The sequence below is a fragment of the Emydura macquarii genome, unplaced genomic scaffold, assembly GCF_026122565.2.
Source record: "Emydura macquarii macquarii isolate MOO-44397 ecotype Brisbane River unplaced genomic scaffold, CSIRO-AGI_Emac_v2 contig_312, whole genome shotgun sequence".
Classification (NCBI taxonomy): domain Eukaryota; kingdom Metazoa; phylum Chordata; order Testudines; family Chelidae; genus Emydura; species Emydura macquarii.
In genome coordinates, this window is record NW_027130449.1 from 10,213,098 (window position 1) to 10,336,702 (window position 123,605).

Sequence of the window (123,605 nt, forward strand, 5' to 3'; positions counted from 1 at the left end):
TTCGTTTTGAGGAAAAAAAAGAAAAGAAACAAACCATAAAAAGATAAAAACAGCCAGAACAAAAACAAGTCCTTTCATTTGACCCAAAACACTTCCCCCTGCCCCAGATTGTTTTGGTTCAGCCACTCAACCAAAACATGAATGGTTTGCTCAGCTCTGCCTCAGACTCTCTGCTTCCAAAGCCTGGCCTGCGACAACCTCCAGCCCCAGTCCCAGCGTTTGTGCATGCTGTTTGTGTTGGGTCCTCCCCAGGTCAGCCGTTCCAGGGGTTTGTGCAGTGCATGGGGTCACGTTCCCTTCTCGTGGCTGGCCTCACCCAAGCAACTCCCGCCGCCTGCTTGCAGGTCGCAGCTCATGGAGTTCCACCGTTGACCTTTGGCTTTGGCCACGTGGCTCAATGAAAGAACAATAGACGTTCGGGAGTGGGGGGATGTCTTCAGGGTTTCGGACTCTTCTCTGCAAGCCTCTGGCCTCGTCTCCGCTCAGGATTTCAGCCACTGGGGTCACGAGTGCAGCTGTGCTAAACCTCTGGCGTGAACCAGGCCATCTGCTGTGAGCTGATGTCTGCACTGGAGTCGTTTAGCCCTGCTTGAAACTGGGGTAAACTCTGCCAGTGCAAATCACAGCTGTGCCTGTCTGCACCGATGGCAGGAACCAGAGTGTGAGCCCCAATCCATTACCGCAGCATTACGGCGAACTGAAGGGAGCAGACCCCCCCCACACACACACACACACACACCCCCGCCCCAGGAGGGTGGGGAGCGGGAGGATGTTTCAGGATAGTTGGAAGTATTTATTGGCCTTTCGCAATTGATTCATTCCGGTTTGCAAACCTTTGGCGAGTGAAACGGAGCGTTTCTGGATTTATTTCCAGTGCGGTTTTGCAGACGTAGCCCCGGCCTCTTGGCGCAGGGGGAGATTGCCAGGGCCAGACCTCGGCAGGCATTCAATAAGCAGCAAAAGGCAGACTGCACTGATTTTGTGTGTGCGTGTGTATAAAATCTCTCCCTTCTGTTTCTCCCTTTATCTTTCCAGTGTCTGTCCCTGCCTCTCCCTCACCCCGTTCCTTGCCCAAGACCCGCAGCCCTGTCCTGCTCTCCCTCCATGCTGTCCCAAACCTTCCCTGAAAAACTAGCACCGTCTGATCAGGCTGCCCTGCTGCTGCCCTCAGAAGCCAGGCGCAGGCGTAAATAGGGCGTGGTGCTGGGAATGGCAGCTTGCCGCACGCCCCAGAGGAGCGCGTGCGGATGCAGGGAGACGCACCAGCCAGCCTGAATTTCCCTCACTGCTGCTAAGAGGGAACGTGTGTGACTGCACCGACGGGACGGAGGCCTTGAGGAATCCTGCCACCTCCTTCGGGCCGGCCCACGGTCTCCAGGGGTTGCCCCACGCAACACTCTGTGGTCCCTGGGCGTGTGGGGGCTCTGTGTGGGTCCCAGCTGGGGACGCAACTGCAGGAAGCCCTGGCAGGGGCCGTGTTCCTGGCAGAGCCATTTGGGGGTGTCCACACACACCGTGAACCTGGCGACGTGGTGGCTGTCCCACTCTGGGCCTCTCGAAGCACCTCTCCTGTGAGGCCCAGCGCCGTTGCTGGGAGCAGAGGCGCGTGGGGAATTGCCAGGGATGCAGTGCTGCGTTGTGGGAAGGAGTTCGCAGGGCTGCCTGAAGTGGGGCAGCTGCAAGGCAGAGAGCTTCTTGGCTATAGAGGGCTTCAATTCGCCCCGACCCGAGCTATAGACCTCAGCCCGGGTGCCGCAGTCAACAGAGACAAGGAGACAGAAGGCTGAACATCTGGGTGTCTGTGAGAGATGTGTTGGGGTGAATTCATTTTGGACCGGGGGAGGGTCGCCCTTCTAGGGCAGAGGATTTATGATGGAGTCTGAGGAGGAGACATAATTCTGAAGCATAAGGGGGGAGATGTCGTTGGGAGTTTGGATGAGGTTTGTCACTGAGCTGCCAACTTCTTAGCATGAGTTGGATGATATTTGGTGGGTGGGTTTTCTTAAACCCCAGCTCCAGGAGTCAGGGGATTGTGAGAGTCTGTGCTTGCAGTTAATATACATCTTGCTCTTGAAGCTGCAGAAAAAGGCTGAAAAATGTGACCCCTTAAAGACTCCAAAGCCAGACGGCCGACGTCATGATTTGAGGGGAGCTGACAAGGAATGTCTCTCACGCATGAGAGGCAGCATGTGTCTCTGATCGAGCTGGCGTGGGTATGTCTCCGTGACTGGAATTGCCCCAGTGTAGACATTCCCTTAGATTGTAAGCTCCCTGGGGCAGGGACCTTTGTTCTGTTTGTTTGTACAACGCCTAGCGCAGTGGGGCTCCGGTCCCTGACTGGGGCTCCTACGGTAACACTATGACAAAGAGTGGCCTGGTGACCAGGCTGGGAAGATTGATCTTGTGCAGGGAGGGCAGCAGTGCGGTGTCCGGGAAATCATGGGATGTGTGGAGCAGCAAGACACCACTGACCTGAGGTTTGTTCAGGGGAAAACACTGGGGCTGCTGTGGGTTTTTCACCCCCAGTGGCTAGGATTTGACTAGAACAAACTGATGCGACTCCCTGATACTAACACCCTCTGATTTATTTGGGGCGTGCATGAGACAAGGAGGGAGCCATCCGCCTCTGTCTGGGGCAGCCGGACCTCCCCGCCCTCCACACCCTTGCTGGCCTCTGTCTGTGCCCCTGCCTGCAGGAGTTAGTCACTCTGCTTTGCCTTCTGTTTGCAAAGCCTCCCATGGATACTTGGAGTCAGGCTAGCCATTCAGAATGGATTGCGGCTGCATTGAAATAAGCCTGGTTTAAATTGAAATCGGAGTGTCCACACAGCCTCTTGCACCAGTTTAGCCTCGCTGGTTTAAACCAGTTCCCTCAGTTAAAGGGCGTGACTCTGGGTAGGCCGTGGGGGTGTGCTGCCTTCAGTGCTCTTTCATAGTCGCTCATATCCCCTGTCGGCAGAGATGGTCCTGCTCTTCCAGGAACTGTGCACTGGGTGTCAGCCTTGCCTTGCTGATGATCCACTTAGCGCTGATCTCACAGCCCTGCTGACAGCTCGTCTCTCCTCTCCAGGCCCTGCTACCCACCTAGGCACTGCCTCATGCCCAGATCGGGGCAAGGCAAACCCTCCGGCCCTTCCGAGGTGGGCAAGAAGTTTTCCGAGTCAGAGCCGCAAGCGGAGGCTGGGCGCTTTCCAGTCCAGGGTCCTTGGCTGCCTGAGACACACAAGCATCTCTGCCCCTTTAGTACCTCAGTTGTCCAACGGCCCACGGCTTGTTTCATAGAATCGCTTTTCTGAGCCTGCTTCAGAAGTCCCGGTGGCGCTTCTCCCCCCTCCCGGTTGCCAAAGGCCTGCCTGAGCCTGGGAGGAGGAAAGTCAGCCCAAAGAGGCGGGGTTCCACGTGCAGCCGAGCCGAGTTGCACTGGGCAGCTTCCACTGAGTCCCTTGCTCTCTCCTCTGAGCACTGGGCCTTGTCTGGGGTTCTCTGGGCCGTGCCCCTCTCCCGTGTATCTCGGTGCCTGCTCCCAGCCCTGCACCGTTCCTCTGTCCCCCAGAGTCGGCTGGATTCGGTGGCCCCTCCCTTTGCTCCGAAGGGAACCCATTGCTGGGTCTTCGGTGAGGCCCCTTCCTGCCCACAGGGCTGTTGTGTGCTGAACCAGCACACGCCGCCTGGCCGCTGAGCCGTGTGAGCCGTGCCCCTCCAACGCACCGCAGGGCTCCCTGCGGGCCGGGCGCGGATTGCGCGGCACCTGTGGGGTGTGATTAAAAACACCTGGCCTCTTTCTCCGGTTCCCGTTCTTTGGCCAGCTGCACCCGGGGCAGCGTCGTGTTTGGGCCTGGCCAGCGAGCACGGCGTGGTGAGAGGGGCTGGTTCCGGAGACGCAGCTTGACCAGCGAGAGGTTATCTGGGTGCTGGAGGCTACTTCCCTGCGGTGCTGTGCTGAGCTCATCCCTGTTGCGGGGCGAGGTGAGAGGTGTGAGATGTAGTATGTGGTTATCTGTATTGCAGAGGCGCCTGGGGGAGCCCCTAGTCTTGGAGCAGTATCCCATTGTGCTAGGTGCTGTACAAATACGGAACCAAAACGCAGTCCCCAGTAGGGCAGCAAACACAAGTAGGCTAAATAATTAAAATCAGTGGTTCTCCAACCTTTTCTAGGCCGGGACACCTCCCCTCCAGCCCCTCTAGCTGGGACCCTTCCTGCATGGCCATCTGGGAAGGGCAGGGTGGCTGTGACCCCGTGACACTGGTTTGAGACTCCTGGGTTTTAAATGAGCCCCTCCCTTAGACCAGGTTTCTCCTAGCACTTGGTCTCATCGCTCCTTAGCCAGCAGATAGACTTGGCAGTTGTTATGATCTAGGAGGTTCATTAGCCAAAAGACCAAATAAGAAATGACGGAAGATCAAGCCAGTGATGGGATGGTTACGCGATGTGAAATGATAGGCTTTCATATCCCGTTGAGAGGTCCATAATTCCACTCCATCAATCCACGTCTTAGTAGGCAGCTTCATTTATCCTCATTCTAGACTATTCTGGGAACACACAGCCGTGCTCCTTCGATGCTGGACCGTGTCGATTTTCCAAATGGAGCGTATGCGCCTGCTCAGGCGGAGAGCGGCCTGCCGCAGCCCGTCCAAATGCATCTCTGGAAGTAGGCTGCAGAAACGCAGGCACTTGATCCAGTCCTAGCAATCTCTGCTTTCCCCAGGCGACACTCGGCAGCAAGCCCCAGGCACACGGCAGTGGACGGGAATCCGGCAGTATCCCTTTAAATAGCTGGAGAGTTGATACCGTGTTCACTGTCTCCTAATATGTTTCAGAAGCCACCAGACCCTTGCCAGAGCAGCAGTGTGTGTACGGAGGTAGGCCTTTTGCGTTGTATAGTTAGGAAATGCAATTATTTGGACCGTGCGTGATTCATAGCAATGAAAGGGACCTCCACAGTCATCAAGTCCAGGCCACTGCGCTGAGGTAGGGCTGAGAAAATCTAGACCATCCCTGACAGGTGTTTGTCCAACCTGTCCTTTAAATCCCATCGAGTCCTCTCCCGCTCTCAGCATGCCTGCTTGGCCAGGACAGAGGGGAAGGGGGGCTGGCGCGGGGACTGGTTGCAGTGCAGATGCATGACAGAATTCTCTGCTGGGCATTTCAGGCCAGGCTACAGCCCCCTGGCACCAGCGGAGTGTTTTGTGACTGGGGCGTGACACCTCCGGTGCTAATGAGTCCGTCCAGACCGCAAAGGGGAAGAAGCCACCGTCACACTTAGCAGCCTTAACGCCTTAGCTAGCCGGCACTGTTACTCTGCAAAACAACCTCGCGTGGAGTCAGGGCGTGTTGCTTCTCTGGCAAGCACAGCGAGGACGCCCAGGTTTGCTAACGGAGTGAATGCCACTGCCCGTGGCTTGCAAAACCATGGACAGGAGCAAGGGGCTGTTTAACCACACGCCGAGTAGCTGCATGGCACCGTTACTGCAGGGGGCTCCTAGGGGAAGGCTGAAGGAAGCCGTGGGAGGGGGCAGAACTCTGATCCCTGTTCGCTTGGCAGAGAGGTAAATGATTCATCGATTTTTAAGGCCAGAAGGGACCACGGGGGTCAGCTAGTCTGACCTGCGTAACGCAGGCCGGGGAACTTCACCCAGCAGTTCCTGCAGCGAGTCCGTAAGCGATGGGGAAGTCGAGGACTTCATTTGGAACTCCCCAAGGCGGGAGGCATTGGGCAATCGGGCCTCACCGATGCCAGCCAGAGGAGGGTTGGGCCCTTCCTCCGCTCCCCACAAGCCCTAACCGTGTATTTATCAGTCAGAGCGTTACACGGGAAAACATTAAAACAATGAATCTGTGGTTACTGGCTGCTGGAGCGGAATCTGCCTCGCAGTTAGCTCTCACTGCTGTGCGACGCAGCAAAGTTTATTAGCCGCTTGTTAATGCCGGAGTGAATTAAACACGGGCCGAGCGGGCTCGTTCACTAGCGCGCTCTGCAGCACAGCCACGTTCACGGGCTGCAGCGTCAGGCCAGGACTTGTGGCAGCAGGGCCTGCCCGCACCCAGAGCCGCCTTCTTCATCTTCTCTTTTCAGCACCCCTCGTTCAATCAGAGCGCGAGGGCACATCTCCTCGAGCTGCAAATGACACCCCCCAGCCCCATGTAGACATCCCCTCAGCGGTGCTGGTGTCAATCAGGAGTAACTCCCTTCAGGCTCCTGGAGTTGCCCCCATTTATGGCTGACGGGAGCAGGAGCTGATTGTGGGGCCAGATCCGCAGACCCCACTGAAGTCATTTACACCAGCTCAGGATGTGGTGTGACGCCATGGGCTGGTTATGTGCGGCGATGGCTCTTCGTGTCCCCAGACAGCCATACCAGCAAATGCACCTGCTGATCCATTGCCAGAGAGGCAGTGTGGCCTAGTGGACAGGGCCCTGGGGTGAGAATCCGGAGGACCAGGGTTGTATTCCCAGCTCTGCCCCTGCTCTGGTTTGTGGCTGGGGGCGTCTCCCTTTCTTTTCCACCCTGAGCTTCTTGTGCAAATTGTCAGCTCCTGAAAGCAGGGACCATGCACGTGGACAACGCCTCACGCAAGGGCGCCCCACGCTCAGCTGGAGCCAGCCTTTAGACAAATGATATGGTTCCTGGACAGAGCGAGGTTTAAAATTCAAAGAGCAGCTGCCTTAGAAGGATTTAAGGGGAGGCTAGCGATCATGGGATTCTTAGCAAGGAGCTAGAGTCAAACGCCAGATCCTGCCCTCCATTACCCCGTGGAAATGCAGAGTTACTCCACTGGGCCAGATCCTCAGCTGCTGCAAATCAGCATAGCGCCACTGACGTCAGGGCCGGTTCACACTGGCTGAGGACTGTGGGCCAGCGCCTGCAGTGCAGGTACTCCAGATTTGTGCAGGCCGAAGGCAGAAAATGGACCCGTGCATGTAACTTCCAACCACTGCCATCCTGCGTTTCTTCGTTACAGATACAGCAGTCTGGCAGCGCGGAGCAAGAGCCGATTGGACAACGTGTCTATGAAGAAATGTTGATTATCTAGATGATGGTACCATTTAGCGATACTGATCCAAGATCCGGGCCTAACGGGACCAGGCGCCGTACAAACACGGTAAGAGATAGTCCCTGCCTTGGGGAGCTTCTAGTCCAAATAGACCAGAAGGGATGCGGGTAGGGAAGGATTCTCTCCATTTTACAGATGGGGGAGATTGGTGCCCAGATGGATTACGTGGCTTGTCCAAGGTCACCACGGGCCGGGGGGGAGCACAATGGCAGAACTGGGGATGGGGATTGCTGCTAAGTCCCATCGCAGCAAAGGGGTGTCCTGCAAAGGGGTGAAACTGGGGATCTACGGCTTTGTGGGCTGTGTGGCCGGCCAGTGGGCTCCAGTATTGCAAAGTGGAGGCCGCTAGTCCGGTAGGTGGCCCCCCACACCCTGATTTTATGACCTCCGGCCCTGTCTCATGGGTAATTTTATGCTTGCTAGAGGTAAAAGGATGTTCTCCGAGTATGTTTCTGAGGAGCTAACAACCTGTGGGTGAACACAAGCAATGGGCTATCCAGCCTGCTCTGCTTAAAAGCCTGTTGTATGCGGTTCAGGCTTTGTGGGTATAGTTCGGCTAAAGGCTGGGATTTAGCAGAGCAGTGTCTGTCTTAGGAGACAACCCCAGGTCAGATATTTTGCACTTTCATTTTGAGACACAAACGGGGATAGTTTGGATCCTGCAAAACGGGAGTTCGGGGGGGGGGGGCGGCGGCCGCTTTCCCAGCGAGGTTGCTAGACAGTATCTGGGCAGCTGTTAGATTGTGAGTACGTATCGGAACTAGTAAGAAATAAGTGGTGTAAATCATGAATATTAGCGCTTGAGGCTTAGTGATGGACACCCAAAGGCCACGTGTGGATCGGGGCAACTGTTGACCTTTTTATTGTAGCTGAGGCCTGGCCTGACACGAATCATTCACACATGGGAGAAGGCCTCATTCTTTGGAAGACAGGATTAAGGAGGTAAATAGGTTAGTAGGCTGGAAAGACAGAATATCTCAGCCAGCGCTGAGAGGGAAACCCCCAGGGACCTGCTTGCTACGAGCTAGATAACAAGGGAGACAATCAGTTACAAAAGTAGAGACAAAGCAAAGAAGAAGTCGGAACACGGCCAGTGCCTGGACAGAGCTTGCGGCGGAGGGGCTGGTGCCTGCTACGTAAACCAAGCCAACCCTAAAAGGTATGAAGTGACGTACAGTAAATGCAACGATGGGTGTAAACGTACATGTTGGTTTCTGGGTCAGATCAACTTAACTCAGCGCAGCGTTGCTGGGTGCCGATAAGATACCGGAGTGACGAAGTCTGGAGTAGAACTGAGTTCTTGAGAAGCCGGGTGGAAAGAGGTGTTGGTGGGAATCTCAACACCTATAATCAAGGCAAAGGATCGAATATGGAACCTATCTGTGCTATTGCCATAAAATACCACACCCAGTTCCCAGTCCTTTGGTCTCATCTGGTCTTCTGGTGGTTTAAACTGAATCAGGACTTCCTTTCTGGTTGACTGCACTTACTTTCCCTTCCATCTCCGTGTCCAACAGTCTCCATAAGTTGTATGTATGCACGGTGGGAAGTAGGAACAATTCAGGAAACCACTGCACTGTACTTATCTTATTCTAATTGTCATCTATTGATCCTGGCCTATGATTTCAATTACAGTCGTCTGTATTCAATAGTTTCTGGGTGTGTTTCACCACATTTCCGCCTAGGAAAAGAACCTTTTAGCCATGATAAGCGCATGTTGCATCGCAACAGAGAATCTTATAAGTGTAATAATTGTTCAGGCTACAAGTAATTATGTTCACTGACCTCTGTGGTGTTCCAGACTATCGGGGTAATGAGATTGGTTCAGGGCATGCCCTGACTGTTGCAGAAGGCAGGAAGGAATATCCCTCTCCTTCCCAGCACAGTCCAGTGTGCCCTTGAGAAAGAGCATCTGTAGGGCAGAGCAGGCACTGGGAGGGGAGGCCAGGGTCGCCTCTTGTGAGGCAGACACCAGGGGACTGAGCCGAGGGGTGGGTAGGTGACGTGGGCCAGTGAAAGGCACAGAACGAGGAATCTCTCTCTCCAGTTAAATGCCCCATTGTCCCTGCTCACAATCGTGAAGATGAGCAAACCCTGGAGCTGGTGATGATGCAAACCCAAGTGTGAGGAGCAGCTGTCTGGCTTCTAAAGGGAACCACTGTGTGTGCTCCAGTGACCACAGCTCAGCCCGGGGCCCTTCCACTGCCACTCCGGTCAGAGTGCACCAGGGACCCTTCATCCCCCGCCTTTCCTCTCTGTCTCTCCTCTCTCATCCTCCACTCTCCTTCTGCATTATCCCCAGCCAGCCTTGCTCCTTCTGCATTTGTGTTGGCAGAGTTAGTCAGCAAATGGCTCTGATCTTTTGTTTCTGTGGTTTTTCTCCCCAGCATTGAGATGCAGCCAGCTCTGGGGTGGAACATGGCAGCACAACACAAAGTAAGGAAGAGTCCCATTGCCAGTGGGAACTGATAGTCTCCATGCAGGTGAGAGACCCAACTATCCTCCTACCTCTGTTTCTCTTGAAGCAAGTTGGTTACAGACCAGCACTACCCCAGGGCCTCAGCCGCCATGTACTAGCCAACTATGGTGCGTGTCCCAAACCCCACGCCCCATTCCCAGGGGTCAGGAGAGCAGCCCATCCCAAATGGAACTGCAAGCGTTACCGAGGAGGGTTTCTTCATAAATAAACAATGCTCATCAACCATTTCCTTTCCCGGGGGCCCATCAGGTAGGGCGTTAAGGAATAGAGACCATTTCCATTTCAGGTGGCATGCCTTATTCATTGCTCCAACCCCAACGGCTGGGAGAAGAGATGTGAGAGCCAGGCCGGCATGCTGGGAACAGAAGGATACAAGCTGTGCTGGGCGCCTCTGCCAGACGCCTTCGCCTCGAGTCCCGTAAAGGCAGCAGGAGCTCGATTCTGACCCTCTTCACTCCCTTGGGCTGATGAAAATCACATGGCTCTACTGGAGTGGGAGGAGCTACGCCCACTTATTCTAGCCATGCATCTGCCCCAAATCTGGCCCTAGGCTTTCACTTAACTGAAAGCCTGATCAGAAAGGCCAAGGACTGAGTGGGGCCCTGGAGGCGGAGAAGGGAGATCAGCTTGAGCAATGGTCCCCCCCCACTTCGTCCCCCCAGGGCAGGACGGAGGCACGTTGAGGTGAGCATGTGGCTACCAGGGCTGGCATCTTTCACCAGTTTTAAATTTGCATGTGTCCATTTAAAAATAGTTAGCCACGGCCCTCGGGCACACCAGGATGTCCCTGGATGGAGACTGCTCCCGGGACTTCGGGGTGGAAAAACATGAACCTCAACTGCCAGAGCTAAACCATTCAGCTTCGTGATCCAAAGCCACTCATCATCCTCTGCGCGGCCCGGCTTCTAGAGGGAGACGCGCCATCACCACGTTAGATGAAGGCAGAGGCTGCAGAAGAGAAGAGCTCTGGGGACTCTGTATAGAAAGTTCCCGTAGCACAGTGGAGGGAAAGCAGCTAAGGTATGGAAGCAGCTGTGTAGTTGAGGGGCGGCTCTGCTCCAAACCGCTGCCTCCCCGTGGCGCTATGACTCCGCTCTCCATTAAGAGACAACAAAAAGGGGGCAGCTAGGTGGGGGTCAGCCAGCTGCCCCCAGCTGACTCTAAGTGGCCTAAGACGTGGGCTGAGAGATTCACTTCCTGAGATCCCACCCATTTCCTATTGAACAAGAGGATGTGGGCGGGGTGCTGCAGTGCCAAGAGGCTGCATTTCAATGCTGAGTTTGGGCCGTGGGCTGTAGAGTGTCTAGACTGGGACTTTTCACCTCGGAAAAGAGACAACTAAAGGGGGATAAGATAGAGCTTTGTAAGGAAGTGTTGTTTACTCCTTCTCATAACACAAAAATTAGGGGTCACCAAATGAAATGAATAGGCGGCTGATTTAAAATAAACAAAAGGAAGTATTTCTTCACACAATGCACAGTCAACCTGTGGAACTCCTTGCCAGAGGATGTTGTGACGGTCAAGACTATAACGGGGTTCAAAAAAGAACTAGAAAAATTCTTAGAGGACAGGTCCATCGATGGCTATTAGCCAGATGGGCAGGGATTGCTGTTTGCCAGAGGCTGGGAACGGCCAACAGGATGGATCACTTGATGATTCTGTTCTGTTCATTCCCCCTGAAGCACCTGTCATTGGCCACTGTCAGAAGACAGGACACTGGGCTAGATGGACCATTGGTCTGACCCAGTCTGGCCATTCTGATGTTTGTATATAGGGCCCAGCCATTCTCCTGGCTGGTTCCTGTAACCTCAATTGAGGGTGTGGTTGCCCTACAGCCAAGCAGCTTTGTTTTCAATTGCCTTCCCCTGCAAGAAGGGGCAGGAAAGCTCCTGGATGCAGCCTAGCACTGCACGTGGGATACAGACACCCAGCAAAGTCTGCTCTGGGGGCCAAGGAAGAGCCCAGGGACTAGTGGAGGAAACTGCTGTGCTGAGAAGGGGATGGGAACGTTAACCAGCCAGGGTACGAGTCGCGATCTCTGGCTCCATAGCCTCCTTTTCCCCCCAGCCTCCTCGCTCTGTCCCTGCAGAACTCTGCACCTTGGTCCGGTAACTGCTTGGCTGCCTGTGACGGGAAGGCTGTGGTGGGTAAATGCTGCATGCTGAGCAGAGAGGGTGCCAAAGGTTTCCATTATCTTTACCTTCATTAAAGTGCCTAGGAGATGGGCCGGCTGAGTGCAGCAGCTCTCTGCGGACAGGGGGTGCAGGAGGATAGAGCAAAGTGGGAAAGTGGCTTCGGTCAGATGCACGGGTGGATTCTGGGGCTCTGGCAGGCCTGGCTCCTCGCTCTGTGACGCCCCCTCACCCCCACATGGCTCTTCTGCTGACCCCCCTGCAGGGAATCAAGTGCTGGGAAAGGAGCCCACCAGGGAGTCCTGGCACGCGAATTCTTCCGTCCACCAAGCTGGTCTCCTGTGGGCCAGGCGAGCTCCCTGCCCTGCCCCTACATACTGGGACATGGAAGGGCTGAGAGAGGCGTCTGAGCCCACAGGAGGTGGGCAAGAGAGGCAGTGTTGTGATGGGGGCACCTGTCCAGTAGGGTCTCTGTTGCCCGGCATACAGGCCTCCCCGGCGCTTTCCCCTGGCACAGGGAACCTCCGTGCCCACATGTAGAGCAGGCTCAGCAACCCTAGGTGCAGAGCAGAGGTGGGGTGTGAGCAGGCCCGAGGACGGAGGGGACAATGGGTCAGGACGTGCTGCCCCAAGATTGTGCACCCCTCCGAATGCCCCCAGGGGGGCACTGAACTAGGACCACAACCTAGGCTGCCCTGGGCCACGCCGGGGGCTGCACCAACCCCCTGGAGCCACCGTTTCCCCTCTGTCCCTGTGCTGGGTTGCATCTGCCACCCACTGGCCCCTGGCTGGGTCCGAGCTCTCGCCCAGGAGCTGACCAGCTGCGTGGGCCGGCCCTCTCCCAGGGCTTACAGCGGCAGCAGCAGCTAGGGGTTGCAGAACCGCTGGGCTGGGCTGCATCCTGCTGGAATGCTCCCGGCCCCTGCTTGGCCATCTCTCAGCGGCTCTGGGGGAGCGGCTTGGCATTCTGCTGCTCAGTGTGTGTGTGTGTATGTGTGTGTGTGTGTGTGCGCGCGCGTGCATGCGAGACCCACAATGCACCTCTATGCAGTGATTCGGGGGCTGGGATGGACCCTTCTCTAGCCACCAGAAGAGGCACAGGGGGGAGCTTTTGGTGGATTCTCAACACAGCTGCACAGGATACTTCCCCCTCCCCCCACCTTGCACCCTTAGTTTTCCTGCTGCATTTGCTTCCTTTCACCTGGGGGCTGGTGGGATAGGTAGCCACAGGTCTGCAGGGCAGGGCAGGGCAGGGGCACCCTGAGCACAGTGGGGGGAATGGAGAGCACTGCGGCAGCTCTGCACCTCTGCGATGCAGTGGGTCGTTAAACTGCAGCCCGCTGTAACACATGCTGCAGTGTATTCGCAGTCTGCCCAGGACGGCACCTGGCTCCTTCCCTTTCCCCTTGAGCTAGGGGGCCGGCCAGCCCTTCTAGCAGCAGCCTTGCACTGAGCCGCTTTGACTTTCCACCCAGCGGGCAGCTATGGTGCATGCATGCTCTCCCCAGCGTGGGGTGGGGGACAGCAGGGGCCGTATTTTCTGGGCACCTCTCCTGATTGAGACCCACTGGCCCCCTGGGGCAAAGACCCCAAAGCAGCCTGACCTATCTCTGGGGCAGGGTCTCAGAGAAGCTGAGCCCTCTGTGCCACCAGCACGGCAGAGCCAAGCTGGGCCGGCTTTCACCCTGACAGGTGAATTTAAGCAGGCAGCAAGGGGGGGCCTTTTCCTCTGCACAGGATGGAGATGTGATATTGGGCCAGGGCTTTGGGGCATTCGAGCTGATCTGGTCTCCTCGAATGTCTACCTGCCGCCATGCCTGCCCCGCTGTCTGTCCGTCCATCACATTAAATGCATTCTTGCCTCAGGTCTCACTCCAGCAGATTTCTGGGGGGGCAAGGACTGCACCAGCCCTTTGCTTTTGCTTTGTGTAGATTCTCCTTTGGCTGGTGTCCGGTGGATACTCCTCCATCCTCATCCCCTTCATGGAGAGCTGATCTCCCCCTTTTATCCTCGCTTCTAAGGCTTCACGTCTGGCCTGGGCGAGGTTCCGTTGCTGGCTTGGGAGACGGCACCACTGCTGAGTGCCCCTTCCACCCTCTCTCCTCCCCGGGCAGGAATGTGCCACCTCCCTAGAGCAGACTGGTGATCGCCATGTATCTTCTCACTCCAGCAAACAGCCCTACCCTCTTCATGCAATGTGGCCTGGAGGCTGGGATAGCTGCCGCTCTCTGGTGTGTGGAAGACCGCCAGATTCTGATCTGCAGTGAAGACTCCAGCCCATAAACTTGCGCAAGAGCCTAATGTCCATATGGCCGCGAGAATGTGCAGGAATGAAAAGGCAATTATTAAAAACAGACAACGCTGCCCAGAAACTGCACCCTGACTCATCCTCACAATCAGTCACCTAGTACTTTTCATACCTCAGTGCCATAGTGTGTGTGTGTGTGTGTGTGTGTAGGCATAGCTGTGTGTTGTACTGCTCTGTGTGAAATTGTGTGTGCTTGTTATGCTGCTGTTTGTATGCATATTGTGTGTGAAACTGTGTTTTTGCACGGGCGTCTTACAAACGTGCATGCAGTGTTTGTACAGTGTGTGGTGTGTTATGTCTGTTGTTTTTCTCTGTGCATGTTGCCATGCATTACATTAGTGCTGTATTTGTGTGTTACAGACATTCCCAGTCAAGCGTATTCCCCCCATGTCCAACCATCTTCTCCCTATTTCACCAGTGGGGGGGAGGGGGTCGTGTGTGGTCTCTGCCAAAAGCTAAGAACTAGTAGATCTCACAAGAAGCATGGCAATGTTTGTTCAGGAAACGATTCTGGAACCATGTAGTATGGGTCATTGTGTTCCAAACAATCAACATCCATGGAGCCAGCTCACCTCCTGTGGCTGGACCAGAGGCAGGTTTGAGCCTTTCCAAAGACAAGAGAACCGCAAGAGAAAGCTCTGAATAAATGACACCCCCCCCCCCCCCCGGGCAAAGAGGCCATCTTTCCCTGTACAAAGGAAGAAGACAGGGCACAAGATGTTATCCTTTAGGGAGGAGACGCTGGCAGCAGGAATGGCTCATGAAGGGGGGATCACCGCTGGACAAACGCTATAAGGACTGACCATTATGCAAGAAATACCTTATGAGGTGGGAAAATAGCTCGTTACTAAGTGCAGGCTTTAGACTGCATTTTATATTTCCTTTTACCTGTAACCGTGTGTTTCCGAATGCTTACACGTGCTTGTATTTGAATCTCTATCTGAAACTCGGTGAAATGAACTTCAGTGTGGTTTCACCACAGACATGGCTCAGTGCCTTGTGCCAAAGAAAGCAGCGAACTGAAGTGAAACCAGCGACGTGGGGGATCTGTGTGTCCAGGAGACAAAAGGCTGGGGCACTGGCGTGTAACAATGTGGGGTGTGAACATTGTTACCCTGCTGTGGGGGAGAGCATGGCTGGTGAAGCCTGGAGCACACAAGGCCAGTGGTTTCCCCTGGTGGGCACAGACAGTGACCCTCTCACTGTGAATAGGTGGTACTAATTCACCCCAGGCCCCCCGGGTCACCCTGCAAAGCATCACTGGGTGTCACACAGCACCGTGTCTGTGTGTGTGATATGTGGTGGCATCAGTGCAGTTATATGTTCTGCTGTGTCTCTGTGTATTTCGTACAACGCTGGGCCCCCCTCGAAGCCTTGGATCAGCTCCACTCAGCAGGGGGAGCGCTGACTCTCCTCCCAGGTATGTATTTCAGACTCCTCTCCAGGGATAGTCAGACCAACTACATCTTGTGTCCCCTCTCCTGTTTCACAGCTGTGCTGTGGGGGGTGAGTGCTATGGCCCCTACCCACAGGAAACCGGGCTGCCTTCTGGGAGTGCAGGTGGGCGTAGGTAAGATTCTGTGGATCTAGCAAAAACCCTGCTGCCCAGCCAGCAAATCTGCAGCGCTTGGATGGTGCCAGGGGACCAGGCTCTGCTGGAGCAGAATCTGAGTTTCATATCAACCTTCACAGCACCGACCAGTTCAGCAGCTTGTCCAGTGGGTGCCTCTGCATGCAGATTGGATCTTGAGGCATTTGCACTGCCTAAGAACAGCTGCATCTGCAATCCTGGGCCTTTGAGATCATGGGGCTTTTTGCTTCAGCTTTGCCGAGAACTTGGGAGCATTTCATCAGTTTATGCTCGAGCCCGGGAAGGCCCGGCTCAGTGCAAAGGGATTTGGACCGTCTTGTCCACGTTACAGCGTGCTCTAGGGGTGCAAACTGCCGCTTGCCTGCTACCTATGCCGGGGGCTGCACCCGTCCTCCTGCGACCCTGGCTGAGTCACTGATGCCTGTACAGAAGGTCCCCCCCTGCATCCCTAGCTGTGGGAGCCATCCTACTACCCCCCCAGTCCCTGTCAAATAGAGCAGGTTCCTATTATTCCAGCTGCTAATGGCTAAAGCTACACCTCAGCACACCCCTATGCAGGATGTTTTTACACGGGCTGGCTGGTGCAAACAGCCCAGCTGGGAATCGGGGCCGGGGTCTGCTTGGGAGTAAAAACAGGCCTTTCTCTTCCCTTTAGACCAGCCCCTCCTTGTGAGTGAGATAACTCCCTCGCTGCTGAGACATCTGTGTACCAGGGAACAGCAACATCTCCATGGAAACAGGGGGAAAACGTCACTTCTCTCCAGGAGGCCGTGGGTGCTAGGGTCTCCTGGCCCAGGCGCTGGTGCTAGGACAGGGCAGGCCATCCTAGCCAACAGCCCGGGACTAGTCAGCCTCATCTCCACCTCCCGTCCCGTAGAGCGGGGTTGGCACGGGCAGGGGCTTGTGGAATGGTTCTCCCTCTTCCCTTCCCTCAGTCCTAGGGCAGGGGGTGTTCGACCCATCCAGCCGGGGAGGGCGGAGGCTGGGCCCTGATCTTGCATGGCACTGAGTGCTCCCCCCCGCCCCCCTCCAGCCCCTGACACCAGGGGGGACCGAAGGGAGGCGGTTTGCACAGAAGAGGCTCTGGTATCTTGCCGCATCCAGCCTTCCATCTCTCCTGCCCCGGGGGCTGGACTGGGGTGAGCTGACCGGCTCTGGACATCTCTACCCTGCAGGGAGAGGAGGGGGGGGGGGTTCAAAGGCTGAGAGCTGGGGCTGCCTTGGCGGGGGGAGGGGAGCCCTCCCTCCTCTGCACCCCTCCCCCGGCGGCGAGCCTGCCAGGCGCTGACACCCGCAGAGGAAGGATTGATCGGGGAGGCAGCCGGACTGCAGAGGGCAGGGCGGGCCCGTCTCCACTGCAGGGGCTTGCGGGGGGTGGCAGTGGGCGGGCAGCCCGGCTCCTGATTCGCGGGCCGGCCGGCGCCTCCCTTCCCCAAACTGCAGGCGCAGCGCGGCGCGGCCCCAGAGCAGAGCAGAGCCGAGCGGCGCAGGGCAGGCGCAGGACGGGCGCAGCTGCAGCCGCCGGGCAGGTGAGGCGCAGCCGGGCCCCGGGAGGGATGGAGGGCAGCCCGGAGCCGGGGGCGCAGCCTGGGCACTGCGCTGCGGGGAGAGACCTGGCTTGTGCCGCCCGGCCCGGGGGCAGACGATGGCCCGGTCCCACGGCGGGCGGGCTGGCTGGCTGTCTGTCTGTCTCTCCGCAGGGCGCAGCGCCCCCCTTCCCCTGCACACTGACGCTATGGGGGTGCCCGGATTTCAGCAGCGGGGCTGCTTTTCTTTTCCCTCCCCCGACAGCTGCACCCAGGGGACCCCCCTCCCCCTCCTCCAGCGCCCGGCGCTGCGGCAACAGCTCCCCGGCTCCCCGCAGCCCGGGCCCCGCCACCGGCGCCCGCGCCCTGCCGCAGTGGCCGCCCGGGGTGGCCGCCCGGAGCCCAGCGGCAGCTCTGCGGTCCCGTGGGAAAGGGCCGGAGGAGGGGGGGTGCTGCGGAATATGGGGGTGTGGGTGTGAGCGGGGAGCGCCGCGAGCCCCCACGGCAGCCAGTGGATCCAGGAGGGAGCTGGCGGGTGACCCGCCGGGGGGCAGGAGAGGTTGGACGGTCAGATCAAGGCTTGGGGGGGGGGGGGGTGATGCTGAGACAGGGGAGGGAGGGGAACCGCTTCCCGGCCCGCCTGCCTCCCTCTGGTCTCATCCTCTTTCCTCTCCGCCCCCTCCCCTCCCCATGACTCATCTCTCTGCTCCCACGCCTGGGGGACTGGATCCCAGAAAGCACAGCCTGGGGGGGGCCCGCTGGAAAACCCTGGCAGAGAAATGAAGATAAACCAGGCCCCGAAGAGCCTGCCCCAGCAGCCCACGGGCCGGAGGATGGGAGGGGTCGAACCCCCAGGGCATAAATGCCAGAAGGGGAGGTGCCCCCTGGCTTGAAGTGGGGCCCGGCGTTCGCAGGGTGGTTCCGCGGCGCTCTGCACCCCCCACGCCAGGGCGCGGGACACACCCACGCTGCCAGCCATGGGGGGCTGGAGGACACGTTGCACGCAACTTGCAAGACCCCGTTGGCCAGCCAGGTCTCGGGGGTCATCTGCTCAGCCAGGCCGGTGGCCGTCCACATGCATGCCCCACGGCAGATCATCCTGGGCCAGCTGGTTGGCGGGCGCTCTGCAGCGGGGTTCGGGGCCGGCTGCCCCAGGGGCGGCAGGGTCCATATTCTGGTGAGCGGAGGCCAGTTGCTAGGCAGGAGGAAGCCTAATAAAGCCAGTCCCCATGGAGAGATTTTGCTGACATTAGAAATTGGTTCCTCCTCTGCTTCAGCTGCCAGGATGTGAGCTCTGTGCTCTCTTGCTACAGCCCCTGTGCCATCAGTGCTGAGCGCAGCCTGTCTCTCGGGGGGGGGGGGAAGTGAGGGGGCCCTTTCCTGCAGCAGGGGGACCCAGGATGCGGCGGGTGGGTGTTGGCAGGGCAGGAGTCAGCGGAGTTTTCTATTCCCACGCCCATCACGGTGGTGGCTGAGGTTAGAGTAGGGGCGGTGGAAGCCAGGACTCCTGGGTTCTCGTCCTGGCCTGGCCGCTGACTGGCCGTGTCACCTTGGTGGTGACGTCCCCTCTCTGTGTAATAGGGCAGGTGACAGCCGCCCTCCTCAGCAGAACGCCTTGCTGCTGACTGCTGCTGCAGGAGCAAAGACCTCTGTCGCTGTGGAGTTCCCAGGGGCTGGGAGCAGTGGTCAGGGGAGGATGTTTTCAGGCCCGCCGGGGTGAGGAGGGGAAGCGGAAGGACCATGCTACACATGCTGCTGCTGGCGGGGGAGCAGGGAGGACGGAATCAGGAGAATTTCTGTATTTAAACAACCTGTTTCTGTTCTAAATGAGAAGAGGGGATTGTCGTGTTACACGTTCCCTGATCGGAGGCTGTGAATGGGGGAGCAGGGGTGTGAATGGACCCCACACACACACACACACACACACACACACAGACTTTTAGCTTTGGTCCTACTCCAGCCCGCCTGGGACGTGAGGAAGAGCTTGCGGCTCTCCCCCATGCACGCGCACACACTCACAGCACACCCTTCTCCGACACACGCGCACAATCACGTCCTTTGCACCTACCTCCCTTTTCTGCCAGCCACACGTGCAGCTTCACATGCCAGCTCGCACATGCTCTCCCGCCCCCTCCCAGGCCTTTGTGCACTCAGCACAGATGCACGCCATCTCGCTCTCCTCCCCACCCTCGCACCGTTTCCCCACGGTGTGTGCCCAGAGCTCGCACGCTCTCACACGCCCACAAGCAGCCCTCTCCTCCCCACCCCCGCCGCACAAATGTTTCTAGCAATATCCTCCCCTTGTGTGGGGCTGCCAGGCCCCCGCGGCAGCGCAGACGCTCTCCCTTCAAATCCCCCCTCCCCTTTCGCTGTTTCTCGCGCCAATGTTGTGACACTTTGCCCTCCCGCTGTTCCGGAGAGCTGCAGTGTAGAGCAGGGAGCTGGCGACCTGGCGCATCGCTGGCCGGAGCATGGCGCACCGAGGGTGGGGCTGGGGGAAAGGTAGACCTAGAGGAAGCCAATGCAGGTTCTTGTAGGGCCCCTGCAGAGGGATTCAGAACAGCTGGGTGAGGCAACGGGCTTGTCTTCATTGCACGCTGACTCGAATGTTTCCCCTAACTTGAATCCCGTCCCCAGGCAGAGCTTCTAATTAGAGCCAGCTGGCCTGTCGGGAGCCTGGGCTCTGGCTCCAGGGAGCATGACTCATCCCCTGCTCACGCCCCCCATTCTGTGCAGCTCTGTGTTGCATCGCAGCCTGGCTGCCCTTGCTGGAGGGAGGCTAACCGGTGGTATCGCTGCATTGAAGACGTAAGCTAAGAGAGGAGCAGGGCCAATCTGTGCCCCCTCTTTAGGGGGTGATCCAGCAGCCCCAGACTCTCTACCCCCCCCCCTCCACCTGCCTGGGATTCTTTTGCACCTGGGGGAGCAGGATTCGGTGCCTAGGGTGGGTCAGGAGAGCTCTGGGAGTTGCCATAGGTGAGCAGAGTCGATCGTATGTGTGGGAGCAGCAGAAAGTCCAAGGCGTCAGAGAGACCAGTGTCCTGGGGACCAAATGAGACTGGAGTCCTGCCCTTTGGAAGCTGTACTTTGCTGGCAGCCCTCTGTTGCAAAGACTGGACAGACGGGGCTGTTTTCTCTTTGTGGAAAAAAATCACACATGTAAGAATTCCACGTGGCACTCAGGGTGATTAATCGCTTTGGTATTTCCTCACGGGAGGTCTTGCAAACAAAATTATCCCTGCGATCTAGACCTGTCCGGACTCGGTGGTCTCCTGATGCAGAATGTCAGTAACTCCGCCCCAGACTCTACACTGTCCCCCTGCCACTTGGCAAACAGACTGCCCTAGGCCTGCCACGTGCCCACACTCGCCTTATCATGCACTTGTGCATAGCCCTCTTCTCTCGTCTGTGAACACGACTTCCCACGTGCACGCCAGTGCACACGAGAACATGCCTGCAGGCTCATGTGTCTTTCCCGCCGCAGCCCCTGCTAACTGGGGGGAGGTTATTCTCTCTCTGGCTTCCCTCTCTGTCCCATCTTCCCACTGGGAGCTGGACCATCTGGCTCCTAAGACCTGGGGTTGGATTCTTTGTGCAGTCACTTGGCTTTGTGCTAACAGTGTTAGTCATTTCCCTCCCATGGTTTAAACCAGTGGTTCTCAACCAGGGGACGCATACCCCTGGGGGTACGCAGAGGTCTTCCAGGGCTTTACATCACTCATCTAGATATTTGCCTAGTTTTACAACAGGCTACATACAAAGCACTAGCAAAGACAGTACAAACTAAAATGTCAGGCAGACAATGACTTGCTTCTGCCGCTCTGTCTATGCTACACTGAAATGGAAGTACAATATTTACATTCCAACCGACTGATTTGATAATTATATGGTAAAAATGAGGAAGTCAGCAATTTGTCAGTAACAGTGCGCTGTGACCCTTTGGTATTTTTATGTCTGATTTTGTAAGCAAGTCGTTTTTAAATGAGGTGAAACTTGGGGTACGCAAGACAAATCAGCCTCCTGAAAGGGGTACATCAGTCTGGGAAGGTTGAGAACCACTGGTTTAAATTAAACAGGCTCTGAGGATTGCACGGTCCAAAATGGCATCTCTTCCCCCATTGCACACGCTGCAAGGAACCTGGAGGGAAAGCCAGCGAGACAAAGGGAATTTTTCATTCTGAGTTGCTGCAGCTCTGCTCCCTTCCTGTGTCCTACCACCAGCTCCTGTTCCCGGGTAGCCAAGGGTCAGCGGGTCCAGCTGTGGTCCCAAAACACTGTAATCCCACCGCATCCTCAACACGCTCCCTGCCTGGCTGCACCCCCCACCTCCCTCTGCTCAGTTGTGTTCTTGGCCCCTTTCTCGCACTGCCTTGCCATGAGTCATCCTGGCTGGCTCCCGCCAACCCAAACTGCTGCAAGGGGCAGGGCCATGTGTCCATGAGTCTGAGGGTGGGGAGGGGAATCATGTGAAAGAGAGGAAGTAAGTGGGCTTGTTCTGCCGGATGCTGCAGCTCAGCCCTCCCTCCCTCCCACCCCATTTTTAATGCGGGGACCATGCGGGAATGTGTAGGCATGGTAGACGTGCCCCCCTGCGTGCGTATATGTACACACCCGTGTGCGGTCACACACCTGCCTGGGCGTGTGCACGGAGGGTGGCACGACCCTGCCCAGGTCCCAGTCCGGTCACTAACCAGCACGTTCTCCTCCTGCTCAGGCCCCCCTCACCAGACTCCACCGCTGACGGCCCCCAGCACAGAAGGCGGAAGGATGAATCCCACCCTCAGCATCGCTGTCATCCTGACAGGTATGGCCCAAGAGTGGGATTGTGCTGCCATCTAGGGGCCGAGCTGCATAAGTGGCGCCGCCTGGAGAGACCAGTCATACAGTAACTGTATATAAATGCTTCACTCCAGAACAAGCGGGCTCACCACATCCTACCAATGAGGGGCCCAGGCACAAAAGGAGACGTGGGAGAGCTAGATTTATGCAGCTCCAAAGGGATCAGCAAGCGGGCTTCATCTATGCCCAGGTGCACCCAGTGGCGAGGATGATTTCACAGCGTATGGGCTACCGTGCTAGGCTTTCTCACGGCCTTTCCGCCCCTGGGCAATTGGGCCCCACTGGATGGGTGTGCTTTGGAGTGAGGGACCTAAAATGCAGCCCCAGGGGCCAATGAGGGAACAGCAGACACTGGTCTTGGCCCTGCCCCTCTGTGTCATGAGACCAAATTCTCCCTGTTCTCATTTCCTCTCTGCTGGAGGCAATGTACAGCCTGGATTGTGTGGGGAGGGGGTGACTGGAATGGCTGTGGGTCCCGGGCCGTGTGGAGGGGGTGTTCTCACATGTCATGCTTTGCCGTGACCCTGCAGTGAAAGGCACTGACTTTGTGGGGAAAGGGGGGGAAAAAGAGGGAGAGAGATTAAAAGCCAAACTACTGCTGCAGTCTGATGGAGAGTCTCCACTAGCTCAGGTGGCTGAGTCCTCGTTTTGGGAGCAGGAAGTCCTGGGGTTCTCTAGCCCCATGTGCGGGTGGTTTAACCAGAAACTGTGACGGGTCTCCATAGCAGGTGGGTTTACTGCTGCATGCAATGGAGCAAGGGGTAGCAGCAGGCTTGCTCCTGCCTCATCCCCCCCGGCCTGACCCTGTTGGCCTGTCCCAGTGCTGCAGGCTGCCCACTGCCAGATGATCAAGGAGCTGAGCGCCTGCTTGCAGGGCCCCAGCCTGCGCGTGGACTGCCGCTACGACAACCGGACCACCAACCCCCTGACCTACGAGTTCGCCATGCTGAAGGACAACAGGAAGCGCGTGATCCAGAGCACCCTGGGCGTCTCCGAGAACATCCTCAAGATGCGATCCAGCGTCAGCCTGTCCAGAAACCTGGTGTGCCTGCAGCTGAACAACTTCACCACCGCCGACGAGGGCATCTACACCTGCGAGCTGAAGATCACCGGCGACTACACCAACAACCAGATGAAGAACATCACCGTCATCAAAGGTGGGCCGGGGAGGGGAGCCTGGCGCCCGGGGGATCACCCTCCCCGACTCTGTTGCCCCCTGGGCTTCCCACTGACTTAGCACTGCCCTTACGCCACCTTCTGCGCTCCAGGGCTGTGCTACTGATGCCACGAGGGGCACGGATTCCCACAGGCCCATCTGTTGCCCTCTGACCATTTAAGCCCTGTGCCCAGTGCTCCTCCAAGATGAAGGCCTGGACGCCAACGCTTTCCAGCCTCCTGCAGCCAGGGCAGGGTGGGCAATTGAGTCCCCCACCCACCCACCCACCCACCCACACACACACACACACACACACACACAGCTTACTTGCCTCCAGCCCCACCTCCTTGCCAGGAGCCAAGCCCCACTTGCCCTGCCAGACCCTGTGCATTTTGCAGACATCTGTCGGAGGCTTCCCGCCCATTCAGCTTCCCACAGGGCCCTGCAAATCCAGCCAGTGCCAGCCCTGAGCCGGGGAACAAACCAGATCGGAGCCGCTGCCTGTTCAAAACCCAGACTCTTCCCACCCCAAAGTGCCCCGTACCCCACCTCTGACCGTCTGGAGTCAGGAAGATACTTCCCTGTGGGCAGGATCTTACCTAATTGCCCCCGAAGGGTCTCTTCCACCTTCCTTTGAAGCAGCGATTGTCAGAGACAGGACAGGGGAGTGGATGGAGGGGACTTGATGCTAATCGTTTCTATTGCATTAGCACCTAGAACCCCCTGGTGCCAGGTACTGGGCAGACGCGCAGTCCGCGGTCGCCCTGCCCCAAAGAACTCGCAGTCCTGCCGGCCAAGACAAAAGGAAGGAGGGGGAACCATGGCACAAGGAGAGGAAGTGACTTGCCCAAGGCCATGCAGCTGGTCCAGGGCAGAGCCAGGAAGAGAGCTCAGGTGTCCTGGCTCCCCACCCATCCTCTTTCTCCAGGGATCTCATTTTGCTTCCTCTCTTCTCCCCCCTTCCTCTTGCCCCCACAGACAAGCTAGAGAGATGTGCTGGCGTCAGCCTCTTGATTCAGAACACCTCGTGGTTGCTGCTTCCGCTCCTCTCCCTGCCGCTCCTGCAAGCTGTGGACTTCGTGTCCCTGTGAAGGGGACGCGCAGCCGAAGCGACCTGCCGAGCCCCACCACCCGAACGTGGCCCTTTGCGAGAGAAGATGACGAACGATTTGAAACCAAGGAAATCTCCCTCTGTGTATCTCTCTCTATATATCTACCCATGCCACCCGACCATTGCCATCACACCCCATGTCCGAAATATGCTGGGGGCCGGGGGGGATTTCTAAGCAGTATTACAGGATCCAACGCATGGCGGCATTCCCTTGCACTCTGTTAGATGGCGCAGCTTCTTCCATAGCAACTTTGTTCATTTGTTTCGGTGACAGGGGGAGTAGCAGCCTCTAGGGAGCAGCTTTTCTTGTCTGGTTGTTTTTGGGGGTTTTTTTTGTCCTTGGAGGGGGGAGAGCCAGCAGGGCCACCAGACCCGACTCTGGTAAGGAAGAGACGGTCAAAGGGTTAGGGGACCAACTGGGGGACTCCTGACCACCCCGCCAGCCTGGAGAACAGAGGGTGGCCCCGTGTAAAGTCTGAGTCCGGACCTAGGCAAGGTCAGGTGACTAGGACGAGCTGGGATACAGTACAGTGCACTAGCTTTTCACCGCTGGAGAGCGGAGTTTGAATCCTGCCCCGGCAGATGAATTTGGTGGGCTCCCAGCCTATTCCTTAGCGGTCCTTGGTTCCACGCTGCACAAAGCCATGATCATTGGTATGACTTACTGCGCCTGCCTAGGAAAAGACCCGCATTGAACCAGCAGGGCAGGCTGCAGATCAGTCGTGGAGTGTGCGAGACGAGGAGACCCCACTGCAGAGAAAGCCAGGGCTGCCAAAGGACTCAAGATTGGGGCGCAGGGATAGACGGGGGGGGAGGCACAGCACTGAAATAGCACAGGGTGCTGAAGGGTTTGGGACAGAGGCATATGCACAAAAATACTTGCCCATCACTCACCCGTGCTCTGCTGGGCTCCAGCCCTCGCTGTAAGATCAGGAGGGTGGTTGCTATAGGAGTTGGGTGGGTTATTTTTAATTAATCCCGAACTAAGGAACTGAGGCAGCAGCTTTTTAAACTAGTCAGTGTCTCAAGGCCCAGAGCTCCCTGGACAGCAGCTGCCCCTGCTCAGTGGGGACTAGATGTTAGCTGTGAAGAGAGACCCCGTTCTGAGCTATTGCCAGCTCAGCTGCCCTGCTCGCTGCGTGATCTCCTCCAGGCAGTATTGCCCAGGCACAGACCCAGATAGCACCTGCCTAGTCCTTTCTTCCCCAGCATGCAGGGGGGGGAAGGGACACACCTGTCAGCCAGGGTGGGGAAGTCCTCCTGGGCCCTGGGAGAGTGTCTTTTGCTCTTAAAGGAGCCAGTCTTTGCCTGCCTGTGACAATCCTAGGACTGAGTGAGGGGGGAGAGGAGGTATGCTAATAGGGAAGGGTGCAGCACAGATGCCAACTCCCACTCCTCCAGAACCAGGGGAAGCTGCTCTGTGCATCCCTGTCCTCCCCATCTCCCCTTGGGGGGCAGGGGTAGAGAGCAGGAGCTGGGGACGCCCCCAAAGCCACAAGCTCTCATCCCTGCATGCTGGCCTGTGGGTCTGATTCCAGGCACTGGCACTTCCAGCCAGGGGACTGTCTATCCCTGCCTGGCCCAGCTCCTCGTCTGGATGATGGTTTCCTCCCTCTTCAGCCCAGTCCCCTTCCGGAGTGGTGCTAGCTGGGGATGAGGAGAAAGAGCCGCAGCCTTCCTCCCTTCCAGGTTGACGGGCTGTGCTGCGGGCCCGCCTCTCTTTAGGAGCATGAAGGGCCTAGTAGAGTGGACACCAGTTAGCTGTGTGACATTCCCAGGGGGCAGTGCCCCACACCACCACGTGACCCCCGGCTTAGAGAGCAGACCCAGCTGGAGGCAGGATCTGGACAAGGCATGCCCCTCAGCTAGCAGAATCAACGCCCCGGGATTTGAGCATGAAGAAACCCGCCTACCTCGCAGGGGCAGGCCAGCTGGGGAAGGGGATCCCATCGCTGTCTCCAGAGCACCAAAGGCATCTCACGCAGGGGTGGGCTCCAGAAAGCGTCTGTGGGAGCGGGGAGCTGAGTCCAGCCCAGCAGTGAGTCGGTGGGAAAGCCAGGTCGTAGGGTCGGGACTGAGCAGGGGGATCACCTGGTGGAGCTGGAAAGGGAAAGCCAGGTCAAGGTGGCTGAGGAAGGGCTAATGGGCTGGGCCGTGCCCCTGCTCCTGTTCTGTGGGCCGTGCTTGAGGGGTGGTGGTGGGCTAAGGTGAGCTGCTTCCCTCCGAGACGCCCCGCGCCCCGCTTGTTGGCTGTACCGTGCGCTGCCCCCCCCCCTCCCGCCCCGCCCCAGATGTACTGCTCAGGTATCTCTCCGTGTACTTCTCCCGCCAGCCCGCCCTGACCTGCTGATGAACACAAGGGAGACGCAAGGGGCTCAGACCCATCCACCCCACACGGACCTGTCCTAGTCTTGTTTCGTGAGCATTTGTAGTGTTTCCACAGCTGCTTGTACAAGAAACGCTGTTAAGGGGGAGGGGGGGGGAAACAAACACAAGAACAACAAATGAACCTCTGTCTGCACAATAAATCCCTGGTTGTGTGTTGGAGTCGCAGCCCCTCGCCTGTTTATTGCAGCGCTGCACCCGCAGGCTGGGCCTTTGCTTTCTTAAGGGGCCGCCTGGCTGGGGGGGGAGGCGGGCAGGGCTGCCCTCTAGTGGAGACCTGCTGCACTGCGTGGCTGTGTGTCCTGGCCTCTATACCGCTGCTAGGAAATCCCCCTTCGCGCCTGCAGCGCGGGGTGGGGTGTGTGCTGCGCCAGGGGCGGCCGGGCGGGCCCCAGCAGGTCTAGCCCCGCGGGCAGGTGGGGGCGGCGGACAGCGTGAGTCTAGAACCGCGGGGAGCTCCGAGAACCGCCCAGGGGACCCCCCGCTTCCCCTGGGCCCCCCACACACTGACACACGCTGCAGGGGGTGGGAGCAGCCCCTGCCTGCAGGGGTGGGGGGGGGACGCGGAGCAGCACCCAGGGGCTGGGATCCACCCTCCCCCAGCGCCGTGGGGAGACCCGGGGCTGGGCTCGTCCCCCAGCCCCAGAGGGGATCCCGGTCCCGGCCCCACGTGCGCGCTGCTGGGGCGAGTTGGGGGAGAGGCGCCGCCCGGCCCCGGCCGCCTCCCCGCCCCGCGTCAGCTGCGCCCGGTTTGTGACATCAGGCTCGGCCGGGCCCCAGCTGCTCCACGGAGGCGGCCCCGGCCCCCGGCTCCGGCTCGTCCATCCCCCGAGAGCCAGGTGAGTGCGGGCTGCGCCCCCGGCCAGCCCCCCCGGGGCTCCGTGTGTGCAAGGGGGCAGGGCCAGCCCCATCTGGGCGGGGACATAGGGGGTGCCGGCCCCACCGGGAGGGGAACTAGGGGTGCCGGGGCAGTGCCTGCCCCACTTGGAGGGGAACTGAGGCATGTGCCCCTGGCAGTGAGGTTTGTCTGTAAGGGTTACCTGTCCCCCCCCCACACACAGCAAGGCAATGCCCTCTCTCCCCCACCAGTGTTTTGACTGCACGAGTGACCCCCCCCCTCCCCCGCTCAACCCCCAAAAGCCACCTGGGCAGGTAAGTGGAGGGCGTGGGGCTTGGGCCTAGCTGAGAAAATGTCTCCCCTGCGCTCCCTGCTGAAGTCATCCCAGGGGGAGGTGTGATGCCCCATGCCTGCCCCCCTTCCCACAGGGCGGTGTGAGAGGATGGGCCAGGGCTGCTTTCCCCCGCCCCCCCCAAACACACAGGAAGGGCTGTGGGACCTGGGCTGTGGGATGGAGGAGGTCTGGGGGCGTGTGCCTGGTTCGTTTCGTTCCTCACTACCCCAGGTCAGCGCCACCGGAGATCTGGGCGTGGGGACCTGTGGGACTCTTGCCTGCCCTGGGGAATGCGTGCGCACACCCCGTGCCAGCACCCCGGTGCCCACCTGTGTGACTGAGCCATACCCGTGCCCCCTCCCCGTGAGTGTGCGTGTGCCCCCTCCCTTGCCCGCTGTGTACGTGAGCCCCTGGGCCGCGCCAGCACACCCTGCACGCGTACCGTGCCGCTGCTCCCTGTGGCCCCATGACGACGTGTGTGTGAGGGCTGGGCATGGAGCCTCTAGCTCCTTACCCCAGGCTGTGGGCGAGTGGGGCCATCTTGCCTTTTTGTGCGTCCCTCCTGCTGGCTGCCCGTCTCGGAACTGGCTCAGCCCAACGAGGGGAGGCTTTCTGACCGCACGCTGAGTAGGAATGAACTCAAAGACGGGGGGACAGGCTCCATCTCGAGGGAGGCTGGGGACCTGGGCTTCAGGTGCCCACCTCTCTCCAGGGTTTTGCAATGGGGGATCTAGCCCTGGCGGCTGCTGGAGGCAGGCTGAGGGCGGGATGAAGCACAAGGGTGTGCTCCAGTGTAGTAACATCCCTAGCATCATCCTATTGACCTCCCGGAGGTTACACCGGGGATAAAACTGGCCCAGGAGTTTTCCCACAGCAGCCCTCCCCACGCTTGGGCTGTAACATGCAGAGGAGCTGGGAAGGGAGAGAAGTGGTGGCGTCATTGCGTCCTGCTGAATTACTCATCTGAGGCGTGGACTGATTCATTGCCTTCCAATGCTCTGGAGCAGACTCAGCTGGATCCAGTTCACCCCGGTGGAGTTACACCTGGGGGAATTTAACCCTGGATCTTCTTGCAGAAGGGATGAACGGCCTAGCTTGCAAAAGGCTTCCTTGGCCCCATCTCCATCCCCCAGGTGGGCTGTCCGGCCTCTGCCAGGCAAAGCAAGTCAAGAGGGGCCTGAGACAGCTCCTGTCACTAATGGTGAGGGGTGGAGATGATCTAGCAGGTCAGAGGATCCCAGAAGTACCCGTAGGTGCCAGGCGAGACCTCCCCCAGCCCCTCGAAGTCAGGGGAAGAGTGTGCGCTGTCCGCATCTTCTCCAGCTTTCTCCTAGCCATCTCCACGAGGCAGCTGTTCTGTTCTGCATTGGTTCCCGTACTGCACCCAGCACCATGGTATCTGGGTGCCTGCCATTCCCTCTTCTCCCCAGGAGTCCCAGCTCCCCTCCCTTGGCACCAGCCCCTCTTCCCTTCTCCGAGAACCCCCTCAGACCTGACCCCATCTTCCCTTCCCCCACTCCAGAACCCTCTTTCCCTTTAAACCCCTTACCCCATCTCCCTTCACCTCCCACGTCTCCCTTTGTCCTGCCCTCAAAGCCTCGGCTTTTCCCATTTCACCTGAACGCTACCTTCCTCTCATTCCCCTCTTCTGGCCGGGCCCTGCCTCCATGGCACATGAGACACCCCCCCCCCCCCCCCCCCCCCCCGGCTGCACTCTGCGCCCGCTGCCCCTTTAAGCCTCCCTGAGGCTGGAATGCGAGAGGAGGGCTCCAGCTCCCAGCGAGGTCAGATAAGACACTATATTTATCTCGCCGGCAACCTGAGCCGAGAATTTCTGCAGTGGCTTACACGGCTCCAGCCATTTCACCCAGATCCCCGCCCTGCCCCCCATGGCTCTGGGACGGCCTGGCTGGCTGCTAACAGGTTAGTCGCTGCTGTTTATTTTCAACCCGGTTTTTTATTTCCCCCCCCCTCCTGCTGCTTTCGTAGATCAAGTGCCTCGTGGATATTGAGGTGACCCTATCCGAGCATCTGGGGCATCACCCCGTGACAAGCCACCACCCGTCAGCCTTGCTGCCCCGCACACAGGTGCGTATGGAGGCCGCTCGGAAACTGGAGGACAGGGTTAGAGGGTCCCTGGAGGGAAGCTAAACTACAGGCCACTGTCCACGCTGAAACGCTTCAGGGGGGACTTAGCAAAGTTCCTCCACTGTATGGGAACTAAGATCTGGGGGCACGGGCTTAGATCAGTCTTGCTGGCCACATTGTTTTCACGTCGTCTGTCTTCTCGTTTCCCTTTAACGACGCTGGCTGCAAATAAAGTCTTGCTCTTTGTCATTACGTGCCGTGTCAGGCTGGGGGTAATAATCCCGAGCTCGTCAGCCGTAGATCTTGAAGCACATTTTGGGCGAACAGTTGACTCGGCCCATGTTGCTGTTTTGTTCCCACCAGCTGTTCGGTGAGCGCCTCACCCGCAGGTTTTTCCTCTTCCGTCATTTTCCGCCGGTTTTAACCCACGCCACGCAGTGGGTTGCACAGCTTGGACTGGGGCAGGTTGCTGCGTGCGAGGGCGATGTCCCGGGATGGACAGGTAGAAGTCAGCAGCTCAGATCCAGCCCACGGAGAGTTAGTAGCAACTGCCCGCTGGTAGCTGGCACACGTGAAGGGAGTTGGTGGGTCTCCACCATTGCAACTAATTCGCAGCTACAACAGAGGCAGAATGGTCAGTGGTTAAGGCGCCAGCCTGGGACATGGAAGATCCAGATTTAGTTCCCTGCTCTGCCACAGATTTCCTGGGTGACTCTGGGCAAGTCACTTAATCAGCTGTGTTGCCGAGTGAGTAGTGCACTGGACTGAGACTTTGGAGACTCGGTGTCTAGACCGAGCTCTGCAGCTGGCCTGCTGGGTGACCTTGGGTAAGTCACTTCACCTGCCGGTACCTCAGTTTCCCCAGAAGTTAGGTGGGGATAATGATGTTGCCCGCCTTCATAAAGTGCTTTGAGATCTATGGCTGAGAAGAGTTGGGTTTAATTATCATCTGTGCAGAGGGGATAATAACACTTTTCCCCTGCTAGGGGTGTGGTGAGGACAAATGCCTTAAACACCATGCGGTGCTCAGACACTGCGGTGATGGGGGCCAGCTAAGGACCAGAGAGAGACAGAACCGAGCATGGCAATTTGAGCTGCGCTCTTGCACCTACCTTCTAGGGCAGGTGGGGAGCCTGCCCAGTTGCTACCCACCTCGTCCTTGCTCCGTATCTGAACCGAGCCCAGGGCTGTCACCAGCCCCAATACCAAAATCACTTTCAGCCTGGCCACATCACTGCCGTCCCCCTGGAGCCACGCGGGCGGAGGGCTGGCTTTGCTGTTGGCCGCCAGTGCTGGAGGGTTTAAGTTTGTTCTCTTATCTGTTGACAAACTGCATCCCCTTGGCGACTCGGAGTCTCACCAGCCGAGGCGGATTCCACGCTAATCTTGGGAAGGGCCTGCTGGGGCCAGCCTTACAATGGACAAATCGAACCACCTGGAAGAAGAATTCTTGGCATAACACACCCCTGGCTCGGCCTGGGGGGCTCCCTGCTCCTCCCCGCCCCCTCCAGGCACTCAGCAACCAGCCCCAGAAGGAGCGGGTGAGGCAGCGAGCTAATGATGAGGGGAGAGGTCAGTCTCCTGGACCCGCTCAGACATTTGGCCCGGGCACTGACCCCCTGCGGGCCTGTCCTTGGGCTCCTCTGAGATGCGCTGCTGTGGGCATTTGCCGTCCCGCCTGGTTTTCCCTCCCGGCTGCTGCATTCCAGTGGCTTTAGCAACGCTGCAGGTTTGCAAAGGTGCAGGGTCACCTCTGCGTCAGGCCCGGCTGTAGAAGGGACTGTTGGCCGCATTGCGCATGGTACCTAGAGAAGCACCCCACACACACGAGGTGAGGCTCACAGACCCCCCTTACCACCACCCCCGTCCCATGTGTCCTTGGCCCAGGTGGAGACAATGGAAGGTAACCCACCCGCCCACCTCCTCGGGGTGACTCCCAGGTCTCTGGATTGTCAGTGGGCCCAGAGGACCTCTGTGGGGAGAAGGGGGCAGTCTGGGGCGATGAAAGGAGGCAGAAGGTGTCTCCTAGCTGCCTGTCCTGAGAGGAGCTGTGCCCTGGCTCCCTAGAGTTTTAGCACAGACCTGAGAGGGAGCAGGCTGGCTGAAGCGGCAGATGTGGGGCCAGGACTCCTGGGTTCTTTTCCGAGCACTGCCTCGGCCCCCTGATCTCAGTCCAGTTGCTTCGTCTCTCTGTGCCTCCACTTCCCTACCTGTGCAATGGGGCTAATGATGGGGCGTCCCTGGCTTGCGGGGGCGGTGGAAGGCTGAGTCACCGGTGTCTGTCAAGGGAAGTGTTGCCATGGGAGAGAGCCGCTCAGCCAGGCAGGACGGGACGGAGGCGGAGCTGCCAGACAGTTTCTCACCCCTTGGCTCTCCTCTCCCGGATCTCATGGGGGGCTCGGCTTGTCTCTTGCAGCCCTGGGCACCAGGATGGTGTGACGTGGCCCTGTGAACCCCACAGGGAAGGCAGTTCTCAAGGAGGTGGCAGTCCTAGAAGGTAAGCAGCCGGGGACCCTCCCGGGGCTGGGTGGGTAGAGCGGCTCCTATGGGGCAGGATTTTCTTTCCTTCACACAGAGAACTCTTTCCCGTGAGGCGTAACCTTAGGGAGCTAGTCCCTTGGCATATTTTGCAAGTGCTGAGGTGTTAGCTGTTGTAGATCAGCTGCTGTGTTCCACTCCAGAGGTGGCTGCTTTTTGAGAGGGAGGGAAGTGAGCTCAGCATGCCCAGGGGGCAAATCCCGCCCCTCCTCCCGTTTATCCCGGTGCACTTCCATTGGCTTTGGCAGGGGGGTACTGAGGCGAGAGCTTGGCACAGCCTCTGGCGTGACAGGTGCTTGTGAAATAAAAGGGGCTCCGCTGTTAGACATGGAAATGGACGTCAGAGATACGGGCACAGTGGGGGGGGAAAGCGAATGATGCCGGGCGGGCAGTCCCTGGCGTGCACGGATCTGTGCCGGGACTGGCGCCGGGTGATCTGCGCTGGGCCCTGGAGCTGTTGTACCCTGAGCAGTCTGTTCTGGGCTCAGCGCTGAGAAATCCGAGCTGGCTCCATGCTGGGGTCCCATGGCTTGGCCGGGTAGCAAAGGCAGGGGGGTCTATGCTGGGTTCTCGTGGCATTTAGATGCTACCAGAGCCACGTGTCCTCTGTCGGTGTCCCTCCGTTGGGTGCAGGTGCCTGGCAGGGGCAAGTGGCATCTTGGTAGCCCTTCCGAAGCAAAATCCCCACTGTGCAGATAAAGGCTCCAGCTGGAAAGCCTCCTGCTGGTGGTAAACAGGCTGCGCTCTGTCAGGGAAGAGCTGGGCGTCGCACTCGAGTGTTTGCCGGAGGGGGATTATTCACCCCTGGAGCCTCCTTGCCCAACAAGTTTGTGCACTTGGGCTTGCTTTTGCTCATAAATAGTTTCCTGCTTCCTCTGGGATGACGGCTGCGTGGGAAAAGCAGGACATCAGGAGGGCTGGAAACCCAGCCAGAGGGCCGATGCAGCTGGGTGGTGTGTCACGGCTCGCCAAAGGTTCTGGGTTCGAGCAGCTAGGTCGCCCAGCCAATGTACTATGGGGATGAGGATCTCAGGTAAATTTCCAGGACCCGGATCAGAGGTGAAGTGGTTCCACACGTGGGACTAGTTGTGGACTGGATCTGGAGTGGTTCCATGAGCCGGACGGGACTGTCTCAGGTCTGTGTATTGAGGTTGACGGGGGGGGTGCTTCTGTTCTGTACACGTCTCTGTTCTGTCGCTGCATAGACTGAGGCTCGGAAACTCATCTCACTGGTGACCAGCAGCTCCCTGTGGCGTTGCTGAGCTGGTACCGGTGGGGTGCCTGAACTAGGTTAGCACAAGCAGGTGAAATGGCTCATCTCCCTGCGGATCTGTAACATTCCTTCCGGCTGACTCCAGTTTCACACTCGGCCATGGCTCAGTTTCACTCGGTCGCCAGTGGAAAATCCGGAGTGCCTGTTATTGGCAGCAGTGGGGCTGAAGCGAGCAGCTGTGTTCAGCTGAACCCCGGCCTTCGGGGGGTGCAGTAGGGGATCCTCATAAGGTGTAGGGTGAGTGTGCGCTTGGAAATGGGGAGTCCAGTTCTGAATCTCGCGCTGCCTGGGATGCAGGGTTAGGGGCTGGCTAGTGCTGGTTCCTGAGCAGGAACCCGAATGCTGGGGAAGGGTTGAACCGTGGGCCTGAACACCCCAGAACTTGGGGGGTGCCAGGAATCTAGATCTGAATTTTGAAGCTTGAGACCCTCTCAACTCCCACCAGGATGGCCCAGCCCCACAGGAAGCAGGCCAGGTGAGAAATACAGTGCTCCCCTACTCCGCTGGGCGTAGGGACGCACAAACAAACCCATCTCCCTTGCATGGGCATTCGCAGGGGCTGAGATTGTGCAGGACGGCTTAAAGGAGCGTGGCTTCCCGGGGCCTCTGCCCAGCGCCCTCTGGGGGAACGTTCTAGCCAGCTGAGCAGGCTCGGGCGGGATGGAGCCGTCTGATGGCCTTGCTGGTTGAGGGTGGGGATTCCAGGGCAGAAGTCTGTGGTTTGACTAGAGAGACAAGGAGGCCCTCCACGTAGCTGTATGTGGGAGGCAGCGGGGGTCTAATGGTTAGCGCAGAGGGCACAGAGTTGGGACTCCCCTGTTCTGTTTCTGGCTCTGCGCCGTCTAGTGGTGAAAGCACAAACTGGGGCTTCTTCCCTGCCTCCGAGAGGGAGTGTGCTGTCATGGTTAGCATCTCTTAAAAGCTCTATTCTCCGCTTCATCAGTGACTGCTAGGGGTCCCCAGACCGGTGACCTGGCTCCCCTGGGTCTCGTTGGTGGCCCGTCCCGTGCAACGGGCCGGTGAGCGTCTTACTCCCTTCCTGGGCAGGGGGAAGCGCCGCAAACCAAAGGTCCCCCAAAGCGCTTTGAGATCCCTGAGCTGAGGTGCTGCATGAGCCCGGGGCTTGTGTGGGGTGTGGGCCACGTCCTGCAGGCCGTACCTCCGGCCGAGCAGAGGGCGGCAGGTCTGCGCTTGTCACCTGCAGCGAGCGTGCCAAATGGGAGTCGTCCAGGCGCGTGGAGAGCCCGCCTCGAAACGGCTTCGAATCAGTGTCGTTCCCCTGGTGACCAGAGACTCACATCCATGCTAGCCGCTGTCCCGAAAGGAAAGCAAGCAAAGGGAGGGCGTGACAGGGCTGGAGGAGACGTCCGGGAGTTCCCTCTGCCCCCTCCCCTTACCCCCAGCACCAGGTAAATCCCTGGAAGCGGTGGGAGACCAGCTGGAGACCCGTCTGCTGTAAGGCTCCCCTGGCCCTGTGCCCCCATCTCAGGCCAGCTGCTTTCTGACCCAAAGGGATCTGCGCCAGGAGCAAAGTTCCTTCCCGGGGAGGGCACATCCCTGAGGCAGCCCCAGCTTGTCCCTGGGGTGAAGCCGATCGGCTGAGCGAGGCAAGACTTTTACCCAAGTCTTGGATGGTGTTTCTCTTGGGAGTCTCTTCTGGAGGTGCCCGAGTGCCACTGGTGGGCCCAGAGTAGGGAGATGGGAGGGGATGTCTTGTTCTGGCCATGCTCCAGCCTGGGCCCGGGGCACCTTCCTCGCCGAGGAACTTAGAGCTAGCGGCTTCTAGGACTGGCCGTTCGTGGCCTGCTGGGATCTGTTTATGCCTCTGGGCCGCTGGTGGGGTGAACGTGGGCCGGCCCAGGGGGTGCCCTGGGGAGAGAGCCCCTGGCACGTGCAGCATTCACACCTACGCGGCCTGTCCCCGTCTGACTGCGGCGTGTAGGACTCCTGGGTTCTATTCCCGGCTCTGCCACCGATTCGCTGCGTGGCCTTGGGCAAGTCGCTCCCCTGCATTTTCCCACTCGGCATATGGGGCTAACGGCCCCTGGGGAGGTTGGCTGAGCAGCTGTGCAGTACTGGGGGATCCAGAGGAGGAGCGGGATGGGGCTAACTGCGTCTGGCAGCATTCCCAAGCCACTGACGTGCCGTGGCCGTCGGCTCCCCCGGCCATCCCCTCCCTTCCCCGATCTACTCCCTTTCAGGGGACCCTGCAGTGGTCTCGAGAGGGCTGCAACACCAGCGAGATGCTGGCTCAGGCTGAAAGCCAGCCTTCGCCCCCAGGCGGCTGAGCTCCCCACAGTGCGAAGGAAGGCTCCTAACTAGAGCCCTGGCCCCCCACGCTGGCAAAGGCTTCCCACACCCAAGAGCTGCCATGTCCATGGAGCTGCTGCAGCAGCTGGGGCTTGGCTGTCGCTCTACACTCATCCAGGTCACCCTCCCCCCCCCCAGCTCAGCACGCCCGCCCTGCTCCTCTCCTGGGGTGGCGTCTCTGGCCAGCTCGGCTGCCTGTTACAGCCGCTGGAGAATGGCGAGGGCAGCTCCTGAATAGCCCCAGGCCTCTGCCTCTGGAATACCAAGGCTGGGGGTTGGGGGGGGACTGGAGGAAATCATCCCCCCCCCCATGCAAACCCGCTCAGGCGGGGCATCCCGTTGGCTCACTCAGGCAGGCGGGTCTGGCACAGGCTGCTGGCTCCAGCCTGGAGTTCGTGCGTGGTGCTGAATTATTGATGGGGAGCAGCTCGCTCTCCGCGGAGCTGGATGCAGCGGAGCAGAGAGCCTGGGCCGCCTGGCTGCAGCCCACAAGTCCTCGCGCTGGGGAACGGCCCTCACCCTCCAGCCCCGAACCTCCTGCACTCTCGGCTTCCTCCCTGCTCTTTTCTCTCTCCCACCTTATCCCTTCCCACCCACCCAGCTCCCAGCCCCGCCTGTCCTGCCCCCTCCAGGTGACAGGGAGGAGAACGCACCCGCCCCCAGCAGTGAAACCCGTGGGCCCCTTCCCGCACAGATGCCATGGAGACTAGAGGTGGGGAGGGTGGCGTGGACTGCGAGCTGCTCCCACGTCTCCTAGGCCGGCCTGCACCAGGCGGCCGCAATGACTCTTGGTGTGCGTATGACACCCTCTTCCCGGGGCTCCAGGAGCCTTGGTGTCTTTGTCCCGGGAGGAGATCGCGGCCACCGTCCCACCTGCTCAGCGGCAGGGTGCGTGGGGGCGAAGGGAACGGGCTGAGATCAGGATTCAGAGGGCGAGGGGCTGGATGACTCAAGTCCTGGCAGCGCTGGGACAGCAGTGGTTGGGTGGCCTATGGGACGAGGAGACCCTCGTGGGTACTGGAGGAGGAGGGTTAAGGCACAGATCTAGGCTTGAGATCTGGGTTCTCCTCCCAGCTCTGCCACTGACTCACCGCGTGCCCTCATGCGATTTGCTTCGCCTCTTTGAGCCTTCATCTCAAACGCCAGATCGGAGCAGGGAGTCAGAACTCCTGGGCTCAGTGCCTGATTTTGCCACTCATGGGGTGACCAAGTCCCTGCCCTGCTGCGTGCCTCAGTTTCCCCATCTGTGTGTTGGGGGGGAGGGATGATAACAGTAGAGATGGGCCTGACACCCCAAACCTCCCTCAACTTTGGGAGAGATTTGGATCTAAGCACTGTGACTTTGAAGCATCTCTGAATAACCCCAGCTCAGCAAAGTGCTTTGAGATCCTGGATAGCAGAATCGATTGATCTGTCCCCCGCTCCCTCCCCATATGAACCCTTCTGCCTGTCTCACGCTCTCTGAAGCCCGACCACGGATAAGTGCAAGGCGCTATTAATGCTGTTATCCCGAAAACGCTTTGACTTGTAGGGCTCAGAGGAGGGGCTGGGAAAATCTCCCCCCTGCTCTCTCAACTTTCTAGGGAGAAGAGCGCAGGGTGACCTCTTCCCCCCATCTCTGCTGCCTGGGGGCCTCTGGGCGGGAGCCTGTCCCCTCTGCCGGGGGCCATGTGGAGCACTGGCTGCTGTAAACAAACCCGCCGAAAATCCAGGGCCGCTGCTGCCCTCTGTTGCCATCTGTCCCTGCCGCTCACTCGCGTCTCCGCAGCACCCCCAGTGGCAAACGGTTGCCAGCTTTGTGTCTAACTGAGATGGCAGAACATCCCCAGCCTGCGTGAGACCTTGCAGCCTGATGGACTCGGCTTCACGCAGCCTGGTCCCACTGCCCCCTGCGTTGCTGTGTGTGGGATGGCCCCGTGCAGCGTCTCAGGCGCTGGGCTCCAGCCAGCTGGTGTGTCCCACCCCCCGCACATCCCAGCCCCTCCGGTCCCCAGCTCGGCAGGGTCCTGGCCCGTGCAGGTGGAGAAGGCTGTTTGTCTCTCCCTTCCAGGGATTTCGAGTCTCCCCAGCTGCACTGGCCAAGTCACCTCCATGCTCCCACAGCAGAAGTCTCCTGCCCCGAAGGTTGGCTCCTAATGGGGTCTCCAGCCTTTTCTCGCTATGGGGGGGATGCCAGCTCTCCTGCCCCCGTCTGCCCACAGGACAGGCAGCCCTGCTCCCCAGCCGGGGGCACGCGGCGGGCAGCGAGTTGGGGCTGGTGACCGTCGGGGCAGGGACTCAACGGCGCTCTCTCTGCTCTTGCTTTGCAGTCAATGCCACCAGCGGGGCCCCCGGAGCCCCCGTCTCCAGGATGTCCCAGATCTCCTCCTCCCTGAAGCGCTATGGAGACTCCTCCCGCTACCCGGCCTCCTCCTGCACCAAAGCCCCCACCAGCTACGGCTCCTACGCCTCCTACGGCTCCAGCTTCGTTGCCTCTTACCCGGACAAGGCCAAGGTCAGCTTCCAGCCGAGCCCCCTGGGCAGCCACCTGGCCTCCGGCCGGCTGCGCTCCACGGGCGCCTCCCCGACCAGCAGCTACGACACGGGCCGGCTGGCCCTGCGCCCCGACTCCGGCACCAGGCTGAGCCAGAGCTACGGCCACACGCTGGCCAGGCCTCCGGGCGGCGGGGGCCTGAGCGGGGGAGCGTGCTACCCTTACACCGGCCCCTCCAGCAGCCCCACCAGCTACCTGGCGGGGCCCTCGGCGCTCAGCCGCAAGAAGTCGGGCAGCCACTCGGACCTGGCCCAGGAGTTCAGCGGGCTGCACGCCACCGAGCCCTACCGCCTGGGTTCGCCCACCCGCGCCCCCCTCCTCGCCAGCAACCGCCAGGAGCTCTGCGCCCTGCAGAGCCTCTACCAGGCCGCCAGCCGCTCCGAGTACGTCAAGGAGTACCTGGAGTCCTGCAGCCGGAAGGGCGGCCGCGCCCCTGGCTGCCCCCGCAGCCCCACCCAGGAGGTGCTCACCCCCACGCTCCGGCCCAGCAGCCGCTGCCCCAGCCAGCCGTGGGAAAGGAGCGAGAGCCGGACGGACTCCCCAGCCCGGGACAGCTCGGTAGGTGCTGCCGTCTTCGTGGGGGGGTTGAGCGGGGTCGGGGGCGAGTGACCTCGCGGGGCTGTTGATGGCGACAGGGAGGAGATTGGCTGATCCTGGGGAGCAGGTGGGGTGTTGGGGGGAGGTCCAAGAACCGAGCAGCCTAAACCAAATACACCCCCAGATCCAGGCTTCACAGCTGTCCCCACCCCACCCCCAAACCCGAGCCCCACGGACTCTGGGGAGAAGCCACATCTGGAGCCAAATGCTGTGTGTGGCTGGGGGTGGAACCCATGCAACCCCAGAGTCAGGCAGAGGAGAGGCTGGGAGCCAGGCTGGACTCGCTGATGGGGCTGGAACAGAACATCTCCCCGCCCACGACTGATCCACACTGGGTCTCTGCTAGCTGCGCCCTCCAGCCGCCCCTGTCTCAGACGGACGGTGTGTCTTGGTGCATGGGGCACTGGGGCTCAGGAGAGACCTGGCTTCTATTCTTAGCTTCGCCACTGGCCTGCTGGCTGGCCTTGGACCAGTCACCTTATCACCTTGTGACTCAGTTTCACCATCTGTGAAAGGGGGAGAGTGATGCCGCCCTCTGTGGTAAGGTGCACTGAGATCTGCTGATGACGGTGCTAGATAAGAGCTAGGCTGTGTTATTAAATGGGGCAAGGGTTTTGCACAAACACCCCCCGAGTTATTCCTGGATCTCTTAACGTCCGGACCCCCGCTGGGGTCGTCCCAGGGTTGTGGTGACGGGTGGCGAGTTCAAACAGTCGCTGAGGGTCCCTGCGGATAGCGCCGGCAGGTGAGCAGGCCCTCATCTCTGCAGAGTGTTTGTCTCGCAGTGGCCCTGCCCGTGGCCGCCCTCCCATGAGGCTAAGAAGGTGCTGCCGCCGCGTGGGCATTGCTGCCTGGAGCCTGCTGGGGGCTTTGTTCTCTCCCTTGTGCTTGTGGGGACTGCCCCATCGCCACGCACCCTGGGGTGTTGTGGCGTGGCCTCATGTCCTGACGCCTGACTGGGCGAAGCAGTGACTTGAACAACTCTGCGGCCCAGGGAGAGTGCTCCCCCCCCCCCCCCCAGCGGTCCCCCAGTGGGGCAGGCACCCTGCGTCGTGGCCGATGTGTCAAGGCAGCCTCCCGCCCGGGGCGGAGGTGGACTGACTGAGCCCCTGCTGTCCCTGGGTCTGTCCTGCCCTGCCGGCCGGCAGCAAGGATGCGCTGGGAGCTGTGCAGGGATCAGGTCGGGGCAGGCAGGCAGAGGCCATGGTGCACAGCCAGTCCCTGCGGTGGGCTCGCGTGCGTGCTCAGGTGCGGGACGGGCCGCGCCTGGGGGGCTGGGCCAGCCTCCTGCACTCCCCATGCCCTCAGGTTCCCAGCGGAACCGGGGCCCAGAGGAAGGGGGACAGATGCACTGTGGTACTGGGCTCCTCTGTCTACGCGAGGCAGGAGTGGGGGAAGTCCCTGATGGCAAGGCATTTCCCAGATTCGCGTCACCCAACCCCCCCTGTGTGTCTGTCCCTCCGATAGCAGAGGGAGTGGGCAGGACTGGGCCGGGGCCTGCTCACAGCATCTCTTGAGGAGGGGTTTGCAGCCAGCGGGAGGGCAGTGCCCCCCATTCTCTAGCTTCCATCCGGTTCTCATGAGCCAGGGGAAAGATTCAGCCTGTGATCTATGACAAGGCACCTGCTTCCTGCCCGGCCCGGTGCTAACCGTGAAGCCGGTGAGCATGTCACAAAGGGCCCAGGCCCCGTCTGGGATGGCTCGTTTCTGGCAGCCCCTGGTGCCTTAGGTTCTGCTAACAGACAGGAGAGAAGCCGTCGGCTCCTCCGCTGAGCCCCAGAGGCACTGTGCCCTGCTTGTGTTTGCTAGGATTGCGTGTACATGCGTGTATGCACGCATGCGCACACACACACACACATGTAGGCACACACGCTCCCAGGTACACAAGGTTTCCACTGTCGGGTGCTCAGACACACTCGCTGCATGCCTGTGTGCGCACGCGTAGCTTCACTCGCCCTCCCCGTGCAGACATTCCTGGGAAGAGGCAGGGCAAAGAGAGGACACGAAGTTCTTGCCGCCGAGAGAGTTCCAGGCGTGCCCTGCTCTGCTCCCGGCTGCCTGTTGACACGCTGTGTGTGTGTGTGTGTGTGTGTGTGTGTGTGTGTGTGTGTGTGTGTGTGTGTGTGTGTGTGTGTGTGTGTGTGTGTGTGTGTGTGTGTGTGTGTGTGTGTGTGTGTGTGTGTGTGTGTGTGTGTGTGTGTGTGTGTGTGTGTGTGTGTGTGTGTGTTCGTTCCAAAGCGACTGTTAAGCAGTTGCACCTGTTACGTAAGCGCTGTGGAGTGGAGCCTGGCAGAGAACGCCAGACGGACCCAGAGACCTAATTCGGGGCACTGAGCCGCGCCGCCAACTCCCCTTTCGGCTTCCAAGCCTCCCTGTCTGGCCCAGGCTGTGCAGAGCCGGGGTCTCCCTGGAGTCCTGTTCCCGGGGCCCAGCCCAGCCAGCCGTCCTCACGCCGTGCCTGCTCTGCTGTGCACCACACCTGCTGGCTCTGCACCCAGCACAGTCAGTTCTTTGCTGTCACGATCACCCCAATCCGCCCGGCTTGTGAAAGGAGCTTGGCTGACATAACCCCGGGCCGGGCAGCGCTTGCAGCTGGAGCCGCCCATCTGGGGTGGCTGGTTTGGCTTCTGCCCATTGCCATGCAGTACGCAACGGGGACGCCGTCCTGTTCCCAGAACCCGGCCGCACCCCTCCCGGCTGAGTGATGGTGGAGCTCCCTGTGCCTTAGTTAGCCCAGGGGCCTCGGGGCCGGGCAGCCGGGCCAGACAGCCAGGTTCCCACGTGTGGTGATGAGAGAGGGGGAGAACGGGGGGTCAGTTGTACTGGGGCCGGGGGGGGCCCCAAAACATCTCTAGTGTCTGTGTAAATTAAGTGACACGGCAAGGGGTGGGGCCCCAGCGTACCAGGGCCCCCAGTTTCTCTCGACGGGCCTGTTCCCATGTGACAGTCACTGGAAACATCCACTCCCGTCTCCTCTCTGCTGTGACACCTCGGCGGAACGCCCTGGGATGCTCGGAGTCCTGACTGTGGGTTTGTAGAAGGAGCCAGACAGAGATTCTGAGAATCAGCTGTGGGGAGGGAGGGGTCTTGTGCAGCTGTCTTACACCGGGGGATAGCGTCGCTGGAGAGGTCAGGTCGCGGTTGCGTGCAGGAGTGTCTGAGCTCTGGGGCTGATGCCTGGGGGGCAGGATTAGGGAAGCTGCCTGCAAATGTCTGGCTGTGTCCTGGTCTCGTCTCCTCTGGGGGGCCCCCAGCCGCCCCCCAATACATCCCTGGTCAGAAGTGCTGTCCTGCTCGGCAGTGGACAAGAGAGGTCGGGGGCACGGGCGGGAGGAGGCGGGTTTTCAGGCTGTTGGTTTCTTTCGGCCATGCATGCGGGCACTCGCTCACTCAAGCAAAGACGTGTACAGTCCTGCCCCCCCCTCCTCCCCCGCACGCCCACCCCTGCGCGCAGGGCTGCAGCCCACCGGGGCCGGTCGCCACCTCCGCCTTGCCTAGTGGTCCCGTGCTCAGCTGGGGTCAGCCTTTCCCTGCCTTGGTCTGATGCCAAGGCGTGCTAGAGGGCAAGGGGCTGGGCCAGTGCGGCTGCCCGCACTGATCTGTGCAGTTCCCGCAGCCAAGGGCCTGTCCTCTTGTGAGGAGTCCCTGGCACACACAAAGAAAGCAGAGACACCCCCGCCCCGGCTCCGTCTTTCCCTCTCGCCATGTGCAGGAGCCTGGCGCGGGGAGTGGAGACGGGGCAGGGCTCTCCAGCCCTCGCCAGCAGGTCCCCGCCAGACAGAGCCTTACATAACAGTCTAAACCCTCCTTAATCCTCCTGTGTCTGGACCTCCCACCACCACTTTCTCTCTCGTTCTCTCTCTTACTGCCCTTCTCCCGGGGGAGACGGCTTCCTCAGCTTCCCTAGAACCACAGGTGTGAATCCTAGCAGAGCCGGGGGCGGGGGAGTCACACGAAGCCCCCTCCCTGCACTGGAGTCAACAACATGCCATGGGGCAGCTTTGGGAGAGAGCCGCAGGTTTGTCCTGTGATCCTCGGCCAAAATCCCTGCACCGCATGCACCCCACCCCAGAGACAGCTGCATTCAGCAGCGGGGCAGGGGTCCCTGAGTTTATCGCCTGTGATGCTCCTCCTTTCCTGTCCCATCTCCGCCCCCCCCCCCCCCCCCGGTTTTGTAGAGGGGTGCACTTCATCACTCCTGACCCCGGCTGTGGGGCAGGGCGGGAGAGGGTGCAGCCGGACATGACCCGTGCTGGGCTGGGGAGAAGCTGCTGGCCAAGTTACGGGAAAGGCAAATCCTGACGCCAGGCTCTAGTCGCTTCTCTGCAGGCTCCGACACGTAGCCGCACGGGGTCTGCCTGCTGGAGGGTGGGGGTGCACGGCTGGGGCTGGATGCTTTGCAGAGCGCCCGGGTCTGGGTCTGCCGGCTCCGTGCAGTCGCTGACACTGACGCGTGGGGGTTGTGGTGCTGCCCGGTCAGGGCGGCTGTGTTATATGCCGGCTCAGCACAGATGCTAGTGGCAAGGCAAGGGAGCAGAGAGTCGGGTGCAGTATCTCTGGTCTATCACCGCAAACACCCAGCTCTCCACCTCCCCGGCAGCTCTGCATCTCCCAGCGTGCCCACGGCTGGTGGGGGCGTATTAGGTGTCACTTCCCCCCGCCAAACACGTCTCACACACAGCAGCACTGGGGTGTCCGCCCGGCTGCACCGACCCGGCCTAATGGCTCGAACACGGGAGAGGTGTCCGACGTCCGGGCTCAGAAGGGCTGCCCTCGCTGCCCAGGCTCTGGTCATGTCGGTTCCTCTGCTTCCCCAGCAGAAACGTATGGGCAGCGTAGGGCTCTCGGTTCCCCTCCTAGCAATGGCGGGATTTGACTCCGCACCACGGGGTCTGGAGTACGTGTGGCACTGACTGACCCGTCTGTAGGAACCCTGCCGCCCCGGCCTCGTTCGCCGTCAGTCCCCACGCTTGCCACCACCAGTGAGTGACCCAATCCAGCTGCCACCATCCGCCCTGATCAAGAGACCGCCCCTCGATAGCCCATACTTGGGCTTCCCCCACCCCACATCACCCCAGTCCTGAGCACCCTCTTCTCCTTAACCCGCATACAGGGATCCCCTCTGGAACCCCAATCTCCCCTTCTCAGGCAGTGCCTCAGTGTTCATTATAGCAAAGCCTGTAGAATATTCTTAACGGTGACTTTAGCCTGGATCCTGGCCCACTTCTGGCCGCGTGTCTGAGCAGCGCCTAGCGCGGCAGGGTTTTGATCAGAGCCGGATGAGCAATGGATGTTTTGGTTGGCTGGCAAGTCCAAAAAAAACCAGGGGGGCGGGGGATTGTTTCTAGCTGACTTGAAAATGACGTTTTCTGTGAATCAAAAAGTTACCCCCTCCCCCCCAAAAAAAGTTTGGATTAAATGCAACATTTCAGTATTAGCTTCCTGCCCCCCCTCCCCATTTTTAATTTAAAAAAGAATAACTGAAAGTCATTTTGAATTGAAAGGTCAAAAACCCTTTGACTGTTTTGGATATTTATTTATTTTTTTACTTTTTTTTTTTCCTTCACGGCAGCAACTTCCCAGAACGGACACCAATTTTGAAATCCCAAATCCGCATTTTTCACCAAAAAAATAATGTTAACCAAACATGGTGCCCAGCTCTGGCCCCGCTCGTGGTTTGGGGATGTAGGCGGGATGGTGGTGTACTAGTGGGGGTCAGGAGATGCAGTGTGGGAGCAGCTCTGGTAGCCTGGCCTTACGGCACTTGCTGGCAGTTTAATGTTCTCTGCTGTTTTCCAGTCTCATTTTTTTTTCCAAGCTGAGAAGCAAAATCATAAAAAATAATTAAACCACAGACGCAAACGGAAGCAGGCTTGCTTGTGGAGCGGGATGGGAGAGGCTGCCAGCCCAGGTCTCCGATTGGTTCTGCTCCATTAACCGGGAGGCATGGGTCATGCTGCCGCTTTGGAGCTGTGGTGTCTTTGAAGCGGCCCTCCCTCGTCATTTCCTCCCTCGGTTTCAGCCTGGGCCACTTAGGATGTTAGGTGATGAAAACCAAAGGTCAGATGAGCTTTTAGAGCAGGGGGCTGGGAGTCCAGGCTCCCAGGTTCTGTTCTTATTTCTGGAAAAGGGTATTGTGGGGTACAGGCGTCCCATTCTTGGTCTGTGCCCTTGGCCATGTGATTGCAGTGCTCCGCACCTCAGTTTACCTCGCCCCAGCTGTGAAGTTTCTTGCACGAACGTCCCGTCAGTGCTCTGGGAGCCTGGGGCGAAAGGGCCAGGCAGTCAGCGAACCCCCCAGGAGTGACGGCTTGGCAGAGCACCATTTGCATCCCAGCTGCGTTGGTAGCGGGCCCGAGGTTGTGCCGCCCCATTAACTGCCCAGAACATCGGGTGAACAGCGTGTCCGGTGGCTGCAGCCACCCAGAAAATCGCCGCCAGCCGCTCACGCTTCCGTCCCAACCAGTGCCTGGGACTGGCCTGCAGCCAGCGCCTGAACCCGTTGCCCTCCTGCTGCCAGCTGGAGCCCTGGGCATCCTCTGCTAGGAAGGTCACCGCTCCGGAGGAGGGACGTGGCAAGCTCTCATGTACCACCCTCCCCTCCGCCCCCCGATTGGAGCCGGTCCCCCTTAGCGGGGAAAGACCCTGTGTCCTATTCCCTGCCCCTGTGAGCCAACCCGTGCCCCGACATGGGGCCAGATCAGAGCCCGCAGCCTTTAGAGGGGAACATCCCTGTGTCCCATACCCCAGTCGTTTGAGCCAGCCGGTCCCCTGCCCGGTGGCTGGATTGGAGCCGGCCTGTGTCCTATTCCCTGCCCCCTGAGCCAGGTTTATGGTGTCTCTTTACTGACCTGTTCCCCAAGCGCCCTGCCCGAGTGGGTGACTCCGGCCCGACGGGAGTGGGGGGGGGGTCCGTGCTTTCTGGGCCTGCGTAACACAACCGAGGCAAGAGCGTCTAGAATGGGGGGGGGCCCTGAGCCGGCCAGAGGGGAGGCGCTACCAGGCAAACCCAGAGACAACGCTTGGGTGGCTGAGAGCCAACTGACTGACCTTCCAAGCCTGGCCTGGAGAGAGAAGCTGGGCCATGGGTGCTCCGTACTTTCTGGAGCTGCTTGGAGGGTATCTGCCATCCCTTGTCCCCACCGCCGTCTCCCAGTTTCCTCGGCTAGAGCCTGATCCGCCCGTCTGTGTTAGGCTTTGCTATCACCCTGCACAGAGGGTCATGTCAGGGTGGATCCTCTGTCAGAGGGATCCTTAGGAACCTGGCTTCACGTTGCATGGTTGGGTTCCCAGTGACTTGGTGTGTGTCTATATATACAGCCTGTGTGTGTGTACTGAGCTGGTGTGTGTGTGTGTACAGTCTACGCTGCAATTTGTGCACGGCTTCCTATGTCCTCAGTCTGTGTGCAGAGAGCAGACTGTGTGTGTGACTGTGTGTACATTGCATGGCTGGGTGTGCAGAATGTGGAGTGCCTACTGTCTATTGAAGTTTGGAAGGATTAGATTTTTGTTGGTAAACGTTGGTCTATCCACACACACAGGCTGAAAAACTATTTCCATCTCTACTAATTGAAATTGACAGATAGACACAGTGCGAGAAATGCTCCTGGAGAACTTACTAGAGTTGGATTTAAGGATTCTTGCTTTGTCTCGTTTGACGTGATGGTGACAATGTGTGTTTTAATGGTTATAAAGCTTTAACTTTATGAAACTCAACACTGATTGTCATTAAATAACTGGTGTTCCCCTCCCCTCTAATTTCCTGCAACCTTGAACATTTAAATAGATTTAAAAAAAAAATTTAAGCTTCAGAATAACCGGCTATAAAAAAATTGAATTCTGCCAAGACTGCATCGCTGGGGTGTGGGGTGCATGCTTTTGCGTACACATTGTGTGTGTGTGTGTTATACAGTATGCTGTGAGTTGGGAGTGAGTGCCGGCATTTGCGTCCACATTGCGTATGTGTCTGTGTACAGTATCCTTTCTGTGTGTGTATATGTACACACGGTGTTCAATGAAACAGCCGTCACACTTGGATGAGGAAATCTAAGTCCCTGCAGATGAACAGCACCGCAAGGCGCCGCCTTGGATATTTTTAAAGCTGCCAAAAATAGTGCCCTCCTCTCAACCTCCCAGCTTTCGTCAGCGCCCCCAGAATGTCTGTGCAGAAACCTCAATCTGGGGATGGGGGAGGCTGCATTCGGAGCAACGAGCATTAAAATAACAGCCGCCCAGGGCCTCTCTTGTCCCTGACTCCAGGAGATTGGAGGGGGTCGAGGAGGAGAACCCAGCTTCTCTGCTTCACCCAGTGGGGTTGTCATGAGGACAGTCAGCCTGTGTGCCGGACCTGGGCTGCTCATGGGAGTTGGGAAGCCAGTCTGCGCTGGCCAGGAGCTGTCAGTCAGCCTGTTCTCCCAAACACCCCGTAGGAAAACAGGCTGAGGCTAAGAATGGAAATTTACCCAGAGCGGAAGGTGAAGACACCTGATACGTGGAGCCCGTGTGTCAATGCAGCACCTTGTACTTTCAGTTCAGCCTGGCAGTGAGTCCGTTCGCAGGCTAACGCAAAACTGTGTGTTGCTGGGACTGAGAGAGCCAGGACACCTGGGTTCTCTGCCCAGCTCTGAGACTGCCTTTGCTGTAGAAACTCAGGCAAGTCACAGCCCTGCTCTGTGCCTCAGTTTCCCCAGCTTTGAAATGGGGATAATAATATTTACCTGCCTCCCAGTGGGACTTCATCTCTCACGGGATACCATAGTGATAGGCGTCTTATTATGCAGATCAGATGGGCGCCTGCTCCTCTCCTTTTTGCTTAGCCAGAGCTCCCGTCAGGGCCAGCAGGAGTTTTGCCTGAGTAAAGACTTCAGGATTGAGCCCAGCGTTGTACAAGCGCTAAGTGTAGCAAATCTGGGGCCAGTTGGAAGTGCACAGTAGCAGTCAAGATGGAACCCAACTCCTCCTGCTAGCCCAGGCCCATCTTCCTGAGCTGAAGGAGACTCCCCATCCACTATAAACAGTATAGGTCCTCTGGCACACAGCTGTGCAAGTTCTGATTTAATCCAGCAGAGGACAGCGCTACATGGACATGCTGGAGTCAATGTTACAATTTTATTTCTGAATCACAGGTCCAATGGCCATTACAAAGGAAATAAATAGCAGTGAGTCTTAGGGTGAGGGTTTGTTTCCTACTGATGAGAAAAAAAAGGAAGAAAATTAGAAAATAATTACAAAAACTATTGAGATAACAAACGTACGTTGTCGGTCGAAATGTACTGAGAAATAGCAGTTCAGTTCAATCCAATCAGCCTCTGTTGGTACAGCCAGCTATCCGAGTGTGGCCAAGCCATAAAGAAAGAGACAAAACCTCTCGGGTCTCCAGCAGAGGGTAGTGTGATCCCTGAGGAGCAGAACTACACACCCTGGGGGCTTGTCTCCACACACAAGTTGCACCGGTTTCACTCAAACCGGTTTGAAAACTGATGTAAACCTCTGTGCGGATACTCTCCTTCAGCTTGCACCTCGTCAGACTCCTCTACGTGAGAAAGGGGCATCAGGCTAACCTGAGTCCCCTTTTCGACCCAGCTAGTGCAAAAAGCTGGGTGCTCAAAAGAAGAGGGGCTTATTTGGGGTTCGTGTCAACCTGTTCTTAAATGAAACTGCATTAAGCCTAGATTAAACCCTAATAAGCATCCACGGGGGCTTTGGCACCAGTTTAACTAAATGGTTTAAAATCGCCTTTTGTTATACAAGGGCCACTCTCCCGTGTCAGCAAACCCTGTATTTATGGACGCAGGCGAACGTGCTCTGTGTCAAGTTCAGGTCTATTCAAGAGTATCCACACTATGCAGAGTTGCCAGAGTTTAAAACCAGTTCATTACATATTTATTACTGTGTGTTTGTATGACCCCAGCTCCTGGGAGCTCCAGTCATGGCCTGGAACTCCTTTGCGCAAGGCGCTGTACAAACACGGCACCAAAAGACAGACCCTGCCCCAGAGAGCTTCTGATCTCAGTCTAAAACGAGAGAGAGGAGCCGGAAGGCAGCCGGGCCAGGATCGGGCAGCGTGCTAGGCAGGAGTCTCATGCCGGCAGCCTGAGCCAGAGTTTTCTGCAGACAGTTTAACAATTCCTCCCAGGAGTCCCAGGCCTGCAGCCCAGCCCTCCTGGGGGCTCAGTGGCCCACAACCCTTTGTCAGCCCAGTCAGGGTTGCTATGACGCGCTGCTGTTGCCGTGCAGAGCCGCCCCACGCGTGCCCCCCTCGGTTACCCCTTTCCCGTCCCGTCACGCCAGCTGCCCGAGGCGTGGGCCGTCGGAGAGAGCTCTTGTGCGCCTCCCCCGTTTGATGTCAGAGCCCTTCAGGTGCAGGCGGCAGGGTCTGGGCAGAGCTGAGCTGGGTGGCAGGGCTGGGGCCGGAGTTGCTTTGCCAAGCACCCTGCAGTGGCAGCGGAGAGCAGGGTGCAGGGAGAGAAACTTCCCAGAGCAACGGGCCAGGGGCGCAGGCAGGTCCTTGGCCCGGGGAGAGAGGCCACTGACCCCAGCGCAGGGCACGCGGTCCAGGGGCTCCCTGGCAGAGACAGTGGGCATCTCCCGGCAGCTGCCTCCTGCCAGCAGCAGGGAGCCCCCTCAGGGCGCAGCGCCCAGCCCGGGTGTCCGGAGGCTGACTCTGGGGGCCAGGCGGCATGCGGAACTCCTACACGGTCACCGTGGCCGAGGAGCCCCCGGCTTTCCCCAGCTTGCACAAGGAGCTGCGCCCCAGGACTGCCGTGCCGGGATCCCTGGTGGTCTCCGCCTTCGTGGGGCTCCTTCTCAACAAGACCAAGGTAGAGAGAGCCCCTGCCCCGTGCTGTCCTGCCTTCGGGGGGAGGGGGGCTGCCCTGTGCCCTCGGTTTGGCAGGGGACCGGGGGGGGAGCCTCCTGGCTATGTCCTGGCTTGGTCTGGGGTTAAATGCTGTCAGGGATCCGCCTCCCCCTTTCCCCCCCGTGCTGCGCGGTGCGTCTAGGCGCTGTTGGTTTGCCCTTTGCCGGGATCTGTTGTGTGGGTGAGAGGCAGCGTGGTCTAGTAGTGAGAGCAGCAGGCGAGTGCCAGGACTCCGGGGTTCTGTTCCCGCCTCTCTGCGTCCCAGCCCCCCGCCCCTGTAACGGGGTGGAGGGGGGGGGACTGGCTCACCTAGCAGGGCGCAGAGCAGGGGTGGACGGCTGGCAGGACTTAGACAGGGCTGTGACCGCAACAGGTGGCCCAAGAGGAGAATCCCTGGGCACCGGCGGCTGTTCAAACGCCTGTAGCTGCCCCCGGCTGAGTCCTCCCTCGCCCTCCCCAGATCTGCCCCGGCTCAGCTCTGGCCCGGAGGGGGTGCCCTCAGGGGCCCACTGCACTGGGACGTCAGCCCCACATGCAGCCTCCACAAGCCCGGGCTAGCTTGTCGGTGGAGCAGAGGAGAACGTCTCAGACAGTTTCCTCTGGCTTTCCTGGGTAGAGGGAGTGTTGTCTAGTAGTTAGGGCAAGGAGGGACTGAGTCCAGACACCTGGCTTCTTTTCCCAGTTCTGGTTAGCTGCGTGACCATGGCCAAGTCTCTTCTCTTTCCCTGTGCCTCAGTGTCCCCTTTCGCACAGGCAGAGTCGTGGGTCACACTGGCCCCGTGAGACGTGTAAGCAGGGCTGTAACCTACGCTCCTTTGTTCGATGGGATGAATGCAGAGAGCGAAGGGGGCGTGGGGCTGCAGGGGCTTATGTAAGAGTCGCCTTCTCTGGTGTGGCTTTGTCTCTGACTCCCCGGGTGCCGCGGCCCCGCGTGTTCTGCTCCAGCCGGGAAACCTGGGGTCTAAATGGATGAAGGTGCAGGGAAGGGGGGGGTGTCCGTCCAGTGTGCACCCCACAGCGGGGACGTCTTGTGTTCTGCCTGTGCCGCCCATGCTCCTCGGATAGATGTCACCCGTCCATACCCGCCGTGTCCTAGATAAAGGCCAGGGCCGGGGAGGGGGATTAGCCAGCATCAAATCATGGGGGCGGGGAGCCTGCTGTACTAGAACTCCCCAGCATTACCTGGTCTCTGCCCAAGGGGGCCGCGGGCCAGGACTCCCGGGGGGGGGGGGGGACCGGCAGATCTCCTACGAGCCGCCTTCTCCCAGCACACGGACATTAGCTGCTCCAGCTCCAGGCGTGAGCGTCCAGCTACTCCAGCGCTGGCCTTTCCCCAGCAGGAGGCGCTGCGGGGAGTGGGGTGAGTGTGCTGGCTGCGGGAGGGGCCATCGGCTGCTCACGGCCAGGGGAGCAGCACTCGCATCCCAGATGCCTGAGTCTGCACTAGAGGAACTGGAGGAAGTTTCTCCAGCCTGCTGCCCTGGCCCTGTCCCTCCTGCCGTCTCTGCTGGTCATTCCCCTCCTCGCAAGCCCCCGTGCTGAGGGGCAGAGGCATCTGAGCCAGCCAGGGGAGGAGAAGCCGGCCCAAGCCGGCCCACATGGATCTCAGCCCCTGGATACCCAGTGGGAGGCAAATTCTGGGGCAGCCCGTGGGGATGGTCCATAGCAGGAGGGGCTTTCTGGGGAATGCACCGTGATGGGTGGAAAGTGGGGCCTCACCCCCATCAGGGTGTATGCCAGGGCACTGTGGGGAGAGGCCAGGCTAGGCAGGGGGCCCATCCCGAAGACCAGACCCCGGAGCTCATTCATCAGCTCCATCCATGCGCCCTCTGGGCTGTCACCCCGGAGCTCCTCTCCAGCGCACACGTCCTGCGGGCCTCGCCGCTCCACCTAGGTGCTTATATGGCCCTGGTGGCTGTGAGACTGGAGGTCCCCCATCCCTGCCACTTCCATCAGTCCACCTTTGATAAGGGCAGCCGAATTCCTGCGGCGTTACAATGACCTGACGCGGCCGGCATGCGCGTCTCCCTCCCTTCGCTCACCCCGTTCCTCCTCTCCTGCATGATAATCAAGGAGGCCCCTTGTCAAGTTTTTCCATGTCCATCGTCCAGATCGGTCACCGGGCTCTGCACACGGTGCCCTGCTCCGGGAGCGGCTCTGCCTGGCAGCGTCAGGGCACTGCTGCGAGGAAGCGCCAGGGGAGCTCCCAGGGTTCGCAGGCTCCTGGTGCCGAGAGGCAAGGAGGCTGCGTGTGGGTGTCCGGAAGGCGGTGTCCCTAGCTGATTCAGGTGCGATTTAGACCAGCCGCGCCCGTTTATCCGTGTTCAGTTCCGAAGCAGCAAGAAGGGTAGGGTATCCTTCCCTGGGGCTCGTCCCCCCTTTATCATGCTAGCCGGCTGGCCGCGTTGTCCCACCTTGCCGCACTCACAGCAGTGGGAGAGCGGTGCTGGCCCACTGGGCACAGAGTGGGCGGGAGGGGTGAGCCTGCAGCTGGGGTTCCCTCCTTCCCCAGACGTCTCGGTGTCTGCGCTACGCAGCCCATTGCTGAGGCCCGAGCCCGAGAGCCGGCTTGGCGTTGCTGGGAGCTTCGGGGTCAGGGCAGGAGCCGCCCTGGAAGAGGGTCGGAGCCAGAGTGAGGAACGCCCGGGAACGGCAGAGCACTGCTGTGGGGCGGCCAGGCCCAGCTCCCAGAGTGAGGAACGCCTGGGAACGGCAGGGCACTGCTGTGGGGCGGCCAGGCCCAGCTCCCAGAGCTGCAGTGGGGCTGCTCTGTGCTCAGGAGGACCCGGCTCTTCTCAGAGCAGACCAGGGTCATGGCCCTGGGTCCCGAGCAGGGCAAAGGACTGCGGGGCGGTGGGCAGGGACCGGGCACGGGCAGGCTGACCCGGCCCCGCTGCCCGTGGGGACTCGGCCTGTGACGCCCAACCTGTCACCAGGCTGCAGTGTGTGTAATTGTAGCTGGGTTATTTTGGACTGTTGCTGGGGCCTCCCACACACACACACACACACACACACACACACACACCAGCCGCTGCTATTTTGGAGCTGCTGGCACAGCACCCCCCTCCCCTTCCTGTCACTGCTGGGGGAGGCGGTAACGTCATTGGCATTAAGCCTCACATGGGTGGGGGGCTGGGCGTCGCTTCCTTAACCCCCTGAGTGCTGAATCCCCGCTGGCGTCTGGAGAGCTACGGCCCAGCCTGCCCAGGTGGGAGGGGAGGTCCAGCACCTGCTGGGCTCCCAGCTCTCCTCCTCCTGTCCGCAGGGGCAGGCTGGGCTAGCGGTTAGAGCAGGGAGTCAGGATGCTTGGTTCTAGCCTCTGCTCCGGGAGGGAGTGAGGTCTAGTGGTTGGAGCGCAGCGCAGGGATTCAGGAGTCATGGGTTCTATGCCGTGCTGCCACTGACTCTCTGCGGCCTTGGCCAAGTCCTTTCCCCTCCATGTGTCTGTTGCCCCGTCGGTTCAGTGGGGATGATGATCCTGTAGTTCTCTGCTCCCCCGGTTTTGGCTCCTGGTCCCAGCCAAGTTGGGCACTTGCCACCCATTCCTCCGCCTACCCCTGCTCTCTTGTTCTTTCTGATGACACGGCCAGGCCGCGTCAGTTTTAACTGGCCCAGCTGCTGGAGTGTGTCACTCGTCCGTGGGCTCGTCCGGCTGGGGGGGAGGGGGTGCCAGGGCATTGTTGGAAGGGAACTCGTGCCACTGGGGTGCTAGCTGGCAGAACAAGCTCACATTGGCTCTGCCTCGCTGAGGGAGTCGGAGCACTGCTGTGAGGAAGATCACAGCGCTGTCGCTCTGGATGGCAGGGAGGCTGGCGGCCTCGATGCTCAGGTTGCCGTTCGATGAGCGTGCTTTATGCAGATAGATGGAGTTCCCAAGTTATGCTCGCCTGCCGCTCGCTCAGCCAGAGAGTTTCCTGCTGAACGGGGCTCTCCCTGCTGCCTGAACGGGGGGCCCTCCGGGCACCCAGTTTGGGTGGGTGGGTGAAAGCAGTGCCAGGAAGTTTCTCTCACATCCTAGTTCAGTATTACAGGCAATGGGGATCCCCTGCCTGGGGCCCTCTGGGTGTGGCCGCCCTCTGTCAGTGCCAGCTGCACGGCTTCTTGGTCAGACAATGAGTTTGTCTCCTGCACCGGTGCATGGTCTCAGTCCCAGTGGGGTTGCGGCTCAGCGCCGGTGCATGGGGTGCAGCGCACCGTGATCCTGGCTGGCTGTCTCCTTCGTGGGAGAGAGGGGCTTTGTCCACCCGGGGGTCTCCAAGCACCTTGCAGCTAGCCTCACAACACCCCTGCAGAACAGGGCCGCGCTGGAGAGTCCACGCCGCATTGTAAACCTGGCCTGACAACTGCCGGATTCGGCCTCTCCTGGCCGTGCTGACGTGTCCAGGTTGCACTGCACAGGCCTTCCCCCTCGGGTCTCTGGTGTGAGCTGCGTCCACACTGCAAAATGGCAGGGCTTAGGCCTGAGTCACGGCAGGACTGGGTCTCGGACCCACTCCCTAGATGGGTCCTAGGACCCAGGTCCCGAGGCCATGCTGACCCGACGCAGACTGATATGTGTGTGTGTGTGTGTGTGAGTCGGAGCCCGGGGTTAGTGTGCTGTGTAGATCTAGTTCAAGACGGGTAGAGCGGATGCAGCCGGGGCACAGCACGGTTTGATGACCAGCGTGCTGTCTGTGTATCCCAGGTTCCCGTCTGACCCCATGACCGCAGTACCTGCGCGCCTCCCCATCTTTAATGCATCGTCAGCACGCCCTGGGAGGTCGGCAGAGCTGTCATCCCACAGGACAGATGGCGACTGAGGCCGGGACAGGCCCAGCCTGCATCCTCCCAGCAGAGTGGGAAGGTTCCCAGGCCGAGAGCAGGCAAAGCAACTCCTGGTTTTAGCCTCAGCCAGGCCAGGCTAAAAGCCCCTCCATGCTCAGGAGAGAGGGGTTTGTGTGTGGAGGGGGGGTGAGGGGCGACTCCAGAGTGAACTCTGCAGTGTAGACAGGCCCCAGGGGCACATCTGCACTGCAGCAGGGTGTGAGCGCCCCAGCCTGGGCAGACAGACTAACCCAGACACATTCAGAACAGCCGTGTGGCCGTGGCGGCTTTGGCTGAGGCTCCGGCTAGCCACCAACACCTGGCTGCTGTTCTTAGCACGCTGGCTCGAACCCCGCTGCAGGGCAGATGCGCCCCCAGGGACCTGCCCGAGTTCGCGCCAGGAGTTTGAGGCAGAGCTGGGAACCTGCATCTCTAACCACTGGGCCCATCCTTCCTCACGAGAGGCGGGGGATCTCTTTGGGCTGCTGTACATTCCAGCCACCCCCGGCCAGGCCTCCGAGGACTGGAAATCCAGGCACAAGGGATCAGCTGTCTGGCGATTGCTTTCGCCTCCGGCCTGGAGAACTCTGCTCCCCTGGGAGCTCTGGGTGCAGTCAGGGGAGTGGGAGGAGACAGGCAAGAGATGAAAGGCTGCGCAGGACTTTGAGCCCATGCCAGTCAGCGGCGGGACCGGGCTTTGTGTCTGGAGGAATTTCTGGACTGTGCCCTCGAAGCAAGGGTCTGAGGAATCCTGAATTAATGAGATCCTGGGAGGAAGCCCAATTACCCTGCCCCTCGTCAGGCTGGGGGCAGGGCAGGGCAGGCCGGCAGGGCAACACTGTTCCTCTCCCCACTGCTCTCCCCTCCCTGCTCCCAAGGGACGGTGGCTTGGCCACCACTCCTCTGAGCAGCTGAATCGGGGCCCATTTAATCTGAACCCCCCCCCCCCAAGCCTGATAGTAGGCTGTTACCCTGTATGTTCACCAGCCACTAGAGGGGGACACTGTTCACTCCGCCAGGCTCCTATACACGCATGGTCCCCCAGCATGTTCTGGCACCTGGATTCATGACCATTGGGCGGAATGGCACATGTCCTGCTGCCATGAGGGTTAAAGTCCCCCCTCGATGGTGGAAGCGGGTGCAGGGGAAGCCTCTCCCGACTCAGCAGGAGGTGCTTTTTGAAGTGAAGTTTTAAATGGGATGCGTACCCTGAGCAGAGAACAGGAAATCAGGCTTCCTGGGTTCCCTTCCCAGCTCTGCCACTGACTCACCATGTGGCCTTGGCCAGGTGAGTGGCCCGCCTAGTGCCTCAGTTTCCCCATCTGTAAAATGGAGATCATGACACAGGCCTGTGCCACAGGGAAGAGTCAGTGAGTGTCTGTAAAGGGCTGCCACTTGGTTTACTCTTAGCCTGGATCTTTGAATGGACGTTGAGGGGGGCAGAGAAGGTTACAGAGGGTCAAGAAGGGCCATAGGCCCCCTAGCTCTCCGATCACTGCTCCCCTTACTGTGGCTGCAGGTCTCCCTCTGCTCCCCACTGTGTTTTGCATGTGGCTGCATCTGCAAGGGGTTCTAGATTGACTGACTGCCCGCGAACCGCCCAAGCCCTGCCGTTGATCTGCCCCCCTTGTATTTTTTCTTTGCAGAGCTCCAAGACAGTGCAGGGTCTGACCGGCCTCCGCAACCTCGGAAACACAGTGAGTCCCTTCCCCGCGGTGTGTGTCTTCTGTGCCCTCCTCCCCCGCGCCACGCCCCCCTTCCCCGCACGCTCGCTGGGGTCACCCTGGAGACATGGCAACTGGGGAGCCCTGGCCCGCTTTGTCAGGCTCCTGCAGCCGGTCGCCGTCACCCACCCACGCCGAGCCGCTGCGGCCCTTCCCTGACGCGCGCCCGGCCCCACCCACCGCCCTGACTCATGCACCCCTAGCTGCAGAGGGCCTTCTCAGTTCCTGCCCATGCTAGGAACTCCGGTCCACCCAGCCCACCCACCAGCCAGCTCTTCTGCAACCACTTCCGGCAGCCGCCCCGCTGAGCAACTCTTCCCACCCAGCCCCCAGCCCTCACTTCCGTTCCACTCACCCACAGAAAGAGGAACCCCAAGCGTCCGCAGGCAATCCCCCACCCACGCGCTGAGAGCCAGGCGATCCCCAGCACCCACCCCCGGGAGCTGAGCGCCCCAGGTTGCCCTTTCCATGCACCCAGCGGGCCGTGTGCACATGCCCAGCGCCTACCCTCGGGGCCGAGCGTCCTGGGATCTGCAGCACCTCCCGCTCCCCCAGGGGCTGAGGAGCCCGGGGCCCGCTCTCAGTGCTTTTCCTTCTCCCCGCTGGGGAGGCGTTAACCACGGGGAAAGGGCCAGTTTGCAAACTTCCTTCCCCTGCGGCTCGTCAGCAGGTGCCAAGAGCTGGCATCACTAACGAGGGCGGGAGAGGGCAGTAAAGCCTGGCCATGCTGCTTGCCCGGTGGTGGCTCTGGGCGCACCTGGCTCTCGGTGTTCACGGCGGGCCGATGAACACCCTCGCATCCCACATCCCACCCCCGAGCCGGGCCAGGGGTCCGTCCCTTGCCCATCTGATGCTTTGCAGTTGCAGGGCAGCGGAGCCCTCTCCTGAGCCTGCCGACAGGAGCAAGGCCCAGGAAGGTGTTGGCATGTGGACATCTGTGCACATGGGACTCACCCCAGACCCACCAGTCCCAGACCACCCAGCCACAGTCAGATGGGAGCTGCTTTCTGTCCCTGCCGCCTCAGCGTGGATTGGAGCCAGCAGCTGCGTGGTACTGAGATGCCATGAGCATAAAAATGTAGAACTGGAAGGGAGCTTGATAGATCGTCCAGTCCAGTCCCCTGCGCTGAGGCAGGACTAAGTATCATCTAGACCAGCCCTGGCAGGTGATTGTCTAACCTGTTCTTAAAAACCTCCAGTGATGGAGATTCCACAGCCTCCCTAGGCAATTTGTTCCAGTGTTTAACTGTCCTGAGCGTTAAAAGCTTTTCCCTCATGTCTAACCTAAATCTCCCTTGTAGCAATTTAAGCCCTTTACTTCTTGTCCTGCCCTCAGTGGATAAGGCAAACAATTCATTACCCTCCTCTTTATAACAACCTTTTACGTACTTCTGTCCTCCTTCAGTCTCCTCTTCTCCCAACTAAACAAACCCCATTTTTTCAATCTTTTCTGGTAGGTCAACTCTTCTAGACATCGCGTCATTCTTTTTGCTCTCTTCTGGACCTTCTCCAATTTGTCCACATCTTTCCTGAAATATGGTGCCCGCCATGAGACACAATACTCCAGTTGAGCCTTATCAGTACTGCGTACAGTGAAAGAATTATTTCCCAGGTCTTGCTTACATCCCAGAATGATGCTTGCTTTCTTTTTGCAACAGTGCGACACTCTTAACTCACTTAGTGTGTGATCTAGGATAACTCGCAGATCCTTTTCTGCAATACTCCTTCCTAGACACTCATTTGTATTTGTGCAATTGATTATTCCTTCCTAAGTGTGGTATTTTGCATTTGTCCTTATTGACTTTCATCCTATTTATTTCAGACCATTTTTCCAGTTTGTCAAGCTTATTGTGAATTCTAATCCTGTCCTCCAAAGGGCTTGTAACCCCTCCCAACTTGGTATTAACTGCAGACTGTGTGTGTGTACTCTGCCATTTTCCAAATCATTTATGAAGATATTGAATAGAACTGGACCCAGATATGCCTTTTCAGCTTGACTGCAAACCATTGATAACTACTCTGAATATGGTTTTCGAATCAGGTGTGCACCCACTGTATAGTGAAAAGTTCCAGAGGGGTAGCCGTGTTAGTCTGTATACAGCAAAAATAATGAGAGTTCTGTAGCACTTTAAAGACTAACAAATTTAATTTCTGCAGGCATAAGCTTTCATGGACTGTAACCCACTTCATCAGATGTAAGGAATAGAAATCAGATTGGGGGTATATATATACACACATCTAAGGTTAAGGAACAACAATGGGGAAGTTATGTATAAGCAAAGTCCATTCAGTTAGAGTAGTAGAGGCCTATTCACAACCATTGATTAGAAGGTGAGAATGTGTGAATAGTGACAATTACGTCTTGTAATGAGAGAACCATTCCAAGTCCCTCTTTAGACCCAGTCTGATTGTATCAAGTTTGCAGATGAGTTCCAGTTCTGCAGTTTCTCTTTGAGGTCTGTTTTGAAGTTTTTTTGTAGAAGTATGGCAACTTTCAAATCAGTTACAGAGTGTCCTGGGAGGTTGAAGTGTTCTCCGACTGGTTTATAGATGTTACCATTTTTATGTCTGATTTGTGTCCATTTATTCTTTTGCATAGTGACAGTCTGGTTTGGCCACTGTACATGGCAGAGGGGCATTGCTGGCACATGATGGCATATATAACATTAGAGATGTGCAGGTGAATGAGCTTCCTATGATGTGGCTAGGAACTGTGATGGTGTCACTAAAATTGATGCCTAATCTGTGTTAACTGTTACATTTTAGGGGTATGCAAATTGATTGTTTGCTTATTTCCTCAGTTATCTTTATGGGTACCACATTTAAAATGATTGCTCTAGAATTCCCAGGGTTGTCCTCATTTGCCTTTGTTCAGATAAGTACTATATTTGCTGTTTTCTAGTCCTCAGGGATTGCTTCTCTTCTTTGAGTTCTCCATCACTAATGTCTCAGCTCTCTTCAGCCAATTCATCAAGTATTCTGGGATGTATTTTATTAGGCCCTGCCTTGGGGGAGGGGGGGAATCTCGCTTGTTTAAGTAATTAACTTGTTCTTCCCTCTTTTAGCCACAGCTCCTACCCCATTTACACTGCTGTTCACTACGTTAGTCAAACAAACAAAAAGGACATTTAACACTTGAGCCACTGCTGTGTTTTCTGGTATTGTCTTTCCTGCCTGATTAGGTAACAGGCCTACCCTGTCCTTAGTCTTTCTCTTGCTTGTAATGCAGCTGTAAGATGTTTTCTTGTTACCTTTTATGGCTCTAGCTTGTTTAATCTCCTTGTGTGCCTTGGTCTTCCTAATTTTGGCCCTACCTGCTTGTGTTTTAATATTCATCCTTCATAATTTGACCTCATTTGCATTGTTCTATGACTTGAGTTTCTGCTCATTGAAGATGTCCCGAGTAAGCCTGTGTGGTCTCTTACCATACTTCCTATTTTTCCTACACGGGGGGATAGTTTGCTTGTGTGCCCTTAATGTCTCTTTAAAAGAATCAATGCTCCTGAACTCTTCCCTTACACTTGCTTCCCCTGGGATTTCACCCACCAATTCTGAGTTTGCTCAATCCTGGTCTTTATTCTGCTGTTCTCCTTCCTCCCATCCTTGGAGTCATGAACTATCATTTCATGATCCTTTCACCTAAGCTGCCTTCCACCTGCAAATTCTCCGCCACTTTGATCCTCTTTGTCAGGATCAAATCTAGACCAGCCGCTGCCCTAGCCCTTTTCACCACCTTCTGCACTAAGAAACGGTCTCCGCTGCATTCCAAGAACTCGTTGGATAATCTGTGCCCTGCGGTTTTATTTTCCAAGCAAGTGTCCAGCTAGTTGAAGTCCCCCATCACCACCAAGTGCTGCTTTGGATGATTTTATTTAAAGAAGCCTCACCCACCTCTCCTTCCTGGTGAGATGGTCTCTAGTAGCCCTCTGCCATGACATCCTTGTTTTTTACCCCTTTGATCTTTACCCAGAGACTTTGAACAGGTCTGACTCCCACTTCTACCCCCCCTTCACTGTAAGTGTAGATATCTTTGCTATACAAGGCAACACCTGCTCCCTTTTCCTCCCCATCTATTGTTCCTGTTGAAGAACAATGTTCCAGTTGTGAATTTTCCAATCTAATGTCATAGTGGTGACTATTCCAGATCTTCCTGTTTAGTCTCCATACTTCTGTCATTATCATACAGCCAGTTGAGTGTTCATTAGATTTCCCCTCTAGTCTCTCCTTTGTCCCTACGCTGATTGACCATGTTCCTCCCACATTCTGACCCTTCTCCCAGGTCTCCATGTTTTGGATTTATCTGTCTCCTGCCACCATGGGACCTTGTTTAAAGCCCACCTCACTAGGTTAGCCAGTATAGAGTCAGAGATGATACTCCTCTTCCTCATTAGGCAGACCCCTTCTCTGCTCAGCAGTTCCTCTCGGAACAGCATCCTATGGTCAAGGAAGCTGAAGGTCTCCTAGTGATACGAGCTGTGCTTTCACCTCCAGATGTGTCTCTGCCCAGGCCCCTATGTTACTCTCCCACTAGGGTACCCCACCTTTACGGCTCAAGGCTTAACCCAATTAAGGCACCCCCACCCTTTCCCAGGCCGTAGGGCTCTGGGGGAAGGCACCTACCCTTACCCAATTCACTCTAGGGCTCAGGGTCACCCATTTCCAGGCCATAGGACTCTGGGTATAACCTGGTTAATTGAAGTACCCACCCTTTCCCAATTCATAGGGCTCCAAGTGTAACTCTATGGGATTGCAGGATCTTTTACCAGTGAAGGAGCCTTACACAGTAATATCCTTAATCTATTTATTAACAATTACCAAACAGAACACACGCTAAGCATACAATGCTCACCACTCCAAATAAGGCAGACAAACGTCTCCTGGTGGCCAATCAGGATTAAATCTGGGGACTCCAGCTTCTGCAGGATATGGTGGGCAGGGTGTTGAGGTCTGGCAGCTCTGATCTTCTTGGGCTGTGTCCTGGAGTTAAGTTCCAAAGACCTTCCTTTTGGACCTCAGTTTATATAGTTAAACCTTGGGTCTTGCTTCGCTATACCTTAACCAATCCCTTTAAACTCAGGTCCTACAAAACACCCATTTTAGCCCATTACAAAGAAGTCCTTTACCAAGCATATCCCACCTTAATTTAAATAATGCACACTTAGTTATGCAAGCGAGGGAAACAATGAACCAGACAAGTGAGAGAGAGAGAGAGAGAGAGAACTGGGTACCATAAAGACAAATAAGTGTCGATTTTACAACCACAACTGATCAGTGATTCCTTTCCAGACAGAATGCTTTCAAACCAAGTTCTTTATCATCTCAAAATTGCTTTACCTGGTGGTGGTAGGTACTATTAGGACAATAGCACCTGTTTAGCAGCCTGCTATTACATGGTTTGAAAGTCATTTCAGGAATGTGACGATAGGACGATCTGCTATTTAGATTCCGGCTGCTGCCTCTCCTGGTAGGGCTGCTACTGCTTAGCCAAAAAACCAAGGCACAGACCTCCCCAATCCTTCCAGTCAAGGGGTTGGTGTAAGAACGCTACCTGTTCTCCCAGCTCCTTCACCACCACGCCTAGAGCCCAGTCGTCACCTCTGACGTGAGGAGGGTCAGATTTCGCGGCATCATGAGCGCCCACATGGAGGAGCACAAGGGGGTGGTAGTCAGAGGGCCAGATGGTCCTTGGCAGTCCTTCCATGTGTCTCGAATTTGGGCCCCCGGCAGGTAGCACCCCCTCCCCGAGGGCCAGGTCAGGCCAGCAGGTGAATGGCTCTGCCCTCCGTAGAAGGGAGTCAGCCACCACAATCTTTCCTCTTGGGGGTGGTGGCCCCCCATTCTCCCAGCCTTGGGGGTGCATGGCTTCTCTGCCACCTTTGGGGGAGATGCCTTGGCCCTCATTACCTGGTTTTTAGCTCCATGGACAGGCTGGGTGCAGGAGTGGAGCGGTTTCCTCCTCCCCTGGTGGATTGTGTGCATGTTTTCAATGAATTCCTTGGTGCATGGATGCTCCTCAGCCTAGCCACTTCCTGTAGCTCTCCCTCCCCCTGCTTCCTGAGAGATTCTACCACGGGACACCTCTCACTGAATGGTCCCCCCGCCTGGCCTTCTGTGATGGGGAAATGCAAGCCACAGTCTCTGCAGATCCAGACCAGGATCCAAGTAGAGGTGCCTATGCTCAGGTTCAGGAGGAGGAGCCAGGAGCAGGATGGCATTAGCCATGCAGCCTTTCCAGATCATGCTGATTATATTCTCTGACAAACACCCTCTCCACCGCCCCGTTCATGTGGTACAAACTGCCTGGAGCTGCAGACTGCTCCGGCTGAGTTACAGCCCTGCTCTTTGGCTGGGTGCAAGGGGGGGATCCCCACACATTTCTGTTTGGGTGGGCAGTACCCCCCCTCCCATCTGGAGAAGGCTGACAGCCCCTGCTCTAGACAGATCAGACAAGATGATCCATCTCTGCAGTGATGCAGCCTGATATACCAGCCTGAGATGGGCTTTCCCAGCGCCCTCAGCCCAGACACCCCTTTCCCAGGGATTTCCCCCACAGCTGGGTCTGTCCTGTCTCCTGTTGCCATGGTTTCTCTTCTGCTTCCTCCCCAGTGTTTCATGAACTCGATCCTGCAGTGTCTGAGCAATACGAAGGTGCTCCGGGACTACTGCCTGCAGAACCAGTACGTGCAGGACCTCAACAGCGGCCGCATGCACACTGCGCTCATGGCAGGTAAGGGGGAGCTGGGCGCCTGCCCCCAGCACTGGGAGAACCCAGAGCGATTCCCAGTGCTCCACCGAGCCCAGCCCTTTGACAGTTCAGGGGCTGAACCATGCCCACCACACTGTTCCCCTCTGGTGAGGGGCCCTGTCTGAATTGGGCTCCAGGCCTCTCAGCCCTCTGACTCCATGTCACTGGGGCTCAGGTTACCTGGCACAAGATTTTCCCCACACAATTCCCCCCCCGATATAAGAGTCATGCTGGCTCTTTCCTTCACATCCCCTGCCAGCTGGCCCTTGCCCTCGGTGACCCCTTTGCTACACCCTCACTAGTCTAGACCCATTTGGGGGCACAAAGTGGTAAACCCTTCAGCTAGAAAAATGTTGTTGCTGGCACATAGCTGGTGGTCGTGAGCAGCGTGTTTGTAGATGCTGGCAGTGGTGCAGTTTTCCTAGAGCACGTGATGTGTAAAAGTTGCTGGGCTGCCAATCTGAAAAACAAAAAAAAAATCACAAGGCCAGAACTTGAAAAGTCTTAAGTTTGACCAAAATTGGCAGAAAACTAATGCACTTGCTAATGCAACTGTATGCTCAAAATAGTACTGTTTTGGAAAGTTCGGGACATACTTAGCCCCAGGTGATTTATTTTAATGCATTTTCCTCTACTTGTTTGCCTGTGGTCTGTAGTCACATGACAGTATGAGCTTGTTTACCATGTAATGTGTCAAAATGGGTCATTTGTAGAATGGACAAATGAGAAAAGTGTTACATGTCCTGTTTTTAGGAGTTGTGAAGATAGGAAGAGCCCTACCCTTAACATCAAAAACGTGTTCTATTTATCTGCTTGTAAGGACTATTAGAAGGGCTGTAAGAGTCTTGTAGGAATCTTATGTGATTAACAAAGTATAACCATGTACTCTTATGTAACCACTACATAGAACTATTGAATGTCTAATGCAACCCCTCTCCTCCAAGCTATATTTACTCACAAAAATATTCTCCGTAATTTGCAGCTAGTTGAAACATTTCTACTCCCCCTCAGAATCTATCCGAGCGTTCAATACTTACCCCATCAGTTGCATGCATCGGCGCACACCACCTCTTCCCTGGGGCATTAGCCTCGCCTCCTTGCATAGGTGTTCTCCGAGTCCGTGCACAAAGGGGAGGGCTTCTGGAGCAAGAGGTCCCACGCTACCCACCACCCAGCCGGTGCTGGCAGGAGACTCTTCAAAGCTGAACTGTTCCAGGATTCCATGTGGGCTGATCATTTACACGTTTCAGGTGCTGCTGAAGGAGGCCATTGGTGGCCATTTCTCACTTGTTTTGTTCTTCTTAGCAAACACCTCCTATCCAGAGATGCTTGCTTTGTACCACAGCAAAGCTGCAATGAGAGAGGCTGTTGCCTATGGAAAAAAACTGCAGTTGGGTTGGACTGTAGTTACCTGCCTTCAGCGCTTGCTAGTGATACTGAGCAAGGGCTACTTGATTCAGCTACTGCTTTGTTTTCCATTAACTCTCTGGCTAGTCAGGTCTGTCTGTGCCATGAATGCAAAGTCATGGTCCTAATTTATAAAGCCATCAGGCAGAGACGTAGCTGCCCCCTAGATGGGGGATGTGTGACTGTGAGGTTTCCCCTCAAACCTGCTCACGCAGTAAGTAATGTGAGGAGGTTGATAAAAGAACAGGTGGGTTACTGACACCACGGCAGATACTTCACACTCATTCTTGGGATGGGAAATAATCACTTGTCTTCTGCACAAAACTAAGGGGAGGAGGGGGACGACAAATGAGCAGTGTTCACATAGAACGTCTCTCCCTAGCCTTCCCCTGACCTGACCAGCACCCACCTCCAAACTGCACTAATCCAAACATTGCTAGACTTTCACCTTGGTGCTGCAGGGCACGCCCCTGCATGTGCACACACAGTTAAACTTCCACAGTGCTTGAATGCTCAGAGACTGTCAGATGGGGTTGGACATGTGCGCGCTAGTAGAAGGCCTTGGGTAATATTTGGGGGCATGGTCAAGGGGTTCCTAACCTACAGCTCTCCCCCCCACACATGCAAACAACCTGGGATTATTTTGAAAGTGCTCTAAAATGCAATTGCCGAGCCAGACTGGCTTGGAAAACAGGTCTGCCAGGGGAAGCTGCAGAGGAGCATCCAAGGTACAGTTTGGGGGTCATCTGGTGACTAGAGCCTCCCCTTTCCCCCAACCCATTTTGACAAGGGGGCACACTACTCAAGGAGCTCCAGCAGCGTTAGCTGGAGGCCCAGCCAGCGTGAATGCAGCAGGCTCACTGTGTTGAGCTGGGGAGTGAACGCAGAATGAGAGAGTTCAGTAGAGGCCACAGACACAACCCAGGTGTTGCAGGGTAAGCCCCCACCCTCCGGAGAGGGAGATAGCAGGATGAGAGGGCTGCATGGCACCCCCCACAAATGCAGTGCACCTGACTTGTCCCTCCCCAGCCAGGGGTCAACCTTCCACCCCAGCGCTAGGCAGCCCGAGTCAGTAAGCCACCCGCAGGGCAGGGCTATGCAGGTCACAGTCTACGGCAATAGCAGGGGAAGTGCATTCCTTTGCAGTCTGGTGCTCAGGCAGGGGGTTGCTATCACCCTAAAGAAGATAGCAGATAGGATAGGGGGGACCCAGACCCACCCAATTCTACCACCCAAGGCCCTGTCCACATCAGGGGTGGCCCCCACCCAGGTCACCAGGGATCCCACCTCAACATGCTGGCCTGCCCCAGGCAGAAAGTCACACTCAGCCTATGCCTTTGGGCCACATCCTACCATTTCCCCTGCCACTGTCATCGGAGTCTCCTCACATCAGCATCTTGCTGGCTGTAAGCTTCCAGACCATCAATGGCATCCCACAGGTCTTGGTCTGGTTCTCCAGAGTCTCTAATTCCTCCAATTCAGAAGCTGACACAGCTCACAGCCAAGAGCTCCTGCCGCGCATCCTTCCTCCTTTATGGCCTTGTATGAATGAGGCAGGCCGCTCCCTTTTATCCTAGGGCAGCAGAGTCTGGGGGTGGGACTTCCGCCGCCCACAGAATATGGTTAACTCTTTCAGTGCAGGGCAAGCACACCCCCTCACACCAGGATTCAGGGGCACAAATGAGGCGCACGCAAACCCAGAGCCACAAAGACACTAAAGGGCATAAATCCCAGTTTTAGGCACCACTCTGAGCCACAAAATTCCTGCTCAGCTGCCCCCTATTTCTTCAGGCCCCTGAACAGACCTGGCACAAAGGTTTTTGCTCTAACATTTCCCTGGCTCCCTGCCAATGGGATGGTTGCCACAGAGCCCAGTGCAAAACCCTGCTGAACAGGCAGACTGGGGATTTGAACCCCATTCTTCGATAATCCAGGTGACTATCCTAACTCTTCAAATCTTGTTCCCGGCGCGGGTGTCGGAGTCTTTTCCTTTTGACGCTGCTCCTCTTTCGCTACATATTAACCGGAAGTGGGCTGCCTTACAGAGCGCTCGCTGCCCCGGGGGTTAGAGCGCTTGCCTAGGGCGTGGCTGAGCCTGGTTCGAATCCCCCTCCGCCGCCTCGCGGGAGGCAGTCTGGCCTGTGAAATGGGAGCCCTCGTACTGGAGCAAGGGGCGTTTTGCAGGCCCTCTTGCTGCTTTTTACTAAAGTGTTATTGCGGATTTACGCAAAACGCCCCCCTCTCTCTTGTCCCCTGTGATCAGGATAGGCACCTAGGCCGTGGCAGACCCCAGGGCACGTCCCTTCAACATTGAGGGACATGAGCTGGGGGCTACCACCTCCTAGGAGAGAGTCAGGGTGGGCTGCCCTTGTTAGAGCCCCCTCCCTTTCCCAAGAAGACAACGGCTCTTGAGAAAGAGAGGGGGCTCGCCCAAGGACGGAACACCCTAAAGGACAGTCCCCACGGAGGCCGGAAAGCCCGGTGCAAACCCCTGCTGAACAGGCAGACTGGGGATTTGAACCCGGCTCTCCGACAACCCAGGCGAGTATCCTAACCACTGGACTAGAGAGAGAGGCTGGCAGTGGGTCTGGCCAAAAGCATCTTTGACTCAAGTGGAAGGCCTTCAAGAGGCAAGAGAGAGGGGAAAGCCCTCCCGTAGGCGGGCTCGAACCAGCAGCCCCCACAGCCAAGGTACGCAGGCTAACCACTGGACTACCCAAGAAACGACAGCAAACGCCTGGCCCAAAGCACCTTTAACTAAAGTGGAAGGGCTTCAACGGGTAAGAGCAAAGGAAGGGGGCCTCTACCAGGCCAAGGAGGACACAGGCACCAAGGCGGGCTCGAACCGGCAGCCCCAACAGCCGTAGCACCCAGGCACACCACCAGGCTATACAGGAACTCCGGGATAGCGCCTGGCCCAAACCACATTTCATTCATGTAGAACAGCACCGAGTGACAAAAAAGACAGCACCTCTGCCTTCCCCACACACCAGGAAGAACCACTCAAGGCAAGGCTCGAACCCACGACCCCTGCATTCTCAGGCAGTGACTTAAGCCCTGAGCCACAACGGGGACTGTGCTGGGAGCTGCCGGAGACCAGTGTTCAACTGCTGCAGAACCACAGCAGACCAGCTTCCACAGGAAGGGAGGGATTCCCTCACCTCACCGCGCTAGCCATGTAAGCAAGGCACGCTTAGGGGCCACAGGACGGCCCTCTTCCATCGCCCTCCCCCTTAGTCTGCAGAAAGGGAACTCGACCCACCGGCTCCCATGCCCCACCCGCGCACACCACCCACTGCGCCACAGAGGGAGCCGCGCCCCGCGCCTGCCCCAAAGCGCACTTCAGTGGAACAGCTTCCACAGGCAAGACCGAGGGAGCCCCCCCCGGCCCCGTAGCCCACAGCCCGACGAGTGGGGCGCTCACCTCGGCTGTCTGTGAGCCCTCTGCAAATCCCTCCGTCTCATCAGGAGGACGGGGACGTTAACGGCGCCAGAGTGGCCCCGGACTGCGTCCAAGCGACGATCCGGCAAGCCCGCTCACCTGTCTTCCGCCAGCTTAAAAAACCTCTAAAGATGGAGCTTCCACCACCTCTCTAGGTAACCCATTCCAGTGCTTCACCACCCTCCTAGTGAAACACTTTTTCCTAATGTCCAGCCTAGACCTCCCGCCCTGCAACTTGAGACCCCCTGCTCCTTGTTCTGTCATCTGCCACCACCGAGAACAGCCTAGCCTAGCCTAGCCTAGCCCCATCCTCCCTGGAACCCCCTTTCAGGTAGTTAACGGCCGCTATCAAATCCCCCCTCATGCTTCTCTTTTGCAGACTAAACAAGCCCAGCCTGAGGCGGGCTGCTCCTCGCAGCGGCCGGAGGCCGTGCCTCCTTCGTTAAGCAGCCATCGGCGAGGGCAACACCCGAGAATCCCTCTGCAGTCCAGTGGTTTGGGTATTTACCCAGTATGTGGGTGAGGCGGGTTCAACTCCTTCCTCGGCTTGCTGAGAAAGGACCTGAACGGCCGTCTCCCAGCTCTCCAGTAAATACCCACTCATTGGAGTGAGAGGTGTTCTCGTGGGGCCTGGGGGGGCCCCTTGGCCCTTTTGGCTGAAGCTGCGCCGCGCTTTCATTACCTACTCCTTGGGCCCCGGGTGCAAGCGGACAGCCCGGGGTGGTCCAGCGGCTTGGCTGTCTGCCTGGCGTGTGGGTGGCTGGGGTTCGAGCCTCCTTCTTGCCGGGGAGGGATTGGAGCCTTCATCTCTTGCCTCTCAAGTGAACAGCCTAAGTGCCGAGCCCAGATGCGTGGGCTCCCTCGCTCTTTTTGCTCCAAGCTGCTCCGCTTGCAGTACGTTGCCACTGGGCTGAAGGCCACCCCCATGGAGCCCTGGGTAGTCTAGTGGTTTGGGTACTGCCCTGGCGGGTGCAGGGTGAGGGGTTCAAATCCTCTTTATGCTCCCTGAGACGGGGCTTGAACCTTGGTCTTTCGCCTCTCCGGTGACTGGCCTAAGTCCTGGGATAGCCCCTATTCCAACGGCCTGGCTCCCTCCGCCTTTCCTATTGAAGGTGGGCCAACCTCATGACATCACTCAATGGGAACCGGGCAGCAGGGGCCCCTCAGGTTCCCCTCTAGTCCGGTGGTTTGGCTCCCGCTGTGCGGATGAGGTAGCTGCCGGTTCAATTCTTGTTCCCGGTGTGGGCGTTGGAGTCTTTTCCTTTTGACGCTGCTCCTCTTTCGCTACATATTAACCGGAAGCGGACTGCCTTACAGAGCGCTCGCTGCCCTGGGGGTTAGAGCGCTCGCCTAGGGCGTGGCCGAGCCTGGTTCGAATCCTCCTCCGTCGCCTCGCGGGAGGCAGTCTGGCCTGTGAAATGGGAGCCCTTGTACTGGAGCAAGGGGCGTTTCGCAGGCCCTCTTGCTGCTTTTTACTAAAGCGTTATTGCGGATTTACGCAAAACGCCCCCCTCTCTCTCTTGTCCCCTGTGATCAGGATAGGCACCTAGGCCGTGGCAGACCCCAGGGCACGTCCCTTCGACATTGAGGGACATGAGCTGGGGGCTACCACCTCCTAGGAGAGCATCGGGGTGGGCCGCCCTTGTTAGAGCCCCCTCCCTTTCCCAAGAAGACAACGGCTCTTGAGAAAGAGAGGGGGCTCGCCCAAGGACGGAACACCCTAAAGGACAGTCCCCACGGAGGCCGGAAAGCCCGGTGCAAACCCCTGCTGAACAGGCAGACTGGGGATTTGAACCGGCTCTCCGACAACCCAGGCGAGTATCCTAACCACTGGACTAGAGAGGGAGGCTGGCAGTGGGTCTGGCCAAAAGCATCTTTGACTCAAGTGGAAGGCCTTCAAGAGGCAAGAGAGAGGGGAAAGCCCTCCCGTAGGCGGGCTCGAACCGGCAGCCCCCACAACCAAGGTACGCAGGCTAACCGCTGGACTACCCAGGAAATGACAGCAAATGCTTGGCCCAAAGCACCTTTAACTAAAGTGGAAGGGCTTCAACGGGTAAGAGCAAAGGAAGGGGGCCTCTACCAGGCCAAGGAGGGCACTCCCCTTTCTCCAGCCAAAACAGGGTGTTGCTCTTTTGGGTCTTTCTAAGTGATCCATCCAACGAGGGAAAGTGGGAAAGGCGCCAGCTCATACTTCACCAGACCCTGGATAGCAACATGTGTAGACTGGGCAATAACTGTAGCTCGCTGACTATTGCTTGTGCTGTCAGCTTCTTCCTTTGTTCAATTGTTTTGTTGAGATTACCGAACGATTTGAGGTTAGGCCTTTCTAGGGGACCACAGAGCTTTGCCTGTCCCCTTTGCAGCCTCCTGATTACAAACTGCTTCATTTTTTGTGTGCCACTCTCTGCGCAGGCACAAAGTTTCTGCAGTTTCCGGTGGGACCACGGTAGACATTTCAATGTTCACGAGGGGCCCTCTGTTGTCTGGGCTTGTTCCAGCTTCAGTGCTTAAGGATTTGTCCTTTTTTCAGTCACAACTTTTATAATACCTTGGACAGCAGTTTCATCTGCAGCCCAGCCTTTTGTGATCGCTTTTTTGGGCAGATGTGTGGCTGAAAGCTGCATTCCACACATCTGCTTTGTCACAGATGTTACAGCTGCCTTCAAACATGCAGAGACAAGGTGGGTGAAGTAATATCTTTGATTGGACCAAGTTCTTTTGGTGCTTGAAAGCCTGTCTCTTTCACCAAGAGAAGTTGGTCCAGTAAAAGATACTACCTCACCCACCTTGAGATCCTGGGACAAACACAACAATACTGCAAATAACTTAAAATGTGCCATCAAGTAATACTGTACTTGGTCAGACCCTTATCTTTTGTGCAAAGATGCTGATGCTTCCCAGAACCCTTGCTAAGTGATTGCCAATGGCCATGTCATGCCATACACCACTGAAGCATCTGGCAGTCTGGTATACTGCACCCTGACTGTCAGCCGGGGCAGGACATATATCTGGTTTCTCTTCCCCCAGAGGTCTGGCTTCTGTTACATGCACACAACCTCATCAAGCCTAGTTCATCTGAGCACACTGGAAGTCAAACGGGATCATCTCTGCCAAAGTCTCAAGTTACAAGGACTTGTTATCATCTCTCTTTGCCTCTGTGCAATCCATCAGTAGTTGGGAGAAATCTGTGACGTGCATTTCTGCTCTCTGACAACTACCTGAACGGTTTTTCCCATAAGTGTCCATGAGCTGATGGAGCGACTGGGTTCTGCTCCTGAAGTCTGCCAGAGCCTTCTGTGCTTCAACTCTGCTTTCTCTGTGTGCCTTCGCCACCTCTTCAAAAGCTTCAGCTCGACCTTCCTCCAAGATGCGTCTCTTCTCATCTTCTGGGAGAACATCATGCTTCACGCAGTCACCAAGTGCCGCCCACTTCAAATGATTCATTGCTTCATTCAGAGCTTTCTGGATTCTAATGCCCTGGTGCTATACCTTCACTCTTAGAGCAGGGCTGACGACCAAAGCACCATTGATTTTGGCCTCCACAAGGACGTCTTCAAACCCACTTTCCTGCATCGCACTGCCTGTATCACCCATGAAATTCACTGCACGATGCATGGCTCCCAACTCAAGGTGGTCATTGACAAATTTGTTTTGATTCTTCCATTTAATCAGCCATGTTTTGCAGTAGATTGCTTCATCACACATGGCACAGGTCCAGTCTTGGCCTACAGAGTGGAACATATCCTGAAAATATTTCACCATGCTGTATGTGGTATTAACATCAATTGCTGGTGCAACCATCATTGCACAGTTGCTAATATTCATAAAATATAAAACAGGAAAACTTTTCTCAGATCAGTCCAGTCTACAAATAATGAGGCCTATTTTGAAGTATTACATGGTACAAACAAGCTCATGCTGACATATGACTACAGACTTTTGCTTTAACCGAAGGCAGACAAGTACAGAAAGTGCATGAAATATATCACCTGCGGCCACGTGTGTCCCAAACTCTCCACGTGCATAGTTGCGTTAGCAATTGCATTTAGAAGCTCTCTGCCAATTTTGGTCAAAATTCTCTGATTTTATGATCTTTTTCAGATTGAATGGCTGTTAACATTTGAACATGACATGAGGCATAATAACTGCACCACTTCCAGCATCTGCAGACACCCTAGTGCTGACTACCCGATGTGTGTCCAACATGTGGTTGCAATGAACCTTTTCCAGCTGATAGGCAACACTAACTCATTAATAAGATCCCTTTTTAAATCTGGCTGACGGACCACACCTCCTCCAGGGTTTGCACTGGCTGGAGCTCAGTGAGCATCCCTGCCGCTGACAGCCAAGTAGCTCAGCTCACAGGCAGAGCAAAACAGGCACCGTTCTGCTCCTCCGCTCAGCTCTGGCTGCGAATATGCGCAGGGAGCAGATCGGCAAAGCAAGAAGCCGTTTCTGCACAGTCCGCTCTCGGACTAGAGCCACCTGTAGAAGGGGCTGCAGTTCTGAGCACACCCCCAAGGGCCTCGGGGATTGGGCCGGAGCAAGCGGCAAGCCCCGGTAACCCTCATTCGTGCTCTCTCGGCAGAGTTTGCAAAGCTGATCCAGCTGCTCTGGACTTCGGCCCCCAACGAATCGGTGAGCCCCTCGGAATTCAAGACCCAGATCCAGAGATACGCCCCCCGCTTTGTCGGATACAAGTAAGGCCCTGCCGCAGCCTAGGCTAGATGGGGGAGGAGGGAGACAGGGAAAGCCAGGGAGCGGTTCCTTACCCTTCCCTTGTCCATTCCAGCCAGCAGGACGCTCAGGAATTCCTGCGCTTCCTCCTTGATGGGCTCCACAGCGAGGTGAACCGGGTGCTAGTGCGGCCCCGATCCAACCAGGACAACCTGGACCATCTCCCGTAAGTAGGCAGTGCCTGCAAGGAGAGAGAGGCGCCAGCAGCAGAGGCTGGCATGCCTCTCGCGCCGTGCCCAATGGAGCGGCCTCTGTCCCTGCAGAGCGACATCCACCCATCCATCCGCCAGTGTCGTGGGGTGACGCTCCCTCCTGGCTGGCTCCAGCCCAGCCTGGGACCCTGGTAGGGTTCCCACAGGTGTTTTTCACCAGTTAAACCCAGCCCGATGGGGCCTCCCCGGGCCAGCATGCTCTTTGGGGTGATGCTGAGCGAGTTCAGATTTGTGGCTGGACCAAAGTGGCAGCAAACACCCAGGACAAGAGAACCCAGCTGTGATGGGGCCTGGAGGAGACGGGGGCAGCAGGCATGGAGGGGAAGTTGGGGCTCAATAAACAAAGCCCCAGAGAAGGAAAATCACCAGCAGGTCCTAAAGTGGGAGCAGGGGGGCGGTAACACTGCCCTCCCCCACCGCCTCAGAAAAGGACAAGAAAAGCCCTGCTAGCGTGAGGGGATCCCTTCTTCCCATCCATTCCAGGCTCCGATGAGTCAGCCCTGTAGCAGGACGGCGTTCTGCACGCCTTCTGGGGGAGGAGAGGGGTTAGCAGCAAAGCGAGCGCCTTGGTAGCACTGGAACTAGCGTGTCACAAATCCCGAATGCCCGGCGTCCTGCAGCTCAAAGCGGGAGGGTAAGGCCCTGGTCTCTCAGCTTATGAGACAGCAAGTGCTCAAGCATGCTGGAATGACCGTGGGCTAAATACAAAGACGACCCTGGGCACGGCGTGCGTTTAAGGATTTGAGACTTACCCGTGTGGCATGGGCCCAGAGGAGTTTTTCCAGCGTCAGTGCTGGACCAGCGTTCGTAAAGGCAGAAAAGCCGGCTCCCGGCAGCTCCCTCCTAGTCGGGAAGCTTCCAGCTGCAGACTGCAAACTGCTCGGGGCCTGGCGGGGCTCTGACGGGCGCCGTGTCTCCTCTGTGTCCCCTGCAGCGACGACGAAAAAGGGAGGCAGATGTGGAGGAAATACCAGGAGAGAGAGGACAGCCGGATCGGGGGTGAGTGCCACAGAGGACATGGCTGGGGTGGGGAGGCAGGCCCAGGGAGGGGAGGACGTGGGTGCAGGGGGTGCGAAGCCCAGGGAGTGAAGGGGAGGGTGGGTGGGGGAATAGCCGTGTCTGTGGCGGGGAGGGATTGAGGGGTGGATGGGGTAGTAGGGTCTGGGGTGGGGAAGGCATGCACGGTGCCGGGGGATGCACCGACAGGCCAGGGGCTTTGTAGAAATGCCTTGGCTCCAGATGGGATACAGGCAGGCAGGCAGTGGGCTCAGAGAGCTGGGCCCCGTAGACCCCATACCTCCAGCCCGCAGATGGACAGATCAGTGGAGGACCCGGTAGCTGTGGTGGGCAGAGCCTGGGGCGTCTCTCACCCGCGCTCGTTCCCACCCCGCCCCAGATCTCTTCGTCGGGCAGTTGAAGAGCTCCCTGACCTGCAGTGAGTGCGGCTACTGCTCCACCGCCTTCGACCCCTTCTGGGACCTGTCCCTGCCCATCGCCAAGGTAACAGCCAGGCCCCCACCTGCCGCTCTGCTTCCCCCCTCCCCGCCCGCCCGGGCCTGCTCTGAGCCCTGCTCCTTGCTCCCCACAGAAGAGCTACAGCGAGGTGACCCTGGTGGACTGCCTGCGGCTCTTCACCAAGGCGGACGTGCTGGACGGAGAGGAGAAGCCGGTATGGCGGGGGAAGGATGGACGGCTGGGTGGGTGGGTGGGCGAACGGAGGGAGGGAGGGAGGGATGGACGGCGGGACAGATGGGCAGACTGATGGAGGGAGGGACGGACGGGCAGACTGCTGTGTATTGCCCAGCAGACGTGGTACGGAAACCCTCACCCCCCAGCTCTGGGCCATTTGCCCATATTCACAGTTTTGCTGTGGCAGCTGTTCCCACCTCCCAGCCACAGGGGAACAAGGCTACCTGCCCTTCAGGTGGGCAGCCTCTTGGCTCTGGGCTCCCTTGGCTCAGGGACGGACTTATACGTGCCTGAACTGGGCCCCGTTTCCACTAGGAAGTGGGCCAATCTCTTGTGGCTCCCCTGCTGGTGGGCCCCTCGGGCCCTGGGCTCCTGGGTGCCCTCCCCCCAGTGACACCGTTGGGATCCCCCCGGCCTCTCACCCTGGTTTGTTTCCCCCAGACGTGCTGCCGCTGCAAAGCCAGGACGAGGTGCACAAAGAAGTTCAGCATCCAGAAGTTCCCCAAGATCCTGGTGCTTCGTATCCGCCAGGCTCCCCAGAGATCCCAGCACGTGCCTTGGGGAGGGGGGGTCTTGGGGCAAAGGGGTGGGGGTTGGAGTCACACACACACCCCCCCATGCACTAGCCGATCCAGCTTCCGCTGATGGGAACACTCCAGAGGGAGCCTGGGCCAGTCCCCAGACGGGCAAACAGCTCTGTGCTCTTCTCCTTCCCTCCCCCCCTTTCTGTCCGCCCTGGCCCGGCCCCCTTTCCTTGACTCGCACCCCCAGATCTGAAGCGCTTCTCCGAGGCCCGGATACGGACCAGCAAGCTCACCACCTTCGTCAGCTTCCAGCTGAAGGACCTGGACCTGCGGGAGTTCGCGGCCCAGAGCTGCAGTGAGTGCTCTGGGGCGGGGCCGGGGCCGGGGCAGCATCCCCCACGGCGGCTGTAGTGACACACTGATCCCACTGGGCGTCGGGTGTGTCACGGGAGCACACCCGGTGCTACCAGTGTGCCGCCCTTGGCCCCTTAGCCACAGACACGCCTGGTCATTACCCGTTCACCACGTGCGCATTTATTCCTCACTTACAAAGCTTCACAGAACTTAGCAGACCTCCCCGCAGCCCAGGCCGCCCTTCTGAGCGTCTCCCCTGCTTCCCGTCCCTCCCGCTTAGATCCTCCCAGTCACCCAGCCGATTGCCTCATTCGCCCAGCAATTGCCACCCAAGCCTCAGTAATCTCCAACAGAGAGAGACTCCCGGGCGTCAGCTCAGCCTGCAGCCTTCCCCGCTCTGCAGCCACCACGGCCAGCGGGGCATTACGGGCAGGGAGCTCATATTGGTTGGTCAGCCCCCTGAGGGGGGAATGGGAACTGCCCCCAGCCCTGCAGGCTTATCCCCGCTAGCGGTGCGTCCCCAGCAGCTGCCTTGGACTCTGTTTCCTTGGTCGCTAGTGCAGAGCATGGAAACCTCCCATCTCCCCCCAGCAGGGCGGGGTCCTTGCCTTGCAGCACCCCCCTACCCCACACCCTGGGAGGAAGCAGACAGCGATGAACAAATCCCCCAGCCCTACACGGACAGGGCAGGAGCATTAGCTTCCTGTTTCAGGTGGGGAAACTGAGGTACAGAGAGGGGAAATGACTCACCCAAAGCCACCCACCAAGCCACTGGCAGAGCTAAGAATGGAACCGAGGTGTCCTGGCTCCCCCAGCCCCCCGCTCACTCAAGACCACACTCCCTCCCTGCGCTGAGGCTAAAACACAGGAGTCCTGACCCCCCCCCCCCCCAGTCTCCTATTCAGTCCTTGGGGTCTTGCTCCTTCTGCCTCGCTTGTGGGACCCCCAGGGCACAGTACCAGCATGGCAGGGGATTCCAGCAGGCGGGGTCCAGCTGGGGGCGCTGGACCCTGCCCTGGCCAATTGCTGGGTTTGCTCCACCCCTTGCAGATCACGCCATTTACAACCTGTACGCCGTCTCCAATCACTCCGGGACCACCCTGGGGGGGCACTACACAGCCTACTGCAGGAGCCCGGTGACCGGCCAGTGGCACACGTTCAACGACGCCCGGTAAGGCTGGCACCCGACCTCCCCATCCCCGTCCCACCGCAGCAAAGGGTCTGCACGGCCGGGCGGGGAGGTGGATGGGTATTGTGGATCGAGGTGAGGGGCAGCTCTGTGGATGTGGGGTGCACGGGCCGTGGGTGTTGTGGGGGGGCAGCTCTGAATGTGGGGTGACTGGGGGGGGTTGTATGGCAGCCTCCCCCCCACCGCCACACCCGGCCCCGCCTCCTGTGACCCTCACTTTATCCCTGCAGTGTCACCCCGATGTCCTCCAGCCACGTGCGGAGCAGTGACGCCTACCTGCTCTTCTACGAGCTGGCCAGCCCGTCTTCCCGCATGTAGCTCCTGTTCCCCCCCCTCGACCCCCCCCCAGGAGCCTGGCACGGCCGCACCAAGACGGGGAGACCCAGGACGGCGCTGTGGGTCGGGGAATTCTATTAATCGGTTCGTTTTAAAAACAAAACAAAACAAGACGCAAGAGAAACCACCTCTACAAGGGGGCCGGCGGTCGATTTTCCCTGCACTTGGACCCATTGTGGCTGAAGAGAAGCGGAGCCCCAAGCCCACAGACACCGGGGAGAGGGTGCCAGCGCAGAGGGGGCTGGACAGCTCAGCTGGCTCCCGTTGCTGGGGGTTGGCTTTTAGGCTTGTTTGGTTTTTTTCTTTGGTGTGTAATAAATGCCGAGGGGCGCAGCAGCCTGCCTGTCCCCTTAACTCCAAGCAAGCCGCCCTGGGGTGGAAGCGAGCAGGGTTTGGGACCCAGGAAAGCTGCCGTCTTGTTCCGGTGCAAGCACGCCACTTGGACTCTGCTGCTGAGCATCGCTGCTCGGACCCCCCGCCCGGAACGGCACCATCCCAACACCCCACCTGCTCTCGCCGGCCTGGCCCCACCCCGCTCGCTGCAGTAGGGGGGCTGCTTTTCCCCACTAGACGAACAGGCCTGCGCCAGGAGCCCGCAGGAGCTCAGCCAGCGCCTCTGAAACAGTCGAGGCAGGGAACGATTTCCCTGCAGCCTCCTGGGCCGGCTGGGGCAGCTCCCCAGAGGACGGGTTTGCACAGATGGCTCCCCGCAGCACCCCCAGAGCCCAGGCCCCGCCCGGACTGCTCTGCCTCTCTGCCGTTTGGGGACACACTGGAGTTTATTTGTAATTTATTTTTCTCAGTCCAGACTGTGCACCCCAGTTGCCGAGGGGGTCGCTTTGGGGGGGGGGAGGGGGTTCTAGCTGCTTCCTGTACAACGATGCCTTAAAACCTTTCGGGAGCAGGGATGGGTGGGTGAGCTGAACAAAGGTTCCCCGAATCCCCTGGGGATGCCGGGTTCTCTCAGCTCTACTCGGCCCATGCCATGGGTGCCAGCAGCTTTCTGGGAACCTGCTGGGGGTGGGGAGTCTTTGAGCCCCTGTGGCTAGCAGGCTGTGGCCTCTCCCTCCTGCAGAGGTGTGCGGCTGGGCCCAGGTGCCTTGCCCAGGGCTGGCCAGGGACACTCACGGGCCTTTCTAGCCTTTTCTCTAATTTATTCTCTTCCTCCGCTTCTCCCCCCCATTCAGAGCAGCTGACTGCAGGGGGAACATCACCCCCTGCCATGGGCTAGCCCCCAGCCTGGCTCTGAGATGCCCCAGCAGCCCATTTTCGGCACCGCTGCTGTGCTCCTGTTACTACCCCCCCCCCCTTTTACGCTGCCCCAGGACCAGGCTAAGAGGACTGACAGATTTAAAGGGCTCTTTTCCCATGGCTCAGCCCATGCCCCTTTCACAGGGGGCAGGACAGTGGTGGGGGAGGGGGCAGGCTCTCTGGCTGGGGGGCAGCTGGGCAGGATGCTGGAGTGGAGCAGTGCTGGGGGGGGGGGGTTATTGCTTGTTTACTGTGTAAGCAAGATTTGGGGAGGGGGGCGGCGGGGAGCGTAACGTACAAGGGAGACTTGTACAGGAATAAACTTCAGCTTGAACACCAGCTGCCTGGCTTTGCTTTGCTACATGCGCCTCTCCTCTGGGCATGGGGGGCAGGGTGCGGGGAGTGGGAAGAAGGGGGGGTGGTAGGCCCAGCTCACTGCACAGGAGAGAGAGAGGCCCAGGGGGCTCTGCCTCTTTATGCAGCAGCCGCCCTTAACCAGCCTCGCTCATGCCAGCGGGATGCTCCCTCTCCCGGGCCTGAGCTGACTTCTCACTGCAGGGATCAGGAGGCCACAGGCTGCCGGGGCCAGGTTCACCCAGACTGAGGTTCCTCCAGCAGCTGGCTACGCACGGGCTGCATAGGGGGCTGGACAGAGCCCACACGTGGGCCCAGACTCAGCTGCTGGCTGCCCCGTGGGCCCAGCCCGGTGCTAAGTTTCCCCATCACGCTGCAAGGAGGGGGCAGAAAGGACAGCAGGGCCTGACCCACGCTGGGACCCACGTGATGTGGATCTGATACAGGCAGCAAACGTCTCTGGCAGCCCCCCTGGAACCGGCGTGGGCAGCATGGCTGAGTGGGAGCTGTGATAGTCCTGGCCATTGTAACGAGGAGGCCGGGCCAGCTAGAGAAGCAGAGATCGCGGCTCACAGCAAAGCCCTGCTCGCTAATCCTCCCCATGGGCCGCCACCCTGCAACACCCACTCTGCCGGGAAGGACTAAGCGCTGGACCCTGGACCGTCCGTCCCTCCCCGCCCAGCTCCCCCCAAAGCTCTTGAACAATGAGCCTTTTCTGTGCTGCTTAGTAACGCAGAAACACAGCTTCGCCGTCAGGGACTGCAGGAATGTGGCTGGCTGGGCCGTGGCCCAGGCACTAAGGAAACGCTCTGGCCAGCGCAGCCCAGTGTAAACACGGCCAGGGGCAGACAGCTCAGCCGCCACACCTCACCCTACACCCGGCCCCAGGGCACTGAGGGCATGAGTAATGCCCCTTAGGGACCATCGGAAGGCCATAAGGGAGCCGGGCAACACAGGCCTGGCTGCTCAGAGGGGGGCTCTGGCACCTTTCTGGACAGGAACTGTCGCCACAGCAAACCCTTGCCGGGGACATGAATGGGCCTGGATGCAGAGCTCCCCTCATGCCTGCAGGGAGCAAGGGGATGCTCACCAGCCAGGCCCTGCATTCCCCCCCCCCGCAGAGCCCACTGCAAGCACAGACCCTGCCAACCCCTGGGACCGCGAGAGCCCCGCTGCCTCCAGGACAGAGATGAGGCCATTGCTGGGGCATGTCCTGGGTGCTTGACACAGGAGCCTATAAGGGGCTTGTCTGGGGGAGACGAGCAGCTCAAGGGCCAGGATCTTGTCGGGGGAGGGACTCAAGACCATGGTAGAAGGCCCGGGCTTGCTCCCTCCCCCTCCTTGGGCACGGTCCGTCTGTCAGGGATGCCCATGAGCCTGCAGCGTGTCTCCTGCCAGCACCCACCACTGTGCCACTCCCCCATCACACCAGAGGCAAACCTGCACTTCCACCTACCGAGGCCAGTACGACTGCGCAGAGGGCTAGGATCCAGGACGCCTGGGTTGGCCCCCAACCAGCTGCACGACCGTGGGCAAAGCAGGTGCCCCAGCCATGGTCACTAGGGGTCTAATTTTCCAAAGCATGCAAGTGACTGAGGCACTGACATCTCCCTGGCAGCCAGTGGCCCCAGAGGCAGTTGTGGAAACCTTAGCCTATGCAAGAACCTAGATTGTCCATGCGTGCCTCAGTTTCCCCTCTGCAATGCAGGGATAATAGCCCTGCAGCATCACCCCTTCCTCAGACAGAACCTCTGTGGCTCCTGCTTCACCCCAGGAGGACTGGTCAGCAAGTCCAAAGGCGAGTGACGGCTGGGAGAGGCCTCTGGCTCCCTCACCCATTCACCCCTCACCCAGCATTTGCAGAGACTCAAGCAGCAGTGTCTGAATGGGAGGTTTATTAGTCAGCTGCAACTCAGCAGAGCCCGGCCTTAGGTTAACATGGCGAGGAAGCGTCAGGCACAGCTGTAAGTCCTTCGGGTCAGCCAAGCTGTGGAGAGTAGTTCACTAAGCTCTGTCTCACCACCTTGGTCAGATCCCTGGTGAAAGCCCAGACTCCTTCCAGCAGACGGTTTTTATTCTCCCACTTCACCCCTTCCCAGTCCTGGGGGATTCTGCTCAGCTTCCTGCAGAGAGGTGAGGAAAGCCATCCACTCCCTGGCCCGTTGGTTGCTATATTGTCCATGGCCTGGTAATTGGGTTTGCCAGCATCTTCTCAGATTCTCCCTTTGATATGGGGTCAGCCGCAGCCCACCCTTTTTAAAGGAACCAATCAGGATCAGACTGCTGGGTGTCACCCATGCTTATGTCTGCCCTGCGAGGCAACAGTCTTCCCTCCCCCGTTCAGTAATCATGCAAAATAAGGGGAAACTGAGGCACACATTGCTGAAATAAAATTACAGAAATTTCCAGTCACCCCTCTGTACTTCTCAAGGGCAGCTGAGGCTTCGTAGATCAACGTAAACCAAGCGCTCAGTGGCGCTCCTTAGAAAGGTGCTACATGCTAGGCATACCTGTCACATTTGGGGTGCATCCGCTGCCTTGTAACCCTGGGTGCCTCACAGCTTCGCTGCCGTAGCTCCCAACCGGCCTCCCAGGCACATCACAAGTGTCTGTGTATAGCTGCAATGCTGGGTCCCACCAGCCTGGGTTACTACTCACAGGGTGACCCCAACACACTCCTAGTCCCAGATTTCCCCCAAAACACGTGTTCTGCACGGCTCAGCCCTCACCTGGGCCGTTCAGATGTTATGGTTTGTTGACCCTGTGAAGAGTCAATGCTCAGTTTGTTGTTTGTCAATTCCAGCTAAAGCAAACAGTTCAGTTTACACACAACACTGAATTTGTTTAGTTTTGAATCTAAAACAAAGTAGGATTTTGAGTTCAGGTGTAAGAGGTGAAATTTGCTTGTAACAACTTCTAACGCGAGTGAACACACATCTAAAGGTCTAACAATCTAACAAGTTTTGGTTCAAAGCTTGGTTTAAGGTGGTCGCTCACCCCCAGCCTTCCAGCAAGATGGGGACTGATCCTTCCCTTGGTCAGGATCTCTACCAAAGGCACAGGTGCCTTGGTCTCCCTCGGCACAAGAGATGGCTTGTATTCTCTGCCCCTTTTAGAGTCCAGTGAACCTTCGACGTGAATTCTGCCGAAGGTTACCCCACAAAGCAAAGTTTATTCGAGCTGAGAGGAAGGCAACATGGAGTCTGGTGGTGAAAGAGGCTCCACTCTCCTTCCCCTACTAAAATGCAAATGGTTCTGTTTCCTGCGGTCTCCTGCCCCTGCTGTTTTGAGGACCGTTTACCTCAATTTACACACAAGTAACCACCTTCCCTTCCTTAGGACATTCCTGTTTAACACCCTTTGCCTAGGCAGGGCTGTGGCATCTTGAACATGTGCCATCATGCAGGGGGATTTCGTCACTTCACACGTTGCTGCATACATTTCACCATGATGTTATTGACCAGCGAGTGATTCGTTTTCACACAATACCTCACAAGGCATATGTTGTACAAAGATTACTACAGTGGCATGCGGGGCATGAATACAGGGGTGCATCCCATCACACCCAACTCCAAAATGTAGTTACTTCTGGGGTGGAGCACCACGGCTGCTTCGCCACCCACAGCACCACCACAGAGCATGGGGGAAGTACGGCAAGTAATCACACTACCTTTACGGGGGGGATCTTCTGCACATCCTACGGCAGGAGAGTCCCCAGCCCCTGGGGAGCAGCCGTCAAATAAAGCAGCTCAACAATGCTGTCCCTTTAAGACACCCATTTGCCATCCATGCCAGGGGACCTGACCTCAGCATCCTCAGCTGAGTTGGATTAAGGGGGAAGGAGGTGCTTTGGCTGGTTGTTTTTTTTTTTTAATGCTTTTAAAGTTCTTTCACTCCCAAGCTGCTTTCCCAGTCCCCTCCCCCTGGAGCCCCGTACAGCCCTTCCTGGGCTTCCAACGTCTGGTGCCAGCCACAGCAGCGGGCCTGGCCATTTCTATTCCCCGCAGCAGGCGCATTGAGCACACCCACCGCTGAGCTCCCTCCGTCAGACGCCCAGGGCCTCTGCCCGTGGCCCCCAGGCAGGAGTTGGAGACCGGGAGAGCAGCGCGGACGCCCCCGGGGAAGGATCGACCCCCAATCGTGGCCCTTGGAAGCTGTTTCGTGCTGCCGCAGTCATCAGGAGCTGCCATGCCAATGGCAGAGGGGCCATGGGAGAGGGCCAGAGCTCACCGGATCCAGAGAGCAGGGAGGGCAACAGGGGAGTAATTCTAACCCGGTCGTGCCAGGAATCCCTCCCCCCCCCCCCCCCCAGCGATGAAGGACTTCACTGAAATCACGCTGTGCCCCGACATGCTGGAGCAGAGCAAGGTACGGGCACTGGGAGGGACTGCATGGCGCCTGCCAACCAACCCGCTTGGCCCAAGGCTGGGAAACGCCGCTGCAGGGGCCACATCCCCACCCCCGGGGCCAGGCAGCCACCCACCCCTCAGCCCATCATGGGGTTCACTCACCACTGGAGCCGCATCTGGGGATTCGCTCCCGTCAGACCCGACGCTCCCCACCATCGGACGGGCTCACACGGCAGCCCCCCTCGCTCTGCAGGGCTCTAGGCTTCCTCTGGGGCGGCCCACCGGCCAGCTCACTGTCCGGGCCTCCCCTCCAGGGGTATCCGAGGGGTATTGGAGCTGCTGACCAGACAGTCCTCTTGCACCAAAGCCAGGTCCTGTGCCCCTTTCCCACCAGCAGGCAGGGGAACCGGACCTGCCCGCTACGCCAGGTTCCAGCCCAGGGGCCATTGTCCGCTTGCTCCCAGGTCCTGTCTCTATTTCCCTGGACTCCTTCCTACACAGACAGCCCCTGGTTTACTGCCCGGCTCCCAAGGAAGGCTGCAGACTCCCCTCTTGGACCCCAAACAGCTCCCTTCTCCCAGGGAGCAACTGCAGCCTGCTGCCCCTGCTCTGGGCTGCCTCCCTGTTCAGACCCAGCTGCAGCTCCTCTTCCATTTAGCTCTACTGTGCCCCAGCTCCCCTCCAGCTGCAGCAGGTCAGGTTAACTGAGCTACTGTAACCTGCTCTGCTCTGCCCTGCCCTGGGTGGGGTGCTGCTGGTCCCAGCACCCAGAGCTGACCCGCTTGCACACTGCAGCACCCTGTGTGGGCACCGGTCCCCATTAGCTAACATCCCAGTGCTGCGTGTTCACCCTGACGCACCCGTCTCCTCCTAACACACGCGCACACACGCATGCATGCATGCAAACACACACACACACACACACACACACACACGGCCGCCTGCTTTGTCTTGCAGACGGAGTTTTGCAACCCCATCTTCGAGCCCGAGAGCGAGGGGGACGGCTGCGCACCCCCCACCCCGCCCCCCACGGCGGGAGAGAGCGGAAGCAGCGCTGGATCCCCCGGGGATGGCCTCGGTACCAGCTCCGCCCCACCCCACCCCACGGGCCGTCACGCCAGTTCGCCCTGCTGAGTGGGCAGCCCCCGAGGGAGCAGGGGAGCCCCTCTGCCTGGGAGGAGATGGGCCCCAGCAGACCCTGGCGCTGGTTGAACGGGGGGGTCCTCGCCAAGGCGGTCATGCTTCAGAGCTAGTGGCACAGTATGGATGGCAGGGGGCTGCCATGGCTCTCATGTTGGGGTGTCCTGCACTGTGTACCCCAAGGAGCAGGCCCTGTGCCCCACAGCCGCTCGGCTGCACTCTGTGTAGCCACAACAGCCGCCCATGGGTCCCACCCCACACAGCGCCTGCTGGCTGCAGGGGCTGGGCTGTCAAGGCACCGGAGGGAGGGCAGCCCCATGTACCCCCAGGGTCCCCCCCCCACAGAGCCCCATGTACCCCCAGGGTCCCCCCCCCACAGTTCCTCCAGCCTCAGGGGCCCTGCCCCCCTGCCCTTAGCCCCAGCAGGGCTGGGTGCCTCTCCCGCAGGGCTCTGGGAAGATGGGTCCCCCAGCATTGCGCCCCCGTGACCCCCTGTGTGTGCACAGCTCCCCCGGCAGGCCGGCCGCTGTGGAGCAGGGCGGGCAGGAAGCACCGGCCCGACTGCAAGTTCTCCTGGCTGTGCGTGGCGCTGATGAGCGCCTTGCTCTTGCTGCTCCTCGCCGTGCTGCTGGGAATCATCGTCTCCAGTGAGTACCAGGGCGGGGAGAGCCGAGCCCAGCCCCTCCAGCCTTTCCGGGACTAGGGGGGCCGAGGGAATGACCCCCCCGGGATGGGATAGAGGGGCACTGCCCAACTCTGCCATGGCCCCGGGGTCAGGGCAGCAAGTGGGGCTGGGTTCACACACTGCAGGTTAGCTGCACCTACCCCATCAAGACCCCGGCCCCACACCACCAGCCCCCTGGCTGCCATCCCTGACCCGCTGGAATCCACTGGGGTGGGGTGCGAGGGGGGGAGACTCCCCAGGCCCCTCACACAGGGATGGATGGGTTGGAGAGATCTGGGGGGCCAAGCCCAGGGGACAGCAGCAGCTTAGGCCCCCCCCCCCAGGATCTGATCCCCATCGGAGAGACCCAGGTGCCCTGCGCAAACACCCCCTTTCCCGTGCCTGTCCCTACCCTCGCTCTCCCTGTGGAAGCAGAGCTGCAGCCCTCGCGTTCGGCCCGACCTCCTTCAGCGACAGCATTCACCCGCGCTGACAACGATGCCCCAGCACCGGCTGGCACGGCCGAGCCCACAGCCACCGAGCCGCAGGGAGCGCCAGCCACCACGCCAGAGCCCTGTGAGTACCTGGGGCCTAGCACAGAGCCTCTCCTCCAGCCTGGGTACCCCGAGATCTACCCCCCGAGAGTCAGATCCTCAACAAGGACCCCGTTGTATGGGGAGGGCAGAGGAAGCCACAGTCACAAACCACCCCCCCAGCCTGACCTCCCTGACTGGCCCCATATTAATCCCACTAAGTGGGAGCAGAGGGGATCCCCCCCACTCCTGGCCCTGACTAGGGTAAGCCTTGACCCCCAGGGGGGAACACAGAGGACCCCACAGCTCCCTTCCCCCCCTCCCCCCCGGCTGGGCTGCTATGGGGCAAGAACCCCCCTCTTGGCTCAACCCACCATAACCCACCCTCTCTGCTGTGTCTTGTCTCCCTGTGCAGCCTGCGGGGGGACCCTGGGGGGCCCCGAGGGCTCCTTCAGCTCCCCCAGGTACCCAACCTCCTACCCCCCCAACACCCTCTGCATCTGGCGCATCCAGGTGGAGGACGGGCTGGCCATCCAGCTGAAGATCGAGTCGCTCAGCGTGGAGGGCTCCACCTCCTGCCTCTTCGACCGGGTGGAGCTGTATGAGGAGCCAGGGGTGGCCGGCGGCTCCCCGTGGGGTGGGACAGCTAGGTAGGGACCCCACTGCCAGGCATGGGGGGCATCACACTCCCCCCACCCACAGCCAGGCTTGGATCACCCACCAGCCCCTCAGCCTTGGGTTTGTTAATTGCACAGGGGCTGTGTTCTGGAGGGAGGCCTGGATTCCCCTCTGCCCGGGACGCAGGGGGCAGCTTGCGGGGGGTAGGGGACATGTGTGGGTAGAGCTGCCTGTGGGAGGGGAGCTACAGAGGGGGACACCCCCACACCGGCCCAGCACTCAGGCAGGTGCAAGAGATTGTCTCCCTCCCTGACAGTTACAGGGGGGAAGGGGGATCCAGCCCCTCTTTTGTGCCTCAGTCCCCCCACTGGGTCACACATTCCAGGCCACTCCTTCCTGGGGCTCCCCAAAGAGACACCAGTTACAGAGACATCTTCCCACACCCCCGTGGGCATCAGGGTTTTCCCCTTCGCTTGGGGACTTGGCCAGTCAAGGTCCCACTACAGGACTCTCCACCAAGGGGAAGGCTCCTGCTGTGGGCCCAGCTTGGGGAACAGGTAGGGGAGCCCAGGGCTGCCCTCTCCCCCCAGCTCCCTTGCAGGGCCCCATGGTGGGCAGCCAAGCACTGCACCTTGGGGTACAAAGCAGCCACCCCCACCCCACATCCTACCCACAGGCCCTTTCCCCAAGGTAAGTTAGAGTCACAAATGTTCTGACCTACCCCATGGAGCCCTAGTCTCTGCTCTGCAATCTTGGTCAGGGCTCTGCTGGCAGCATTTCCCCCACCCAGGGAACCACCCACCCCCTCTGCCTCCCTTTTAAACCCTGCCTCCACCTGGGCAGGCTTTGCAGGTGCCTCCACCTGGGCCCAGAGTTTAACCCCTTCCTCTCCAGTGTGGGGTAAATAGTGGTGTCCTCAGGGGTCTGGCCTGGGACCAGTGCTGTTCAGCATATTCATACATGATCTGGAAAAGGGGTAAACAGTGAGGTGGCAAAATTTGCAGATGATACAAAACTGCGCAAGATAGTTCAGTCCAAAGCAGACTGCCGAGACTCACAAAGGGATCTCACAGAACTGGGTGACTGGACAACAGAACGGCAGATAACATTCAATGTTGATAAATGCAAAGTCATGCACATTGGAAAACAGAATCCCAACGATACATATAAAATGATGGGGTCTGATTTGGCTGTTACCACACAAGAAAGATCTTGGTGTCATTGTGGATGGTTCTCTGAAAACATCCACTCAATGTGCAGCAGCAGTCAAAAAAGCTAACAATGCTGGGAAACATTAGGAAAGAGAGAGACAATAAGACAGACAATATCATATTGCCTCTTTATAAATCCATGGTGCCCTCACATCTTGAATGGTGCGTGCAGAGCTGGTCGCCCCATCTCAAAAAGATATATTGGAACTGGAAAACATACAGAAAAGGGTACCAGAAATGACTGGGTATATGGAAGTGTTTCCATATGAGGAGAGATTAATAAGACCAGGACTTTTCAGCTTGGAAAAGAGACGACTAAGGGGGGATATGACCGAGGTCTATAAAATCACAACTGGTGTGGAGAAAGTAAAGAAGTGTTATTTACTCCCCCTCATAACACAAGAACCAGAAGTCATCAAATGAAATGAAATGAATAGGCAGCAGGTTTAAAATGAACAAAATGAAGTGTTTCTTCACACAATGCACAATCAACCTGTGGAACGCCTTGCCAGTGGATGTTGTGAAGGCCAAGACTACAACGGGGCTCAAAAAAGGACTAGATAAGTTCATGGAGGATAGCTCCTCAATGGCGATTAGCCAGGATTGGCAGGGACACTAACCCATGCTCTGAGAATGGCTGACAGGATGGCTCACTTGATGATGGCCTGCTCTGTTCATTCCCGCTGAAGCATCTGTCACCGGCACTGTAGGGCTAGATGGACCATTGGTCTGACCCAGTCTGGCCGTTCTTATGGGTTTGTACATGCCATCGCAGGAGCCCAGCACAGGGGGCTGTGGGGCAGGACCAAGGGACACTGGCAGAGCTGTGGAGGGATAACAGGGTGATCCAGGTCTGGCAGGGGGCTGTGGGGCAGGACCGTGGGGCACTGGCAGAGCTGTGCAGGGGGGACAGGGTGACCCAGGGCTAGTATGTAGGAGGGAAGTCGGTCAGAATTGAGGGGCATCAGCACACCTGCGAGCGAGAAGCTCGTCTGCCCTGGCCTGCCTCCCGCCGGCACTGACATCCCTTCGCATGACCCCTGTCCTGGGCCTGACGGTCTCGCCGCTCCAGAGCGGCACAGTGGGAATGGGGCGGCGGATACCCTGGCAGATTCAGCCCCCCCCCCCCCCCCCCCCCCCCGCACCCATGGGATCCAGGCCATCCCAGCCACGTGCCCCGAGGGCCCAAGGGGTTCATGGGCAGGGTGCCAGCCTCTGCTCCCTTCCCCACTTGCCCATGGCACGCACTTGCCACTCGCTGCAGGTTTTGTGGCAACGTGGCGCCCCCGACAGTCAACACCAACGCCAACCGGCTGCGCGTCACCTTCGTCTCGGACAACAGCGTGGGCGCCCCCGGCTTCACCGCCCGCTACCGCGCCATCGCGCCCAGCGACAGTGAGTGCTGCCTGCCAGACCCACCCCAGGCTTCCCCCTCCGAGGGGGGCACAGGCCTTCTGCTGCAGAGCCACCCCAAGCCCTGGACGCCTGTGGGGCAGCGTCCAAGGCCCTGAGCTGCTCAGTGACCCACCCACTGAGCCTGGGGTGCAGACAGGCACAGGGTCTGGCACACTTGCCCTGGAGGGGAGGGGTCCCACTTTGGATGGGCATCGGCGGGAAGGCGGGGACCTCTCATACAGCCGATCGGTGTGGTCCCCTCTGGCCTTAAGATCTGGGAACCCCTGGGAGATGGGGCACCGGTCCTGGGCACTGCCGGGTTCACAGGCCCTCGCCTCGGGGGCCAGGAAGACACCCTGCTTTCCAGAGCCACGTGTCTTCCTGGTCCCTCTGTCTGTCTGCCCTAGAGAGCTGTGCCTGGGACGAGTTCTTCTGTGACCAGGGGCTCTGCCTCCACCCGGGCGTCGTCTGCGACGGCTTCCACGACTGCGCCGACATGAGCGACGAAGCCAACTGCAGCTTGAAACACAAAGGTCTGGGCAACCGGGCGACTTCTAGCACAGCTCGGAGACGTGGGGGCAGGGCCGTGGGGGGGGAAGGGGGACAGGCCTGGGACAGCAGGTCAGGGTGAGGGACATGGGCCGGGCTGGGTGGGGCCCTGGACTGGAGTCGCAATGGGGTGTTGTGGGTCAGGACCGAGGGGCATGGGCAGAGCTGGGGGAGGAAAAGCCAATGCGTTGGGAGCTGAGTGGGGATGGGGGCAGATCTCCAACAGACTTAGTGGGACCAGAGCAAATCCCTCAGCAGGGACAGGCTAAAATGCTCTTGCCCTGGGGCCGCAGGGTGTGGGGAGCCCCGGGAAGCCAGCACCAGGGGGGCCAGGCCAGGGCGGTGGGGGGAGCCCATGGGTCGCGGGGCTAGAGGCAGAACAAGCAGTGTGCCCCAGTCACGGCTGGGTAAAAGCAGCGCTCCTCCCCCCACGCGCCCCTCCCGCCCCACGGCGTCTCTCTCGTTCCAGAATGCGGTGGGTCACTGACCAGCTTGGAGGGGCAGTTCTCCACCCCAAACCACCCCCAGCGGTATCCGCACCAGCAGGTGAGGAGGAGCTGGGGCTGGGGGCAGCGAGGGTGCTCAGCGAGGGTGCTCGGCTGCGGAGAGGTGCATCATGGGGAACTGCTGGCACAGCGGAGAAGGGACGACCTCAGCCATGCGGCTGTTGGCACCAGAAAGGAGACCCAGGGCTCTGGAGAGGGACAGGTGGAGGGGGCAGATTGGCCCTGCACTGTCCAAGCCACAGAGGGATGGGGCCCCGACCGTGCCTGGAACACCAGGGAGATCCAGAAATGCCCCAGTCTGTGCCCCACGGGTGGTTCCCCCATCCAGATGTGGGCAGGGTCACGGATTCACAGGTCCCACGCTCTCCGGCACAGTCCCTGGGAGGGCCCCGGCGGCGCTCCCGCCCTCTTAGGGTCACACACACGCTCTAGGACAAGCTACGTGGCTTTGCCTCCTGGGCCTGAACCTCAGAGCCGTCAGCTCCTCTGCCCCACGCCGTGAACGCCCTTCAGCGGGTCCACCTGAGTTGGACACCCACGGGAGACTTGGACGCCCACAGGAACCCCCAACTCCCTTAATCTGGAGTGACTCAGCCAGTGGTGTAAAAGCAGGAGGGTTTATTAGATGTCTGGTACACAGCATAGATAGAAGGTCCTTAGTTAACACAGAGAACAGAAAGTGACAGCATAATGCATCTGGGTCCGTCCAGAGCCCTCTTACCCCTCCCGGCAACCCACAAACAACCCCATCTAGCCCCTCCGCGGTCCTCTGTCCTTGTTCCCCAGCTGGTCACACCCCGCTGGCTTCCTGTAGGGGGTGGGCTATCCATGGTCCTTAGCTGCGAGTTGCCAAATGTCTGTGCAACTGGAGTGGCCGTTGTCTTCTGGGACTCCCTGGGCACTGGGCCCCAGGCAGGTCCGTGTCAGACGCACCCGGATATCTGGGACTCTGCAAAGAGGAAACCACCTTTCCCCACCCCCTACTTAACCAGACACCACAACGGGGAAACTGAGGCACACACACGATTCACTCAAAATATTACAGAAAAAAATTCCCACTCCATCACATCCGGTCCATGCCGGGTTGGCCGTCCCCCATCCAGACGCAGGCAGGTGTGTGTGGCGCAGGCTCACAGGGTCCTCGTTCTCTTCCAGCTGTGTGTCTGGCAGATCTCCGTGCCCGCGGGCCACGTGATCGAGCTGCAGTTCCGCAACTTCAGCCTGGAGTCGCAGGAGGACTGCAGCTTTGACTTCGTGGAGGTGCATGACAGCGCAGGCACGGGTGCCCCCAGCCTCCTGGGCAGGTACAGCCGCCCGCAGCTCCGTCCTCCACAGCTGGGCACAGGAGACTGAACTCCCTGAGCAGGGCAGCCTTGCAAAGCCACTTTCTGGGGGGGGAAAAGGGCTCCTCTTTCTGACCCGACTGCATTGCCCCCCACCCCTGCACTAGAGAGACCCAGATCCTGCCCCTCCCGGGCCCAGTAATATCTGCCTCTCGTCAGCTGTAGCTCTCCAGGCGCCCTAGGAAGCATTTCTCAAGGAGGGGAAGTGGCTTGCCCGTGGCAGGTTGGCGGCCCAGCTGGAGAAGGGCACCCCAGGCTCCCCAAATGCCAGTCCAGCGCTCTAGTCACTAGGCAGCAATGCCCTCCCCGAGGCGTTCGGGAACGTTCTGCACACAGCAAGAAGACGGGCTGCACAGGGAGGGGGCAAAAGCGTCTGTAGGCATTTGTCACAGCTTCCCGCACCCCAGCCATGCCCGTCTCCACCTCTGCTTCTCTCTTCTTTCCTCCGCATCCCTCCCCACTCCCACTCCTCAGCCCCCTTGCTCCCATCTTGTTTCATCTCCCGGTAGGTTCTGCGGCTCCCAGCTGCCGCCCATCCTGACTTCCTCACAACACGTCATGACCGTCCTCTTCATGGCAGACGAGGGCGTGGCGGATGATGGGTTCCTTGCCACCTACCGTGCCCGGAATGCCACGGAAAGTAGGTACCTACCTCTGCAATGCACCCTCCCTGCCGCCTGGCTCTTCCTCCAGCTGACCAGCAGGGTCGCCCGTCTCTGAGCACCATGTCCTGGTGGCGAGCTGACTCATCTGCTCTCTCTCTGCCAGGATGCTGCCAGCAGCAGGTCCATCGCTGGCACTGAGCGGGACATCATCTGTGGTGAAAGCAGCATCTTAGCAGTGACAGTCACAGGGTCTGCTCCCCTGCCCCCCCAGTCTGCCTCCCCCCTTCCTCTTTCTAAGGTATTTACTGTAGGGTCTTTGCTCCTCCCGCCCGTCAGTGCATGTCTCCAGCCGTAACATACCCTGTGAGGCAGGGCAATTCTGATGCACAGATGGGAACTGAGGCCCAGCAAGACCCCCGAGTGAAGCACTCTGCCTGGGTCCCTAGGCGCTGGGATCACTGCTGGAGGCAGAGGGAAGGGGAGCACTGATCTCCCATCAGACTGGCTGCAGAAGGGAGCCACTGCCTAGGGACCCAGGTGGAGCGCACGGGGCTGCAGGACGCCTGCAGTTTCCCTGCTGCAGCAGGGGGACTGCAGGTCAGCGAGGAACTCCTTCCGTCTGGCTGCAGTAGGGCGGGGGGCTGCTAGCAGAGCCCTTCAGGGTTGTAAAAATATCGGTGGCCCTCGAGCCGAGCGGGAATCCCGGCGTGGCTCTCACATTAGAACACAGTGACTGGAAACGTGCTGCACTTACTTCATAATTGCACTGTGGTCAGGCTTTGTCTTGGATCACTGCAATGTCTACTAGGGAGTCCACAGTCCCCTCCACGACAGAGAACAATTGCCATGTCCCCGCCACAACGTTAACGGCCCTGGAGTCTCATCGCATGGATATTAAGATGCGCACCACAGCTAGGATGTGCGAAAAGCACCTAAACCCCTTAGGCACCTTGGTAAATCCCAGCCCAAAGGGATGATAACGTTGTCCCTCTCCAAGCTGAGTAGCTAGTCAACGTTTGGGGTGCGGTGCGGGTGTTCCAGCGAGGAGTAGAAATCAGTGGTAGTCAGGTTTTTTGAAGACTGTACAAAGGCCTGTGTCTCTGAACACAGAAGGAATCAGAGAGCAGGAAACAGCTTCTTTCGCTCTGCCCCAAGAGGAACTCTTTTCAACCTGCACCCGAATCTACAAACCGCTCCCCAGGTTTTTCCAGGGTCAGCCACATTCTTTTCGCTGCCCCTTCGGGCTCGCTCTCTCTCACTCCATCGGGTCTTGTCTGACCTCAGTTTTCTGTGAGCTCTCCGGTTCCCACCTCCACAAAACGATACTCAGCCCAAAGCGCCTGGGTGAGTTCACATGTCCCTTTCTGCCCTAGGTGGATCTTACGCTTAACTGAAGGGTGGTTTCACACCTACCCATCTCAGTGGGGTTTTAACTCGACCCAGGACAAGACTGTGCCCTGCTCACAACAGTAATAAGTGATTCAGACAGGCCCCAACCCTTCAAATCATGTGGCCGAGGGGCAATTACTTCTTAGAAGCACTAGCGATAGTCACCGCATGATAACGCTTGTCCGGTTGAGTCTGTGCTCCAGTAACTGTAGTTACATTGGAGTCACACTGCCGCTGGGGACAACTTCCCACTGTAATTACGGGCACTGACGGCTCAGGTTCGTCCCGTTGGCTCTGCAAGTGCAGACTCGCTATGCTGTGGTGACTGCAGTCCTCCTTTCTCGCCCCTCCGCCCAGAAACGTGCAGCCCCTTGGAGTTCTCCTGCAGAAACGGGGAGTGTCAGGCCTTGGAGTCGGTGTGTGACGGCTGGCACGACTGCCCAGATGGCAGCGACGAATTCAACTGCACGAGTGTCTCGTCCCTGTCCTTTGGTGAGTGACAATCCCTAGCTCGACCAGTCTCCTGCAGCAACCAGTGCTTGGCTCCTGGGAGGGAGGGGGCTTCATCCACCAGTTCCCCCAGCCAGCGTTCTAATCTGGTTCGGCTCACAAGTGGAATGAGTTTGGTAGGTCTCCGCCCTGTGCCCAGGGAACATCTGTCCATACACGCTGACATGACCGCCACGTCTGAAGCACTTGCTGGGCCGGGGTCCAGATTTTGGAGCCCAGGGGCCCTGCAAACAGCATCTCTGTCTGGACACCCAACTCCAGCAGCGTTCTCTGCAAGTCCTAGAGAGTGCATCAGCGTTGCCACCTGTGCCACCTGCCCTCCTCCTGCTCTCCCCCCGGCAGAGTCCTCCTGCGAGCAGATCCAAGTGGAGATGTGCCTGGGCCTCAGCTACAACACCACCTCCTTCCCCAACATCTGGCTGACCATCCCAGACCAGCAAGGGGCGGCGGCCGTGCTTCAGGACTACAAGGTGAGCCCAGCACAGGGGGCGGCGGGGCCGACTGTGCTGCTCTGTCAGGGGCGTGTCGGTCAGCCGGGCAGGAAGGGAAGCCCAGTGGGACGTGAGCAGGCTGGGTGGAGAATTCGCTTGGGTGGAAGGAGGGGGCACAGGGCGCCGGCGGTGTAGGGCACCCAGGGGTTAATGCCCGCCCCCGAGCTTTGGTGCCCCAGTGCCAGACCTTGGGGTGCTCCCTGCCTCCCTCTCTCCCCACAGACCCTGATGGGGCTCTCCTGTTACCAGCACCTGCGCCTGCTGATCTGCAGCCTCTTCGTGCCCAAGTGCACGCCGGACGGGGGCGTGCTGCAGCCCTGCCGCTCGGTGTGCCGGACGGCGGAGCAGCGCTGTCACCAGGCCCTCAGCCTCCTCAGCCTCCTCTGGCCCGTCAACTGCAACGTCCTGCCCGACTCCAAAGACCCCGTGGAGTGCTTCGAGCCGTGAGCGGGAAGCGGGGCCCGGCAAGCGGCGGGGCGGGCCTGACTCCCCCCCCCCACCACCCCAAGAGATGCCACCTGCACGACTTTGGGGTGGTGGGGATTCAAACCGTGCTCGGAGCTGTCCTGTCCCCTCCCTACACATTCCCCTCCTCCCCCCCCTGCCCCCAGGCACCTGAGGAGAGCCTGTGGGGCCTAGGAGCCCCAAATAAAGGTGCTGGAGAGGAAACCGCCCACCCGGAGGCTGGGGGCCTGCTGCCCCATAACTCCCCATAACAATCCCCTAAAGGAGCCGCCGGGGCTGGCCCTAAGCGTCAGAAATGCCAGTGAGTGGCTGCCTGCTGGGATCCTCGCACTGCACAGCCGCAGCCCTTCTGCAAGGCTGGGCCCCGTCTCCCCCAGTCCTGCAGTGGGGCCAAAGGGGCAGCCAACTCTTGCCTGCTCCTCACCCCCCACGTCCTCCCATACACCCTGTCCTAGCAGAGGGGAAAGCGACTCTCCGCTCCCCCTGCCCCAGTCTTATTCCCTGCAGCAAGGTGACAGCTCAGAGCTGGTCCCCCCCACAGCTGAGCCAGGAATGGTACCCAGCTACCTCCAATATAAGGACCCCAGGGAGCGAGCCTCTATGTCCTAACGCCCCCAGGCCCAGCAGAGCACACAGCGGGGCCTGTCTGAGCAGCCATTGCCCGTCGCCCGCCTTCTGCTCGGCACACGGCGGGCACGGTGCGACGGAGAGCCTCCGCGTTGTGAATAAACAGGCTGTCGAAGGACGGGAGGCTGCTTTTGTGGACCAGGCCTGAGACTCAAGAGAGCTGGGTTGAGTTCCCAGCTCTGCCGGACTCCCTGCATGACCCCAGGGGGAAAAGAAAAAAAACAAATTCTTCTGTGACTCAGTTTCTCCAACTGTAAAACGGAGACAATGCTACTTCCCTGCCCCCTAGGGGGATAAAACCATAGTTATATTGGGGGAGGGCTGTCAGGCCCTGTGGTGATGGGGGGCCATGAAGGTACCAGGGTAGATGAAGGACAAAAAGCATCTTAAGAAATGGCACCTACCCCAGCATCACGCTCCGCTCTAGCCACCTTCGCCCGCACCTCTCACTTGACCTGGGCAGCGGAGGGGCTCCTTCCCCAATCCCACAGCAGTTGAAGGCATAGCTCCCATTGAACGCGTCGGTTCCTCGGCCCGTTTCTGGTGCTGGACGGCTGCCTTCCCACCTCACCCAAATGCCGCTTGCGCACAGGGTGCCGTCATCCTGGCAGGTAAAGAGTTAATTATCTCAGCACGCAGACACGGCCCGGCGCACTGTGCTCCACTGGGCTGGCAGGGCCTGGAGACGGCAGGGCGGGCTCCGTGGGGCTCTGTGTCTTTAATAAACAGCTGCGGCATTTTGCGACTACAACCAGGCCCGTAATCATTTGACCTCTCCTGACCACTGGCCACTAAGGCTGGTGCCTCCAAGCCACAAACAAGCCTCCCCTGGCCAGAAACAACATCCCGTTTTCCCCTCGGGGCAGGAAGCACCGGGAGGATTGGCAGGCGAGCGCGGGCTGCTGGATTCCACCCCTGCAATCCAGAACGCTGCCACCGCCGCTAACCTGGCCTGCCATCTCTCCTGGGAAAGGAACAGAGGGACTATCTCAGCATAGGCTGAGCAGGGCTCCCCCTCGCTATAACACAGCACCCGGGAACCCCTGGCACCGAGACGTGACTGCATCCCCCTATCATAGCATGACAGCCGGGAACCGCTGGCACCAAGATGTGACTGCGTCCCACCCCACCTCCCCCCAGTATAACACGGCACCTGGAAACCCCAGCACAAAAATGTGAGTGTGTCCCCCGTGATATAACACAGCAGCCGGGAACCCCTGGCACCGAGACATGACTGCGTCCCCCCATCTAGAGCACGGCATCCGGGAACCCCGGGCACTGATGCACATGGAGCAGGAGAGCCAATTCTTCACTGTCCTTACTTCTGGGAGAGGATGGGGCGTGGGGACGTTGTTACTGATGTCAGTGCCGGTGAAATCGGGCAGATGGACTGTCCCAGGCACTGCCAGCCCCGTCCCCGCTGTGCCCCCTCTACCTAGAGGGGCTGCTTCGAGCTCTGAGAATAGCGCACGCTACGGGGCCCATTCAGTTCTTAGCCTCTGGCACCACCCGTTGCCCAAAGGAGGCAGCGTGACCGAGCAGTGAGAGCGGGACTCGGGGACTTCAGGGGTTTATTCCCAGCTCTGCTGCAGACTCGCGGGACAAGTCACGTGACCGTCCCCTGCCTCAGTGTCCCCATCTGTAAAACGAGGGCGCAGAGGCTGAACAGGCTGCCTCCCAGGAGGGTTGGCAGGATCAACGTGGCTGAAAGCACTAGACCAGGACAGCCTATCGCTGCTGTTCATTTCTGCCCGTGGTGAGCGGGGCTGTTCAGTGATGGGCACACCTCTGCCCCAGGGAACCCCTTGAAGAGCCACAAACTCATTGGGCACACAGGCCTCTGCTGGGCTGCTCCTTGGCAGGAGAAACCCTCCCCCTCACCGCATCCCCATGCCAGGCAGAGCTGGGGCCAGAGCCCCTCGGAGCTGAAATGAGTTTGAGAGAGTTTCAAAGGCCCACCTCAGGCACCGCATCCTCTTCTCCAGCGACGGGGGAAGAGAACTCCAGGCACGCCCCGGTGGTGTCCTCTGTGTTCTTGGCCGACTGGCAGCAGCACTGCGTCTTCTTGACACATATCCCTCTGCACGGCTGACCGTGGGGTTGCGGGCACTGACGGATCAGCCCCAGCTCCCAGAGATCAGCAGGTCCTGGAGCTGGGGAGCCCCAGGCCATGGATCAGGGCGGAGCATGGGGGCTTTACAGCCAGCCTCCAGGCAGAAAGCTTCAGCCTGCGAAAGCGATCAGGGAGCTTGCTGGGCTCTCCGAGTTGCTGCCGTCAGTCCCTCTCATCCGCTGTCCAAGGAGAAACCGGCAGTGACCTGGGGAGCAGAAGGAGAAAAATGTGAGTCCAGACCAAGTCGAAGGTCTCCGGCAGGCTCTGGAGGAACAGGCCAGGGTTTCGTGGTGGTAGGGGAGAGTGTGTGTGTGTTGTGCCCGTGAGGAGGTGGAGGAGAGGTTGTGTGTGTCGTGCCCATGGGTGCATGGCGCACGCCCAATGTTCATGGGTGTGTGCATGTGGCCAGTGGTTTTAGAGGTGTGTCTGTGGGCAGTGTGTGTGCACGCCCTGTGGGTTTGCTGCTAGCGCGTCGAGACGGGCTTGGGAACAATCAGCACCTGGCATGTGTGTTGTCAGTGAGCTTGTGGTTTGGTTTGGGTCTCATTACGCTTTGGCCAGGCCACTAAACCTGACCGAAGTGTGAGCACGCTCACGCCCTTTGCTCTGCCCCAGCTGCGTATCGCTGTTCCCTCCCGCCACACCCTCAGCCTCTCCTCCTCCGAGACATTCCTCAAAACACCCCCGTGGCCCAGGCGCCCCCGCGTTCCCCTCGAAGGGGCCGCTTTCCTGCCTGTCCCCTCTTCCCCCTCCTTCCCACCCCTCAGCGGGCTCTGCTCCATCCGGAGAAATAACCACAAAAATGAACCAGCCTGTCTGGCAGGGCCGACGGTACAAAGACGGCCTTTGCTTCCAGAACGGGGGGAGCTGAACTAATCATGGCTACTTGTTTGATCTAGATGATGCGAGCCCCCCTCCTTCACCCGCCCCTTCCTGCACGTCCGAGCCCTGCCATTCCCCTCTCGCCTGGTCTTTTCCTTTCCTTGCCTCTCTCTCTCTCTCGACACGTCTCCTGTGTTAAGTAAAGGGGGGTTTTCGTGTCATGTCTGTGCCTGGGTCTGTGGTTCTCTGTCTGTCTGTCTGTCTCTCTCCTCCCACTGGTTACAGCATTTCCAACACGATGGGATATTTTCCCCGTGTCCTGTAGCTCTTGGCTCTGAAAGTCACTGATTTCCTTTGGCGTTTGGGAGGAGAGACGCAAGGAGGGAAGGGCGGAGGGGGAAGACAGCCTTTCCTAGGGCCTTCGTCAGAGCTGAAGCGGGGCAGGAAGAGCTGACGGGCCCTTCACGCAAAGCAGGCGCAGCCAGAGAGCCGGGAGACACAGTAAGTAACGCTAACCAGCTCCATCTGCTCCTAGCAGGGCCGGCGGCGTGGCTACGGGGCAGCAGACAGGCCACGGCATTTCCCTTAGCGACTCGGCCGGGACCAGGAGCTGGGTCCCAGCCCCCCGGTGTGACACGTTCCAGCCGCAGGGCTTGTTTTCCTTCTTTCCCTTTTCTTTGGAGAAAGTGGCCTGCAGGAGTCCGGAAAGCGGAGACTAGACCCCCCCCCCCTCCTCTCCCCAAGGGAGTCCCGCTCATCTGGGTGCTCCGAGCCAGGCCGGGGAGAGGCCTGCGTGGGGCAATGCAGGGGAAGCCAATGCTGAAATGAGCTGGATAGCAGCCATGCTCCGGGGGGCGGAAGGGGGGGGCAATACTACCCTGGCAAACAGGGGGCAGCCCCATGGGCTGGGTTCAGCCCCCAATGGGAAGGCGGGCACTGTGCTCCCATCAGAGGCTGGGAGGGATGGATGCCAGCCTGCTGGGAGGGTGTCCCCACACACCGCAGTGGGGCGGGGGGCGGTGCTAACCTGGCTATGGGGTGAACTGCTGCAGCCCCTGGGTAACGCCATGGAGCCGGGAACGGTCCTGGCCTCATACCCTGTGTGAAGGGAGAGTCAGGAGCATGGGAGATCCTCGGGGAATGAGGCGGGGGTGGTGGGAGGGAGCAACGGGAAAAAGGGACCCCTAGAAGGCAGGAAATGGAGACAAGATCCTCAGCCATCACCCCACAACTCCCCCACAGCTCACACCCCGTGACAGGCCCGCCACACACAGCTCACACCCCGTGACAGGCCCGCCACACACAGCTCACAACCGCCCCATAGTTCACAACCTGTGACAGGCCCTCCACACACAGCTGACAACCATCCACAGCTCACACCCCGTGACAGGCCCTCCACACACAGCTCACAATCACCCACACACAGCACACAACCCTCCACAGCTCACAATCTGTGACACGCCCTCCGCACACAGCTCACAATCACCCACACACCCTCCACACGTAGCTCACAGCCCATGACACACAACCCAACCACACACCCACCACATAGCTCACCGCACACTACACACACCTCACAGTCCCCACACCAGCACACAGCCATACTGCACCGTACACACCCTGCCAGCCCCTCGCTCCCCGTGGTTGCCAGATACTATGGTGATGGGGCAGACTATACCAGACTGAACGGGCTCGGGGCCTACCCAGTCCAGCATCCCACACCTCCAAATTGCCAGCCCATCCCGGCCTGGTACCCCACCTCAGCAGGATTGTTGCTATGGAGCGAGGAGAGAGATGGCAACCCCTGCTAGAGGCTTCTAAGATACGACGGCTCACTCTGTCCCCAGCCCCTCCACTGCAGCGGAGATGAAGCAACTCCTCTTCGTCTTCCTCCTCGGCCTGATCGCCAGCTCCGTCCAGATTGAGGACAACAAGATCCCGAGCCTGTGCTCTGGGCAACCCGGAATCCCAGGGACCCCCGGCCTCCACGGTAGCCAGGGTCTCCCAGGCAGAGACGGACGTGATGGCCGTGACGGAGCAGCCGGGACGCAGGGAGAGAAGGGAGAGATCGGGCCGCCTGGTAAGGAGACAGCTGGGCTGGGGAACGCACTGGGAACCGGAGCCCGGCTCCCCACGAAGGAGGCCCTGGTGGCGGACCCATGCCTGTTGCACTGGGCCAGCTGATTCTCTTGAGCCCTTAACATAGCTGTGCCGGGTGGGTGACCCAGCCAGCCGGATAGACCCACCAGGGCTGAGCACCAGGTACAAAGCACCTGGGTCTCAGTGCTTCTTCCTTCACCGGGGAACAAAGTAGGTGCCGTGTAGTTGATCGCGAGGGAGGGAGGCACTAGATCCTGCCTGCGCGGTTGGGCAGCCATTCCATGCAGCTAGGTGCACAGATCGCACGGTGCTGGGTGTATTAGGAATTAGACCCAGAGACGGACAGGCCGGCTGGCCGGTTATTCGTGGGTTCAGCGCACTGGGCATCTCTCCTCTCCCACAGGAGTCCCAGGTCCCCGAGGGGACAGCGGCAGCCCCGGCATGAATGGTCTGAACGGGGAGAAGGGGGCCCAGGGAGAATGCGCGGTGGCGCCCCGCTCAGCCTTCACTGCCAAGCGCTCGGAGTCGCGCAGCCCGCCCCTGGCAGACCAGCCCATCCGCTTCGACGTGGTGCTGATCAACGAGCAGGGGCACTACGACGCGGAGACAGGCAAGTTCACCTGCGAGATCCCTGGCGTCTACTACTTCGCCGTCCACGCCACCGTCTACCGCACCAGCCTGCAGTTCGACATCCTGAAGAACGGCCACTCGGTGGCCTCCTTCTTCCAGTTCTACGGCAACTGGCCCAAGCCCACCTCGCTGTCGGGCGGCGCCCTGGTGCGCCTGGAGCCGGAGGACGAGGTGTGGGTGCAGGTCGGGGTGGGGGACTACTTCGGCTTCTACTCCAGCATCAAGACGGACAGCACCTTCACCGGCTTCCTGGTGTACTCCTACTGGCAAAACTCTGCCGTCTTCGCCTGAGACCCTGGCTGCCCGGGGAGGGGGCGATCGAGGTGCGCTGTCCCCTACGTGCATCCAGCACACAGCCCGAACCCTGGCACGTCCCCTGGGGAGGGAACCCCAGGAGGCACCGGGGTCCAGCGGCCTAAGCCCGCTCCTGGGAGCCAGGACTCCTGGGCTCTCCGCCATTGACGCGTCCCACTTCTGCATACAGGGGGGATAATGACGCTTCCCTACCCTGGAGGGGGACGCTGTGAGGATTCATTAGTTAGTGCTGCATAAGGGCTAAGTATTCTTATTATCACTAGTGCATGACGTCTGGGAGGTCTCCACCAAGCCAGTCTCCTGGCTCCCCGAGGCGCTCGCTGTGCGTGCGAAGGTGACGCAATGGCAGGGTTATTGTATGTTACTTGCTGGCGTGTTGAAGCGTATTCCTGGAGGCACAAGCCCTGCATCCCAGGGGGAGCGGGCAGTGTTCATGGCGTGACACCACCGGCATCTTTGGGGCTGGCTGACCCACTCCTCCCCCCCCCATCTCAGCAGAAAAGCCAAGGGCTGGGTGGGCCGTGGGGACTGGACTCCAGGCACGTGGGGGGAAGCCTGCCGTGGGGCCCTTCCTGCTGGGAGCATAAAGAGGGTTCTTCAAGGGCCCCCGACATCCAGGATCTGATCCTCAGCGGCTGTAAATCAGCTCGGCTCCTTTAGGGAGCTGGGGGGCTGTACACTGGCTGAGGATCTGGCCGCAGCTTGTTCCCCCTCGTGCCCGTGGAGATACAGAGAACGTCCACTGACGCCAGCACGGAGGTGCCAAGTGGACCCGGTTACAACGGACCGGACCCTGCTCCCACGGAGGGCTGCCCTTTGACAAGCAGACGCGGCCGATGGCCTGAATCCCCCAGGCACTGGCTGGCCCTGTGGACCCTGGCTGGGACATGGAGCAGGAGCCACGTGGTTGACAGGGGGTAGGTTTGCCAGCTGAACCACCCCACCTCAGCTGAGCTGGCAGCGGCTGCACTGTGCTGGGTCCAGGGACCGCCCTGCTTTCATGCCCTCCAGCCCTCACTCTCACCGTGTGTACGACCTCCCTGTTAGCCCTCAATAAACGGCTTCGTCACCGTTTATCAGCCTACCAGCGTGTCTGATTTGGAACACGTCAGGGGCATGATCGGGTGTTTGGGGTCTTGTATGTCCAGAGCCTGTTAACATGTTGTGTGCATGTCAGGGCCTGTCTGTACCAGCCGCGCGTGAATGCCTCTCAGTGTCACGTGTTTTCTCGTGTGTGTGTGATGGGGTATGTAAGGATCGTCCTGTGTATATGTCAGTGCATGTTAGCCTGTGGTGGCTCCTGCACGCACAGCAGCATGTTAGCTTTTACACGTGTCAGGAAGTGTCTCTCTCCTTGTACATGTGTCAGGGCCTAGTCGTGGGTCTTCTCGTCTAGCTCTGGGTGGGTATTAGCAGGTCCGCTCTTCTCTGCACGTCATGACACGTCGGCACGTGTATTCTCTTGTGGGGGGGTTAGGGCATGTTGGAGTGTGTCATCCCCTGTATGCACATCAGCGTGCACCTACCCTGCAGGGCGTGTGTGGGTCAGATACTACCAAAGGGTGGAAGGAGACATCTTTTTTACACCTCAGAACAGACTGACTGTGTAGTCACGGGACCAGCACCAGGTCCCTGCCTTCCCATGGGGCTGCTGTTCATACTAGCTTAAACACACACACACACACACACACTCTCACACTCACACTCTCCTCCCCCCCCGAGCAGACAGCTGGAACTAGCCCCTGGGGGGGCAGCGTCAGGGTCCCTTGGCTTGGAAACTGAACACTACCGTCCGTCAGTTACACTCAGCTCTGCTGCTCTTTATTCACCCACAGGGTGTATTTATGGCGCTGCTACGCACACCTGGATCCCAGTCCCCACCGAGACCCAGCATGCTTGGCTAGAGGGAGGCTGAGTTCCCAGGCAGTCGCTGCTGCCCGATGGTCAGCTGTGGGCAAACAGTGCTAGCATCCATCCCTTTGCCCGCCCAGGCACCCAAGGAGTCACGGCGAAGGGGCAAGGTTCCCATGGCTTGTAGTTTGACTACACTAAGGGGAGGGCTGAGGGCTCTGCCCTTGTCCTGTCTGGGATCCAGGGACAAAACAGCAAGCACACCCTCTACCCCGGGCCCAAGTGTAATTTTTTCAGGCCCAGTACAAACTTGTAACATCGGCCCCCTCCCACACACGTACCTATGGGGGTTGCAGCCTGGGCCAGGACCCCCAGACGCCCGTAAAGTGTACCCTTCCCCCCCCATGTGGGGGCCCTGCCTCTACCTCAGCCAATGGTATCCCCTTGGCCAAGGGGTTTGGGTATAGAAAAACACTGATCCAGCCAAAGCAGCCCAGGTATCTCTAACCAGCAACAGTTCCCAGGCCCCACTGCTTGTAGGGCCACCTCGGACTGGATCCTCTCACTACTGGGAAGCAGCCCCAGGGAGATGAATAGCCAGGAAGTGCCAGAGAGAGCGCGCATGCTCTGGTCCAGCTACCCCCTCTGCAATGGGAAGGGGAAAGAAACCAGCCTTTGGAGATCTCTGGGAGGCAGCGTTTGGGCACCCGTATGCCTCTCTAGCACAAGGATGGGAAGTGGGGGGAAAAGTATCTTCCCCTAGACATGTTTCTGCTAGCGGGGGGGGGGGAGAGAGAGAGAGAGAGAGAGAGAGAGAGCGAACGTGCCCATCATCTGATCTCCTCTCCTGCAGCCTGGGCTCCAGCAGAGGCCAGTCCTCACTGAGTGACATTTAACAGATGGAAACTGAGGCACAAGGAGGGGAAGTGACTTATGCCAGAGCTGGGCACAGAACCCAGACGTCCTGACTCTTCCCCCTCCCCCCCCCAATCAATCCCACGCTGTGCAGCTTTGGGCAAAGGCCTGGAGCCCTCTCCCCCCTAGGGGGCACCAGCCCCCCATCGTGAGAGAGCTCTTGGGCAAAGCATCAATCCAGCAGAGCCAGGCAGATGAACCCGCCACTAGATCTTGCTTCAGTTCAGGTCCAGGCAGGGCCGCGCCAGGCAGGGCACGGTGCTCCCCGACTTCTGCATCGCACTCAGTCAGCGCAGGGAGAGCACCAGGGCACGTCAGCCAACACCTTGTGAGCCTCTCGCAGCAGCCTGCCAGGTGTGGCAGTCAGGACTCCCGGGTTCTACCGCCAGCTCCGACACTGACTCCCTTTGGCCATGCCCGGCTGCTTCTCTGTGCCTCAGTCGCCCTTCTGCCCGGGGTGGATCAAGGCTGCTGTGAGGATTAGCGGCGTTGAGAGGTGCGCTGAGACCCAGAGGCTGGAACTGTGCCCACGTTCTCTGCACTCCAGAGCTCCCCTGGGGAGGGACCCCTGGCTCCCCTCACTGGGGGCAGGAGCTGCTGACATAGCACTCTCTCACTTCCCTTTCCTCTCTCCCAGTGTGAACACTGCGACCCGGCTCAGGGAAAGGCCCCTATTTTTAGGAAGGGAAAGAAAAGCCCTCTGCACTTCCTGTCCAATAAAGCCCTTGCGCACATTTTCCAAATGCTGCTGGATTACACCCAGCGGGGGGGGGGCTTCCCACTGTGAGAGCACAGAAGGGGGACTGCAAAATAGCCAGGGCTGAGAGCGCTCCGGGGGAAGCAGGTGCACCAGCTGGGATCACAGCTCTCCCCAAGGTGACGGCTTTATCGTCCAGCCTGAGCACCTGCCTCTCCCAGACCAGGGAATCGGCGCTGCCCAGGCAGGGGGCAGAGCGTAGGAAGAGGCGACCCATCTGATCCCCCTCTCCCCTGCCTGCCGTGCTCCGGGGACGGACTCATTAGGCTGATGCGCCAAGTAAGCAGTGCCCGGATGGGAGATTTAGGGTGCGCCAAGGTTATTAAAAGACTGCCCAGGAGTTGCGTGCAGCACCCAGGTGCCAGGCTGAATGTCTCATGCCACCCTGCCCCATGGGACATCACATGCATGCAGAGCCTGCTTCTGTCATTTACACTCCCCAGACACCAATCCGGCTCAGGAGAGAGCCGGCCCCACACAACAGGGAGGGAGCAGTGTCAGGGGGGCAGGAGAGGAATTGGTGATGTGGGAAGCTGACAGCATCATCTGGAAATGGGGCAGACCTAGGGGAGTGTGTCCCGTGGATAGAATGGGTGAGACGGGGAGACAGGACCCCTGGGTTCCTGCCCCAACCCTGGGAGTTGGAAGGCGGCTGGAGCGGGAAAGCCAGAAATCAGACACCTGAACTCAGTTGCCAGCTCGGCTCCTGCCGCCATGGTGCATCTGGTGGCGTTTCAGGCACCTTTTCCGGTGGCTTTTGGGGCTGGTTGAGGGAAGCGTTGGAGGCAGGGTTAGGGAATAAGGGTGAATTGAGGGCACCCCAAGGACATCAGCTGGTGCGGTGGCGATGGCCTCCGAGATCCACGAGAGGGCCCCCCTCCGCTCTCATAAGCGCACCCAGGCCCGGCAGGCTGGCCACCAGGGGGTCGGGGGACTAGGAGCATGGAGAGGAGGGGAGGGGTGAGAGGAGGAACCCACCCACCTGAAGACCCAGTTTGCAAGGGGGGGAGGGGTTAAATAGCAGGAGATGTGGGAGGAGGAAGGAGGCAGTGGGGCAGAGGAGAGAATAGGAGAAGGCGGCGGGGAGCAGCCCCAAAGCGGATCAGTTCCTCACAGCCGCCCTGCTGAGCGTAGAAGCTAGGCAGGGCATGTGCTGGCCGACTGAGATAAGGCAGCCAGCCCACACACCATTCAGCATGGGATGGGCAGGGCCTGAGGCTGTCGGCAGAGACCCATGCCCCATGCCCCGCTCTGTCCCTGGGCTGCAGGCTCTGGAAGCAGGCCGGGCATGTACACTGGGTCCGGGAGGGAGCATGGACTGTGCTTAGAGCAGTGACTGGGAGCTAGGACCTCTGGGTGCTCCCTCCCAGACCCCCAGTCCTGCCTTTCTTCCCGCCTCAGCCAAAAAAAGCCATCTTCTGTGCCCTGCCTGGTCTGTCTGCAGCCCCCACTCCCGGGCTGGGGTCTCCCATGGGGCCAGCCCTGCAGCATGCCCCCTGGCCTCTCCTCTTGGAGCATCACAGCCTGGGACTCTGGGAGGCCAAGAGGCAGACAGCATCTCAAGGAAACATTAGGCCCAGTTAATAAGCCCCCCCTCCCCCCCCCGCTCTGGTTACCTGCCCCAGCTGGGAGCTAGGCAGCAGGGCAGACAGGGGTGGGGGCAAGGAGCCAGGGCTGCTGCCTGTGCGGCGAGAAGCTCAGATTGTTGTCTGGGGCAGGGGCTGCAGGCCAGGGCATTAGCCCGCACGGCCCCGAAGAGCTGGAGGCAGCCTTGCAGGGGAGCTCCCAGCCACCACAGCCCTCCCCAGCTGGAGGCGCTGTAGGGAATAGCATCTCCCCCTTCCCCATGCCAGCTGGTGGATCACCGCTGTTTGCAGAGAGGAGAGCCAGACAGTGGGTGCAGCCCCCAGAACTGTCCCCCGGAGGACGCACTCTCTGGGGACCTGTCAGATGCCACCTAGTGGGAGCTGCAATGGTGGGACAGCCCCTTCCCCCAGGGGCTTAACAATAATGCATGTGGTGGGGCCCTGATTGAAGGGCTAGGCTCGGCTGGTGCTGGGGTGACCGGGGTCCTTTTGGACCTAGCTTGGACCTCCAGAGGGGGCAGGGCAGTCTGCACCTGATGGGGCGGTGCTAGGACTTGGTAGGGGCCCTGAACTCACCTCTGGAGCGCCTCCTTCTGGACACCTCTGGGGAGGAGCTGTCGGGGGCACACCTCCGCTCCTCGCTCTCTCTCAGGACTCAGCTTCGGGGCGTGGGCCCCCAGCCAGGTCACTGTAGTTTCCCCTTCCAGACATTCTCCCACCATCCCAGGCACTTTCCTCTTTCACTGCCCCTTAACAGTGCCACTGCCAGGGGAATCCTGCCCCAGTCTCTACCCGGCTTCCAGCCCAGCGACCCTGCACCAAGCAGGCAGGGTCTGCACAGTCCTGACCCACACTGCTATCTCCCTCCCCCTAAGAGTGACTGCGGCACTGCTCAGCTCCTGGGTTTTATACAGGCCCCGCCTGTTCCTGGCCAGCTGAGCCTTATCCCTAATTAATCCCGGCTCTGCTGCTCCCCGGCTTCTCTAGGTGCAGCCTGGGCAGGTAACTGGCCCACTTGGCCACCTTAGCTCCTCCGGGTCTGGGCACCCATCCCAGGCCAAGGGCTGCTTGGGCTCTTACACAAGGGAATCACCCAGGGTCCCCTTTGGCTCACGTCTGTCCTGAGACATAGAAATTGCTGCAGCTGACACCTGTGGGGGGGCTACCAGGCAGGTCTCGGGGGTCCCGCACGGACCCCATGGCTGCCCCTGACCCCTAGAACAGGATCGCGGGCTGAGGCCTCGGAGGCCTCAGGGACCCTGAGAGTCGGACCACGGGCTCGCTGCATTAGCGAGATCAGCAACCTGGCCTCAGCAGCGGCTGCGTCGCACACAGGGGCCTGGAGTCGCTCCGTCTCGCTGCTGACGTGAAATGAGCCAGAGGCCAGACCTGGATGGGAGCCATTCCCTTCCACGGGCTCCTCCGTGGCTCCCCATGGAACGAGTTGGGCAGCTCTCGGTCCACTTCCCCGCAGCCGCAGAACCACTGGCGCTAACTGGACCTGAGCTGGCAGAGGGGCTGAGCAGACCAGGGAGCCGGCCCTCCCCTCTCTCCCCGGAGGCGTCTCCTCCAGCTCTGGGCTGAGGCCAGGCCGGCACGGGTCGGCTACTGCCTGGGGAATGAGCCGTGGGGCTCCGAGTCGAGGGCTGTGCTGGGGGCTGGAAAGCTGTGGGGTCAGGAGTTAGAGATTGCAGCCAGCCTCCCAGGCCCAGCCCGGAGAGGGGCCCCAGGACATGGCTGAAGGATTTCTAGCCCAATATTCCCCTCAGTGCACCAGTCCCGCTAGGGCGTGAGCCCACGCCAGCCTGGAGCATCCCTGGAGTCCCCTGTGCGGGGCAGCGCCAGAGGCTGCCCTGGCTAGGTAGTCCCAGCTGCCTCCGTTTAGGAGCCCAGGCTGAAATGCCCCGAACCTGACCTTGAGGGAATGCTGAGCCCCGGCCGCTCCAGCTGACATGGAAGGGAGCCCCGCCGCCCTAGGCCCTCTCACTGGGCACCCAAAATCAGGGACCATGCTTGAAAATCCTGGCTGGACCCCAGCCTGAGTGCCCTCATGGGAGGGGGCCACACCCCAGCTGGGGAGGTCTCTAACCAGAGATCCAAGAGTCTATGGACCCACCAGGGGCAGGAGACTTCACACGCCATCAAAAGCAGCCCGGGGTGTCCCCCACTGCCTTCTGAGCAGCGATGGCTGAGGACACCAGGTACAAAGCGGAGAGAGCTGCTAAGCGCTCTCCCGCCCCCATCCCGCGCCTGCCTCCTCTCCCATTTCCCACCCCACGTTCTCTCTCGGTCCGGCTTGTTCCTGCCTCGCTGGCCGGAAAGAACGGGGGAAGTTCCCCCCAGCCTGGGGCTCCCCGGGGACCCCCGAGCGAGCTGGCTGGGATTGGCTCAAACCACGACAGTTGTTTGCACTGAGGGGACACAGGGTCACTTTCCCACACCTCAGCTGGTCTGCGTTCCAGCTCTCGGCCCAGGAACGTTTCACGGGCCCTGTGCTAACACGAGGCTGGCTGGAAGGTACGTTTTTAACAGCAGCCTGAACAGCAAGTCCAGGAGCTGCCACTGAATGGGTGAATTATTAAGGGAAAAAACCTTGAGTGCACCTATCAATAACCCTGTGATCTGCCCAGACTCGCTGGAGCAGGGAGGCGGGAAATGTACAGTTGCATTTTTCTGTTAATTGCCTGCTGCAACAGCCGGGGAATGAATAAAACCACAGGCCTGATGGCTCCTGGGGGAAGAGCCAGCCTTCTGAACCCAGCTCTCTGCTGCGTGTAGTAACGCGTCTTAATGGGCTACCAGAACATTAGCCAAAAAATAACTCCCCTCTCCTAGGCCAAAGCGATAACAGGAGCAGCAGCTGCACGGCCGGCAGATGCCGAGCGCCCGGCCGTGTTCCAGTCCGCGCACGGGCTGTTTCCTTCCCACAAGCCGTTGGGCTGGCTCAGCTGCGCAGATAACCAGATCCTCAGCAAAGCGGCTCTAATCTCGGATCTGCTGTGGATTGGCCGATAGCCTGGGGCAAGCCCTGTAGGCTCGGGGTTTGAACAGCCACCTCTCTTGTGGTGAGCCTCTATTTTGGGGGCCCTAATTTGCAGAGATGCGGAGCCTCCTCCCCTTGCAGTTCCACCTGCATTCATTAGGCGCCGCAGGCTCTGAGCATCTCCGCAAAGCAGGTGTGTTGAACTAACAGTGGGCACCCTGGAAAATGTGGGGCTTAGCCTCGCCGTGCCTCGGTTTCCCCAGTGTAGAAGAGGGTGGGGGATTCAGCGCTAGGAAGTGCAGCGTAAGTGCCGAGGGGTGGTGGTGGGAGCTCTCCCACACAAGTGCTGCGGGCGGATGAGGCTGCATTAGAGGCATCCATCTTCCAAAGCACAGTGGCACTTGTAGAGGTTACAGCGGGGACTGGGAGCCCGGACTCCTTGGGTCTAGTTCTGGCTTTGGAAGGGAGTGACTTCTACTGGCTAGAGTGGGGGATTCTGAGCTTTAGGATTCCTAGATTATGATCCTGATTCTGGGACAGGGGTTGTCTAGTGTTTAGATCGGGGAACTGCAAGGCAGAACTCCTTCCCATTTCTTGGATCCAAACTATACGCAAGAATAGTTCACCCACTAGTGAAATGCAGCCACCTCTGGGCTGAAAAGCAGTGGGTGCTTAACAGTGTATATCCCTCCAACAACTCAGGGCAGGAAGGGAAGGAGAGCCACTGCAGTTTCGTAGACCTCAAAGCATAATTGAAAGGAAGCAGGAAACTTATTTACTTTCTCCACACCAGTCACGATGTTATAGACCTCTACCATCTCTCCCCTTAGTCGTCGATGAGCCAACGCCCTGCTCTGCCCTGGCACCTCCTTCGAGGTCACCCAGGCCTGTGTCTGTTTGCTCCCCTACCTTGATGAACCGATAAATCCAGTCCAGGAATTCAGCCACCTCGGTGTAAACCCCAGGTAGCTGGGTTCAGCACACCCCGTGCCCCAGCTCACGATGCCCACTAAGCGCCAGGTGAGTTCATCCTGCCAAACCAGCGGCCTCCCTGCTGTCTCCCTGCAAGACAGAGCAAGTGTCACAGACGGGCAGTGCTTCTGTGAAGCTAGCGGGTGGGATTAGATGCACTTTAGCGCTATCCTGCCCTGTGGGCCCTGTAAAGTCAGCCTTGCCAGAGGCTGAAATGTAGGAAGGAGCAGTGCCGAGTTGCATGCTACTAGCACATCCCCTTGGCATGACACTTGCTAAATCTCACCTCTGTTTCATCACTTCTCAGTTCTCAGGATTTTCCTCCCTATAAGGAGTTGCTGTTTTGCATCACATCAATGGTCCATCTAGTTCAGGGCCCTACCCCAAATCGGGGGAGTGGCACCGCAGAAGAAGGGATTAAATCTGGGTAATAACCAATGATGCTTCCAGGTGCCATGGTGGCTCGCAGTTCTAAAGCAAAAGGTCAGCAAGCGGATGATGGAGGGTGTGAATTGATCGCTAGGGATGGCTGTTAAGGAGGTGGAGTTTATAACTCCCAAGTGAAGGAGAAAAATCACATCCTCTCCACCTTGCTACACTGCTGCAGCTGCCGGCCTCGCTGTACAGAAGGGCACTAACATAAACTCTAGCCGGGCCTGCACTTGCGCATGCTAGTGGCAAACCTTTTCCCGGGTGGAAGTTTAACTGTGTGTTACGCCCAAGCACACCCGACACGCTCTCCCCAGATCTGCAGGGGGCCTGAACATACCCCTGGCTTGACCCCTCCTTGCCGTGCCCAGCTGTGCAGTATCTGAGCACCCCCTTCCTGACCCCATGATCCCACCTTGCTTCTGCACAGGACCCAAGCACATGCCCTCTCTCAATCATGTCCTGCCCTTGATACCCGCCCCCAGTTCTGCCTATGTCCTGAGCACACACCTGCGCTGCCTCCTGCTCACCCTCTCTGCTAGTGTGCAGACCTGAGCGCACACACCCCCGCCATGCCCTCCCCCCAGTTCTGCGCAGGGCCCGAGGACGCTCCCACGAGCCACCTCTCTGCCCGCCCCACCACCTACTTCACCCTCATAGTTTCTGCTCAGAACTCTCCTGCTAAAGCTGCAGGTTCCCTGCTGATTAAAAGCCTGGGATCTCTGGCTGCAGGGCTTTCCCCCTTTTTCAGTGGGGCAGAGACGAGCAGAAATGAAGCTCAACACCAGCATCCCTGTGGGGATGTGGCCCTCCGCCAGTCAGCACACTCCAATAACAGGGCCGCGGGCAGTTTGGGTTTTGCAAAGGAGACTTTTAATTTGCAGTCAATTTCGTAGTGCAAAGCGTTAACCTTCAAACACACAGCTTTTCTGGACAACAAATAAACAGCCCCTAAAAAGGCAAGAAACTGACTTTGAAAACAGAAACAGAACAAAGATTGGGAAGGAGGGGGGGGGGCAGCAGTGAGCTCTGGGAAGAGAAATCCTCCAAAAAGCCTGATGCAAAACTCTCTCCCTCCGGGGACTGCATTAGAAAAGCAATCCCCAAAAATAAACCCCTGAAGCAGGGCAGCAAGAAAGCATCAGGGAGGGAGCCAGTTTTTTAAGAAGGCACAAATCGGGAGTGTCTGGCTTACTTTCCAAAGGGGGCAGGGCTGTCTCCAGAGTCCAAGGCTGACGCTTAGGAAGAAGTGGAATAGCCTTGTCTATGTTGCAGGCAAGTAGAAAGTTTTCTGTACATTTATGGACGCTGCATCAGTGTCCCCCCCCCCCCCCCGCCACAAGCCTAAGACATCTCCTCAGCCAGATCCTCACCAGGCTGAAATGCTCGTAGCTCTGTGCCTTTACACCAGCTGACGATCTGGCCCGCGCTATTGTATTAGACTGTGTCTGTGCAATTCATGATATGAATAAAATCCACAGGGGCTTTTTGCGGTGCAGCTACTCCCCCTTCATTATTTGGTATGGTCTTTCGCCCTGGACAGCCATGACGAAGGCACTCGAGCACTTCCTGAAGGGATTGAAACCAACAGAACCCAGGCAGCTGAGTCAGCACATGTACCACTGGGAGAGGGCTTCGGCCCAGGCCCGCAGCAAGCGACCATTCTGCTGCGCTCTCCTGGTGAGTTGGGGGGTTATACAAAAACCGAAAATCAATAAGAGCATTGCCAGGGGAATTCAAAGAAAATAAACCATTTTCTGTTTGGCTTCCAACATCCCCTTGCAGTATTTGCAAATGCAGGCAAGGCAGAAAATGAAACGGACTGGCCAGACTGAGAGAGAAGCAACATTTGAAACAGCCTGCAGCAGGGGGAGAAGGAAACTTTTTTTTTTAAAATAGCAAAGTAAAGGATTTGAAACACAAGGATTTCAAGCCTGACGGTCTGTGTCGGAATACGCATGGCCCACATTGCACCTTGGGCTGCGTGGGTTATAAGTGAGGGTAGAACTTGATTCAGTAACACCTTGCTTTCGCCACCCTAGATTTTAAGTGTAAGCCGTTCAGAAAGAGCAAAGGATATTTTTCATCCCCTTGCATGTGGAATCACACAGCAGCCCTTCCAATGCTTGTCAAATTATTCTTTTTTTTATTGGTCAGCAAGCGAAAGCTGCTTCATTTTATGTATTAATGGCCCAGTAACAGAGATGCTCCCTTACAGCTTTCAAGGTTTGAATCTTAACCTTGCAGGTTCCACAGATCACCAGTCATGTTTGTCTGCCAGGTGAAGCTCCGCCCTGAAGCATGGCAACTTTCCACGCCCGCGTGGATCGGCCACCCAGAGAGTCCAGCACACAAATAAGGGTGGTCTTCCGACAGGCTGTTGTGAAATGTGCTGGGTGGGGCATGGTAGACCTGTTTGGTTCTGGCTTGCATGCAGGTGCCATCCCCTATTCTAACACCTTACAGAGATCTGGGGTAAATCCTGCACCCAAAGATCTCAATGGGAGTTTTCCCAGTGCCATCAGTACAGCCAGCATTTCACGCTGAGGCTGTAACGCCGTCCCACAAAGTGGTTAGAACTATTCAGTTACACTCACACCAACCAGATCGAGACTCGTGATGACACAGTAGAATTCTGCAGTGTAAACAAACTCATTCGATCCCTCCCCAGGTGCTCTCTGGCCTCAGTACCAGGCTCCATTTGGGGTTAAATAATTGATAATTTGTCTATTAGCTTGAGAGAGAATAAAAACATCCCTCGGCCTCTTGTCCCGTGGTACACTGGGCTCTTTCCAATTTAAGCACTGAAGATTAAATTGGTTCTGGCACTCTGATAAGCCATCTCAAGCACCGGGGAAGAGGAGAAGGTTTTAGTTTAAATATCTATTTGTCGGCTCACTGATCTCTTAGAATTACGCGTACTGGCCAAATGTTGACAGTCCCTCCAGACTTCCCAATCCAGAGACTATGGCTGAGTTTCACCACAGGGGGATGGTGCAAAGGAGATATCATGATACATTTCACAGAACACTGATCGAATCCCATTCTAAATTACAACCCCTCTATGTGCAACCACAGCTTCATCACACATGGAAAATCACTTGCTCCCCGGAGCCTGCATATCTCAGAGGTCCAGCATTGGCATTTGGAGCTTCCACCCACCAGAGATCTCTCACTGCAGACTGGGAAACAGTAAAAGCTGTTACAATGGGATGGCTCCAGCACAGTCTCGGTGAAGGCCAAGGGTTGAGTAGGCCATGGAGAATCAAGTCCCAAGGGACCCTCTGGGTGTGGAGGGAGGTACAGTGAGATGTGGAAGTGCACTGCTGCTGCCCAAGCTGGACCTGTTTGGTGGATAAATGGAGGCCTTCAGTCTCCAGGGCTCTTAAGACAGCGTTATGATAATGAGCTGAAATAATCTTCAAAAGAAAAAACAAAAAATCAGATTTCCTCTCCCCCACTCAAAATAACCCCCAAAAGAGCTGTGCCAGGAGTCTGGAATGTGCTGTCTTGCATAGGTGGTCTGTGGTAATTACATGCCAGTGCAGCCAATGAGGTGCTGGCTTGACTCTACAGTAAGTTAAACTGGGAAGTTTGTGTTCTCCACAGTAGCAACATTTGGTTTCTAACTTGTGTCTCTCTCAAGGAGGTGCGGCCCTGAGAGAAGTGGGGAAAATTTGCACAACCAAGTAATTCTCCCCCCTCATTACCAGCTTTTGAAGGGGAAAAAGGGGGGGGGGGAAATCAGACCCCAGATGGCACCGGGATCCAGAATAGGAATCCGGGATCCGAAGGAATGATTAGATTGTACAGGGTGTGCTCCTGCAACAAGTCAAATGGGCCTCTTGCTGTGGAGAGCACGAGCCAGTCTTTTGGACCAGGCTTGAAAGATGCACTTGCCCACTGCAACCCAGATCCTCAAAGGTTTTTAGGTGCCCAACTCCCATTGAAATTGATGGGAGTTAGATGCCTACATATCTTTGAGAATCTGGGCCTGTGAGCCTGGGATCCAGAGTGAAATTGACAAGACAGCACTCTGTAGTCAGCTGTGAAACCGACCAAGAACCTGTCAATTTTGCTCTGCCGCTGCAGGCTCTCAGCCACTCAATTCCCTTCCTGCTCCACGAAAGCAGGAGGGTAAGGGGGCAGAAGAAGAGCTCGCTCTCAACAGCTGAGAGGAGAAATGCCAAGGTTTTCAGGCAGTCAGTAACCAAGCCTACTACAAAAGCCCTCCCTTGCTCCTAATAGCAGGGTCCAGGAAGGTGGTACTGGTTGGAATCCCAGAGTTTGCCCTTTTCTAACAGCTGAGTTTCCTTGCCTCCATCTTTCATAGCAGCCTTTAGCTAGGAAGTGTGTGGAGCCTTTTTCAAGCCCTGCTTTGGATACTCTGTATGCTACCCCAACAGAGGAAGATGCCACACTCAAGGCAAAAGTCCTTGAAACACACAAGTTTCAACTGCCAAAACCTTTCAGTCCGTTACTGAGATCAGCTACTGCGCTTTCCAGCGGCAGCTACAAGCGAGTTAACCAGAACATTAGTGAACAGAGGCTTCTAACGTTCGCTATGTTTTGATGCCATTGTTGGCTCTTTGGAATACTCCGGGTGGTGTTGAAAGGGCTGAGCTGCTCCTGGGTACCCGGCAGAGAAAGTAACACCACCGTGATGGCAGCGTCCCAGTATTCTTCTGTGCTGGCTGGCACACCAGGAAAGCCCGGTGGAATGTAGATTAAGTGACACCCCATGCTCACAGGTACACGTTGAGAGTCTGCAGTATCATCTGCCGGCAGAGCGGGCAGTTGCGCTGGTATATGGACTGCTGCAGTAGGATTTCAGTGCATTCTTGGCAGAGGCACAGATGCCTGCAGGGCAGGAGCAAGACTGTCTTGGTTTGGTCCTGGCAAATGACACATTTTTTACGTTCTTCTTGTTCTTTCAGGAGTATCCACAGGTCGTTCTCTGGAGCGACATCCTTGCTGTCCTCCTCCGAAGCATTCAGCTGCTCTTTCCTCAGAGCTTTGGCTCGCACTGTGCTCGGTCCTTCGCCTGGAGGCTGGAGGCGCTGCCCTGCTGTGGCGTTTCGACCAGAGGCTGGCTGCGCATGTGATCCCTGTTCAATGTTCATGTCATGTTGGTCCCCATGTCCTCTGGCTGCCGGCTGCACCACCTGATGGGCACCACCCGCACCCTGCTGATTGGGCGCAAGCAGCCCTTGTCTTTCCTGATGAGCTCCTCCAGGAGCAACTGGCCTATGAACAGCTGCAGCTGCTCCTTGCCTGCCTTGGTTGACCTCCGCACCATGTGGCGCTTGATTAACCTGCTGGTTCGTTGCTCTGCCTCCTCCGTTCCAGTTGGCCATTTGGTGACTCCAGCCTGCTACCCTGCGCCAAGCCTGGGAGCTCACAACCATTCCCAGGGTCAAGAGCACAACCTGATAGAGGCGCCAGACATCCCTCCGCAGGCGGTGGTAGGAAGGCAAGGTGTTCAAATATGCGGACACCTGGTTTGCCAGCGTCCTTGTCAGCTCAGGGTTGAGGACTAAGGTGCAGACTGTGACAACCAGGACCAGCAACACCAGGCCATAAAGATTCAGGAAGAAGATGTTAACCAGGAGCTTGCTCATGGACTCTAGGAGTTCGAACGCCAGCTGGCAGGGCGACCAGAGGACAATGGACATGGCAATGGCACTGCTGGACATATGAGCAAGGAAGGCAGCCAGGAGGTCTGTGACTCTCAGGAAAGGGCTGATGAGGGAGTCCCACAGGGCCAGCACCAGGTTCTGGGTGCCGATCAGGCAGATGTTGATGATGCTGTTAACGAAGTAGGCGAGGAGGCTCATGACAATGGTAAACACTTCGCACACCTGTCTCAGGAGCGACTGGCCAGAGCCAACCAGGTTCCAGAGCCCCCGGTGCACAAGTTCCTTGCTTCTCAGGACCATGTGCGAGAAAAGATGCCCGACCACTTTCAGACTCTCCAGGCTGGAGCAGAAGCCTCGGAACAGGCCGGTGACCGTCTGCACGGAGCCCAGGACCAGGCAGCAAAGCGCCTCAACCAGGTACACCAGAGAGAGTGAGGCCCCATTCCAGCAGTGGATCACGCCGGCCACCAGTGCATTGGGCAGGTTATAGATGAACGTGATGAGCCAGACCAGCCCGGAGACCAAGGTGGAGACCAGGAAGAAGTTCACATCCAGCAGGAAGCCCAGGAAATCCAGAGCCATCCCTACACCGTTGACGACCAGGAACACCAGATCCATGGCTCGGGCCCGGACTAGGGCGGTGCTGGCATGAACTAGAGCAGATGGATGGGAGGAGAAGAGAGGGGTCAGGCTTTGACGGGAAAAGGGGGCGGGTTGGGGCCGGTTCCCAGGGAATGGGGGGGGGGCCCTGGCTGTGGGAGAAGAGAACCCTTTGGTGCCTAAATATGCCGGGGGGCCTGGCGAGGCGAGGGGTCCCTTGCTAGCAGAGTGGGGGGCCTGGCTCTCAGACAGGGGTCCCAGCAAGGGTGGGGGGTAGAATCCCTTGGGGTTGGGGGTCCCCTGGCTAGGGGCGGGGGAGGGGGACTGGCTCCCAAATAAGGGCGGGGGGGTCTCTGGGTCGCAGGGGTCTCAGTTTCCCCGAGGGAGGGGATCTGACTCTGAGCTGGAGATCGCCCGGGTAGGGAGGCGGGGGTCCCTGGCTCCTGCACCCCCCGCTACCTGGCAGCGGCGGCTCCTTTAAGAGCCCCCCCCCGGGCCGGTTACCCTTGCGGGGAGGGCGGGGGAGCCCCGGCTGGCCGATTCCATCCCTCCGCGGCGGGGAGGGGGGAGCAGCTCCTCACCCCACTCTCTTCCTCGGGGATCCCCGCCTCCCCCCGCCGGGGGAGTCAGTTTCCTCCACGTCCCAGCGGGGCTCCCTGGGCTCCGCTGGGCGCCGCCATCTTGAGTGGGCGGGGCCTGGCGCAGGCCAATGGGCGGCAAGACCCGCCCCCCTCCTCGCGCTCTGATTGGGCTGTTTGAAGGACTCCCGCCGGAGGGGGGGTGGGGAGGGCTGTTTACGTTCCGACGGGAGGGGCGTGGCCTAGGGGTGCGGCGGCTCCTTGGATTGGCTGATACTGGCTCGGGTGGGGGGGGGTGAGGATTTAAAGGGGGGGGGTGAGGAGTGCCGGGCTGCATTTGAACCCGTTCTCCCTGAAATAAAACGTGTCCTTTTGTTTCGTGGTTGCACTCGGGCGTCGGGTTGTCGGGGGGGTCGTTAATGTGCCCCTTGGCTCGCTGCTCTCAGCCGGGTTTGCATTTGGGCGTCGGGTGCGATTCAGGCGCAGCGTCCCACCCTGGGATGTAGGACTTGACATTTTAGCTCCGGGCCTCATGGGCTGTCACGAGGTGCTTTGCACTGGACCCAATTCTCAGCCCGCTGCGCCCATCAACACCCCGTCCTGCAATTCTTGTCAGGGGGTGGCTGAGCAGTGAGCATGAACTGGAGAGAAAGCAAAGCGGACGTTAAATTGCCTTTTTTGATATACACGCATTGACGCTGGCAACGTTCCCCTCGAACGACTGGGACTGGGGTCAGGCGCAGATGGTCGCCAACCAGCCCAGAATACACAGGCAACCTCTCCTGTCCTGCAAAATCTTGCTTGCGGAAAACAGCAACAAATCCTGAATACAAATGTGGCCGCCTGGGAGGGGAGGAAAATCCCTGTGTTGCAACATTGTGCATCCTCTCTCCACATTCTTCACCTCACCCCTGAATTCCTTGCCCCTCCTCTGTGCAAAATGTAGCGGGGGGGAGGAGGGTTGCAGGGGGAAACTAAGGGGTTAATAGCGACCTGCTATTATGTGCTAGAAGAATCTCTTGGCTTCAGTTTTGTCCTGCAGTGCAAAATGCCACCTCTAGCAGCTGCCCCTATCACTCCGCCAACCCTGTGATTTTCACCCATGCGTTTTCAGCCCTCTGTTGTCTCCGCTGTCCCCTTGCTCTGCTGGGGTTGGGTTTTTCCATGATGAGGAGCTGTTTGTATTCTGCTTATGCAGGTGCCGTTTCTGTACAGCTCTGGCTTTCTGAGAGAGGCGAGGTTTTAATAGATTTAACAGAATGTATTAGGCCTGCTAAAACCAGATGTCCCGATCCCAGAGGCAGGGCTGCTTGCTAGCATGTTGTCCTGCGTTTCCTCACCTTGCCCCGAACTCTGACAAGTCCTGCCGCTGTTACATCCTCATCTGAGGATTAGCGGGTACACAAGATGCTGCTGTGAAACAGCCAGAGAGCAAAGCTTAGACCCAGTGGCAGGGACAACTGCCCCAGGGTCTGACCCCATTGCCGGTTCACCCAAGCCTCCCTGGGCTTCAAAGCACCATAGCTAATTAAAAGGCAGCAGTCTAGTCAAGTGGTTATCACTGGGCTGGGAGTCAGGACTCCTGGCTTCCGTTCCCAGCTGTGCAGCTGACCTGCTGATTGATCTTAGGGCAAGCTACAGCCTCTCTTCGTGCGTCAGTTTTCCCATCTGTGTGATCCCCGACTCTCCAAAATCGGGGGACGTTTGGATCTGGGATAATGGTTTAGGCCTGTCTCCTGCTGTACGTTGTTGTTGAAAGGGGGGCTCCTGAGGCCTGATGGTTTGTTATTGTAGGGTCTGTTCAGGAGCTCTCTGGCCCTGGCATTAGTTTAGAAAGCATTTGTCTTTTGGATGGGGAAGAAAAGGGGAGTTTTGCTGGTGCACATAAAGAAAGAGGTATGTCAGCTTTGAGGCTCGCACTCTGGTCTGAGGCCACTGCCATCGGAGGGCAGCTGGCAGCAGGAACTGTTCTATGAACTGTTCTGAACCTCAGCCACACATTTGTAAAGTAAAGTTCCTCCTTCTAGGAGCACTGAGCAGTGGCCCTCGCTCTGCTCTGCTGTCTGCAGTCCCTCGATGGCCTGCGTGCCGCGCAGGCAGGTCTGCAGCTGCTGCCGTTCCCACTCTGCTTGGGAATATTTTCAGCCTTCGTAATGTCAGTCGGTGCAAGGGGATGTGTCTGGGGATGAAGGGAAGCCAGCGAGCCAGGTGTTTTGCTACAGGGGGGTCCCATGTGTGATCTCCGTGCAGGCTTCCTTGTATTCAGTGGCCGCTCCAGGGGCAGATTTGCAGAGCGATTAAATAAAGGAGGAAGAGCAGATGAGGTGGCAGGGAGCTGCAGCTGAGACCTCCCATCTTGGATTAGTGTCTGAGAACCTGCTGGGTGAGGGAAAGGGTTCTGCAGCTTCTGGATCTTCCTCCGTACAGCCAGTCGGTTGAGATGGAGCAACACGGGTGGCTGCATTATCTGCTGGACGTCAGGCTGGTGGTGTTGATGGGGGACCCAACAGGACAGTTATCGGAGGCCTGCCAGATGACTGGTGGGAAAGCTGGGTTTCCAGCATCAGCTCAGTGTGTGAGTCCAACCTAAGGAATTAGGGCAGAACCAGGGATAAGCTCCAGGCCTCGATCACTAGCTGGCATTCTGTTCTGTTCAGGTCCTCGCACTGAGCCCATCACCGTGGTATCTGAGCACACAGCACCAGTTTTGTCATCCCACCAGCGGGTTACAATCTCTGGGTCTCCTCTGTGAGATGGTGGGGTGCAGCCAGTTGAAGGAGACAGGGGGAGGGTGGCAGGGTCAGGGTGGTGCAAGGGGTGTTAACTCACCCGTCACGTGCCTCAGGAGAACTGGCTTCAATGTATCGTGAAGGACAGGACTGAGATGCATTGGCAGAGCTGTGTGGAGGACCCAGGACTGGAATAATAACAGGTTGGGGCTGAGGTGTCTTTGCAGAGCGGGGGGGGGAGGGCAGCTTGCACATTGCCTGGCTGGAGCCGACATTATCAGCTTCTCATCACAAGCACTACAGTTATGGCCAGCTTCCAACTTCTCCGGCAGTCAGAAGAACTCACGGTCTCTGGGTCTGGCAGCAGAGGCTGAGCATCGGTTGCTGGGAAGAATATTGTTCCTTTAATTCCCCAGTACCCAAAATAAGCCCCGTGCCACCCTGTCTGTGCCAGAGGCTCCCCCGAGGGACTGTGCTCTCATTCCAGCCCTGGTTCTCAACACAACACTCCGCTCTCCCCCCGCCACAGGTTAAGGGGTTGTAAAGCAAACTGCAAGTGGATCCTGAGCCTCCCCGGGAGACGCATTCCAGGCCCGCCAGGCTGTGGAGCCGTTAGGCTCTGTGCGTGAGACTGGAGCCCAAGGCTTTTTAAGGAAGGGGAACGCAGTGAACTGGATGACCCATGGGAAAGTTATCCCTGGAGCTGGCTGCACTCCTGGGTATGAGCAATCCGAGGGCCGCAGCTATTCCGCCTGAGGTGTTGGGCTGCACTGCCTCTCCCTAGACTGGCCAAAGCATACCAGGCCTTAGGAGGCACTGCTGTTCCTAGTGAGGGGGAGCATAGTCTACTCAAGCACCGGGGCGAGTAGTGGGACTCCTGGCTTCTCCCACCGAGGGGAAGTGCCAGTGGTTCCCGCAAGGGGCAGGAAGTCAGGACGCCGGTGTTCTGTTTGCAACTCTGCTGCTGTCTGACCTCCTTGCAGTGCCACCTCTTTCAGTGCCTCTGTTTACCCAGCTGGGGATAGTGACACAGGCCTAAGGGGTTTGGGAGCCTACCTGTGTCTGTGCTGTTGAGGTCTTTTGACGGCTAAAGGGGAAAGGCGCTAGCGACGGTCCGAGTCCAATCTAGAAATGCTTTGGACGGCGCGAGCAGTGTCCTGCCCTAGCGCTCCGCCCCTCTCTTGCGCCTTCACGGACATCACTAGCCAGTGCTGCCGCTTGCCCCAGGGCTCCTGCCGGGCCCTGAACAAGCCCCAACGGCACAGAGGTAACCTACGTTCAGGATCATTTTCTTAATTACTGGAGCAGCAAAACCCACCCTCTCCCTCCCCCATCCTGCCGGATCCTCCACGCTCCTCCTCCCTCTCTGCCTCCCAGGGTTTCCTGCAGCTGCTCAGGCTTTCCCCTGGCGCTCCCCATGTCCCTTTCCCCTCCTGTGCGCCCCCTCTTCCTGCGCGTGGCGCTCTAGGAAGGAGGCACATGCCCGCCTGCGCACGGGCCCGTTCCCCCTCAGCTCTCTCCGGCGTGCCTGGCTCGCTTCCTCCAGGCTCACGCCCGCTCTGGGTGCCTGGCTCCCCATGGGATGAGGCCATGCGGAGACACTTTGAGCATTTATGGTAATGTTTGGCTCTCTAATTTTTCAGAAATCTGAGGCGGCCTCTCAGTCGGTTTCATTCACTGTTTCATCCAGGCCCCTGCGCTGGGGAAGCGGGAGACGAGTCGTCCTGGGACGAGCAGGCACCATGTCAGCCCACCCCGGGGCTGACTCCTTACCTCTCCTCCCTCAGCCCCACCCTCTCTGCCGCTTTCTCCCGGGAGCCTGTCATGATGGAGACTCTCTTCATTGTGCCTAACTCCTCTGTGGCCAAGTCTCCTGCCCCGGAGCCCCGTCCCCCTGTCCCTCCTGACATCAGGCAGAGCGAGAGCTCCCCACTCTGGATGGGTGCCAAACCCCCGTTAGCAAATGCAGGGTCACTGGAGCCCAGGCCCCGGGGGCGTGTGGGCACCATTATTCCGGCGGAAGGGTCGTGGCCCATGGCTGTGCTGACACCTCCCTTCTCCAGTGGGGGCGCGTCACTAGGAGAGAGGGGGCTGGAAGCAGCTCTAGGGCAAAGACACCCTGGTGCTGACTTGTACCGCAGCATGAAGGAACTGCTGCGTATTCCCACCCTCCACCAGTACGCTGCAGCCTCCGGGAATCCCGCTCACTGCCGACTGCATCACAACAAACAGATCACAGCATCCCGGAATCCCTCTCGCTGAGCCGTGGCAGCATCGCTTCTGCCTGCAAAGCCCCGTCACTGAAGTCCCTTTGTGTCACCTCCATTGTCTCCCAGCCCTGTGCCCTCCCCACCCCCTGAATTCCTTCCCCGTCTCCAAGTGCTTAGCCTGACCCCCCTCCCCCCCGGAGGTTGCTGGGCTCACTCTTGTTATTGCAGGCAGTGCTAGACAGTTGCTGGAGGTCACGCTGATTTGCCTTGGAAAAGAAATCAGCAGCTGTGTTAAGGGTGGTGGTGGCAGGCGCTAGCCCCTCCCCTTCGGATTTAGCCCATCCACCCCATATGCCCTGTACGGCTCTAACGTGATTACAGCTGCCCTCCAGAACTGGATGAACTCACAGCTCCATGCTCTCACCAGGTCCTTCCAGTCCGAACGGCATAATTAGCCTCCCCTAATCTCATTAGGAGTCATTTACGCTCATTTGGATGCGGGCAGACCAGGGAAACAGACCGGCCCTCTTCCAGAGCTCAGCTGGCAGGATGGGCAGCCGGTGTTCCAGCCCACAGGAGAGCAGGGAACCTGGGCAGACTGGTGAGCATCGGGTTTTAACACATACACAGAACATTTCATTCCCCGAGCGTTTTGTAAACCTTAGTCCCAGCTCACAGGCATGTTGCTAGGTAAGGGGTGAGGAGATCGACCCTGCCTCTGGAATGCAGCCACCTCTGGGGGAGGAACGTGGCTGCGTAATTGTTCCGGACAAGAAACGGAGCAGCTTGTCTCCGGCTGAAGCATCACTAGGAACTCGGGTACGCAGGCTGTGGAATCAGGAGACGCGTGCTCAGTTCCCAGTTCTGCCACTGACTCACGGGGTGAGCGTAGGTAAGTCACACACCCCGTGCCTCAGTTTCCCCTCCCCCCTGCTGTAAAATGGGGCTGATGATACGGCCCTGCGATCCCTGGAGGCAGAGTGCAATAGAAGGGCTCAGTATAAGCATTGCCTTTGAAGAGTCACGTGCCCGGGACCCCGCTTCCACGTCTGGCCTGCAGAAGAACATCCCCCCGGTGGCGCTAGGCTAAGCCATCGGCGGGGCACTGAGTCCCAGGGAAGAGGGCCCCCTGTGAACCACACGCCCCTTCACGTCGCACTGGGCTGGAGCGCTGGCTCCGTGCTGCCCAGCGCGGGGGTGACCTGGCTGGGGACAGCGGCGGCAGGAGGGCAGGCTGCAGGAAGGGGATGGGCGCAGCGTGGTG

At 58.6% G+C, this 123,605-nt stretch overlaps 5 protein-coding genes and 2 long non-coding RNA genes across 9 annotated transcripts; 4 read left to right on the top strand and 3 right to left on the bottom strand.

Moving 5' to 3' along the window:
* The first annotated feature begins 16,754 nt into the window (after nucleotides 1-16,754).
* THY1 (Thy-1 cell surface antigen) lies at nucleotides 16,755-25,971 on the top strand. The gene is made up of 4 exons (XM_067565066.1): nucleotides 16,755-17,093; nucleotides 21,805-21,894; nucleotides 22,751-23,086; nucleotides 24,064-25,971. The coding sequence occupies exons 2-4, from the start codon at nucleotides 21,858-21,860 to the stop codon at nucleotides 24,174-24,176; spliced, it is 486 nt and encodes a 161-aa protein (XP_067421167.1). The 5' UTR covers nucleotides 16,755-17,093; nucleotides 21,805-21,857; the 3' UTR covers nucleotides 24,177-25,971.
* Nucleotides 25,972-29,714: 3,743 nt separating this feature from the next.
* USP2 (ubiquitin specific peptidase 2) lies at nucleotides 29,715-77,450 on the top strand. 3 transcript variants are annotated; one of them, XM_067565036.1, is made up of 14 exons: nucleotides 29,715-29,841; nucleotides 32,258-32,338; nucleotides 38,272-39,053; nucleotides 56,400-56,450; nucleotides 63,084-63,204; nucleotides 72,660-72,771; nucleotides 72,864-72,974; nucleotides 73,955-74,019; nucleotides 74,417-74,520; nucleotides 74,609-74,689; nucleotides 75,151-75,229; nucleotides 75,481-75,588; nucleotides 76,638-76,758; nucleotides 77,007-77,450. In XM_067565036.1, exons 3-14 carry the CDS (start codon nucleotides 38,313-38,315, stop codon nucleotides 77,092-77,094), a joined length of 1,782 nt encoding a protein of 593 aa, XP_067421137.1. In that variant the 5' UTR covers nucleotides 29,715-29,841; nucleotides 32,258-32,338; nucleotides 38,272-38,312; the 3' UTR covers nucleotides 77,095-77,450. The 3 variants fall into 3 exon arrangements, with proteins under 3 accessions (XP_067421137.1, XP_067421147.1, XP_067421155.1); XM_067565046.1 differs by lacking the exons at nucleotides 29,715-29,841; nucleotides 32,258-32,338 and adding an exon at nucleotides 34,975-35,061; XM_067565054.1 differs by lacking the exons at nucleotides 29,715-29,841; nucleotides 32,258-32,338; nucleotides 38,272-39,053 and adding an exon at nucleotides 49,471-49,912.
* On the bottom strand, nucleotides 63,154-64,589 carry LOC137164299 (uncharacterized). Its single transcript, XR_010922990.1, has 2 exons — nucleotides 64,260-64,589; nucleotides 63,154-63,682 (listed from the first exon to the last, which is right to left on the bottom strand). It is a non-coding gene; the product is annotated as an uncharacterized lncRNA (long non-coding RNA).
* Nucleotides 77,451-83,031: 5,581 nt separating the features above from the next.
* MFRP (membrane frizzled-related protein) lies at nucleotides 83,032-94,467 on the top strand. The gene is made up of 13 exons (XM_067562740.1): nucleotides 83,032-83,085; nucleotides 84,024-84,144; nucleotides 84,713-84,853; nucleotides 85,306-85,446; nucleotides 85,819-86,053; nucleotides 88,497-88,627; nucleotides 89,035-89,160; nucleotides 89,646-89,722; nucleotides 90,838-90,986; nucleotides 91,535-91,665; nucleotides 93,377-93,511; nucleotides 93,872-93,999; nucleotides 94,243-94,467. Exons 1-13 carry the CDS (start codon nucleotides 83,032-83,034, stop codon nucleotides 94,465-94,467), a joined length of 1,794 nt encoding a protein of 597 aa, XP_067418841.1.
* A 3,944-nt stretch (nucleotides 94,468-98,411) lies between these two features.
* On the top strand, nucleotides 98,412-102,152 carry C1QTNF5 (C1q and TNF related 5). The gene is made up of 3 exons (XM_067562749.1): nucleotides 98,412-98,548; nucleotides 99,895-100,127; nucleotides 100,551-102,152. The coding sequence occupies exons 2-3, from the start codon at nucleotides 99,914-99,916 to the stop codon at nucleotides 101,066-101,068; spliced, it is 732 nt and encodes a 243-aa protein (XP_067418850.1). The 5' UTR covers nucleotides 98,412-98,548; nucleotides 99,895-99,913; the 3' UTR covers nucleotides 101,069-102,152.
* A 1,801-nt stretch (nucleotides 102,153-103,953) lies between these two features.
* LOC137162841 (uncharacterized) lies at nucleotides 103,954-107,066 on the bottom strand. The gene is made up of 2 exons (XR_010922522.1): nucleotides 106,778-107,066; nucleotides 103,954-104,329 (listed from the first exon to the last, which is right to left on the bottom strand). It is a non-coding gene; the product is annotated as an uncharacterized lncRNA (long non-coding RNA).
* A 4,176-nt stretch (nucleotides 107,067-111,242) lies between these two features.
* On the bottom strand, nucleotides 111,243-117,583 carry RNF26 (ring finger protein 26). The gene is made up of 2 exons (XM_067565084.1): nucleotides 117,406-117,583; nucleotides 111,243-116,877 (listed from the first exon to the last, which is right to left on the bottom strand). Exon 2 carries the CDS (start codon nucleotides 116,840-116,842, stop codon nucleotides 115,331-115,333), a length of 1,512 nt encoding a protein of 503 aa, XP_067421185.1. The 5' UTR covers nucleotides 116,843-116,877; nucleotides 117,406-117,583; the 3' UTR covers nucleotides 111,243-115,330.
* Between the last annotated feature and the right edge of the window lie 6,022 nt (nucleotides 117,584-123,605).

What these genes read in the sequence shown, in the direction of transcription:
- RNF26 (XM_067565084.1), bottom strand. Translation starts at nt 116,842, where the DNA reads ATGGATCTGGTGTTCCTGGTCGTCAACGGTGTAGGGATGGCTCTGGAT.
- C1QTNF5 (XM_067562749.1), top strand. Translation starts at nt 99,914, where the DNA reads ATGAAGCAACTCCTCTTCGTCTTCCTCCTCGGCCTGATCGCCAGCTCC. An exon ending in GGGAGAGATCGGGCCGCCTG is followed by an intron (nt 100,128 to 100,550) that starts GTAAGGAGACAG and finishes CCTCTCCCACAG; the next exon opens with GAGTCCCAGGTCCCCGAGGG.
- USP2 (XM_067565036.1), top strand. Translation starts at nt 38,313, where the DNA reads ATGTCCCAGATCTCCTCCTCCCTGAAGCGCTATGGAGACTCCTCCCGC. An exon ending in CCCCAGCCCGGGACAGCTCG is followed by an intron (nt 39,054 to 56,399) that starts GTAGGTGCTGCC and finishes TTTTCTTTGCAG; the next exon opens with AGCTCCAAGACAGTGCAGGG. An exon ending in GCACACTGCGCTCATGGCAG is followed by an intron (nt 63,205 to 72,659) that starts GTAAGGGGGAGC and finishes CTCTCTCGGCAG; the next exon opens with AGTTTGCAAAGCTGATCCAG.
- THY1 (XM_067565066.1), top strand. Translation starts at nt 21,858, where the DNA reads ATGAATCCCACCCTCAGCATCGCTGTCATCCTGACAG. An exon ending in CATCGCTGTCATCCTGACAG is followed by an intron (nt 21,895 to 22,750) that starts GTATGGCCCAAG and finishes GGCCTGTCCCAG; the next exon opens with TGCTGCAGGCTGCCCACTGC. An exon ending in GAACATCACCGTCATCAAAG is followed by an intron (nt 23,087 to 24,063) that starts GTGGGCCGGGGA and finishes TTGCCCCCACAG; the next exon opens with ACAAGCTAGAGAGATGTGCT.
- MFRP (XM_067562740.1), top strand. Translation starts at nt 83,032, where the DNA reads ATGAAGGACTTCACTGAAATCACGCTGTGCCCCGACATGCTGGAGCAG. An exon ending in CCGTGGGGTGGGACAGCTAG is followed by an intron (nt 86,054 to 88,496) that starts GTAGGGACCCCA and finishes CACTCGCTGCAG; the next exon opens with GTTTTGTGGCAACGTGGCGC. An exon ending in TGCCCGGAATGCCACGGAAA is followed by an intron (nt 91,666 to 93,376) that starts GTAGGTACCTAC and finishes CCCTCCGCCCAG; the next exon opens with AAACGTGCAGCCCCTTGGAG.